Raw genomic sequence first — 133,132 nt, 5'->3', positions numbered from 1 at the left:
CCTCATGTGGTGAGAGTATGCAGCCAGGAATTGATACCACTAACTGGCCCTCACGCTCACCTGACCTGTCGTCTCATTAGGAGCATGCCCAGACAGACCGGTACAGCGTCCGCATTACTGCAGACTCTCACTGTCTCATTCACATGACTGGGGAGAGATCTGGGAGTTTTTTCCAGCATAAAATTATGTTGCAAAAAAAATGTTTTTTAATTTTGATTGTATCCAATTTTATATTATAAAACATGCTTTGTGATTTTTGTTCTTGAAAAGCACTCTATAAATAAGCTTCACTTGCTTACTCATCAAAAACCACAAAATGTACACCTGATAAAAGTAATAGCAACCCAACAATTTTGCTGAGTAGTTAAAATGTAGATCAAAAACTGCAGTTTTGGCTTCTAGAAGATGGCAGAAGATGGCACGTTTGAATAAAGTTGCAAACTACTGTAGAACTGGCAGTTGTGCAGTCACTGCAACAATATCTATTCATACATTAAAAATCAGATAAATACAAATTTAAAAAGCACAGGTTACTGTTATTCATATCAGAAATCATTTTATTAACAACAACAGATTATTTACTGACTGACACCATCTCTTCTGATGCATTTGACCAAATAAATGTGAATCCAAATGCTTCATTTGTAATCTTTTGCTCTACACTATGACTGATGTAAATTCATTGTCACATTCACATTACTAATAAATGAAAGGTTAATATTGTTTTTGTTATCATCACTGTAAAATAACTTAGGATGTTTTAATCTAGTATGTTACACATCTCTTTTTGTAGTCATGTTTCAGCCAAATAAGAGAGAAATTTCACCACTGTTTCAGTTTACAGTAACCATTAGTTAAGCCTTATTTTCCTCACTTATTATGTTTGTGTGTGATTTCTGATAATTACGCTGTGATTTATGGGATTTTGGGGATGTAGTAAAGCGTTAGTATTTTTGTTTACACAAAATAAACAATTTTCTGAATGAAGAATTCCAACCTAACAATTGTAGGTGGAAAACCAGTTAAACTCCTAATGAAATAACAATTTGTCAGTTAAAGCGTTGTGTCCTGAATGGAGAAAGAAATCTGTGTGACCTGTTTATGCCCACTAGATGTCTCTGCCACTCTGTATTCATTCCAAACATGCATTTTATCCACACTCAGTGATCAATAAATGAAAGTATATGACATTTAACGTTGAGCTCTTAAATTCACATATTATAAGCGTTTCACACATGATATGCAAAACTGCAACAAATCTATTGTGTCTACAACTCCAGGAGCATATCAGAATAAAGTAGAAACAAGCAGTGTGTGAACCTTAATCTCATCTTGTTAGTCATCTTGCTAATTAACAAATCTTTCTGTGGAAGATCCAAAAAGTGAGTCTCTAGCACCAAGTGAGCACCAAGAAAACCCATATAATATCTATGCTTAAAATTAAACTGTGTGTAACATGACTTCACCCATACTGGTTAAACCTGCCTATCTTTTCCAGTGTTCGTGGTTCAGTTGGAGAGCTGTTTAAAATAGCCAGGTGCTTCAAGAGAAAGGAAGATTTAAGAGTGTTCAAGAGCTTTTCAGTTGCACTCGTGGAGGGACTGAATGTGATGCTCAGTTGGCTTCGTCAATTTAACTGGCTAAGGCAAACATTTTTGTGCACAAATCTGTCCATCTACCTGTATTTTCTGTGCAACTGAATAAATGTTTAGTTTTATGTATTCGGCACAGTCAGAGCTAAAAGCTGCATTTGATTCCAAGACAACTGCTTTGAGAGAGATGCTTTGGCAGAAATGGGGAAAAAAAAAAAAAAAGCTCTGTTTCATCTCTATCCCCTGCCACTCCAGCTCTTTCTTCAGTAAAAATTTGATCTAATTTTCTTTCCCGTCCTTGGGTATTTCCCCACAGAAATGAAGGGATAGTGATTGCTGGGTAAGATTGGAGTGGATCTAATCTTCCACTGCTCTCAGTCATACTCCATTTCACTGCACATCTAATTTGTCACACTGCTGATGAATATGCCACAAGTTTCATGGGAAAGAGAAGAACATAATGAATATAAAACACACTGGGAGAGAGTGGAGAAGTAATTGCCGTACCGCACAAACCACAGTGCATTGTTCATTTGTCCCATCAAATTGCTGACACTTTGCATGCACTATGGATACATTGCTTTGCTCCCTCAGAATTCAATCAAAAGGTTAAAACAATGACAAACAATGATGGGTCTGTTGCATGCCTGCAGCCTGGTATCAGAAGCTCTGTGGTCTTTTGTGCCTTCAGGGTCATTCTGCCCATGCAGCACTGCAGGGAATGCATACATTCATTCCTTATATTTATGTGATACTGTGATATTTGCAGTAAAATACTTTACAGACGTGCATGTAAAGCAGAAAGGATATTGCAGTGTAGCACAGCTTCATAACTGCTTTTAAAAGGGAGCTACATTGAATTAAAATAAACACAAGCAGATGGTATGAATTGCATCTGCATAATGATATTCTAATTTCGTCATTATTCATTATTATTCTGCTTGTGATTGTCAGTATGGTGATACACTCGGCAGCAGTCCAAGCAACAGGCAACAAAGTGAATAGGCAGGGTCAAAAATCTGTTCAAATGTTTCCTGGCAACAAGCTGTTTCTGCGTGTTGAAAGCAGTAATTCCATCCAAATTGCCTTTAAAAGTTGCCCACTATATAACTGCAGCTGTGTAGCTGAGCAGACAGACTCTATGAGACACAGACCATATGGAAAAATTCATTAATGTTGTGTTCCTGTCCATCATGCTTGCTTTAGAGCCACTGATTGAGTTGAGATTGAATGTCTCTTTAAAGCAGATAATAGAATCTGTGTGCAGAGCTGCTGCATCACCTATCCATGAGACTGGAAAGCGGTTGATGAGAAAGCCCTTCAGGACTCTTCTCTAAATAGGCATGAAATTATATCTCCCTCTGACTGAGATTAGCGTCCATGGAGCCTCTTACGTTCTGCCCCCTCTTTTCCTCAGGCTCTTAAACCAAACAGTCACTTTGCAGTTTCAGCTCGTTTGTGCTGAAGTCTAAGAAAGTTCATTTGCATCAGGAGGTGCTTGCTCCGTCCTTCAGCTTCCTTCACGGGTCCTGCAGGATTTGTCACACATACTGAGGGTGTTTGGTAAAGCAATTACTTTGCAAGTCAGCTGGATTTTCTTGTGATCCTTTTATGGTTATGCACAGGCAAAGTTAGATCATAGATTTGAATGTGATCCCACTCAAAAGTAATATCACAGGCTTGCCCAGTGGTACATATGAAATTCTGATATCATCAAATGGGAAATAATACCACATTAAGACCAAAAAAAAAAACTCACTTTATTTCATATCCTCTGACAATTTATGATATGATCACCCCCCCTGTGTTCCCGGAAGGCACTCCAGGTGAATTTGTTGCAATTTCTATTTAAAAGAACATATTTAATAGTGTAACCTTTATAGATGAAGCCTGACTAGGCAGTGGCAGAAAGCCATATTAGATTACCACTTCCACCTTTAAGACAAATGTAACATGAACACAAAAGCAAAGCCGGTGAGCCAGACAAGCAGCCTGAGTTCATCTTTTCACTCACTTATCTGACAATGCACCTTTCTCAATGGAGCCTTTTTTTGTGTGTGGTCATAATCAATATTTTTATGTAAAAATGTCCTAATGATTGTGTGTAATTGCGTGTAAAAGAGGTGGTTTGTAGCGATACTTCCACAGATAATTACCCAGACCGTGCACATCTGCCCAGCTGTACAAAGCTATAACCAAGTTCAAGCCTGGCAATTTACCGTAAGTTTGAGAAAGACTCCTGCACAAGAGCAAACAGAAAACATTTTGCATCTAGCTTGTGAACATAGTGGAGCAGCAAAAGTGCTACCGTTGGGCACGACAAAGAACAGACCTAAAAGGAAAAGGTATGGACTTGCATACTTCAAGTAGTCACAAATAAGGTTCCTCATAATCAGCGGTATGTGTAAGCAACCATTTGCTCCAATTGCTGTCATTCCTGCTGGCACACTGCTCACCTATAATCTATCCTGACTGTCACTGGCTGCCACTGCTGCAGTTCATTTTGCAGTTCACTCATCCACTTGTATGGTAGGCTCCATAATCTAACACAATCCTTCAAGGCCCCTTATTTTTTTTTAAATTGATGTAAAGGTCAGAGTCTATACACATCAATGCTTTCTATGCATTACGAATACACTGATAATAATAATAATATGGTTAATGATCAGGGTTGTGATTGCACACTCTTAACTACATCATAGCATAGTTGGAGTGTGCAATAAACTTAATATTTTAAGTGTCTTTCCAGTGTGTGGTGTAATGGGTAACACTATTTGTGGTCTAGTAAAAGTGATGGTAATGAGAAGTATCAGCTAAAGTGTTGTAGAAAACACACAACAGCACATTGACACTTTGGATTGGATAATTGGAAGGTTGTGGTAGTTTGAAATCCTTTATAGTCTGAACATAAATGCATCTCAAAGCTTATGTAATGAGAAAATTCTTTCCTCACTTTCCATCCTTAAACTGCACATTTTGCAGTTTGCTAAATGTGCTAATTCTGCAAATTGGCATGTTATAAAAGATCCAAATGACTGAAAGAAGAGCAAAGCAACATATTTCATACCATATGCCAGATATGATAAATATTTTATTTCTGATCAGCAAAAGACAGACAACTGATGCATTTGTATCTTTCATGACTTTTCAGTACAGAGGAAAAACCCAAACATATACACAGTATGGGCATATATGTATATGGGTATATTTTAAAGTGCAAGTGATTCACAAGGGTCAATCATGCGTTACATAGCATCTGTATCAGGAACTTCAGTAATTTCCTAAATAACTTTTTGAATCTGATATTAAAATAACTGTCACTTATATATATGAATACAAAATAAACTTTACTAGTCACTGAAGCATTTCGATTTTGTTTAAGCACAACAACATTTATTTATGCATTTCAAGTCTTGAGAGGAAAGAGTACCATGAAGTGCCAGAAGTCAGGGAGATTTTTGTCTCTAGCATTGACAGAAACAGTTTCACAAAACTCACCATGGGTCAATTGAACAATACTCCAGTACCACCTTAAGTGCCCTATACCTGAATTAAATTCTAAAACAGAAAGAAATCAAAAGCCTTTCTTCACTTTTTTTTTTTTCTTTTATCCCCTAATCATCTTCATTGGTCATCTAACTTGGGCCTGTCCTTGTCGAACGAGACATTCAGTATACAGGTACATTCTCTAAAATTACCAATACATTTTACTTGGTGAGGAAACAGTCAATTTGCCCTTGCCAAATATATTTGACATGGAGAATGTTCATAGAAAATAAATATGAAGACATGGATAGACATTAATATGTTTAAATGCAAATGTGGACTGATGCTGAGCTCACTGTGTGGTGACGGATCAGAGCGGCCACAGTGGAGGGGCATCCAGACAGCATCGAACAGGCTAGTAACAGTTTAGCAGCAGCTGTTGGGTTTTGGATTTACCCATGGACAACAAAGATACAGACATATGTATCAATAGTACATGAAGAAGCCCTGACCCTTCAGGATGCAAAATATTCCCACTTAATCTCCATTCACTGCGTAAATAAAAATATGTCTCAGTTGCACATGTACTGAATGTTTCAATGCCCTTTATAGTGGTTAAGATGCAAAGTGCATATTTAACATAAAATATAAGCTAGGATATACTACAGTGTGACTATAGCTCTTAACTTCCTAAGTGATTCCTTCAGAACAGCTGTCCTTTTGCACCACACGACACAAAAGAAATGATTCACAGAACAAAGGGGATGCGAGTGTAAAAACACAGAAACATAAAGCGTTATAGAGGAGCATTGCCTTCACACTGTGAGAGCAGTATGAGAGCACACATGCTGCTGCTTTATTCACACAGCATCAGCTGGCACTGAATGAAATAAAAGGTCAATTTCTGTGTTGCTGTGAATCCTTTGTGTGTGATTATTGCATAGTTTGGAATTTTAACATAGCTATTAAATTGACACTGAAAAACAAAACATTTCTTTTTCTGGTCTGAGCTCCACTCGGTTCACTTAGTAATCCTGCGCAATGTATAAATCCACCTTTTTTCCCAAACAAGACTGGATCCAGCTCATTCTATAATGACAAAGTAAAATTTAAGGCAATTACTTCTCATGACTTGGGATTAAAACAATTTTAAGATGACCGAATTGCGACATTTAAGCTTAAAAATGGGAAATATCTGAATGAACTTGTGTAAAAGTGAACTGAACCCAGCCTTGCTTCAAAGTTAATCTCTGTATTGGTATTTCAGTGTGCACAAATATTTACTCATTTACTCAACATACTTTATACTCTAAACTTAGGTAAGCCATAGATTATCCTGTTGAAGTTCCACCATCTATCTGCCAGGTTCAGGTAAAAGCAAACACCAGCATAAAGACCCTTCTTAGTACTAATGCACAGATTTGGAATGATTGTCTTGGTGTGGGTTTGACAGAGAATTATTTAATGAATGCACGAATCTGCTGCTACAACCTAAAGCCTGAGTGTCCAAAGTAACCAAAATCATTACACTGTTTATATTTTTCCTTGCTACCCATCTATTGATCATCTCTAGCTAAATCCAAGGGCAGTCCAAGGAAAAAGTGCCTTGGTCAAAAGTTTCACTATGAGGGATGTGGCTCTGCATAAATCAAGGGTTATGTTTCTGATTATATGCCATATAATCTTTATATTTATACCCCATGTACTTTTTAAAAAAAAAATAAATAAATATTATTGAAATTGACTTCATTCCATGCAAAGAAAAGCACTGCAGACAAGTGCAGGACCATTAAGAAGCTTCCCTAACAGGGCCCCCCAGTGCTGGTGTTTGCTTTACCTGGTTTAGATTCAATAATGTGCACACCTCCCCAGCACTAAACGTGCGCATCTAGCAGCTGCACCGACAACCAGAAACTGTGTCAAAAAGCTAAGCTAAGCTAAGGTTTTGTTGTGGTCCCGTGTAACCTCCATAAAGTAGCCTGAATGACCAACCTTGTTCCCCTATGGCCAGCACAGAGTCATGACATGGGTCCCATTCAGTCACCAGAGTGTCAGCTCACATTTTTTTCTTTCTTACTTTTTTTTTTTTTTTTTTTTTTTTTGGCATAGAGCTCATGTTCAAATAGGAGCCATGACTGAACTGCTTTTTAAATCTGTAAATTAATTAAAACTACAATAATGCATTAAAAAAAATTAAATAATATAGTAGGAAAATAAATATCATTCCAACAAGGCTTTTTTTTTTTTTTAAATAGTCATTCTCCATCTTGACCTGGAAGTCAGTGTGCATGTCACATGATTCACCTCAGAGAATGATGCTCATTAGTCTGAGAAGACGGCTGCTCTCGGTCTCATTGGTGAACGTTGTCATCACCTACTGCACACGCACGACTGCTTCGCACTCAGTTTAGAACACGAACACAGATCTCACTAAGCATGGTCCCATACTATATACTATATACTATAGAGCTCAACAGTCTTATGCATTGCAAGTGTCTGGGTACAAGATATGCAAAAAGGACTTTTTTCTGATAGACTTGGCCATGACCTGAACAATCCTTACGTGCAGGATAATGATTTAAAACACATGACCATGGCTACATCTGCCATCAGAAAAAAAAAAAAATTATAAGTGCTATAGCTATACGCAATTTTGGTATTTCATGAATAGCATTCAGGGCAGTTTGAAGTTTTTTGGTCAGTTTAAGGTAACCTCTCAAAGGTTAGCATGAAACCTCTACAGACCTCACTCCGTATGAGCGCTCTCGTTTAGAGGGCTAGCTATGGCTGTCTCTGGTAACTTAGTATACAGTACATTTAAGTGTTATGATAGTGTCAAAAACAGTTATGAAACTCATTGCCACATCTCATGCTCACAATTTGACTGATCTCATTGCAGAAATATTAGATAAATCGACTACTAATTACCCATTCCTAAAAATAAACCAATAATAACCAAACTACTGATTTCCTATTCATGAACAAATATCAGGATTATGAAGTTGTGTTTTTGACTGGCTTGTGCTCTAGATTCATGAAACACTTTTTTCTCTTTTTTTTCTCTCCTTTTTTTTTCTTCTTTTTTTTTTGCTTGTCATCAAAAGACTTACGAATTAATCTCTGTTAAAGGACGACAAGAGGAGTGAACAGGACCACGTTGCACAAGTGCAACAGCCTCGTGTTCAACACTAATTCTGAGTGGGCACGTTTGAAAACAGTCTACGGAAGAAAGTGTAGGATATACAATATAACAACAATCAAACTGATATCAACTCTATGGGTGGTCCGGCATTCCCTAGAGGTGCAGATTTCTGTAACTTCCAGTCTAGCAGAGGAATAGATTTTCATCACCTCTAGGGAATAGAGGAGCTTTCATGGTGTTTTTGAGGAGTGAGTGGAAGTGGAAGTTAGGAGCTGTCACTGGCAGAGCGCTTTTTGCCAAAATGACTGGCAGAGTCTCTGTTTCGCAGATTAGGCTGGATCTTGTACACATGGGGACCCATGGACAAGCGCCAGCTCCCACGGCTCTCCGCTCCAGTTGGGATGGCAGCAGCTGCAGCCACAGCAGTGGATGGGCAGGGCTTGTTCTGCAGCAGCTGAATAAGCATGGTCATCTCTGGGCCGAGCCGCGACACCATGCTGGTCCTGACGCGATCCACCGTGTCCTCATCACAGTCCATCAGGCTCTGTAGCAGCTTACCATAAAACCTTGGACCACAAGGCATCACAGAATGATTTTTTTTTAGGAGCTTAAAAAGCAAAAAAGGACAAATTGTGCAGCATAGCAAGAAAGCATGCCACTGTAATCTGTAATGGTTCAAATTTAGCATTTCTATGCACGCATTCTAGATGGTCTGATGTCATCTTTATGGGAGTAACCATCCCAGCTCCAGTCACTGGCCTACTAAGCTTTGTGCTCCACCCTTCTATCCTTTTGTATCCACTCCCAAGCTGCAATTCTATATGTATTACACCAACAATAGAAATTAAAGCATCCAAAGCTGACATTCCTGTTTGATTTTCTTTTTGCTGTATGAAAGAATGCATGAAGCTGATGCTAATCAAAACATGCAAATCAGTGCAAGTGTAGTCACTGGTTATGCTGCATAAATCACAGCCAAAAACAAGCTGCACTCTCTTATTCACCTAAAATTAACAGATATGTTTTCCTCAACTTAGTTTTGAGATAACTTGTAAAGAATATACGGTAGAGGAAGATCTCACCTGTTGGGAAAGTGATTTGGCAGCTGTGCCACTTCACCAATAGCATCTGGATTTGATCGAGCAACCGTGCAGATATCCAGCTTGCTATAACACTCCTCCTGGACTTCAGATATCATTCTTTGAAAGGCGGAGCAGCGGCGGATGGTGGGGAATGCCTTCGAGGTGATGCCATTGGCAATGCACTTAAGGCTCTCCTTCACAAACGCTTTACCCTGTAAAAATAAAACAAACCAAAAAAAAACAGCAGTGCGTCACACACTCTTGTCCCAACAGTTACGCCCATGTAATCCTACACAGCTCACATGCATGTAGCAACAGAGAATTAAAGCATATACCTGAGTGTCAAATTTAGCAGCACTGTACAGGAAGGACTTGCAGATGTCATGCATGCCATCTGTGTCACAAGTTGAATTTTCCAGGCAGGCAAAGGCTCCACAGCCAACTTGGAGGGCACTGTTGAGACAGCGTGCCACATCTGCTGTGGGCACAGAGAATGAACCATCAGCAGGGGAGTCAACAGTGGGTTCACTGGGAAACATTGCACACTCACTAAGCTCATTACAGAGGGGTTGCCAGGGTTTCAGCTAAAAAAAAATGCAGCAAACAAAAGAGAATTTTCATACTTTGGTGCTTCACAAAAGACAGACAGACAGTCACTCAGAGCAAACAGTGACTTGACTGAAGATTGGACACCTTACAACTCAAAGAGTCTCAGACACTATTTGGCACCATTTCACTTTTCTCTTGGCAGGGCCTTATATTCCAGTGTTTGGTTCTTTTCAGCAGCACTTGGATGAACAGCGCCAGAAATACCAAAGAGTTTCCTGAAAATTGCTGGCATGCCTGTAGACACACATAAACATACACTTGCACCCCTTGAGCGTGTGCGCACGCATGCGTGCACACACACACACACACACACACACACACACACACACACACACACACACACACACACACACACACACACACACACTGTCACCAGTCTTTGTCTTCAATTATTTTAGACAAACTAATTGTCAAGTTGATTTTGATGAATTGATCCCATGTACATCTACATAATGAATTACACATTCAGAAAATGCTGCCACAGTCACTTCATGATTAACCCACTAGCAATTCCCATCTTTATGACAGACCTGTGACACAGTCATGCTGCAGCAGCATTCAGTCTTTCGAGCCATGTGCCAAAAAAAAAAAAAAAATGACGCTAGCCATAAAGGACACGCACAAAAGTCCCTACAGCTGACTTAAATTTTAACGCCAAGGCAGAGCTCTAAACCAATCTGTAAATCTGGGTTTTCAGGCTTTCCTTATTCTTGATATGAGAATCCACCGAGATGGCAAGCAGCCTGACTGAAGTCCTTTGTAATAACCATATAGATATGTCACAGAGGAGCCTAAAGCCTACTTGGCGGCCTTTGAATCTGGGGCCCCTGCGTTTGACCTGCACAGTCAGATTAAGTCTGCCTGTCATCAGGGACTAGAGATCGCTCTCAAAATACAGAGAGTGAGCTGCACATCTTATGATGATGAAGCAATTCCTGCAGAAGGGAATGAGCATCCCCGTTACCCACTGCCTTTGATCACTGAGCTGTACCTTTGTGATAAAAAGGAAAAGTCACCATTTGAATGAAGCCAAGCAGATTGATGCTTCACAGTGGTTATTAAAAAAGATCGTGATTTAGGCTTTCTTTGCCAACTAAAAAGGTTGCATTTATTCTATTCATCCCAAAGACACAACCCCAGTGACAAGCAGTTTTGCTTTGTCCGCTTCATGCAATGCTGCACAATGGTGTGATCTACTTCTTCTAACTTCAAGGCTCCAGAACGCTCCGCGCTATCCAGGAAACGATATGTTTGATGCACAGAAAGCTGCTTAATCCATTTCAGTGCTCAATAGTGGAACCTATGCAGCAGTCAAAGCCACGAGAAAGAGACTAACAGCATGACACAGCCTGTACTCTCAGGTGTCAGCACCAAGCTCCATGCTCATCTGTTGCCGGCAGGACACCGGCAAAAACCACAGCGTTAATCCCGCAGCCTCCTCCGTGAATCAACGCGCTCGTTAAGACACAAAAGGCTGCATAGGCCAAAACAATTATGAGAAAAAAAAATCTCAACATAGATTAAGCATTGTACAGTCGGTGTGTTAAAAAAAAAGAAAAGAAAAGAAAAAAAAAAGCACTACACTGAGATATGCAGATGGAAGCAGCGTGTTACTTACAAGGGCTATTGGCAGAAAAGCGTGCTCTCCTGGGCGAATAGGACTCGTTTTGATCCACTTCATAGGCTGATGCATTCAGCACCATCAGGAGAAAAAGTCCGGTCCTCAAAGGCATCGTCCTCTCAACACAGATAAGACAACTAAACGCAAAGAAACGCCTCCTGCTTTGTGTGTAATTCATAAGAATAACGCTCCAAAAGCGTCTGCGCAAAAACAGAACAAATGTAGGCTAGTACAAGTAGGCTGTCAGCAATTTCTCTATACTGGACTCCTCACTATCCTTTTGACTTGCATGACAGATTGCACCGATGTCAAGTCTGCACGGGTTTATATGGGGGCGCTGAATATTACGAGCTCCACGGTTGGACCAATCAGATCGTATTCACACAGATCTTGGTTTTAGTCTTTCCGCTATTAATTGACAAAACGACTTAACAGTGGCCAGCACTGTGCATCATACAGCTCCATGTCCAGCTTGTGGGAATTATTTTGAGTACTGTAAGTCTTTTTTAATGTTGATCCAATAATAATCCATTTTTAGGCTAATTAAGCCAACACATTGCATGCTACAAGCTATATATCAGTGGCTTTTACTTTTCCCGTCACCTTTTCCATCAGTCTTCAGCTTCAGCTGCAGCTCAGATCATTACTGAATCTCTACGATCCGCAAATAGTTCCTAATTGCAGATCGGTCATGTCTTGCATATGTGGAATACACTGAATTACATTTTTTTTTCTTTGCCTGATTTGTCTGATTGTAAAATGAGGCTTTCATAAAAGTAAGGGACTGTTTGCTTCTTTCTTGTAATTTTCCAAACGCTATTTAATGGAAAACGGAGACAAATGGTTATATTTAAAAAAAAAAAAAAAAAAAAAGTGCATTTGGCATCCAGGTCAGCTTTAACATGCGGACAGAAATCTTTACTTAGTATCACAACTTGGATGGACAAATTTGTTGTGGAAGCACATAATGCCATATTGTATGTGTTTCACTTGGAATTTCACTACCTCAAATCCTGCGTCACACATTCATAACTTATTAATGAATACCTTTATTAGTCCTGCAATGGGGAAATTACAGTTATTTATTTATTACAGTTCACTGGTCAATTATTTTACCTGTCCAGTGAAATTTCACACAAAAAGTCTGAAAGTAGAAGACTAGATTGTATCTCACATAATCACATGACTAACAGACACATTTTCATCAATATGGGTACAAACAATTGATTCTAATCACAGGGCTGAGGTGGGGGGGACCCTGGTCCCTAAACATGCTGAGCTGTTATTGAGCAGGAAACTGAACCACACATTGCTCCTGTTGGCTGAACAATGCCTTGCGTGGTGACTCACTGCCACTGGCGAGTGTTTGTGAATGAATGGCTCAGAAACACAGTGTAAAACATTTTGTAGAGCCACCACACAACTGTCTGCATTTACCAAACTGGTACCGACAAACTTTTATTTTTTTTAAGCTCTGTTTCATACTTACTATCTGGTGCCTCGAACTACTGTAAATCTTCTTGGTGGTTCTTGTTATTACACTGAGCAGATGTCATTACATTTTATTACAATACCGGTTCTTTCAAATGCTTCAAATGCTCTTGCTCGTTTTAGCTACAAGGCACTCTGGGATGTTGGGGAGTGTGCTACATTACAAGAAAACACTAATACAGCTGGGGCATGTCTTGCTTGCCTTAAAAGGAAAACATGAGATTCAGCCCTCTTCTTCACCCCAAATTATATTTCTAAAGACCCCTAAGCTCAACAAATGCCAATTCTTTAACCGCTAATAGAAGTGTATTTAACTAGCCAGTTTTTTTAGTCAAATGTGTTGGGTACTTTACTGGATTTAAACAGCTTTGTCCAGATACCAGCCCAGCGCATTCAAATGACATGTCTTCTTTATCACTCTGATATTTTCCTGAGCTGTGCTTAATGATCGCACCATTGTTGCTTTAGCCTAGGGAATTAATTTAACAGTGTGATAAACTACCTGTAGTGTTGATGTGAAGTGTGGACGATTGGTCTTAGCTATTTTCCTCTTCCCAAAACTGCTAAATGTTTGGGCCTGCAGTGCACTTACTTGCAGTTGCACGTGCTGGCACACAGAGGATGATGTGTGGGACTCTAAGCTATCATTTATCATGGAAGCCTCACGCCTCTTCACCCACTGCAACGCTCAGCCAATTCAGGCAGAATCAGACACTAAGGAAGCTGAAATATCCTGATAATCAGAGTGTGGAACATTTGGACGTAGACTTACAGCAGAAACCCACTTCCCCTTCTCGCTCCTGTTTTTCTTCTCATCTGTCTTGTCACACGTGTAGTTTATTACTAGCTGACTCTGTGTGCCAAGTGCAAATGTTCACATTAGTGAAGGGATTTTAAATATTTTCCATGAAAATAACTTTTCAGAGAGCACAGCTCCCCTCGTCGAGCCTCTCTGCTGTATTCTGGTTATCTTTGGCAATCATTGTGCTATAACCCTAATTTTTCCCACAGTGCTGTCAGGAGACGGGCATGATGTAAAGCTGCTGGCACCTTATCTCTTGCTGGGGAATCCAAATATGGGCACATGCCGACTGCACCAATAGCCTTTGTAATGGAGAGATAATATGAACTTAGCAGTCTAATGAATGAGTCACTATAAATCATCTCTGAAGGGGCCTACAGTAAGCTACACGTTGAACATTTGATTTCTGCTGATACTGAGACCTAGAAGGTCTACCACTGACTTCATTTTATCACTTTGGGATTTCTCCTGTAGCAACTACTCTACACTATTAAGACTTTTTAAAATCTTCTTCAAAAAAGATTGAGCTTCATTTCCAGATTAAAATTTTAGTGTTTGAATTACATTTTTACTTTTACCTTTGCATTTACAGTAAAGTGACCTTTTCAAAGCGATGGCTGCCTCTTCTTGATACAAATTAGGGGTGGAAAACAGTATCGCAAAGTCCAGCTTGCATGCTTACTGATTTTTGTCAGCGCTCCTTGGAAAAAATATGTAACAAAGCAACAATGTGAACAATGTAAGATTTGAGTCAGATGTTGAACTGATATCCATGCTCTCTGAATTTGTTGCTGCTCTTGCATTTATTGTTTCCCTCTTCCCCCAGCCCCCCAACCCAAGCGGGTGGTGTATCTCAATTGAAACTGAAGACGTGAATTGAGAGTTTATTCATGAGTTTGGAAGTCTCGTCCTTATTAGCACATCACTGCACTCTCTTCCTTTTTGGAACATAGCCATGCCACAAACACATTTGAGAAGACCAATTCTGCGTCCTCTGGGGGAAAGGATAATGAATTCCTTTGTCAGGTAGAAGAAGGTGATTCACCTTGTTTTCAGAAATATAACAGGCAACATTGGCATGGCGCTGGAGACAGAGGGCAGAGTTCACTGAAAGGACAAATCTGTTACAGAGAATACACACGCAGTAAAAACAGCCTGCTGAAGCGTGAGAATTTTGCATTAATTTCCATTCACGTGGATGCGCTGATTCTCTGATTGGAGGTCACTTTGCATCTCAGTTGAATTTTGCCCGAAGCTTGCTGCTGTTTGCCTGATAAAAACTTCCTCTATAATTCTAACAGTGGTAATTGTGAGCAAGAGGTTTGAAACTGGTGGAATAAAAGGGAATTTGGTATTGCTAATGCCTGTACTTAAAGCCTTTGAACGAGTTTATGCAATTACTTTTAGAAAACCAAATGTAAGATGTAACCCAAAGGACACTGCTAGTCAACTTGTGTCCACAAGAGGGACTTTTGTCAGGTGTAACTGACTTACGTGAGCAGTAACTGTAGTGGAACATCTTTAAACTCCTGTATATTTACTTTTTGGTATATTGGAAGTATGAAGAGAAAATATGATTATCTTTCATCTTTGAGAAAAGTGGAAAGGAAACCCTGTTGCAAGTTACACACGCCAATCAACGGTGATATGTTTGCACTGACAGTTAGAAATGTGTATGTGTGTGTGTGTGTATATGTGTGTGTGTGTGTGAGTGTGTTGATGTGTGATGTTTTGCCAAGGGGGTAATGTGTTTTTCTCTCTAACAGCAGATGCTGGTGGTGTTCACATGAGAATAACACTTAATTTTTTGGTGAAATGAAAAATGTCGTATATCTCAAGAAACAATGTTAAAACACACACACACACGCGCACACACACTCTGTCTATCAATATAGGCTGACCACCTTTATGTTCCTAGGTGTGCACATGGATGCAGAACTCAAATGGAACATTAACACCTCGGCAGTGATGAAGAAAGCCCAGCAGCGTCTGCACTTCCTGAGGGTCCTCAGGAGGATCAACCTGAGGAGGGAGCTACTGACTGCGTTCTACTGCTGTTTCATTGAGAGCGTGCTGACTTACTCCATTTCCGTGTGGTTCGACAGCTGCACCATGGAGCACAAGAAGGGTTTACAGAGGGTAATTAACAACACCCTGAAAATCATCGGGCCACCCCTCTCCCCTCTTCCACAGCACCCGCTGTCTTAGGAGGGCACGCGGCATCCTGAGACAGTACACACCCTGGACACAGGGTGTTTGAACTGCTGCCTCCAGTTGGAGATTCGGGGCTCTGAGGGTGCAAACTAATAGACTATGGGGCAGTTTTGACAATAAGGCAATAGCCATAACCAATGCCAACATTGGGCTTTATCTGATCAGCTGATTTTTGAGTGATTTTATTTATTTATTTTTATTTTTATGAGCACATGCTTTCTGTTGCACAGATGTGGACAGCTCTGCAATTTTCCTGTGCTATCAAACATGTGTAGACAAGATTTATCTTATCTACATTATGATGCTTAGACGTTTTATTCATTATAGCTGTTGCCATAGATCAAACAATCCTGTCCAATGCTGTTAAAGCCACAGTTATAAACATGCATTGTTAGAGCAACATCTATTGAAGCAGCAGAAGTAGAGCAGCCAAACTGAGATTTGGTTTCTGTGGGTGCTGCAAACAGCTAAGCCCATTTACTATTGTGAGTAGCATTCACCACTCAGAAAGGCTGAAATTAGCACACACTGCTGTGTACAGAGCTTTCATTTTTGTTGTGGGCTTGTGGAATTTATAATTCTGATTTTGTAGAAACATCACCTGAATGGAAGGCATGATGTTTCTCCCCTTTTATCGAGAGTCTTAAATTCATTTCTTCATCTGCAGCATCTGAATGGATTTTGCCATTCCTCGGGCAGATGTATGCATGACTACGTAATGCAAAAGCTCAGAGGATCTGCGTTCCTGTATAATGCGTGTAGCATAGCGGGGCTGTGCATCTCGAGGCTGGAATGAAAACATGCTGCAGCTCTGGTGCATGAAGTGTCTCAACAACACCCCCCCCCCCCCCCCCCCCCGCCCTTTCCATCCCCCCAAAAAAGAGATTAAAAATGAATTTTTTTGTTTTCTTTTTAAACACTAGTGTAAGATTTAGTGACAGATGATTCCCCCAAGTCACAGCACAGGGAATAAGAGTCCCTTTGTAGAAGTGTAGAAACATAATGATCATTTGGTGTAAACCTTAAATATGATGTGTGTTTATGAAATGCAAACAACCAGGGTGGTATTCAAAAGCCTGGAAACCTACTGTTGCTATCAAATCCAGGTTCTGGAGGTTCACTGTATAAATGGACAACCTTGTAGTCAATTACATGAGCTACATACTTGTTCTGATCAGAGTGAAAGCACTGCATTCTTCTACTGATTGGTTTACCTTTTTATTGCTGCTTGCACTACTACTTAGATACAAGGATTCCTGTTCAATATTGCATTAAAAGAAAAACTCAATAGAAGAGATAAATATGTAACACCAGGAAATAATATACTGATTCTTATAATGCTCCTTAATTGAGTTAGAAAGATTTTTGCCCCATTTAATTTTCTTTACTAGAGCTCGATCGCAGCTTCAGAGTTTCCACTTCGTCATTATTAAGATGTGGAGTCATGCAGTCGCACTGAAGCATCTGTGCTGATGAAGTGTCCTTGAGCAATTTACTGAGAATCTTACCTCCTACTTCCACTGGTGCCAATGTGTAGCTGAACCACAGACATTACATCCCAAAATGAAGAACGCAAAAGGACATTGCTGTAAAGATTAGGACCACAAGACGATTTACAAGAAAAGAAAAAATGGATTTGATTTACGTGTGTCTGTTTCTCTTTCTGTTGAAAGAAGCTGAATTGGAAATATTTTAATGGGAAAGTGGTAGAAATAAGTTCTGTCTACTTACAGTATGTGAGTGATGCTTGTTGTTAAAAATACACTTGAGATGCATTGATTTATCAGACCCACACTTTTTCCCAAAGGCCAAAGCCACTCACAGAGCTCTGTACAAATTTGTACAATATCATTCCCTGAGATTCAGCTCTCCCTTTGCTTTTTCTGCTTGAAGCACCTGCTGTCTGCCAGAGTTCCTTTTTTGTTTTGGTTTTTTTGTAGGTAATATCCTCTGGTGCACAGGTGTGTTTGCTGCAGCAGAGGCGCTGATTTCAGTGCAGCAAACAAATCATTTACTTTGGGTTTATCAATTTTACATCTGCTATAAATGAAGATTAATGACACTTTTATATCTAAGGGGAGGATCTGGAAGGGAACTGGAAAGGAGACGTGACCTCTAAAATGTGCGCTTTGAGAAAGCAGTGAAATATGAAGAGCACATTGTGAGACTCGCATCATTTTCAGTGATGTTTTATTTGTGTCAGACCTTTACATTCCAGTGTCATTCCTCCTTAGTCGAACATCTAACAATTTCAGTAAGTCCGAGGTCTTAATGCCATGACTGTTTGATTAATTTTTATGCTCAGTAATGTTTATGAAGTAATTTAAAGTTTAATTCTTTTTTTTCTGTTCAAAATGATCCTTTTGTGGACATCAGATAATTGCTGAAATTACTTTTTACATTCCACTGCCCATGCGTGCATTTGCGCATTAACACTTCAAAGACGTGCACACTCCACTCACACAGACAGTTTAACCAAAAACCAGGGTACCTGTGCCATAAAAGGAGCCTGTCTATATGCAGCATGCAGTGGTTCTCTTCACCCAGCCATCTGGTTTCAGTTCAGACCCATCTGGATCTGACTCCAGCCCAGGCATCTCAGGAATACATTTTGGAGGGGTGCCCACATCCGTTCACACAGACAAGTGTTTTCACTTACTCAATTTTAAATGTCTCCAAAACCCAAGTGATTGAGCTCTTTTTTAAGGCAGCGGTGAGGCAAACACTGCTTTAAAATTCTGCTTCAAAGGGAGATGGGTAAACAGTACATAGCGCGTTGACTGAGTTATACCTTGGTGACTGGAAGGAGCATGTGACTGCTCAGCTCTGTGAGCACAATTACAGCACAGAGACTGCAGGACTGCAACACCACAAACTTTCCCAGAGTCTACACGAAGAAACCAAAGATCCACAAATTGATGTGAAGCATATAAAGCTAAACTGACTAAAACTGACATGATGATTACACCAGCTCGCTCACCAAAGGGAACGAGTTATGTGTAGTTGGGGATTGTATGATGAAAAGCAGAAGACAGTTTGGGTTTATAGCAGTATATCAAATTTATACTGGCCGTAGGATTTGATGCATTTCTGGTGGAGCAACATCAGCTATCAATTTCACATTTATTATTGGTTTGAATTTATTATCATTGGTCATCCCAATATGCTGCATCAATGCCAGTCAGAAACTGGATAAACAAAGCTTTTGCACCTCTTGAACTTTCAAGTGTTTTGCACAGTTTTTCTGGAGTCAGTCTATTTTCTGATTTTGCCTTTTGTGTGAAGAAGTAGTGTATGTGTGTTTGTATAGGTGCGCATGTGCATGGACGTTAATAAAATCCTCGTACATAAGTCCATGACCATGAATTGTGTTGGATGGAATGATACTTGTACTCAAATCTATTCTAAATGGTTACCAGCATTTTCATAAAGACTTCTATTTCTGAACTAATAGAGACCTTGTCAGGAAGCCCAGGGGCACATACTCACGCATCCATTCATAGGGCTTTGTAATAAGGTCTTTAGAGTAGAATTTATACAATGTGCAATCAGTAGTAGTTAATTCCAAGGAAAAACCACAATAGCTGATTTTATTTTGATTGAGTTGCACCTTGGTAGCTCTCAGTTCACTTCAGTGCTTATAAGCATTAATGTACTTGTCAGTGTTGCAGTTCTTTGTAGAAATTATGGTAAAAATGGGGAGGGGGGGGTCACAAATGTTGCAATGGACAATATTCATGACTTTCATTTGAAGCAAAGCATTTAATTGTAACTGATAAGAGACCAGGACTGTGGGTGGGGGGTGGAGGTCTTCATCAAAGGAAAGCGGCAGAAAATTGCTTGCACTTTTCAGTCCGGATGACACCAAATTAAAAAACTGGGCCCTGCGGGTTTGATTTACTGAACAGGCGGTTTTGCTTCCCATGAAAGTATTGGTGGTTCTCATTTCTTTAGACATTTGGAAACAATGAAGACTGAGCATTAGGTAAAAAAAAAAAAAAAAATTCTAAGTGTCACAGAGATCACAGATCTCTGAAGAAGTTCTGTGCCCATGTGATACTGGTGAGTCAAAAAAAATATATTTATGACCTCAGTAGACAATTTTCTAGATTGTTTACAACTTCAGTCACTAGTTTCAACTATTATTTAAAATGCCGATTTCAAAAAAGTTGGAACGCTGTGAATGATGTAAATAAAAATAGAATTCAATGATCTGCAAATCTCAAAAACCCGTATTTTATTTATAATAGAACACAGTAAACGTATCAAATCTTTGAAGCGAGAAAAATTTTCCATTTTAAGAAAAATATTATATTATCATTTTGAATTTGGTGACACAAATACATCTTGAAAAATCTGGGACAGAGCCATATTCACCACTGTGTAGCATCCCAACGATAGTCACAAACATCTGGGATCTGAGGAGAGCAGCTGCTGGACCTTTGGGAGAGGAATGTTGTCCCATTCATGTCTGATAGAGGATTCTAGCTGCTCAACAGACCTAGGTCTGCTTTGCAGGCAGGTCAGTTCAGCACCCCAACTCTTCTACTATGAAGCCATGCTGTTGTAATAGATGCAGAATGCAGGTTAGCATTGTCTTCCTGAAATATGCAAGGCCTTCCCTGAAAAAGACATCATCTGAACGGGAGCATATGTTGGTCTTTCGGCACTGATGGTGCCTTTCCAGATAAGTTCCCAGTTCCATAGGCAGTAATGCGCCCCATATCATCAGAGGTGCAGGCTTTTGAACTGAGCACTGATAACAAGGCAACTGGTAACCTCTCTCCTCTTTAGTCTAAAGCACACGGCATCCATGTTTTCCAAAAAGAACTTCTTTCTTTTGATTCATCTGACCACAGAACAGTTTTCCACTTTCCCTCAGTACATTTAATTGAGCTTTGGCCCAGAGAAGATGCTGGTATTTATGGATCATAGTCACATATGCCTTCTTCTTTGCATGATAGTGCTTTAACCTGCGTTTGTGGCTGGCACAGTGAACTGTGTTCACAGACAGTGATTTCTGGAAGTGTTCCTGAGCCCATGCAGTCATTTCCATGACAGAATCATATCTGTTTTTAATGTAGTGTTGCCTGAGGGCCCGAAGATGACGGGCATCCAGTATTGATTATTGTCCTTGTCCCTTGTGCACCGAGATTTCTCCAGATTCTTTGAATCTTTTGATGATATTATGCACTGTAGCTGATGAGATATTCAAAGTTCTTGCAATTTTACATTAAGGTTCAATATTCTGAAACTGTCCCACAATTTGTAGACAGTTTTCTGCAGAGGGGTGAACATTTATCCAGCTACACTTCTGAGAAACAATGTCTCTAAGATGCTCTTTTTTTTTTTATAGCCAATTATGTTACTAACCTGTTGTCAATTAACCTGTAAAATATTACTGGTTGTCTCAGTGGGTGAGCAGGTGACCATTTATGCCGTATGTCTGCGGTGCAGGTGGCCCGGGTTTGCGTCTGACCTGTGATCGTTTACTGAGCGTCTTCCCCATTCTCTAGCTCCCCAATTTCCCATCTCTCTTGACTGTACACTACCTAATAAAGGCACAAAAACATATATATTAATCCAGCTTTTCTTTTTTATCCTTCCTTTTCCAGCCTTTTTTTCCTCCATCCCAACTTATTTGAGATGTGTTGCTGCCAGCAAATTAAAAATGAGTTCATATGTTTTATGAAATAATAAAACATCTCAGTTTAAACATCTGATATGCTTTCTTTATTCTGTTGTGAAAAAAATACATGTTTATGAGATTTGCAAATGCTTGCATTCTGTTTTTAATTTACTTTTTACACAGGGATTGTGGTTGTAATAGCATGGTGTTTATTTTGTAAATTATATTCTCATTCTGAATGAAAGAAGAAGATAGAGCAGGCTATGAGTGAATTTATTAAAAATTTCTTTTACGATATATGTTTGTGTGTGTTGCTATTAATTGCTAATATGTTGTGTTTCAATTAAAAAAATAGAAGAAGTGTTGCCCTGCTGTGGCATGTGTTTTGTTCTGTAATGGAAAAATATTTTTGTCTTCATATATATATATACCAGATTTACGGCCGCTTTGCGCACCCTGCGGTTAAATGGATATCATTAAGAACCAATACTTTAGCGAAAAATCGTCAGTGAAAGTCACATAAATTCTTTACAGAGCTCTTGTTGCTCTAATGTTTCTGTGAGCCTTTCTGGAAAAGTAAAGTCTCAAAGTAAATAAAGCCTTAAAAATCCACACAAACACCAACAACCCATAATTCTTGCCATTACACTAATTCCCGTGTTGTTAAATGTGTTTTACAGACAGCTTTTTTTTCTAATGACAGAACTAAAAAAGGGCTTGAAATGTAGAGGATCGTTGTGCTTTTAATTTATGATGCTGGGGTATTTCTCAATGGTCTTGCGGTATTCATTACATCTATGCATAATCCCTAATCAGGGTTATGTACATAGCACTCCACCAAGAGCTCTTCAAAACTGCTTAGAGAATGTTGACTTTGTAATTGAGTTTGAGAAAAACTTATGATGGGTCATAAGCCAGATGCCAGAATGTTTATGGCGTTGTTGCTTTGTGGGCAGCAGTGTACACAACCTCTGTCTCTTGATGCAGCAGAATTTTCCATGCCATGCGCATCTTTATGGTCAAAAGCATCTTGAGTAATTTCAAGTAATAAAACTGGTGTTTGCACTGATATGCATATTGGGCATAAATCAGTCTGTCAGATGCTGCTAAAGAAAACACAAGTGAATACTACATTAGTGTTCAGATGAGGGTTGCTGAATGGTTTGTTGAGTATTGAAATGATCATACGGTGTTAAAAGTCACCAGGTTTCATCTACAATTCAGACAGGCTGTCCACATCCCAGTCAGGGCTGCTCTCTCTGCAGAGTTATGAAGACACAAACAATTCACACCATGGAAAACTGAAGCTTTTCAGGATATTCCTGGTTGCCTAGCACCTTCCAGCTTAATTTGTCACCTGTGTGTCTCTCTGTGTGTGAAGCCCTTTATTTCAATAATAATATATACTGGAGAGCCATTCTCAGTTCCAGTCCACACAGCACGGCATCTTTTATGTGGTGAATCAGAAGTGTGGAGGTTGGAGCGCAACTTAAATTTTTCCTAATTTGTTTTAGGTTTTCTTTCATGTTCTTCTCCACCCGTAAGTCTTCTTAACCGCTTATCCAAGCATGGTTGTGGTGGGGCTGGAGCATATTCCAGCCGACACTGAACAACCTGGACAGGTTGCCAGTCCATCACCTTCTGAAAACAGAGACTGTACAGCCATTTAAGCTGAGGCCAGTGTAGACTCAACAATGAACAATAACTCACATAACTCTGGATTGTAGTCAGTAACCAGAGAACGTGGAGAAAAACTATGCAGGCACAGGGAGAGCATACAAGCTCCACAATAAAGGGCTCTGCTTGAGGAGCAGAACAGGAACCTTCCTACTTTGAGGGGTCAGCACTAACCACTGCACCACCATGCCACCTCTAAAAAATTCTCCATTTCAGTGCAAAACATTTTGTAAAGCAATATACTTACTGTGACCACTGCCCTCTCTCACAGTGAATAAATAAACATACACAATAACTACATGGTAGTTGTCTTGCACTCAGTAATGAGGCAAGACAAAATAGAGGTTAACTTTATGCAACTGGAGTTGCACTGTTAAATTATTTGAATACAAAATAACATACAGCCTGTTGTCTTGATTTCTATGATGACGATTTTGTTATATTAGACTGCAATAAGTGAGAGAGGCTGTGGTGATCAATATGCAAAGAATAACAGAACCAGTACGTGCTCACAAATCCTGCAAGGCACAAGATAGCTGGACACACAGCTCAAGAAGCACATATCTCTAAATCTTTCACCCACTGCAGCTGACTTTGCAGCCACCTCTGCATACAGTTGCTTGTCTTTAACTTTTGCTTCCATCAACTGTTTTTCATCATTTTCTCCATATATCTCTGGTGCATGAGTTGATGTGTGGGTTTCACTTTCCCAATGCTCAATTAAGACTGGTTACATAACTTACTTTGGACTATGCAAAGTGCCTCTGAGAAGAGAATTTAATAGCAACAATGCTGGTAATTACAAAAGAACAATTGTTCCCTCATTGCCAACATAAGCCACTTTTCTACACTGCCCTGGTGATGTAGATCTGTGCGGCACAGTCTTTATCTACCTTTGCAACTGGATCCTTAGAAAAAGTGCTCTGCATCCTTACTGAAACACAGCTTCAATGTCCTCCAGAGCCTCAGCAGCTTGGCCAATTGCTGTGAGTGAACGCAGATGGGAGAGATGCCCAGCAGTGGAAAACAGGGAATAAACTAGTTTAATGAAAGCATCATGGCACAGTGAAAAGCCAGTCTAAGCCATCAGTGAGAAAGCCCTGGGGGTAGGAAGATGGGCTGGTATGCGTGCTGGGGGCTGGAAGCTTGCCTAGATCCAGGAGCTCTGCTGGCCTTCTGCGGGCTCACAGCAGTCCACTCCCTCACCACACGGGCCCTCCTGGGATCAGCCAGAAAGCTGATTTACCATGTTGCTGGTTAGGCCTTGGTACTAAGTACCAGATCAGACAAATTAGATGCTTAGTTGAAAATGGCAGTGGCCCAAGCTTCTTTTGTCGCATGCTAACTGCAGCACCAAGGTTAGTGACTATTTTATAAGCAAAAATTAGAGTTAAAGTTTAAAAGTTAAAGTTAGAGTTAAAGTTCTCCAACTGCTTGATGTGTAAATAGATATCTCTGAACTAAGTTCATTGTATGGCTGTATTGTTTATAAAAAATTTTTCAGTTCAGTTCAGATTTATTTCAATAGTGCCAATTCATAGCTCTAGTCGCCTCAAGGTGCTTTATACTGTAAGGCAAAGACTCTTTGCTCTCAGTGGCAAATGAATAAATAAATGATCACCCTGCAGGACTCACAGGCAATGCTGTGGTGCTAGATGCCAACGGACATCCTGAGAGCTTCTATGTCCATGCCAAAATGGTTCAGAGCTCTTTTGGCAGCACGAAGGAGGATCCTACACAACAATTAATTATTGTACAATAATACAAATAGAAAAACACAAAATACAAAATCAGTGAGGATGTACACAACAGCGTGGGACTTTACAGTTTGCACAAATGTGCAGGACATACTAAAACACCATCCAAGTAATCCACTGCTTTCTCCACAGTTAACTCTTCAGTATTTTATAAGAGTTATGTAATTTTAATTCACAGTCCTAGATAAAGATGCTATTCATCTACCAGCTAATAGCTTTAATTTATATGCTATAAGGTTTATTATTGTTATTATTATTATTCCTTTCTCATTGCCTTTCTTTTCTGCAACTGTGAAGCCATTTTTCTTTCTCTGCACTGTGAGAGCAACCTTCACGATGGAGTTATCTTCACCAAGGCTCTGCTGCACAATGCCACCTATTCACTGCTTGCTGCTGCTGTCTCACTTTGACAGATGTCAAAGCACAAGACTCTGTGGCGAAACTTAATTTTAAACTGGGGTGCTTAGACACCGCTGACAGCACTTATGAAATTGTGTTGCAAGTATTTTTATTATGTCAAAGTCTTCTTGTGCACTATTTAAATATGTGTTTAGCATCACGCATTTTCTGCAGCGGCAGAACGTAAGTAAATGTCATGGAGATGGGCAGATTCTTTTTCAGTGAAAAGCCAACAAAACATCTGCTCTTTGTTGGTTTAATGGAAAGAATGCATCCACGTTTACAGTAAAACAGGTCATGATGAGTGACTGTTAAGCCAGTCCAATAATGTACAGGCTGAATCCCTGCAAAAGGCCAGCTATGTGTCTGCCACGTGTCCTATCTAACTGTTCTTTAGAGCCAGACAGTACTGTTTCTATATAAGCTAAGTCAGCTTAAAGCCTAATAGTTGATGTATTTGACTAGTATGGGGAGTTTTCTCCTTCAGTCTATTCAGTGCAAACTCTACTGTCAGAAAGGCCATTCACAGCTTCCAAATATATCCTCCTGCATTGCTGTGCAACAGACTAAGATGGGGAAATTGCCATTCATTTTCCACTGATCCATCAAGAACCGAATCAAATTGGGAGTGCTGGGGAAGTGCAAACAAGGCAAGGCTGGGTCACAGCCTCTCCCCTTTGTCTCTGTTTGCAGAAGGATGAATATTAACACAGAAATAGGAGCTAAAGCAGATGAATTAAAAGGTGACACAAAGAGAAAGGAAGACATGCCAAGTTATTTTTTTCCTATCACTCATTTCTAACAAAACAATTACACTTTAAAAAAAATTAACAACCGTTAAGCCCTGCTATATTTTCCAGGGTGACAAAATAAAGTATCATCCCAAAAGTCATTATCGCTTTCAGCAAGTGCTGCTCAAAGGGAATTGTTGGACATCTTCCAATAATACTGCAAGGTTTTTACCTCACAGTGGAAAAGGTCCTGAGATGACTTCTGCTGTGAAGTGGTCCTATATAAAAAAAATTGAACATGGGAGCACATATTACTGCTGCATTTGGTTTCAGTTTAGAGTTGGCCCTATAAGCTATTTTTAATTTTTTAAAGTTTTTTGCCTCTTTTACCAGAACAAGCTGCGCACACTGAGATACTTTTTTTTGTTTTTTGTTTTTTTAAAGCTGATGTAGCAAGTAATATTAGAAATATTTGTCCACTGAAATACTCAGCAGACACAGATGAACATCATTTTTTAAAGCTCTGTCTCGTTAATCACTGACCTCTGTGGAAAAATATCTGTCTCTAAGTGTTCCACTATGTTCATCTGCTAGCTGCTAGCTGCAGTTGTTGGCTGCAAAACAAAACAATGGTCTGAAAGATACTAAAACAATAAAAAGGGGACTACAGAGCTGGATGGTTTATTTATGGGTCATTGCAAGTGACACTTTTCACAGCATAGCAGTGACTTACTACAGAGACTAGAAAGTCAGGCCATATACAACAAATTAATACTCTGCTCTTGTGAGTAAAATCTCCCTGGGTCATCTGCAACTTGTACAAAACAACGCTGCGAAGCTCTTGACCGGATCATCCAAGTGCTGCCCCATTTCACCTCTTTTGATCTCACTTAACTGGCTTCCCATCAAATTCAGAATTCAATTTAAAATGGAATGGCAAATCACCTACCTGCATCAGTGAACCATTGCAGCCATACGTCACCAGCAGGACTTCTTATCAGGGCTGGTTATCCATCCCCAAATCCATATTTGAAAACTAAAGGAGGCAAAGTCTTTGCAGACTTTGCAACTCTCTGCCCACCAAACTATGATCCGTGAGCTCAGTGACTTATCGAGTTTTTGTTGCAGCATGTCCAGTGGATGTGCTTGATCAGTGACTTAAAACCTTAGGCTCGGTGTCTTTTGGCACATATCCCCCCCCCCCCCCCCCCCCCCCCCCCCCCCCCCCCCCCCCCCCCCCCCCCATCTCCCAGTCTTTTCATTAAAACCTGTTTTGGAAAGTCTGAGGCCAGGTTTACTCTGAGGTGTCCACAATCATTAGATGAAGAAGGAAGGGGGCAAAAAAAGTCTTGCTGAAGGTATTTTCTTGCGTGGCTGGTGTAGATGTGTGAGTCAAAGGGAAAGTAAATGAGTGCTGCTTTATGACTTCTTTTCTGCAGCACTTTGGTCCCGTGGGTTTATATAACTTTGCAGTATGAACCACATCGAACACTCACAGTGAGTGGGACGAATAACGAAAACAAGAGGGATCCTTGCAACCTTTCATGTGAGCGTTCTTGGCAAATCTCTGTTCACTTCCATGAGACATTTTAGATTTCAGCTGCCCAGTTGGAGAGCTCATTAAAGGGCTGCAGCTATGGTGTATTAATTGGCACGGACATTATCACAGATTTGGTAGGGTTATGTGTTACTGAGCTAGTAATAACTAAGTATCTCCTTTCTTGGCTTCTACATAAGTGTCCAGAAAAGGGTTTGATGAAACAGTTTCATCTACCAAATTTGACCCAGCTCTCAGTGCATTCTGAACTACTGACTAATTATTAGGATTCAGCAGACCCCACCACTAATAAAGTCTATGATGTACTCTTTGGTATTTCTTAGTGCATGTGTTTGCATTCTTGCCCAAGATGACAAATGAACCAATCTCGCTTGCATGAACAGCAGAACTGAAGAATGACTATGTGCACAGTGGGGAATGTGTAAACCACAGCATCTGCAAATGTCCTCAATGGACCCCACTGAGGTCCTTTGGGTCCCTGAAGTTTTAAGATGTAATAGTTTACATGCACAGCTGCCAGTACAGCGGAACATCACTCATAGTTACATTTGATTTGAAGCAAGTGGATTTTCTTCACATTATTTATGTATGGCTGTGCTGGGCTGAAAGGTTTGGTTTTTCATAGTATAATGATAATAATTTCCAACATTTTCCCACATTTTTCACAAACCACAAGACTTTAACCCTGTTTTCCTGCAGTATCTCAAGGAGAAACGACCAGAAATACATGTAAAGCGTTTAAAGATGCTCAATATGCTGCAAAAATAGAAATGATGTATCCACCCATTGGTTTGTGCACATGTTAAGGTTTAGCATTTTGGCCTTTTTTGGTTTTTGACAGCTAAATTTATTTAGAACATTTAAAGCAACAAAACCCCACCAAAAACAAGAAAAAACATGATACCCAATATATTAACTGATTATATATAAACAATTCAAATTTTCTGTTTGCAAATTTTTTTGAAGTGAGGGGTGGCTCTGACTGGCAAACCAAGGAAGGTAGCCACACCCTGAAGACTTAATCAACTGTTTTATTCTCAGGGGACCTTAATTTACCAAAATAACATCATGCATATCAAATCAGCCTTGAAACTATAAATCTATTTAGAAACCATGCACTAAGGCAACAAATAAAGTGAGTCATAGTCAATTTTTTACAAGCTGACTTCTTCCTGAAACCCGATGAGATGCCCCATCCTGGCCATGAACGCATTTCAAGCTACTTGAACACATGAGGCACTAAATTCTGCAGACGGTATCTTATGAGAAGATTCAACCGTTTGTATTTGGTGATTTTCTTTTCCATCTACAGTATAGCATTTGAGAAATGCAATTATTTTGTTTGAATTTAAAAGACGAGCAGAAGGTTATATTTCCTATTTTCTCTTAAACTTCTCACACACACACACACACACACACACTGACCTGGAGGACGCATGCTAATTCTAAAGGCGCCTTAACTGAAAACGACACAGCAGGTTTATGTGGAAAAGGCGAGGCGTGCACCTAGTAACACATTTAACAGCACTGATGGTGACTATGTTGGGGGCAAATATTTTCCATTAAGAAATTCATGAGCTTGTAAACAGCTCAGGTCCTGGGAAGGATAGTTACATCTGTGATGATAACCAGCCTGTTTGCAGAAATAGCAGTCGTTTTGTTTTCAGGAACACGCCCTTTGTTTTTCTACATGGGAAGAACTCTGCAGCAAGCCCGGGGCTAATCCTGAAACGTTTATCTGCTCAAACTATTTGCGCATTTGTAATTTACTTTTTTTTTTTTTTTTTTAAATCATTACTATGTCAGAAGTTAAGTGTTCAGCGCTGCCTTTCTTTCGGTGCCTGGCAACCTTAGGCTGCATGCAAGCACGCAGGTGCACGCAGAGCGGTGTGCTGGTGAAGATGAGTCAGTACAAAGTCACTTAGCAGCTTTATAGAGGATGTTTGTAAACTTTAAAGGGCCACCTGCGAGCAGTCATAAAGCAGCCATTGTGCCAACCGTGTGTGAGCTGAGTAACATCGTTTTGCTCTGCTCTGCTCACGTTTCTCATGTTTCCAGTCTTAGGATTGAGCTCTTTAAGGTGACTGTGCTCACTGTGACTGATGCTAACGTCACAGCAAAGTATAATGGTTGCACGCAAAAGAAGCAAAGAGACTAATTTCCAAAGTCTGTCAACATAGAATGGTACTTTATTAAAAAGCCTAGACATGTCTTACCATTCTCTTAATGCTGGGCCTCTAGAATATTGCTCTATAAAAACACAAGGCCTTACTCTGGATCCCAAACACGTCTGCAATACAGAGCAATCGCTTGTTCTGGTGAATTCATTTTTTTAATGCTATATTTTATTTATTTATTCTACCTTTAATTATGTGCAAAAGTCTGGTATTCATTTGTGTTTCTCTGTTCGTGTGTGCTGCCAGAGTTTTCTAAATTAACCTTACTGGAAAATAATGACTATTCAGTTAAATATGAAGCCTGCTGTTGCTCACTTTAGTGCATCTCGTATACTTTATTTTTGTTCTGGGTAATGTCAGGCTTTTATGATTGATAGTAAAGACTATTGCAAAAAAAAAAAAAAAAATGCAGCAGCATTAGGAGGAGCAATGGCAGCGCATTTGGGAAAATTAAAAAAAGGTGGCAGCAACACAGTCTTTCTCATGTCAATAACATGACAAAGTATCACATTGTTATATTTGAGAGCACTACTGATAAATGTGCGCAAATACCAAGAAGCTGTGAATAACTGCCCTCTGAGCACTCACAATCATTAACACCAATTATGTGGATCTGGAACGGGAAGTCCGGCAGCTTCCTGTTCACTTGACTTCATTTCCTTCTGTTGCTGTTACTGTATTGTTTATCCTGTGTTTCTTCCTCTACGCATTCTTTTCACACGTAGATTCATACAAGCGCCTGAGATGCATTGCCAGGATTGAGACTATCCATCACGAATACTTCAAACGACTTGCCCTTCAGTTCACGCTAAATCGCCATTCTCTTTCACACTTAAGTTGGTTCCCATGTGTTTGGGGAGCAGTTCAATCCTCACTTCCTCATACTGGGACCCATCATCGTCACAGAGACTGTCTTTCCAGTCTTCACAGAATATGCAGCTGCTTTTTTTTTTTTTTGTGCTCCACTTGCTGGAAAGTCTATCTTTGTGCAGACAATATTAGCTACATCTCCTGTTTACTCAGTGCTGAAAACTGAACCATTGTATGAGGAGCAGCCAGGGTCCCTGGTGGCTCAGAGCTACAGCTATTGACAATGCAAAGGGCATAGGACTCCTTCAAAGATGAGGAGTGACACTGTCCTACATACATAGTAAGCAGATGGCTATAAAGAATTAGAGGAAACAGAATGGTGGTTTCTGGCACGGCTTCACCTGCTTCCAAGGTGCGTGAAGAAGAAGCTCCAGCAACACTTGTGGTATGAAGAAGAACTTTATTACTTCACCAATCTTAGTGCCTGCAGAACTCATGCCACCTAGGTTTTGAAGTTTTAAAAAGACTAAAGCATGACAGTGGGTCTTGAATAAAAAACATCTGCACTGCATAAAGTTTTAAGTAAAGCCAGTCATCAAAATGCTGCTGATTTGGTTTAGTCACTGATAAGGAACTTGTGTACTTTATTGCAAAATGTCACCCGCTATAATGAGATCCATCCATCCATTTTTTTTCTCCAATGTATCCAATTCGGGGGTGATGATGGGGCTGGAGCCCGTCCCAGCTCAGGGTACACCTTGGACAGGCTGCCAGTCTGTCGCAAGGGTAATACAGAGAAACAGACAACTATTCACGTTAAAACCTGTGGCCAAATGACCAAAAAAAATTACACAACTCCACACAGAAAGGCCCCAGCTGGACAGTGGATTCAAACCCAGTGCTAGCCACCGTACCTCTCTAAGTCTACCCGTGGGTAGGTGACACCTTCAAATTAAATACTGAAATTAAAAAAAATATATATGCCACATTTCTTTCCAAAACTGGGTTTAAATTCATAATACAGTCCAAACTTTTATTTTTTCATTGTGATTAAATCATCTACCCATCCCCCCCAAGGGTCTGCACAAGAAATGCTGCAACTTTGACTATGAAAGACTATGGAAGAGGGTAGAACTAAACTATATGCATTGTGATCATACATGTTTCCACACTTACATGTTCATGCCATCTCTGTGGAGCTGTTACATTAATCACTCGCAAATATTGGCACCTGAGATGGATAAAATGTGGGAGTGATAAGTGTACGCTTTGAGCTGATCTCATCTCGGACTATACCGCTTCCAAGAAAATCTGAATGAGTTATTTGTGAAGTGGGAAAAAAAAAAAAAAAAATCCTTCCCTGTTTCTGCTTTGTGACTCAACATGAGTAAGGTGGAAATGTTACAAGGCAACAGGGAGCGGTGCTTTCCTTTGGGTTATGAGTGCAAAAGTTTGATGTGTGTTTTTTGTTGAGTCACAGATCCTTTTCCAACCCAAACAGGACTGTGGCTGCGTTACAACTTAAAACTTGCTGTACAAATGAGATTTAAAGCCTCGCTCCAGCCCAGGTCACATGTCTGTATCACTTCAGTGTTTAAAAAGAACTCTGAAACAAGGCTTCCCATTTAAATAATTAAGATTCAACACCGATCTGAAATTAACTGGATACTGTTCCTGTACCACCTTCAGCGCAAGCAACATCCTCAAGAACATCCTTTGTGATAGCTGAGGAACTGACTGCTTTCCTCGGCCTCATATCAAACACAGTCAGGGAGATATTTTTAGACCATCCTGTATGAATTAGGCTGTGTTCAGGGTTCTCTCTGTGGGGCAGTTCAGATCTACCTGACTCTAGGGTTGCTATTAGCCCTTCTAATAAAGGCCAGATTGTGGGAAAACTGGTAGTTAATGTGACCCGGCTGTGGCTTGCTGACAGACATTCCCACCAGTGGTGTAGGACAGAGCCTGCTTCATTTTCCTATCCACAGGAAAAATGTTATCAGCTCCCTCAGTGCTGAAGACCATTTATTTGCATTATTTTCCCTTGAGAGATTTAATAGCCCTCTATCTAACTCTTGACATCAGCTGTGAGAGTCAATGAGTCAATATGAGTCCATTCACTGCTTCAGTGGCAGGATGGCAAGAGCAAACTCAACTTTTCAGACGTGGATACAAAAACCCAGTCATATGCCTAGACACATCTGAAAGTGACTGTGACAAATGAGAAAGGTGTTTTATCAAGCAGATTATCTCCAAGGTCTCCGAGGTAGAGACATGTGCGCACTCCTGCAGTTTTTCAAGCATCAATTTATTTTTCAGTTTAATCTTTAAAAATGAACTGACTGCATGAGGACAGAGTACAGTTACATGAAAAGGTAACAAACTTGAAGAACTTTATCACCACCACACACTCACTCGGCTTTACATGTTGGCACTCGTTTGAGTTGTATATACCTGAACTGGCTCCTTGGGGTCTGGGTTTTATCTCACACATCTATTATCTGATGTTCTCATAATTCACATTAGGTAGGAAAATAGTAATGTTGGAAATAATCCACAGAGAAGAAAGGAAGGGATATCCACTCTTCAGTTCTCGGTGGGCTCGTTGGATTGCTTTTCTAACACCGCTAAATACAAACTGTGAAACACATTTTGCTGCACCTGATCCTTGATGTTAACAAAGAAAAGCAATATTGGAAAAGAAATGTTTGCTGTCATTTGCATATTGACAATGAGTAAACAAAGCACTACAGTGGGGAAAATAATTATTTGATCCCCTGCTGAATTTGCAAGTTTGGTCACTTACAAAGAAATGAACAGTCTCTCGTGTTTGTGGTAGTTTCATTTTAATAGAGAGAGACAATATCAACCAAAAATACAGAAAAAAACACATTTCATAAACGTTCTAAATTAATTTTCATGTCATTGAGTGAAATAAGTATTTGAGTCCAGCCTACAATCCAGCCTGAATTCTGGCTCCCACAGATGAGCTATGTGCCCATGTGGCACATAGATAACAATCAATCAATCAATCAATCAATCAATGTACAAAGCAATCTGTCCCCAGAATTTTTTTCTCCCCTCCACCACCATGGGCAAGATCAAAGTGCAGTCAAAGGATGTCAGGGACAAGATCATTGACCTGCACAAGGCTGGAATGAGCTACAAGACCTTCAGCATGAAGCTCTATGAAAAGGTGATAACTGTTGGTGCGATTATTAAGAAATGGAAGAAGATCTTTAAGATCTTTAAGATCTTGCCTCATGAAGTGAGGATGATCATGAGAAAGGTGGTGGATCAGCCCACAACTACACAGGAGGAGTTGTTAATGATCTGACGGCAGCTGGAACCACGGTCACCAAGAACACTGTAGCGGATTGAAATCTTGCAGCAGCCACAAGGTTCCCCTGCTCAAGAAGGCACATGTACAGGCCTGTCTTATGTTTGCCAGTGAACATCTAAATGATTTAGAGAAGGCCTGAGAGAAAGTGCTGTGGTCAGATGAAACTAAAATCAAGCTCTTTGGCATCAACTCGACCCACTGTGGAAACATTATGCTTTGGGGCTGTTTTTCTGATAAGGGTACAGGATGAGTTCACCACACTGAGGGGGGTCAGTGGTCATGGCCACATATCATAAAATCTTAGACAAGAATCTCAGAAGAGGACTTGCTGGTACGTTTTGGATCACTGTCTCGCTCCATAAACCAAGTGTGCTTGAACTTTAGGGCATGAACTGATGACCAGACACTCACAGTTTCATCATTCCACCCTAACCTTCCAAAAAGTTCCGTTTTTGTCCCATTAATCCACAGAATATTTTCCCCAAACTTTTGGAAATCTTCAAGACGGTTTTTTGCAAATGTGTGTTTTGTGTTCTTTTTGGGTAGTAGTGGTTTTCTCCTTGGAGTTCTCCCATGGATGTCATTATTGCCCAGTCTCTTTTTTATTATGAAATCATGAACACTGGCCTTAATCGAGGCAAGTGAGGCCTGCAGTTCTTTAGGTATTGTTCTGGGTTCGTATGTGACCTCCTGGATGAGTTGTTGATGCACTCTTGGAGTAATTTTGGTTGGCTGGCCACTCCTGTGAAGGTTCACCACTGTTACATGGCTCTCACTGTGATTCACTGGAATCCCAAAGCTTTTGGAATGACGTTGTAACCCTTTCCAGATTGATAGGTGCCATTGACTTTGTTTCTTTTCTTAATGAATGAAATCATTTCAAAATTGCACTAGCTCTCAACACTATCAAGCCTGTCTGAATTGACATGAAGAGAATACATTGAAGAAAAATTAATTTGAGTTTTTCTTTGTGAAACGCTAATAGATTAAAAAGTATTCAGGACAATTTTGAAACTATATAGTATGGTAACTTATCAAACTACTGAATGCCAGACAAATTATCTGCCTTGTGAATCGTGGACAGTAGACTTTTTCAAACCAGACATTGTATAAAAATAGTGGACATAGTCACCTTGACATTGCCCATCAGCTTGTGAATTCTCATTTTGGAGACTCAAGCATTTTGGCCAGTGCAGTGTTGGATTTTGAAGCGAGCAGATGGAAACCCATCCATCCATTCGCACCTATGGCCGATTTAGAATCACCAGTTAATATAATGGGCATGTCTTTGGACTGCAGGAGGAAACCGAAGGCACAGAAAGAACATGCAAACTCCACACAGAAAGGCCCCAGCCAGCAGGTGGCTGCAAAGCCAGGACCTCCTTGAGGCAACAATGCTAACCATTGCACCACCATGCTGCGATTTGATAGTAACCAGGAACACTAAATGCTCATTTGGTAGCACCACTCCTTAAACCAAAGCCTAGTTTATCATCTGTTTTATTCTAAATGGGCAGTTCTGGGTTCATTAAGAAGGGAAACTAGAGACTGAGACAATAAGCCCATTTCAGCTGTTTACTGAGATCATAAATAAAGTTAGTAGTATGCTCATTTCTTCATAGATTTCTATACAATCTGACTTCTTTTTGCAACCCAAGGAGCTGCCTCCTGCTGCCCATTAGACAGGTCTAAGGCTCTACCTGGAGCATCTTTTACATACTGCTTTATATATATGTGATTCAAACTGACTGATATTATTCTCCAGATAAACACATCTTGCTCTGAGGGTTTTCATTTTAAAGAAAACTCAAATAAATGTCATAATAACTAAAGAAAGACATTTTCTTATGAGCTGAAGCCAGTAAAAAAAAAAAACAAAAAACTGTTTCCAACCAGTTTTTTTTTTTCGGCTTTTGCACTTTTATACTGCCCCACACTCTCCATCACACATGCAGATCCTTTCCACCTAAATCATACTACAAAACCTCTAATTGGCATCCAGCTTTGTACCCTTAAACTTCAGACACAACAGGAGCATAGTGGAACATGCATGTCTACACGGTACTCTGTTAATGAAACAAGCCTGCCTGCATTTACTTCAAACTGGTGCATGATAATTTCTTCTGGGTCTGCTCGGTGCCAGGCCAGCAGGTGAGGACTACATAACCAGAGCATGCCGCCTAATTATCCTACATTTTTGTGAAGATAATTTGGCTCAGTTCTCACAAATCCTCACACACACACACACACACACACACACACACACACGCACACAAGAAAAGCTATATTTTTCAGACATTTATCTATTTATTGCCAAAGTCTAGATTTTGTGTGCTTTCTGAAACGCACTTTAAAAGGAGCTGATGAGTTTGAGGTCAAACTGTGGCTCGTGCTTTTAAGTTGAGTAAACAAAATGATATGTTTTACTGATGAATTTTGTTCATCACATTGTAGGAAAAACTGTGTCATCAGCTGATAGTACCAATAAGCAATTCACCAGTAGAAGATGCAGAATGTACTGAACTAAGAGGAAGACAATAAGTCACTCAACCTCATAAAAGTCATTCGATGCGCTGCAACAGTGCCAATGCTCTTTAGCGGAGATGAGGCAAAAGCATTCTTCACAGCAGGACGAAGTGCTGAAGGATAATCAGCTCACTAAAAGTGCATCTGTTTTTCACACTGTTGTGCTGTATATTGGGACAACCGGGGATTCAATGTTCTGGTCTTTTTTATATTTCAATCCTCATGACATGATGAACTTTTTGTAAGTGATGAGTTTGTTCTTTTAAAACAATTGAACCGATTCAAGGGAAACGCTGTTCTAGGCTGAAACGTGAACGCAGCTGTTTTCATGTTGCCGGACATCTGTGCCCATTGTGAAAATGTCATTTCACTATAAGCTTTAATTGTGACTGTTATGTGCCCTGTTACTGATTCCCTGTCAGAACCATAATTTTGCACACTTTAAGTATTTCTCAGAAGTCAGAGTGCACTACGGTGTTACTGCAGCGTGTTCAGGGTAATTACATTTTATAGACCTCTCTTGCTCAGAGACTGGTGTTGAAAAGTGAAGTTTCGGCCCCTGCCGCTGAGGATTTGCTTCCTGTGTGTATGTGCATGTGTTTGCAGATGACGTTTTGCCAAAAAACACTCTTCTGTTTCATGTCTATCGGTGCTTGCATGACTGATTGCAACACTGCGAAAAATGTCAAGCATGGTAATTTGACTACTAATTTTTATGATCAAACATGCTTAAAGTTATTGAATTAGCTTTGGCCAGACACACTGTCTTGACACAGGAGAGAATCACATGTGCTGGGTTATTCTTGGATAGGTGTTTCATTTAGTGAGGAGGATAAACTATCAGTACTCGTTGATGCACACAAGTGTGGAAAGACTGAAAATGGTGGAAAGAATGAAACTTTTGCACTCAAATCTCGCAAGAATCAACAAGAATACATTTTATTCTTTCAAGAAATGCAGGTCCTGTATTTGAATCCACCATCTGGCCGGAGCCTTTCTGTGTGGAGTTTGCATATTCTCTCGGTGTCTGCGTGGGTTTTCTCCAGGTACTGCGGCTAGTCCCCACAGTCCAAAGACATGCAGTTTGTGGGGTTAGGTTAATTGTTGATTTTAAATTGCCCGTAGGTGTGAATATGAGTGTGAGTTGTTGTCTGTCTCTCTGTTCAGGGTGTACCCCACCTGGGATAGGCCCCATCGATAAGCAGACGCAAATTTTTTGTAACATTTTCTTTGAGAAACTGAATTTGAAACGGTTGGATTTCTTTATTTGCTGTACCAGATATCATTAAAAGGCTTGTGGTTAATACAACTACCTGAGCACAAAGTCCCTCTGAGAATGTTTAAAACATGCTCAGTTTGCTTACCTATTGCGTATTTGTACTCCACATAAATAATGATACCACACACAAGGTTCCAAGGGCTGCAGCAGTAGCAGCGGTTTCCAGATTTTTTTTTTTTTTTTTTTGCTATGAAAAATATTTTAGTTCTCAAAAACGAATTTTATCCATAAAAATAGTGAACAACATTAGAAAGTAACAAATGGGTTTGGTAAAATTACATGGCAAAACTGCAGTGTCCTAAATCTCAATTTGATTGTTTTTGGCTAAAGTGAAGTTTGGCAGAACAAGTTGTAATAGTTAGCTTTATGAGTTTTCAGGACACAGTACCATGGTAAGAAAGACCTGCAAAATGTGTGCGAAGCAAGAAATGGAAAGGATAAAAGGTCAAAATGTGCCAGTGTATGAACACTGGTTTAAAAGGTTTTCCCTAAAATAGCCAAAATTGAGAACATCGCAGGATCACACCACCTGTTATCAGACCAAAGTCATTTTTGAGCTCACTGTGATGTCAGTTACAAACACCTGCAAGGTTTCGTGACTGCATTTGAAACAATTGTAAAGCTATTATGGAAGGACAACCCGACATAAAGACAGATAAACATATAACACCTGCTTTACCTGCTGCCTTGGGGGTAGGAGTAGCTAGCAATAGTTCCAAGACTGTGTGTGTTGTTGATGATACACCAACAAATGCACAAATACACACACACACACACACATACACACACCAACACAGACACGCTCAGATAGACTCACAAGGCAAAAACAATATAAACCACGCTGTTGCGGTTGGTAATTACACTATATCTGTGCAAACAATGATGATATCAGGTGTTAGTTTCCACTGTGATATAATATCCACTAAATATAGATACATACTGTGGGCATGTTTGCTGACGCCAGTTTCATTCAATAGAGCCACTGAATGTTTTAGGCTTGAATGACCTTCAACAGTAAAGTGTTGCAAACCTTTTCTGAAGCATGAATGAAAGAAACAAAAGCGGTTATGATGTAAGCAACACTCATTAAAACAACATTTTTTTTTTTACTTCGAAACCAGTTTGTAAAAACAGGGACACCTCTAATTTTGCAGCAACCAGCTTTAAAATTGACCAAAAAAAAATACAAAATTCAATTCATATATTCTGACAGCTTGTCAGACCACTACAGTCTTCTGAAGCCTGTAAAGTGATCATGCTTCAAAGTCAGAAAATGGTTTATTTTAATCATAAAATCCAGGCCCGGATCTAGAATTTCTTGGATTCTCGTGTAGTCTGCGTGTTTAATCAGTGAAAATAGGTGAAAAGAGGTGTCATCTTGCCAAATAAGTAAATAAGTTTGTGCTGCTTATTGGAGACAGTAGTGTTTGGTAGCAGAAGGTTTCTGTAATATTTGTAGTTTGGCTGTAGAAAGAGTTCTTGGCATGCCAAAGTCAGTGTGGAGCACAAAAGAGGGGTTGCATCTGCTGAACTGCAAACGATCAAATAAAGTCTGATGACATTTTGCTTTAAAAAAAAAAAAAAAAAAAAAAAAAAACTGCATTAAAAAAAAATCAGCTCAAATCTTGCCCAGGATATCTGCTGCCTTCGTGTGCATGCTGGAACAGTTCTGCATTTTATGTCAATGTTCTCCCGAAGCCTGGGAGTTGCAACTGACCATTCTTCCCACCTGCCTCCACCTCGTCCCCTGATTGTCGCTGCCCACCCTCTCCCCGCCATGTATGCAAGCAAGGCCAGTTCTCATTTGGGAGGAAGTGGAACGTTTTTAACTAGGAACTTTGGAATTAGTCAACCACTGCAGGATTTTCATTCCACTTCTGAGCAGCTGCTTACCAAAGAAAGTCCCATTTCTTTCTTGCGTAAGTAAGCCAGCACCAGTGTGGATTAATGAGCTTTAGCCCATGCAGAAAATGCAAACTAGAACATCCTGCCATTCAGTCAGGATGTTCATGACTGAATGGCGGGAGGGTTTGGGAAGAAAGACTTTCTTCTCCTGCTGCCCAAACATTTTTGTGGTGAATTATAGTATTTATCTTTTCACTGCTTGGAAGCTTTTACTAAGCAGTGAAATCTGATCTTCCACTGTTAGCCTATTTTTGTCTTTATAGCCACGTTACTGATTTGGTTTGTCACTCAACCTGTTGCAAAGCTCCAGTCGATGTTGGTGTTAAATATGGAGATGTGACCATCCTAGTGCAGGTATTATCTTCAGTTCCTGAGGTAACTGGTATTATCTACGAACACCTACTCCGTAATTTACCCTTCAGCCAATTCATGGCCCCTTATCGTGCAGTGTGTGTCTTTTATCACGAAATACATTAGTGTGTGACAGGGAGAGATGGACATTTCTTTTCCATGCAGGAGATCCCCAGGAAACTTCCTGTATTTTCGTAACCCGGATGAGAAACTGTTGATAAACTGAATGTGTGGGCGCCAGCGGGGAAGGTGACATTAGCGACAACTCAGAGGACGAGGAAGTCAATCAGCAGAGCGAGAGAGAGGGGACAATAGCGTGGCATGAGAGGAAAGCCAAGCAGGAGTAAAAACACACACACACGGTATTTCTGTCAGCAGGTCATGATGGAGTGCGGGACTGCACAAGCATGCATGTGTCCTCACTCAGGGATGGCATATGTCTGCTCATTTAAGTGTATTTGCATGTGTGCGTGCGCTCACGTGTAGGAGTATGTGTGTGGGATCAAACGGTTGTCTTATTCGCACCTGGTAGGGCTGTGCAGCAGTGACTCAGCAGCGAAGAGTGGTTGAGCTGTGCTCCCTGTCACACAGCTCAAAGTTGTGTTAACCTTTGAGACAAAAGGCTATGACGCGTGTGGGCTTCTGCTAATCCGGTGAGGAAAACCATCTGAATGTCATGTGTTCTTCCAGCAGCCATCAAAATCAGATTTAATATGTGTGGTTTAGGTCTCTCAGGAAACCGTTCAGCAAGTCTAATCAAATTGTAGGGGAAACTTTGGTCACTGAGAGTCATTCTGTGCTGACTTGCTCTAAGAAAACTCAAGTTAAAATTGTTGGCATTTTAACTGCCAACTTTCACATAGAGTAGTTTAATTGGGTGGTGTAATTATTCATCCATAACAATGGATGAATCATTACATCTATTATTATGGATGAGGGGGAGGGTTGCTGGAGTGGGGCACACCCCGGGCAGGTCAATGAAAATTATTCACTGCTGAATATAATGCTAAAAAAAAAAAAAAAAAACCTCAAAATAAACTAATCACATTCATCTGTAACTATCCTGATTTCAACTTCTCTTTAATGTTTTTGTTCATCATTTTCCTAAAGTCACAAAACCCCCGGTTATCATAAAAATATTCAGCAGCCCTGAATTCAATGTTCAGCCACTACAAAGCAAAAATGAATGAATGAATGGCTCACTGGGGTTCCTGTTGTCATTGAACTTTTATTTTATTTTACTGACCTTGTCAGAGCATATTTCACTGAAATTTATTTTGTTGTTGTTGTTGCATTGGTGCATTTATTTAAAGGAAGCCATCTTTCCCACAAACATGGGGGAAACGGGGACAGGTCAGTAAGCTAGCTATGCTGAAGGTCATTACAGTGGGGGTGTGTTGTAGGTCAGTATTTAAACCGTGCAAGCTTTCAGCACACAAAAACAAGATGGATTACCATGAAATTTTCTTTTGACATTCATGATCCCTTGACAAACTATTCACATGTCTTTCCTAATCCTTTGAATTTACCTCTAGCTCCAGCAGATGTCAAGAGAAACCGCATTTGTGGATTCTCTTGGCATCTGTTGGGACTTGGCTCAAACATTAACTCAGATGTTTGCTTAAAATTTAGGTTCATCCATTGCTTTGGTTTGCGACACATTTTTTTTTTAACTTTTCGAAATAACATCATTCTCATCTGCTTCAGCTGTACTTTGTGTTTAAATATACTGAGCAAATATTAGCATACTAACACGCTAGACTAAAACTGATACGGTTAGCATGACACGTGCAATATATCAGCGCTCTCGCTGTAAGCATGTAAGCCAGGTGATTTAGGACTAAATTAAAAGCACCGCTGCACTGTGACCTATGAGACTGCTTAAAGTTACATTTGTGCCCAGGTTAAACTCCCCAACTCCCCCGCAGGTTGAGATGGAGTGCAAAGGTGAGACAATCCTCCTTCCCATAAAATGCTGCATGAAGGAGTATCTGCATCACAGGTGGTGAAATTTCACAGGTTTTCCAGTGGAAGAGTTAAGGTTGCAATGTGATGAGTGCTTTCCTTTTAAGTCAGTGATGTCATCTGGATTGGATCATCAGCTTGGGCAACAACTGTAATTCTACACCTGAAAAGCAGCCTTTCACACGACAGCTTCTTTTTTTTTTTAATCTTTTTTCATGTGGGCATGCTGTTCTAGTCTAGGCCATGGGGAGGAAGAGATAAAGTTGTTGTTCAGTGACAACATCAAAGGCCTTTAACCTGCTCTTACAGACCGCACAAGTGGTTTGAAAAATTATGTGTGAGACACAGTAGGTGAAACATGAGTCTGATGTTTTATTTAACTATGACTAGTAATCAGAAAAGTGCGCTGGAAACCCACAACAGAGCGACTGTCAGCTACTTTTGCTTTAAGAAAACTTTCCCAGGTGTTATAGGAAAGATGATTCACCAGTCCCTGTGTGACCAAAGGATTCAGAGACCTGTTAGGACCACAATAGTTGAAGAACCCCGTACCCCTGGGGTAAACTGCTATATCATTTTTCATGTTTACTCAGACCACCCAAATGGTATCCTACTAGAGGAGGAATTAGGGTGCCGATTTCCACCATCAAACTAAAAGTGTTGTATATGTGTATTTTTAGAAAGAGGACAGAGGTAAGTAAAAGGTACATTTCAAAACTTTGTATTAGAATTTTGGGCATTGTGGTGATGAAAGCCTCTTGTTAGGGTACTTGTTAGGCCATTGTTGGATTAACCTCCTTGGAGGCTCAGGGACAAAGAGTTGTTGTTGGGCCCCTGTTGACCTCCACTGTACACTGTGACAAACTGCTTCAAAGCTGCACCACACAAGAAGCGATTTGCAGCAAAGTTGCAACCAGAGGTCAATGAAATTCGGTGACTTCAAGCAACTATGAGTGAACAAAAAAAATGCTGGCAAACAATTGAGGGCACAGGAGACCTCTGATTAACATAGAGTATGATCTGGTAGTGAAGACATTACAGGGTTACACAGAGACATTACTTGCCACCAGGCAAGGCAGGCAACTGCTTGGGGCCCCCCTAGGGTTGACAAAATTTAAACTACAGCAGTGACAGTGTGCAAAGTTTGCAATGATGCAATGACAGTATCAAAGATCTGGCCTTCCTAAAAAGGCCCCCACCTGACTGCACTCACTCCCATTACAAGTGGTGTGCATGATTCTGTTTACGCAAATCTAATGAAACCAACAAAAACCACTCAATGAAAATGAGGTGGTATTATCTTTCTGGGAGTGAAGAAGTTACAAGAGGGAAGTGAAAAGGAAGACAGCGGTGAGTGGATAATGGTGCTAGGCTATCCTAAACTGTGGGAGAGACGCACTTTTGTTTACTTTGACATGTGAAACCAATGTCATCTTTGAACAAGCGGTGAATGATTTTATAATGTAGCCTTTTTTATTAGGGAGGGGGAGTAAAGTGCAGTGATGTTTTCATTAATGTTTACAGTACATTTTGTGATACTTTAATGTGCACTGTGTAATACTAACAGTAACTTGCTGGAAACCCTGCTGCCAGTATTCTGCTGTTAAGGTCTGTGTTTACAGCCCTCAGCACCCATTTTCTATACAACTTGTATGAAGCTGATTGTTCACACCACTCAGAGTTCTTTATGCAATACTGGCCGCAGTGCACAGCGCTTGTGACTCTAACTTCTTGTTTCTGACCAATCAGAGTCAAGATGGGGCGGCCTTTAGGATGTCTACACCGTCAACAATGGTGGAGGAGAAAACTTTAAAGAAGACAGTTTCTGTAACCTAGCAACAATACGCATTTGAGAGAGGTGCTCAAAGCCTTGTGTGATTCCAGCACAAAAAAAAAGACTACATGTGGATGAAAGAAACCCTCTACAAGCAGGTCTTGCAATATGGCAGCCGTCTTGTATAGGTGATCTGTGTTTCTAACACTTTTTGAGACAAGATTTTGTAATGCACACTATTGTAATTTTCCTAATTCACCTAAAGATTTACAGTAACATAGCCTGTCCTCTGTTAGTCCATGAAATGAAAAGCAAATATTAGATTTTATCATCAGACTTTATCTCAGTCCATCTGAATGCAAATGAACCAGAAAACAGTAAAAATGGTCTCATATTGTGTGACTATAAACTGTTGGATGTCCATGTGACATTACCCTTTCCCAGCATGTCCTATGTTAAAATGATAAAAAATAAAGAAATAAAGAAATAACTAAAGAATTAAAGAAAAAGTAATAAAAATTGAAGCATCTTTTCCTGAGAAGACTCGACCTGTTCTTATTATGGATGAAACTTCTAAGACATTATTCAGTAACCTTTCTAAGCAGTTTACAAAAAACAAAGATAAGCACTTTTTTTCACTTTTTTTCAAAAGCACAAGTGTGTTGCTATTTAGACGTGCAAATTGCTTACAAATTTTCAGTTACTCTAACTGTGCAGACCAAGATGATATGCAGTTAACCTAGCACTAGGGGTCCCTGAGGGTCTGGGGCTCCCTTTGTCCAGTTCATAATGCAGCTTTGAATAGAGTTCACATTTAGGGTGTTTCCCATCAGTAAATGATGAAGATGTCTCTGAACTCTGGGTGTGTGTAAATAGATGTTTGACAAAGATAATGAAGTCAAGATGAGTGGAAAGTGAAACATGACACCCAGTCACCTACTGTGCTGTATGTGCAGCCCATAATTCCCGGCTACACCCGCCATGTGCACGCCAAAGACAATCGGTTCCTCCCTGCTGCCACTGAGGCTGCTCCTTCACAGGGTGAGAAAAGGTTCTGGCTTTGCTTGGCTTGAGGTAAGCAGCAGCATCATAAATTCAGTTTTGAAATAACAGAATCCAGGATATCCTGTGGTTAACCACCGAGGCACAGATATCCGACTCTCTAACCAAAAGGACAACCCTTGTCTGTTATCCTGTCAGATAGCTGGAATATGGATGTCTTAGGAGATTTCATGAAAACAGAGATGGTCCAGATGCGCTCTGCAGTGAAGAAAATCACGTATTTAACAACTGCAACTAAACTTTCGCAGCTGACGGGAACATTTGAGGCAAAATATTACGCCTTTTTTTTTTTTTTTAATTTGTAATATACGTCACAACCTTGCTAGGACAGTACAAATGGTTCGTGAAACAGGTGTGTGCATGCACATGTGTCATATCCTACACTCAAATCAGCTCTGTGATTCAAGGTGAAACATCAGCGGCCACGTAGGCCCAGCCCCGACCACACAATGAAGACATCCTTAGAGATGGTCTGTGTTTACTGCAGGGTTGTCAGGGAGTCCTCCAACTACATGGCAATAAGGAAAGAGATTATTTACTTTGGCTGGACAACGAAAGCTCTAATCAGATCCCCATGATGTGAATACAGTTTGGCCTATCGCCACCCATTTCCAGTTTCTGTTCACCTTTCACCTCATCACCTCTGTCATCTTAGAGAAACATTTTTACCGTTACTCAGTTTAAGGAGTGCAAAGAAAACACAACTGGCATCCAGCTTGATTTGTAGTTTGTAGGTATTTTCTGGGAATTTTTCAGAGTAAACGTAAAATTTCTGTCTCCATATACACACTAACAAATATCTCTCTTGCGAAAAAAAACTTTCACAGGCCACATGTGTAATTTTTATTTTTTTTTTTTTATCTCCGTTTGCCTCTTCTATTGTCATTCTCGCTCACCAGCATGTGAAAAGAGTTCAAGATAAAGTAGGTCACTCAGGTTGGGGGAAACTGTCATGTCTAATTGCCACATCGTCTCTCTTATCTGATCTGGCGAGGCTGTTATTGTAATGAAATACCAGTGGAGATGAGCCAGGAAAGGAGAAGATTACATAGCATGAGCCATTCATGGCACAATCCATCCCTTCATTGACCTGGGTTTTCCACACAGTGGGTCCAGGAAGTATGGTAGGGCATGTGAGGGCTGGATGTGGGCTGGAGGAGGAAGGCAGGAGAGCTGAGGTAACTACTCTGATAAGTTGATGCATCTCTGCACTGCATTGTGCTCAGACATGACAATCCCATTGTGAATCAGTTCTGCAGAGTTAAGACACAACAAAGGATGATTATTTTCTGATATGGAAAGGTCAGGTTGCACCCTCTTGGTACTTTAGTGTGTGGAGTGTGAATTTTAATACATCATCATATAACTGTGATTAATGAATAGTGCACTATCCTTATGGGGTCACTTTTGCTTATCAAGGCCAAAGCAGGAGCTTGCTTCTCTGATCTACTTCCCACTCTTACAGCTTGTAGAAAACTATTTTATCACAATGCTGCCCTTTAGTGCCCTACCATGGTTTCACTAGGTATTACAATTCCTTCATTTTACAGCCAGAAAGTCAGTTATTTTAACATCTATGTCTGTAATCATGGCGGATGATATAAGATGATCTTCAAACTGCAGAAAGCAAGAAGTCTTTGTGATTTGAAAAATATACTTGATTTCGGTTTCACAGTCAATTTTTCCAAAATTACTGGTAAGTTAGTACTGAATTTCAGCTGTTTAATGTCCAAATGTCCCCCAAATAACTGGAACTGGTGCTTTTTTTCCCCATTCCAGTTCAGATCAAAGAAGGAATTAGTGGTTGAGTGTAATGAAAAGAAACAGTAAAACTGGGTTAAAAAAAAAATTATGGTTTGGATCAATTGATGGGTGTCACTTATGTGTGTTTTGGTTTCTCTACAGACACACCAAAGCTACATGTAAGACAAGCAACAGAGGCCCCTCACTTTCATTCTGCCAAAAGCCATCCTTTTAATGACAGATCAAATAGTGCAGCGAGTCATGAGAGTTGATTTTCTGGGTGTTTTATGTGATTTGCTTGACTCTCTGTTCCTCAGTGATGACAGTTCACATCAACTGTGATGTTTTACTTCTTTGCTCGCCTCAGGCAGCAATGTATCTTTTGTTTGGTCCCTCACAGTTTTTAGGAAGGACATGATACCAGAGCCTCCGGTGCCCCTCTCCTCAAGCGCTGTGGGAGCTCTGCTGATTATCTCCCCGTCTGAGTCGTGGTTTTGTTCACGCAGTTGTCGAGCACGGGCAGCAGGTACTGTGATGAAGCGGCTGACAACATTAATGTGGTAGCTGCGCAAAGCCAGCAGCTTTGTAACACAGAGATCAAAGGCCTTGTTGAGGTCCTTGCAATCCTGCTTCTGGACAAAATTCCTTAAGGATGGTTGCAAAGAGATGTCCTGGATCAGTTTCTTGTGAAGAGGTGGCATGTAGTCTCTCATGCGGATTAGAAAGGAAGCTGAAATAAAAAACAAAAACAAAAAAAACGCAGTGTCACCACAATGAGTTCTTCATGTTCTTCTGTGGCACAGTTGGAATAATTTTAGCGACAATTTATCACCCATCTTACCACTTTTTGGTTCATGTTTAACTCCCAGAAGCTCATCAAAGCAGTGCAGCAAACTGCTTTGTGCAGCACTCCCTCCTGAATATTCCATCGGCTCTGTCTGGACCCCTTCATAAATCAGCCCTTTTGGCATACAAGGGTTGTCTTTCCACCTATGTATGATTATATAACATGGACATGCATATACAGCTCAAGAACATGTTTCATTTTGCAACCATATGATTCAAGTGAAAACAAAAGTAGATTTCTGTACCCAGACAGGTAGATCCTCATAATGCCATAGAAAACTGAAGGGTCCACGTACACTTAAGAGGGGGGAAAGTGCTTGTTAATGGGATTACTTTTACAATAATGATTAAAAAAAAAAAAGAAAAGAATGAAATCATTTGCAAATCATTTAAACATTTGTAGGGCCTGAGCACAAAATGTGCAAAGGCCCTATTGTAATTGCTCCGTTTATCATTCCTTTTTTTCCCCCTTATCCAGTTCAGGTCATGGGAGGGGGCTGGACAGTGGGAGAGAGGTGGAGTAGACTTTGGACAGGTCCAACACCAAGAGACAGATGATTATTCTTTTTTTTTTTTTTTTTTTTTTTTTTTTTAATTAAAAAAAAAAAAAGACAGATGATTATTCACAGATTTTAGATTTTAGAATCACCAATTCATATAATGTGCACGCCTTTGAATTGTGGGAGGAAGCCGGAGTACCCTGAGAGGTCACACCCAGGCACAGGCAGCCCATACAAACCCCAGAAAGGACCCAGCTGGCCCGAACTTAGACCCTTCTTGCTGTGAGGTGATCGTGCTCACCACTGTACCGCCATGCAAACTATATTTAATTGGAAAGTGTACAATGTAAAATTCAACATATGAAATGTTGAAACTGAGAAACCTTAATGTATTTTTTTTTTCTGTTTTAAATAAATATTTTGGATTTTATACCAGCGGCATTTTCAAAAACACTAGAACAAGGGAAACAAAACTTCTAACTGGGATCACTGGCAGCAGGTACTTGACATGACTGGGTTTGAAAGAGCATTTCAGATTGAAAGGGAATTTAAGAAGTAAAGACTGGGAGGGGCTCACCGCTGAAAGACAGCATGGGTATATTTTTCAGTCATTTACAAATAATGAATAACTCAATGTAAAATTCAGAAGAGATAACCTGTGGTAATCATTAAGATGTTCAGAGAAATCTCTGTATGCAGAGGGACAAATAAACATTGAACAGATGTGATCTTTGCACCCCCAGGTGGCACTGCATTACAAAACATGCAAAATTATTTCATGGAAATTGTTGCAAGGCGGTAGAAACACTTCTACGATTGGCCTCCAGCTTACACAGTGGTAATGCAACATAGATGCAAACCTGTCCCAACTCTTTCTGAAATATGTCGCTGGCATCATAACTTCAAAATGAGCTTATATTTGAAATAAAAACAAATAAGGTGATTTCAATTATTTGCAAATTAGTTCATTTATTTGTTCATCCCATTTTGCACACTGTGCAAACAATTTTGGAAACAAGGCTGTGATATATTTAGGTTTTATGTCTGAGTCAGTACCTTGCATTAATCTGAGTGCATCGGTCATGTCCTCAATAGACTTGCTGATGATCTCCAGGCCTCTGGCCACAGCCTCAGTGTCACTGCACCTCACACCATTGATCACCGTGGGAATACTCTGCAAAAGCAATGGCTCTGTCTGAAATTTCCTTGCTTTAAGGATGACCTTATAGTCATCAGTCAACAACTCAAATAAAATGAATCATCGGTGTGTATTTCACAAAGTGCACATTTTACAAAGTTTTAGATTTTTAATGCATCTTCACCCTCACTGCAGGAACTCCTGCCAGCTCAACCAGCAGAGTGACCAAGAAGAAACCTCGGACACTTTCTCCACCTGGGAGTCTGACCAGCAACTCCAAGTTCCTGTGTGGCAAATGTACGCCATTAAACTTTGTACATGTTACAGTATATAATAGTACATATTATACTGTGTAGAGAAACAGAATTTTGAAAACTATACTCACTGCATGTTGAAAGGCCTGGCACAGGAGGTATACAGATGGACATGAAAAACAGAACAGCTTTATACGCATGTGTTGGATGTAATCAAACTGCTTGCAGGAGATTAGTGGCCTTACCCATCAGGATCTTTCTTCTTCCAGTTAGCCAATACTGCATCTGCATGTGTGATAATTGGGGGAAGCCCTAAGCGCTGTGACACTTCCCAGTATGGAACAGCCAGGTTTTGCGGTAATATCTTAGGCGAATATTAAGGGGGAAAAAAATCAGCCATAAAAATCAAATCTTGTAAGGTAACTGGTAGCGGTCAGAAAAGAGGAGGAAAGTGTCAAAATGACAAAACTTAGAGACATAGTTACCTCAGCTGCATTTTTCTCTCCCTCTTGCCAGATGTAGCCCATAGTCATCATGCTGAGGGCCAGGTGGGCCAGCCGTAACTCTCTGTGTTTCTGCAGGAACGTGCTGCTCAGCAGTGGCATCTGGTCAGAAATAACTATTCTGAACAATGGTTCTACAGTCACAGTGAACAGTGCTTGTCTTTATCATTACCTTGTTAACATGGGAGCGCAACTCATGGGAGTGCACAAGCTCTGGGACTCTCAGGGCAATATCCATCCATGGCTTGTAGTAAGGTGGAAGCTCTTCCTTTAAATGTGCATCATAAGAAGATGCTAATGTTACTGTTGATGTTGTTCACTCTCATTTTACACAACTGGTGTTGAACGCAGAAAAATCCAAGTTCATGTTGTTCTCAAATGGCAAAGAAACGAAACTTCCTAAAATCAAAACTGCTCAAGGGGCTGAAATTAAAATGGTCGCAGTTTAAAAGTATTTGGTATCATTATAGGTCATAAGTTGTGTTTGTATTTGTGTAGTTGTCAGTTGTATTAATTTGTTACTTGATATATTTGTTGTCATTTCTGCTGCTCTCCTGGCCAGGTCTCTCTTGAAAAAGAGATGTTTTTAATCTCAATGACACAAAGTCATGAAAAAGTTAAACACATTTTAGTTTTGTGCTTTATGTTAATATACCACATGCAAAATGGCCTCTCAGTTGGTCTTAGTCAATATTAACTGCTAACAACTTGTGTTTCTGCTCTTATAAGAATCGTTGTGATTGGGATATGCTCATTAAAGGTTTGGATTTGACTGCCTGTGAAGTTAGATATACTGTAAATTTGAAACAAGCACACACACACACACACACACACACACACACACACACACACACACACACACACACACACACACACACACACACACACACACACACACAGGACTTCAGAAGAGTTTTCCAACATACCAAAGGTTCTGGAAGAATGAAGCCATGTTCCTCTGAGACATGGTAGGACTCCAGAGAGAAAAGAGATTTGGAGTCTGTTTCAGCAGAAGCCATGGAGAAAAGAAGACTAGCACCAAAGACAGCAACGATCCTCTGACCAGCTGAATGATCCGGGAGACCCCAGCCTGACTGGACGAGCACAAAGGTATTGCTTACACGACCTTTATACCTGACTTCTGCTGTTGCACAATTCCAAATGCAGAAAATCAATATTTCACTTTTTTAAATCATTCTGTATAACATAAATAAATTCAGTTGCTCTGTAACCATCCAAGGTAAAAACAAAGGCTTGACCACATGCTTATTGTTAAATATTAGTTATTCTTGCATTTTAAATGAACTGTAGTTGATGAGTTGCTCTGCCTGTTGTTAAGAAACCACACTGTTGTTTTCCCACAGTTTCAGGTTATCAGGTACGTAGCAGATAACAAATAAGGAATACATATACTGATTTTTACCAAAGCAGAATTATTTGTGTTTATCAGCCTTTTGGTTTACAGTAGAAAAAGACAGCCTAGTTCAAAGAACAGCAGATTTGTGATAAACATTAAATAAATAAGTTAATAATGTGTGCGTATTACCCGGTTCAATTGTTGATTCATATTTTGAAGAAAATACCTTTTTTATCTTTTGAGTAATTGACTGACAACTATTTTATACTGTATTGCTTTTTATTTAATTTGTGTTTTCATATAAACAAATCTGGCATGTGTTTTATTTTGAAGGGACTTTCTCCTTTCTCTACTCTCTATATAAAAGAAGATTAAGTCAAATTTAGACTGTCAGCCTCACCTGCTGGAGCAGACTGAACACTGCAATTTCATTAAAACAGACTGTTTTATTCGTCTAAACAAAGTAACTGAACCACTGGAGTAATTTTCAGTACTCCAGAACACCACCAAACGTGCATTTCACTGTGTGAATTGTACAGAACTGGACATGAATCTGTTGAGGAAGTTTCTTTGTTTGAATAAGCACAACGGGCATTTCTTTCTGAGCGACTGCACTTCAGCTTTGGTATTATAAAATTTGAAAGGGTGTAAAGGTCAACTGTAATTTGATCCTCTTGGTCCTGGAACAAGGTTAACAAACACTAGACTGCATTGTTGCGTTCTGTAACACAGAAGACAGAATAACTCTCGACACTGTGGTCTGCTGTGACTTTCCTAAACCGCTTCATCTGACGCTGAAGACAATGCCAGGGCATCGAGCTGGAGTTCAAACAAATGCTATTTTACTGACAGTGCAAACACTCTTTTAGTAGGCCTTCAACTTTCTCGGCACCATGGCTCTCAGTACCTGTGAATGGTAAGTTGTTTTTCTTCTTAAATCACTGAACAGTTCACTAAACTGTTAAATAATAACTAAACGTGCTGCTAGTGGGAGCCATTCTTGCATTTGGTTTTTACAGCTAAATGTAAGAAATAAGCAGCTGACATTTAAGGAAACCACTGTGAGTGTATATACAATATACTGCCAAAAGTATTCACTCATCTGCCTTCACACGGATATGAACTTGAGTGACATCTCTTCTTAATCCATAGGGTTTAATATAATGTTGGACCACCTTTTGCAGCTTTAACAGCTTCAACTCTTCTGGGAAGGCTTTCCACAAGGTTTGGGAGTGTGTTTATGGAAATTTTTTTACCATTCTTCCAGAAGTGCATTTGTGAGGTCAGACACTGATGTTGGCTGAGAAGGCCTCTGCACAGTCTCTGCTCTAATTCATCCCAAAGGTGTTCTATCAGGTTGAGGTCAGGACTCTCTGCAGGCCAGTTAAGTTCTTCCACATCAACCTCACTTATCCATGTCTTTATGGTCCTTGCTTTGTGCACTGGTGTGCAGTCATGTTGGAACAGGAAGGGGACATCCCCAAACTGTTCCCACAAAGTTGGGAGCATGAAATTGTCCAAAATGTCTCTGGGACTAAGGGCCTGAGCCCAACTCCTGAAAAACAACCCCACACCATAATCCCCCCTCCACCAAACTTTACATATGGCCCAATACAGTCAGACAAGTACCGTTCTCCTGGCAACTGCCAAACTCAGACTCATCCATCGGATTGCCAGATGGAAAAGTGTGATTCATCACTCCAGAGAACACGTCTCCACTGCTTTAGTGTCCACCACTGCATCCGATGCTTTGCATTGCACATGGTGATGTAAGGCTTGGTTGCAGCTGCTCGGCCATGGAAACCCATTCAATGAAACTCTCTGCTCACTGTTCTTGAGCTAATCTGAAGGCCACATGAAGTTTGGAGTGATTGACTCAGCAGAAAGCTGGGATCTATAATTTACGTGGCCTACCACTTCATGGCTGTTATTCCCAGTCACTTCAACTTTGTTATAATAACAGCTGACTGTGGAATATTTAGTAACGAGGAAACTTCGTGACTGGACTTGTTGCAGAGGTGGCATCCTATCACGGTACCACGCTGGAAATCATCGAGCTCCTGAGAGTGACCCATTCTTTCACAAATGCAGTCTTTGTGGCAGCATGAGGAGCAGGAAGGGGGGGGGGGGGGGGGGGCAGAATAAGATACACACAAGGATGATAATGTGGTGATTGAGTATTTGAAAGCTTTACAGTTACAGAAAGAAAATTGACATTACCCTGGGAATATCTGTGTACATTGAGTTGAGTTTGTGTACATTGAGTTATTAATTATTCATCAGTGACTGAAAAATATACCCATGCTGTCTTTCAGTGGTGAGCCCCTCCCATTCTTTACATCTTAAATTCCCTTCCAATCTGAAATGCTCTTTCAAACCCAGTCATGTCATGTACCTGCAGCCAGTGATCCCAGTTAGAAGTTTTGCTTCCCTTGTTCTAGTGTTTTTGAAAATGCTGCTGGCATAAAATCCAAAATATCTATTTAAAACATTGTACACTTTCCAGTTAAATATGGTTTGCATGGCGGTACATGGTGGTGTGTGTGTGTGTGTGTGTGTGTGTGTGTGTGTGTGTGTGTGTGTGTGTGTGTGTGTGTGTGTGTGTGTGTGTGTGTGTGTGTGTGAAAAAAACAAACACAAAAATGATTAAAAACATTAAAAACCATCAAATACACCCCTTCTGTTTTTAACCTGCAGAAACACACTGGCGCTCTGCAGCTATAAAAATGGCCTCCTTCCAGCAGTGTAATAAAAATGAATCAAAACTATTTTAAATCAAATCACTCGAACAGCAAAATATACAGAACCAAAAATAACTAAATCTTCAGTTTAGAGCAGATAAACCATCTATTAAAGTGTGAAGGGGTTACCCACAGGCCACACTACAGTGATTGTCTGACAGAAAAGTGATTTCCGAATGTTTCTATGTGCTTTTTTGTGTAATGTTTATAGACCAACAAGTCATTTACAACAGTTTAAAAGCAGTTGTTTTCTGGCAAATACCAGAAATCACTATTTGTCAGAACAGCTGATGGAAACAAAATGCTGGGACTTTTTTTTCCCCTCCTGGGTCCTCAATCTTTGTTGTGGTCATTTTTTTTTCCAGTTGCAAAAATATTTGTCCCTCTACATTCCGATAATTTCAGCAAGCTCTCTCCAGAAATTTGCAAATCCTTATATTGATACTATGATTATTATTCCTTATACTGAGGTGATGATTGTTATCCTCTCACTGATAAATACAAAATCTGCCTGGAAAAGTAGTCGCAATGCAAAGGGAGGAACAGGTCAGTCACAATCCTTGTGGCCTGACCCTACAGGGGTGCACGTGTAGGGTTTCCGGTTACATACATAGGACCGACGCATAAGTCTAATCCAGGCCTAAAAGGGCAGACTGTAACACTAGTGCCCAGCTAGTTATGGAAATGGGCACCTTTGCTGTCTTCCGCCGTGACCTAGAAAGTTACCACGAAAATAAAAAACAAAAATAAGAACAGATAAAGACAACAAACAAACAAACAAACACAGGCAAGGAAACGAAAAAGGGGACAAAGCAGCAGCACTTCTGCAACGTAGCCCAATATAAGTGGCAATGCGGTTAGGCTTCGCCGCCCACCCAGGTCCAAACTTCCGATCAGCGACGTTGCCTGATTTTAGGAAGGAGTGGCCAGGAGAGCAGACCTTTGGGAAAGAACCCACGGGCAATTGACAGGTACGGAAGTCAGGTGAGCAGAAACCCGGATGCTTACAGCAATAGATGCTCAAGTTGCAGCTGCTATTTATACTGTAGCCGCATGCAATTAGCCACTAAACAAACAATTTACAATGCAATACTGAATAAGATACTCATTCTGCTACATTTATACATGCAAAAGCTATTCACCAGTTTTTTTTTTTTCGCTTTTTGAGCCTCACCTGACCCAGCTGAAAGAGGACACACCCCTTCTTACAACACTATCATTATCGCGTAAGTGAGGTGATCATTCATGCTGAAGTCTGCTGCGCACTTCTGTGCTACTTAGTGTCTCGTTATGAACGGGCTGCGTAATGTGTTTAATCATAACAGAGCCCAAAAACACTTTAAAGTGTAAGCTCTTTTAAGGGAGCTGAAAACGTGCTCTCCGCTCCTGCTGGACAGCTGCACTGCTTAGGAGCTGTGGAATGAGATTTGTGCGACTTTAAAGTGGATCAGTGTTTTGTAATGAATGGGCTGTTTTTTTTTCGTCTGTGCGCCAGCCTATTATTAGCTACGGAGGCCTTACAGTAAGTGGAGGTGGCTCTGTGACGGTCAGGGCTGCAGCTCTGCAACGCACCGTTAGACTTCACATCGGCGTCCGCCTTTCTAGCAATGCAATCGGGGTGGTCGCACTGATCCAGAGAACCTTTTCTGAAACATCTGCGGTCGGCCGGCTATTTTTGAGCCTCGTTCACCTTCCCTTGAAGATGAAGTTAAATACGAGCTGCCGTCAGGTGCAACCCGCATCCGATGGAGCCCTGCTTTTTATCTCGTTCATCGAGCAACCCTATGCAGCACTTCCTTATGTTGCGGTAAGCATGAATGACAACGTTTATTACCACAGAATCAAAGTGGTTTTAATTCATTTTTGAACTGGTTTTGCGATGGACACTGAGCCGGATAAACAGGCTCAAGAGTCAGTGACGGGGCGTTACATAACATGTAATGCAGCAGAGCCTCATGACTAGTGTCTCGGGGGTGGAGGAAGGCACTGTTCGGTCCTTCTGGTAGGGTATGCACAATTATATCATCCTTGTTATGGCAGATAACTGAGGCTACTTAAAAACTATGTTTTCAAGATGATAGACGCAAGTGTGTGTTATATAGAATATGTGACAACATTAAAAAAAAAAAGATTAATTAATTCGGGATTTGCGCATTGTAGTCAGTAACAGGAAAGGGCATTTGAATGAGCAATTGTAGGGGCGGGGTATCTATAGTATCAGACAGGCCCAGCCTAAGGTCAGACTCCGAGTTGTTTTGAAAGGTGAGAGAAGCCTATAGAGATGCAGATTATGCAGTCAATGAAAAGCTGTTTCATTGTTTATGAATGGCTACAAAGTGACCATGCGGTAAAGAAATCATAGTAACCCATGATAATAATATTTAGAGCGCTGTATACATCAAAGTAAGCAAATGGTGCTGCAAGAGATAGGGTTTGGATAGAAAGTCTTTGAGCAAAAGTCATGCTTTAGAAAGGGAGCCGTTTTTTTTTTTTTTTTTTTCTTGACAGTGGCCACTGGGGTTCCAGGTAAGGGTAGATGGCTTCATTCATAAGAAGGCAGCACTATCCAAGAATATAAATATGAATGGATGCTATATTCCCAGTGTATTAACGCTTTCAAGGGGGATGCTCAAATGGAGGTTTGTTGTTTAATCATGCAAGCTCTGGATACATATATTAAACATGATGTAAGTTCAAAATCAGGTTACAACACTATACAACATTTTGTTGTTTTATGTGGTGGTATCTCTATACACCAAATCAAAAAAAAAATAAATAAATAAATAGCATAATTCACAGAAGATTGTCTGATATAGGGTGTAACACACTGACACCAACCACAGTTCCCTTGGAAACCAGAGCAGCGACCTAAATCATTAGCAACCATTTTCAAGAGACAGAAATAGTCTATTTACCTATTCCAACTATTTCATTTAAGGTGCATGTGTGCAGATGCATGAGGGCTGTGACGACTGATGCTATAAGCTTTGAGATGTAAGGTCGGGGTACTATGTTTGAAATGGAAAAAAGAAAGGTTATTTCAGATTTGCAGGCGGTCGGAGGAGTTGCAGGGATATGTGGTGTATGTAGCACTGCAATCCTCTTTATTAGTCTATAATAGGGATGCGCCGATCCGATATTCAGTATCGGTATCGGTCCGATACTGGCCTAAATTACTAGATCGGATATCGGAAAGAAATTAAAAAAATGTAATCCGATACATTAAATAACGTTTCGCTCACATTAGCTGCATGACAGGGCGCAGTCGTCCTCTTCTTCGTGTGGGTTTGCGGTTGACCAAACCAGCTTAGAGCTGCATTACCGCCACCTGCTGGAATGGAGTGGGGGATCAGGAGTTAGAAAACAACCCCCTCAGATCCTCCGTCGCTGCGACGGATTCCCTTTGACACTGAGCGATCATCGCTGACATGTTTTTCCGCCTCCACCGCTCTCTGCCTTGTTTGTGTGAGAATCAGCTGTAATTTTTTTTCTACTTCAGCTCCCGGATATACTACTAGCGAGCGCAGCTATTAGCACTGGTGACCGTCCGGTACCGGAAGGACCCCTTCCCCGTCAAAATATTTTTGATACTTTAATCCCTGATTTGTTACTAAATATAGACCTGCAGTAGAAACGTATTTAGGAGAATGCTTGTAAATATAAAGTATTACAAGATTGCGCTCACGAAGCCCCTAGTTTTTCACGTGAACACTGATGACGCAACAGCAGCAGTCAGCTGATTTACGTGCAGTCTGTCTGCACAAGCGGAAAGAGGTGGAGCCGGCGCGCTCAGATGGAGCAGAAAGAAATGTTTTTCTAGTGTCCAAAAGAAGCCTTTTCGTCCCTGTAACCTCCATTAAACCTTTACTGGGAAACAGCTGGAGATCCTTCATCAACCACCTGATCAGTAAGTGAAGAAAAGAGAACTTTGTAGCTGCTCCATCCACCCTGTTTGTTTCACACAGGGAAAAACTGCAGTACGGAAGTTAAAATATGCAGATGAACTGTTAATATGAAAAAAAGTATTTCTTATCCAGTTACTTGGGTAATCAATAAAATTGAATACACATTTGCTAAAATAATCGATAGTTGCAGCCCTAATGAAATTTGCAACATGCCATAAGCATCAACTTCTCACAGAAGCAACAGGATTCAGGTGATAGTTATTGTTGTAAGTAAAGTTTATTTATATAGCGTTTTTCACAGACAGAAAAGCGCTGTACAATAATTAAAACACAATATAACCCCCCCACCCCCAGAAAACACTATGTTAAAAACATAACATTACCATATTAATAGAAAAAGAATAAAAAATAAAGTCAGAAACCAGAAAGCCTGGTTAAACAGAAAAGTTTTCAACTATTTTTTAAATGACGCCACAGAGTCAGCTAAATGGAGCTGGAGTGGTAAACAGTTCCAGAGCTTTGGTGCCACTGCCTAAAAAGCTCCGTCCGCCCTGGTCATTAGTCTTGTATGTGGGACAACTAAAAGACTTTGATTTTGTTGTGTGAGAGACTGTTGACCTCTTTTTTTTAATGTTTTTAAATGCCTGGATCAATTTTAAATATCGGATTTATATCGGTATCGGCCGATATCCAAATGTAAAATATCGGTATCGGACATAAAAAAAGTGGTATCCTGCCATCCCTAGTCTATAACATAGGAGCAGATGTATTTAAGTCAAGGTTGAATAAAATCAGCTTATTATTTTGAAGCACTGGTTTGCTGCAAGGACCGTTTTAAAGCTTTGTTTTTGTTTGCTTGGTGTGTTTCTATATCAGGAATAAGAAGAAGGAACAAGGAAGTCACGAGGCTATCCCCTGATAGCTCTGCAGGCAGAATTAGCAGTGCAGATGAAGCCTTGTTGGTTTCTGTTCATGTAGCGTTCGTAGCAGGATAGTATATAGCTGAAAGTACTAATACAGGGCTTTCTGCATACCTTTACATTCTGACAGGCCCCAGCTGACGGATTCTGATATGGACTATGAGAGACCAAACGTTGAAACTATCAAGTGTGTGGTGGTAGGAGACAATGCAGTTGGGAAGACCCGCCTCATCTGTGCCCGGGCTTGCAATGCCACCCTGACTCAGTACCAGTTGCTTGCTACACATGTGCCCACAGTCTGGGCAATTGACCAATATAGAGTATGCCAAGAGGTGAGTATGAAAGCTCAAATTGATTTTTTCTTAAAATGTGAAAACATTTCTTTATTTGTACTTTTAGCATTGTTGCTATTGAGGTCATTTACAGAAGCTGGTGGTTGTACACACACAAATGTTTTGTTTCCTATCAGGTTTTAGAGCGTTCAAGAGATGTTGTGGATGATGTCAGCGTGTCCCTTAGGCTTTGGGATACTTTTGGAGACCATCATAAGGACCGACGTTTTGCATATGGCAGGTAGGAAACTGTAAAATTTAGTGCTTGTCTACCAGCAGTTGCTTTTATCTGAAATGAACAAATTTGCCCTCTGGCTTCCTTTCAGGTCTGATGTTGTGGTATTGTGCTTCTCGATCGCCAATCCCAACTCTTTGTACCATGTGAAGACTATGTGGTACCCTGAGATCAAACACTTCTGCCCCCGGGCTCCTGTCATCTTGGTAGGATGTCAGCTGGACCTGCGCTATGCTGACCTGGAGGCTGTGAACAGGGCACGGAGGCCTTTAGCTAGGTAATCAGTTTTGTATTTATCTCTCTGTTTGCAAGAACTTTAAAGTTTTATGTCTGAAAGCTAAAGGTCATATTGTTTTAGAACCTGATTTGATTTACTTTTACCATTGATATGTTTCCTCATTTTTCAGACCAATTAAATCCAGTGAGATTCTTCCTCCAGAAAGAGGCCGGGAGGTGGCCAAAGAGCTGGGAGTGCCATATTATGAGACCAGTGTTGTCGCTCAGTTTGGAGTCAAGGACGTATTTGACAATGCTATCCGAGCTGCGCTCATTTCGCGTCGCCACCTGCAGTTTTGGAAATCTCATCTCAGAAATGTCCAGCGGCCTCTCCTTCAGGCACCCTTCTTGCCACCAAAACCTCCCCCACCTATAATCACTGTGCCTCCTCCCCCTACCACCACAGAGGAGCATCCAGCCGGTCTTCTCGAAGACCCACACTGTGCTGATGTCATCCTGGTCCTGCAGGAGCGACAGAAAATCTTTGCACACAAGATATACCTGGCGACATCCTCTTCAAAGTTCTATGACCTCTTTATTATGGACATGCAAAATGAGGAGACTGAAAAGCCCCCTCGTGGTCCAATCTCTGGGCGAGAGCTGCTGATGCGTGCTGCTAGCTTTGATGTTTGCGAGAGCAGCGATGATGGAGACAGGGCCAATCTAAGGGCCTGCACTAGTGACGGGACCTTGAAAGACTCTGAGGGCAGCCGGCGGGGCAGACTACTCTCCACATGGAGCCGAGCCTTTGTCAGCATCCAGGAAGAGCTCGTGGATGACCCTGTAACATATAGCCCCAGGCCCATGACTGTAGTCCACATGGACCAGTCCATGCAGCTCGGTCCTTTTCGAGCAGTACTTCGCTACTTGTACACTGGCCAGCTAGACGAGAATGAAAAAGAGCTAATGCACATTGCACACATTGCTGAGCTGCTGGAGGTGTTTGACCTGCGGATGATGGTGGCAAACATACTCAATAATGAAGCCTTCATGAACCAAGAAATCACCAAAGCCTTCCATGTACGGCGAACAAACAGAGTCAAAGAGTGCTTGGCCAAAGGCACTTTTTCAGGTGAGGGCAAATCATGTGTGTTTGTTCATGTGTCCTGCTTGAGGTAGAGTGGATGCAGGTGTAAGTAAGCTTTGACTAAATGTCACTACTGTATTGCAGATGTAATATTCAAGCTAGATGATGGGACGATCATGGCCCACAAGCCTTTACTCATCTCTAGCTGTGACTGGATGGCAGCTATGTTTGGCGGGCCTTTTGTGGAGAGCTGCACCAAAGAGGTAAGTAGAGGACAGGCTAAAATTAGCCCCCTATAAAACACGCATTCTGCATAGTTCAGCATTTATAGATACACACTTATTATTACAAGTTGAATCATTAGAGCATTTAATTAGTTTATAATTGCACAAAGCACACTAGTGTAGCAAATCTCAAATACATGAAGTTACCCATGTAGGGCACCAATGGACTATGTCCTGTGTGTAAAAAGTACAGTATAATTAGAGGATTGCAAATCTGCTGTAATACAATTACCCTGGCTTTGTAATCCAAACATACTGTAGATCTCTGAGCCCTGCTAATTGTGCCTGTTTGTACTGCGAGTGTAAAAACACTACAGATTAATAATGCCTCTAATAGAAGAAAAACCTTTTAGATAGTTTGGAATTGAAATAGTGTCTTTTCAAATGATCCATTACCATGTCATATAGCTCTGCAAAGCTATTTTTAAAAACTTGTGATGTCTCTCTTTTTGTTTTGTTTTTTGCTGCACAAAATGTTAATATAAGGTCTTGTTTATTTTAATCAGCTCATGTAAAAACTTATTAGCTTGCTGCATGCAAGCTGAAGCCTTCAGCCCCTAAAATCGTGATATATTTTGCATGTTTTCTATTTCTAAGGTCCTCTTTCCCAACACAACTCGCAGCTGTATGAGGGCCGTGCTAGAATATCTGTACACGGGGCGCTTTTGTTCTCGGCCGGACCTGGATGCAATGGAGCTCATTGTTCTTGCCAATCGACTTTGCCTCCCCCACCTGGTTGCACTTACAGGTATTACATTTGGTATCATTATCCTGTAAAGTACAGGATTGTATGACATGCAGCCACCGTGCGCAGCCACTGCCTACAGCGAGCAGCTTTTATGTTTCTTGCAGAACTCTACACAGTAACAGTGCTCACGGAGGCAGCGATGATGGGGGCTGACATTGATGGAGATGTGCTGGTGTACTTGGATATGGCCCAGGTAGTGTGACCTGCCAATCATTTCAAATGGGGATTGCACTTAAAGCACTTATATAATGCTAAAAAAAAAGATTTTTTTTTTTTTTTTTTATTAGTGAGGGCATTTCTAATGGGGGACTTCTCTTGAGGCTGAAATAATTATTGCACCCAGTAGATGGGGCAAAAGAAACAATAAATTAGACTGCCCTTACATATCTGACACCATAAAAGGCAGAGGATTTTTGGTACAGTGGGCAATTGAGAGATAAGAATCATGCTCAGCACTGTAGATCACCCAGTTTTCAGATATGCTTATTTTCCATTCAGCTCCAACTTTTCATTTTACCTGGCATGTTCATGTTGCTGCTTTTTATATGCAAAACAAAATGCACAGACTGAGGATATGAATTTGTGTGTTGACAGTTCCATGGTGCCCAGCAGCTAACTGGTTGGTGTCTTCACCACATCTGTACCAACTACAACAGCATCTGCCGCAAGTTCCCCCGAGATATGAAGGCCAAATCTGCAGGTAGCAAACCTTTGAACAACCTTCAGTGCTCTCACGAGTAGTGAACACCACTGTGGCACAGACGGGTGCTAAAAAGGTTTTCTTGAAAATGTTTATTCTGATTTAGAGAACCAAGAGTACTTTGAGAAACATCGCTGGCCACCAGTGTGGTACCTGAAAGAAGACGACCACTACCAAAGAGCACGCAAGGAGCGTGACAAGGAAGACTACCTGTACCAGAGGCGGCAATGTAAACGCAAGTGGCTCTTCTGGAACCTCCCTTCCTCTCCTAACTCGAACTCTCCATCTTCTGGCTCATCTGCTGTCATCTGATCGAGTGGTAAGGACAGGTCCGCTCTGCAATGCGTCAGTGGGGGGGACGCAAGCTGAAAAAGATACAGTTGAAAATAAGCACTGCTGGCTAGATATGCCCCAATTATTCAGGCACACAGTTACTCCTACTGTTTGCTTACCTCTGTAGTCAAACAACACTCCAGGTTTGCAAGCTCGGCTCAGTCTGGCGGTCAAAGTTATGACTTTTGTTTCTTAGATTTTTAGCTTGTTATACATGAGACTCAAATCTCAGTGATATGAACCTTACTGACAAATGGCACAGTATAACTGGCGCAAATATCAGCTCATATGGATTGTTGTGTGTTCCATCACCTGAGTTTTAAGTGTTTAAAAAAAAATAGGACTCTGCTGGCACAGAACTTTTCACCCGTGATCACAGTTGTCATCAGTTGACTTGAACTGATAACCAAGTGCTGCTTATCAGCTGCAACAACCAGCAATTCAACACAGAACTTAATTCTCAGAGATTTAACACTTTGCCCTTAAGTGTTTTTACAATCTACCAAACTATGTGTACAGTATGAGCTCATCAGCAGGATGTAACAATAGCATGATGGCCTGCCTGGAAACAGTTACTGCAGTCGTTCATTCCAATCATGCCTGTTACGATCATGTATGCATAAATGATAAAATACTGGTAACTTCTGCTCATGTATATTTTTGTACAGTCATTCTGTTTTTGAATGTTTGTGTACCGCTTGCATAGCTGAAAGCGACGCAAGTCTGGACACGATCAACTTGCGATTTGTGGCCTCTTGTCTCAAAAGGGCTGTCATTTACATGAATCGATTCAGTGTCCTGCGACACAAGAGATCCCAACTCAAAGAAAGAATCTGTCTTTTCTGTAAAATGCCAGCAAACACAAACCAGATCACCAATATTTACGACATGTTGCTTGATGAGGATTTTTAGCACATTTCCTGAATCAGTCCTACACTGAATAGTTCCGTCATCTTCCCAGAAAGTAACACATCTGAATCAATGGCAGCATTTCTAGAGCTGAAGAGACCACATGGACATCACCATCCCTCTGTGACAGTTATGTGCATCTTTCTCTGGTGGTGATTTGGCCTTTAGAGATTTATCTTAATCGATTAGAGGTTGCAGCTGGATATTTGAGACTTGCACATACAGGAGGCCTCCTCATCAGCCGTGTGTGAAGTCATCCATACTCTTCTTGGTTTTGTTTCTTTTTTTTTTTTTGAAAAAAGGAACTGGGGAGACTACATGGCTAAGATGTTCAAAATGTTTCCAAAACAGTTGCAAAGAGGTTTCAATCAAATCATTTTTCTTGATTTGCTTTTGCACGCCTCACAGTATATGTTCAAAACTGTCATCTACTGTTGAACTTGATTGTCGGAGGGGCTGCAGCATTTGGATTAGCAGTCACAGTGCTCAGTGAAGATGGGTACTATTGTAAATTGTATAAATTATCACTATAATGTGCTGTTACCTAATATTGTGCACTGCAGGCAGTGAGCAGAATCATACAGTATTACTGAGTAATACATACACTGAATACAGACTAGACTTCTCTGACTTGCATTTAGTTACTGTGCAGCTAAAAACAGTTGTTTAATACTCATTGTGCTTACCTCCATTATATATCTTAGTATACATACAATTTACAGGCAGTTCAAGTATACAGTTTACTACTAGTAAAATAGGATTACAGTGCATAGTAAAGTAGACATGTTGCATTATAAAGATCTATAGTCATAAAACATGCTAATGCTATAAAAAAAAATCTATTCCAGTTGCAGCATTTGCTTTTAAAGCTTGCTTTAATCCATTATGATGATTCTTTTCAACAGCATTTTCAAATAGACTTAATTAGAGCACAGCAAAGAGTTTAAAATGATTAAGTGGTATGAATCAGTTCAGTGACAAAAGCTAAATTCATTGCTTGTATTAATTCCTGGAACAATAACTACACTGCATGAACACCGCCCGCCAAAATAGATGACGTTCATTTGCAGTCATTTAAAATGTAAGATATATTAGTGGTGGTTCTGGTGTTCTGTTGCTAAGCAAAATTAGGAAGTTTCATTTTGCGGTATTTTAATCAGCAGCATAAATGATCAGACAGGCGAAGACACCAGTTTTATCCTCATTATGAATGTTTTAAAGTACTCGACTATTTGAGCAATAGATACTGTGTAGTTCACACAAAGTATAGTTTCGTGTATTTTAGCAGCAGGGGTGTCTATATTGCTATAGCTTGCCTTGATAGTACGACTGATAAGGTTCATAAACATGATTTCCATTCCTCGGTGCATTGCATTTCTCAGCAAATCTGCTGTTTTGCATCAAGAACACCTCATGCCTTAATGTACAGTGTACTGTAGTGTGTGCTGTTGAATGTCAAGTTGTGTTACAGTGGTCACTAGTTTGTTTGCTATATCTTAAGCTACCATGGTGCTCTCTAGGCTGTGTTTGTATCTGTAAATGTACATAATCCATCATTTGGATGTAAAGCCGTCAGTTGGTGTGTGATTCAAGGAGTCCAGTGAATGTGCGTTAGTTTGAACACTGCTGAAGGATTAGGACTTTTTTTTTTTAAGCTGAAAGACAAGACTAATTAAATACTCTGACCATTAAGGCCACATTAGACTAATGACAAACCATCAAATTTGTGACATTAATCATGAAATGAATGCAGGGATTTCAATTTTTTTTTTAAAGTTTCTTTATGTGCTCCAATGAGCTCCAATTTCTGAGACTGAATAATGACAAAATGCAAAGACAGTGTGGACACTGGAAGCTAGACGGTAACTCAAAATGTAAATATATATATTTGATGACTTCTGCAAGTCGATCTCGGCATAGCAATTGATACAAGCTATTGCATAGGTTAACGTACATACTGTTTTGTACTATGCATACTGAAATGTCTGACTTTGAAACTACGAACTTGCACTGCTTTGTAGCACCGGGCTCTATTCAAATTGCATTAAGGGGTATTGCAACATCATTACATAAGTAGACAACATCAGGTTAAAAAAGGAAAAAAAAAAAAATAAATAAAAATTAGTTATTACTGGGCACCTTTTCCATTTGTTTGGGTGCTAATATCACAGCTGCAGAGAAGCACAAACCAAAGGGAGCTTTAGCAGCACCAGGAATATATATTATATGCTGCACAATCACTACTGCATAGTTTAAGAGGCCTTGATCAGAAATGGTTGAAAATTAAATGGGAAAAAAAAAGAGAAAAGAAAAAAACTTGAATGTTTTCTCAGTGTTCAAAGCCTGGATGACACTTTGTTTAGTCACCAGGTTTGTTGTTGTTGTTTGTTTTCCCTTTTTGTTCTCAAGAGCTGTTTTTATTGTTTGGGAGCTGTAATTATGAAATTCTGTAGCATGTGTTCTTGCAAATGTGTAAATAATGTTTACTAAATAAACAAAGAGCAACATGTGGAGTCGGGTGTGGTGCAGTCTTTGCTCATGTTATATGAAACTTGCAGCCTCATCACACGTCAGGAGGATCGTGGTCTGCGCAGCGGCAGCAGAAAAAGAAGGAACCTGCAGCTAAACAAACACTAGCCGACAACTTCTGAGTGATGGTAATGTTTATGAAAAATGTATGCAGTTATCCTTAATGCCAGCTTAGACAACTGCTGCCTGTATGTAGTTTTATTTCAGGTCAGCTGTCGGCTTGCGTGGACGCTTCGCCGCCTAATGATACACCGCATAAATATAAACGAGCTAAAATAAGTAAAGGCTAAACTTGCTAATGTCAGTAACACATCAAAGTGGCATTTTCTTCGCGACTCGAGTGGGAGTCGCTTTTAATACAGCCTTGAGTTTAACAGTAGAAAATAGGATATAACCGAAAGTAATGCCATGAAACGGAGATGGGAGCCATTAAAAGTTAAATATAGCATCCAACGCATTAGCAGTTTCTGCAGTCGGTTCAAGGAGACACGTGACATAAATAAAAAAAATTGTGATTGGATAGTGACGTTGCCTGCAGCCATAGGAATCAGTTAAACCACTGATTTTAAGCAAACTATCGTTTTACTCGTGTGCAGTGAAGTGCTGCTGATGTGTCATCTAGTCCAACAGGTGTGGGTGGGGACAGATTAAGCTCTGATTGGCCCAGACTGCACAACAGGTGACCGTCAATGAAATGTAAACAAACCTGAACACGCTCGAAGGACCGGGGAGGGTGTGGTCACGTCTATAGAAAATATTGAGTGACTTTTTTAAACACCTGCTCATTTAAGCAAGAGAAGGACAAACGTGAAAAAAATGTCCTGGCTGATGAAATGTTCAGGATTTAAGTGCTTTTGTGCGTCTTTAATTAAGGTACAGCTACCTTAGGTTTGTTCTGCTCTTCTGTAGCAGCGCTTCTTTGATAAATAAACAAAACAAATAGACACACTTCTGCTCTTCTACGTCTGCCAGTATACACAGTCCTCATTTAACCTGGACTGCCACTCTGTAACTGAATGTTTCTGAGGGCCTAACAGTACAGTTCAAAATCAGAATAATTTCCTGGATGATAGCAGTTGTTAAAAATAATGGTTGTCACCTGGCATCATGTTATTCTGCAGGGCATACTGGCTCCTTTTTTGGGACTCTTCCTTTTGGGGCTGTTCCACGTGGAAGCAAAACAAGACACCTTGAGTTCTCAGGATGCGTCTTTCTGTCAGTAAGTAGCTGTAGTCCTCTGAGAGCAGTGATCATAGTGTGTTTGCAATGATATAGTTGTGGTCAGAAGTTTAGAAACACTCATCATGGGCATGAATGTCATGGGAATTTGGGGCTTTTAATAAATTCTTTGAACTGTTCTTTTTCCAGAGTGGAGTGATTGTACTCATACATCTTTTTTTTTTTTAACCTTGTTTTGTCTGGCAGGTTTTGCTATCAGAATCATGATCTGAATGCACTGTTGTGCCAAACATATTTGCTTTTTCAAGATGAGCTCTATAGATTCTCTATAGACTCATTTTTGATTTTATTTATTCATTTGTGTTATTTTACACATAAGTGTATATGTATTGTGGCAATGCCAGAGCTGACAGGCAGGGAAAAAAGCAAGAAGAAAGAAAACAGAGAAAGGGGGAGGAAAATGGGAAGAACAGAGCACAAGTAGAAAACACGATGGTTCACCAACTGCTGCACCTGTCAAAAAGAAAAAAATACACCTAAAAATACACATAGGTGTGTTGAGTTGCGTGAGTGAGTAAGAGAATGTGAATGTCTATGTCTCTGTTATGAAATGTACTTAAAAATGAGGGCAGAAAGCCATGACAGCGCCCCCCAGAGGCAGATAGGGAAAGACCCAGGAGACCCAGGTTAGCTGCGCCAAATCACAACCCCCAAGGGAGCGGGCCAACAACCACGCCAGAACACCCTGCCGTGCCCCAGAACCCTGAAGTGCCCACACCCCGGGAGAGGCAGCAACGACCAGAAGAGAGCAGTTCTGCCAAGGCACAACAAGCCCCAGACCCAGGTCCAGCCATACACACACACACACAAACATACACACACATACACGCAAGCATCCACCCACAGACAGAGACAGGTATAAAGGCACAAAGACACACACTCATCAGCCCACCCACTGAAGCGGAGCCGAACCCAACACCGACCCAAGGATGTCGAACCACCATCCGACTCGCATCCTGGGCAAGGTGTAGGAAATAGGAGTGTAGGAAGACCTGCCTACAGCATTCTATCAACAGTATGTTTTAACTTGAATAAGCCAAGGCCCTATTAACTTCTCATTAGTGATCATGGTTGATACATCTGGTAGTTTTTCTTTGCCAGCATAAAAAGGATTTGTTTGACAGCACTCATTGGATTGACCCAAACTCAGAACAATGGGAAAGTCCAAGGATCTCAATGAAGATCTAAGAAGAATTGTAGATTTACACAAGTTGGGATGATCTCTTGGAGCCATTTCCAAACAACTGCAGATTCCAAGAACATCAATTCAAACTATTGTACATAAGTGTACATTATTTGATGTGTGACCACTTTGCCAAGGTCTGGAAGAGGACCCAAACTGTCACTTTCATGTTAGAGGAAATTGGTTAGGAACAACCCAGGAACCACCAAGGCCTGCCATGAACTGAAAACTGCTGGAACACCAGCATCACTGTCCACAGTGAAGCAAGTTTTATACCACCATGGATTGAGAGGCTGCCAACTGAGAATTAAGCCCCTGCTCCAAAACAGACACCTTCAAGCTGAAATTTACAGCAGCCCACATGGACGAGCCAAATGTCTTCTGGAGATAAGATTGACCTGTTTGGCCACAATGACAAGTAAAGGTGAGGCTTTCAAACCTAAGAACACTGAACCAACTGTCAAGCATGGTGGTGGTAGCATCATGCTCTGGGGCTGTTTTGCTCCCAGTGGTACTGGTACTTTGCACAAGGTAGAGGGAATAATGAAGAAGGAGGAATCCTCCATATTCTTCAGCTTCACCTCAAATCAACAGCTAGACAGTTGAAACCTGGACACAACTGGGTGACAATGATCCCAAACGCATCAAAACTGGTTTTGGAATGGATAAAGCAGGCTAACGTTAAGCTTCTGGAATGGCCTTCCCAAAACCCTGACCTCAACCCTATTGAAAATTTGTGGACTACACTTAAAAGACAATCAATTTAAATTAACTCTGGCAATTCTACCAAGACGAGTGCTCAAATATCCAGCCAGAATGATGCCAGAAGCTTGTTGTACCAAAAGCCTCTGGTCAGTGTGCTTCCTTCAGGACATTTAACCAAATATTAGTGGGGGTGTCTGGATATGTTTGAGCCTGTATGTGTACATTTGACCTTGCGTTTATATCCAAATCCAAAATAAATTCAAACTTGTGCACCCAATTCTTGTTTTTTTTAAAGTCATTAAAATGTATGCTGTACAATTATTCCACCCTGGAAAAAGAACAGTTCAAAGAAACAAAGGCCCAAATCATTGGTATACAACATAATACAAAACTGTATAGACTCTGTTTCATTTTTTAGTATCTCTCTTCACTAAAGGGGTGAACTAGAAGTGATCTATCCCAAGCTGGACATTTACAAATGCCTCCTAATCCCAAAGGAGCTCAGGGAGAAAATCAGCAGAGTTTGGAAAGCCCCACAGGTTTACTTCTCTTCTCCACAGGAGGTAAGTGGTGCTTGTGTGTATGTGGCATTTATGGCATGTCAGAGCAATGAAGTATTCTCTGTAATCCTGTATTTATGTGAGCAGAGATTAATAATTCATGTTAATAAACAGAAGTACATTTATTATTCTGCAGAGAAAAAAGGTCTGGATTATTGAGATATTTATAGTTTTGGGGAAAAGTTGAACATTATAGTGCGTCCCTGTGTAGAGAGTGTTAACTGGCAAATATGCACATGCTTATTTTTAACACTAGGGGGAACTAATGGATTAAAGAAGGCTGCACTTGTGCTTAAGTTGAAAAGATCTGGGTTTACAATAAGAAACATAATGTTAATAACAACTTGCTAATTTATAAGGTAAAATCAGGGTTTTTTGTTTGTTTGTTTGTTTTTTATAGATGTCAGAACACTTTAACTTTTGAGCATCTATGTCCTGTTCTGCTATCGGCCACAACTATACTCATTGTTTCATTGCAGTAACCTCTGTCACCAGAGGGGGGTGCAATTACCCCATACTTGGAACTCCCTCAAGGAACAATTGTGTTAAACAAAGGTTATGTTTATGCATTTATAGTTTGTATCATCAGATTGTAAAGTTGATAATACTGCTTGGTGTCCTCATTTCTGTGTTTTTTACTGACTAACTGTAAAAAAAATAAATAAGCAACAAACAAAAAATCACCACCCTCAGTTAGGTGTTAGTGGCAGTTAGTAAAATGAGCTGCAACAGACAGCAAACAAAGATGTGCGTGCTTTAGAAAATCTCATTAATAAATCTCTGACATGATATCCTTTAAGGGTTTATAAAGTTGAAAGATTAAAACAATTTGAACTCAAGTTTAAAATATACTAGTCAGTCAATAAAACTGAGCAGGATCCAGCTTAAATCAGAAGTATTTAATTGAAGCCACATCTTCAAAATTCTTGTTAGTCATAAGATTTTAGGTCATGTTGGTATAGAAAATATGAAAAAGTTTCAGTAATTCACAGATGAAACAGAGGAAATTTATTACTTGTAAGAAGTAGATGACATTAACAGTACCTTATTTTATACTTCATAGGCAGAAAATAGAAGCAACCGTGGAAAATGAGGTGATAGTATATGTAGCTGGGCATGTTGTATTTTTCTCTCCATATGTTTACAGAGATTCATTCATTCAGAGGATCTGTATAGTTAAAATTCTTTATTCTTTATGATGACTTATCAGTGGATAATTTTCTGTGTAGTTTTAACATTGAGCAGCAGATTGAAAGAGATATGCAACCCATTCCACACAAACCCTGTTGAAAATCCTACATCTGTAAATTGAAAACTTAAATTGAAAGCCACCTCTATTTAGAAGCTAGTTTATGAATTCCAGAGCTAAGCATTCTGGCTTGAACATGATCTATTGCCCTTCTCTTGCCCAAACTCCATTTGATCTATGGTCGTATTATCTGTAATACTGTCTTACATGATTCTCTTTTATTGCTAGAATCAGTGTTAGACAGCAAAACAGATTACATGTTAGATTAAATCAATACAAACTTTACTTGCTCGACTTTGAAATTCTCAATTCTCCATTTCTCCTGACACTTATGTAAACACACACTATTGAAGGCTGAGATTGGTGCCCGTGATTCTGTGGTTGGTCTGCTGGTCCACCACGCTTTCTGTCACCGTGCCATGCTGCCAGCGCTGCTGCTATTCTCTGCCACACAGCCCTTGTACCCAGTAGCAGGAATAAAGAATAGTGGCCGCTGAAATCCACCCACTGTAACACCCACTTCATTACTGGGACGGGATGCATGCGTGCTGAGTAATTGTAATAGAACACAATGGGCAATAGTCCCATAAACTTCAATCTAAATACGTGCTCATGACCAAAAACAAAAGCAAAAGATCATAAAAACTGCGGCTTTCTGTGCCCAAACTTCAGCGCTGCTGTTCACTACTTGAACTCATGTGTTATGAAAACCTGGCATGTGTGCTAATGGAGCGTTTTTAGAAATCTTGCTTACACTCTGCATCTTCAGAAGCATCTACCGGTTCATGTGAGTGGGATACCTATTGGTAACTATAAAACTATAAAAAAAAAGGCTGGATCACACTTAGACTCTTGAGTAAAGGTAACATGTTAATCGGTATAGGATAAATGGAGACACGGTTAGAAACCAGTTCAATAAGATGGGAGTACAGATTGCTCATGACCCCATTTTTGACTTGAACTTGGTTTCATAAGTATTTTAACCTCTGAACTTGTTGAAGAAGGTCTAAAGTACTTCACCATCATTGCATTCCCTGAAACACCATTTGTAATATACAAAATACACAGTGCAGTTACTTTATCATTGGGGTCTGTGAGGACTCATTACTTTAGTTACCACAGTCCCAAACCCCTTGGTGTTTGTGGTCAAAGGCAACATGACTGGCTGAAGACACACTTCATAACCTAGTCCAGTTCTCAAATTTAGCACATATTGCATATGCATAATGATATCAATATTGTTATTATAACTCAGAGAGATATTAAGGAAGTTTTTTCACCCTTGAAAGCTGCCTGTATAAAGCACATTTAAAGATGTAATTGGAACCAATTTCTTCTAGTATCAAGATAAATGTGATACGTTAGAATCTGTGAATTACCGTAGGTCATACATCAGAGGCCTGTGAGTCACCTCAGTAATGACTGGTGTATGCGCTGCATAAAACATTTTAAAGTAACGCTGTGCTGCTTATACTAAATGCCTTTTATGCATGGATGTATATGTAGTTTACCCATAGGTTATTATAAATGATTGAGTTTGGTTTAAACATTAAATTTATGCTTTAAAAAGTTTCCCAAAGTTTCCAAAATTTCAAAAGAATTCGACTCGTCCTGTTTCAGATCTAAACTCCTGGTGTTTCAGTCAACATTAATATCTGCTGCAAATGCCAAAATGCTTTTAGGAAATTTTTGATTTGCAGAAAGGAATATTGAGTTCATCATGTAGACAAATGCTCTTTGGAGAACCAGCAAACTTGCCCGAGGATAGAAAACCTTTGAAATAAAGCTGTGCTTACAGGAAAGAGTAAAACAAGAGTGAAAATGAAAGTGTTTATTATATGAAAAGGATTTGGAACTGTGTGTATTTTTGCTCTGTGGCAGGTCACCCAGGCGTGCATCTGGCACAACCAAAGAGCCTTTAAGTGAATCCAGTCCTCTTAAACTATTGTATTATTTGTAAAACCCAGATTGCTTTCTTTTGTTTGTTTGATTTTAATTTGGAAAGGACCGTTTCTATTTTTTTCAATCTTAATACACAGCATCTTCAGTTTTTTGTTTGCATACCTTCATATGCATGTACAGAAAGAAGCAGGTAAGAATAGCCTTTCCCATAGGTCTTAATTCAGCCCTCGGATAAACTTGTGGTCTTCTGTCTTTACTTGCAGTGGTAAATACATCCTCCCCAGTTACAAGTATTATACCTTTACACGTGCACATGTCTGTATTCATCTGCATGCAACCTATATGACTGTCATGCTTTAATCTGTCTTTAATTTTCTTGCTTAACTTTCTTTCTCATCTTACACTATAAATTATTAATGTAACGAACTAATGTAAGATCTAAAGGCACCTGTTTCTGCTCTTCCCTTCAAGAATAAGAAGGCAGTCATGTAACGTCTGCTCGCACGAGGGTGGCAAAGTTTGATTTTTTTTTTTTTTAATTTGTCATCTCTTTTTTTAAATGAACTAATGAATTAATTTATTTTAGAGGTTCTTTTGTGCGTCCGTAAGCCTCGTTATGCTTGATTTCTTCAGCCTAGATGACTGACGTTAATGTGTGCTACATTTTATTTAAAGGATTTTTTTGTTTGTTTTTTATTCTTTATTTTGATGGTCATCTTTCATTGATGTAGTTTGTGTCAACAACACAGGCCACAGCACTACTGTCTTTACCACAGATACTCCAAAATTGGAGACGGTTTTGGAGTTGTTTTTTTTTTTTTTTTAGTAAGGACCATAGCCACAGGGCACATTCTTAGACATGGGGGATTTCAAAGCCTTGTTTTTGGGTAGACACTTCTTGCATCTGGTGGATGGAATGAGGGTTTAAACCATTACTGCGATTAGAGCTGCCTCACTATGATCTCTTGAGCTTGCTTACTGCTGCTAATAGCTGTTTCCTCTCTATTTCCCTCTATCTTTTTTCTTTTTCGCTTTCTCTCTTTCCGTGAATGATTTTTATGCTTTGCTAAAACATGTGGGGGCGTTGAGAGAGGATTTAAATGCAACGATCCCCCTCCTCTTTTTTTGGTGAATCTCAGTGTTCTTTTCTGCAAGCCTCTGATGACGACAGGGCAGCTTTAAGCCTGGCAGTGCCCACGGCAGGCTGCCGTCTCAGCGCTGCCCACTCTCCTCTGTGTTGGCATGCCGGAGAAAGCGAGGGTGGGGTTCCTCTCTAACAGACCCTGTCATTCCTAGGAAAGCCTACATGTCCACCCATGCAGGATTCCTGATAGGGCTTCATGTTGGGGATGTGATAGCGGCGAGATAAGGGTTTTATTTTCAGTAGGTGATGGTCCTCGTTCAGCAAAGAATCAAACATGTATGTTTAGGTAAGCCGGCAAGACACTTCTTGCACCTTATATATGAAGTTGAGGGTCAATGAGTGAAATGTGCACCAGCTAGTTGTGTATTCAGTGTCATCAGGTGGGTGTTTTTCTCTCTGCTGGATTAAATCAGCCTGTTTGGCTGGGATTCAGGGAGTTTATTTCCTTAACTAATGTTCCCCTTTGTCATTATAACACTCCGTTAAGCTGACCCGTATCCTGCTCCATTCAGACATTGCCCATTACTGCACAACATGTATGATTCACGCAGGCTTCTGAAGAGGGAAGAATTACAACCTTGTGCTACCAGGAGTGCTGGATTGATGATGCATATTTATTGCAATGAAGAGAGGCAATAAACCTCCACCAGTTTCTTGCACAGAATAATTTGTAGACCGCTGCAGGTGAAGACAGAGGTACTTATACAGGGTGTTGCAAGGTTTAAGGTTCGCCCTCATTTGGCAGGTTTATTTGAAATTATACGTATGCATATAATGGAGACTGTACCTGACACATGTTTGTCTCATTAGCTGTATTTTTTCCATGTCTATCACCTTTTCCTGTGTTGTTTTTTTTTTCCTTTTCATGCCTTCACTGTAATGATAGTATATTCTATTTTTTAAACTACCCTTTGTACCCTGTTGTTGCAATAGCATGGTATTCCTTCACCTTACGTTTGCTCTAAGAGCGTAGGCAGCGGTACTTCTATATAGTGGCTGAGAGTAAAATATGATTTCAATTACCATGAAAATGTATTGTGTTATCAATGGGAGGATAAGAACAGATTAAAGAAGCTCTGGTATGCTCTTACCAGTGACAATGGTCAGGCTTCTAAGCAGGCAGCTATATTTGAGAAAAGGATTCACGGTTTGACCAAAGCCTTAAAAGAGATGCTTTAAAATGTAAAGCCAGCTCAACAGACCCTGAGACATTTAAGATGAACTTTTGTTTAATATTGATTGGAAATTATTTTGAAAAGGTCAGCATTTTATGCAGCAGACTAACCACACAGTAAAAAAAAAAAAAGAAAAGAAGTCTGCCATTTTTGAAAACGTAACAGTTGAAGACAGTAGGAGACAGTTGTGAAATTCATTAATTAGATTCAAACTTGCTTCAGCGCAAAGGTAATAGCGACGACTTAGTGAAGCAGCAGGTCTTTAATAAAAATACCACCTGAACCCGTGCTGCCTCATTATTATTCAATATTCACACAGAAACTCACTCTCGTCAGTTCATATACATTGACTGCAAGATCTGTTCAGAGATTCATAATCTGCATGGGAAGTGCGTCTGCTGTGGATACTTAGACAAACATACAAGATTAAATTTCTATTTATATGAGCCACAGAAACCTAACATTTGCCAGAGAATCACTGTAAGATCTGCAGACGACTCGGTCGTGCTTTGACACAGTGAGAAACTTGCACATTTGCCTAATGTGTTCTGTCCAGCAGAAGGAAAAAAAAGAGCAGAGGTAGAATAAATTATAAACTTTGCTTTAGGATTCTTAGTTGTAGAATAATGCATCTTAAATATAATAAGGGTGAATAGAGACTGTGTATGTAACTTTCCAGACAGAATTACTGAGGTGCTTATGTGTGAAACTGAGGTTTATTTTTATTTATTTATTTTTTCCTTTGACAGCCTCTTTTGTTTTCGAACTAAGTAATCAAAAAGTTATATGTGATCAAGTGAAGTTTACTTAAGACCCAGATGCTTGGCTTAGTGGCTTTTTGCCCAAAATGTTTTGTGCTTCTCATTTGTGGTCCGGCACAGGGTTTAGTTACAGTTGTGTCCCAATCCTCTGATTCACCTTCTTTAAGAACAGCTTCAGGGCTGCTCATAATGCTTAACTCTCCATAATGCCATCCCCTTCATCTCCCCAGTGGTCTTATTGTCTTAACTCGGGATGGGGAGACAGAGTGTAAGAAAAAAAAAAAAACAGGTTAATACATGTTTGGCACAGGCAAAGTATCTTTTCAAAGACAGACTCTGTTTAAGTTTTTTTGAGAATGTTCTTCCAGTGTTTGCCGATTCTTCCAACTTGTTTAGTTACACTTTCGGTCCCTTTTCTCTGCTTTTAAGGTAAGTTAGATGAGACTTTGCTGTTGGCACTAAAGGGCTGCTCGTTGTCGTTGCAGTCAGGTCCACTGGTGTGTTGATTGATCTGAGGGAATGATAAAACTGCCTTCCTTGTCAATTTCCTTATCCTGTAGTTTGGAAGCAGAGAAAATGGTATGCAAATGATTTGTTAATCCCTTTACATTATTTGTTCCATTTCTCCCTTTCATTTTCACACTCGGTTTCTAACACAGCGAGCTGACAGGCGGACACCCTCAGACTGCTAATTCTTAAGATAGCAAAGAAAGTCAGTCATCCATCCCACATTTAGAATACACTCGCTTCAATTAATTAATTTGACTTTAATGATTTACCTGAAAACTCATCCTGAAAAGGCCTTCAGCGATTTTCATTTTAAACAACTTGAACTTTAACCTTTTGTTGTTGCCATTTTTTTTTTTCATTGCGCACTTTCCTGCATTCTTTCAGCAGATTAACATTCTCAAGAAAAACATTGACCTGCGCAATTAAAGCTATAAAATCAGCATAAGCACGATAAGATGACAGAGTCTAAGCCGAGAGAGCACATGAAACTGTGACCAGTGTTTTTTTTTTTCTTTTCCTTTCCCCCCCTAGTTTTGTTGTCCCAAAGGTTGGTGTTAAAAATAATAAGAAAGAGGTGGGATGGTCTTAGATTCAAGAAGCTTAAAATGCAAAATCTCAAATAAGCCCAATTTTTTCCAGCCAATGGCGTTGCGTTTTGGTGGGTTTGTGTTGATCGTCTCAACTGACTCACATACCGCCCCTCCCCAAATAAAAACACTAGAGATTTATGTGGCTTTTCAAAAAATGTATCTAGACATTTATCCAGCTTAATCTTCTTAACATATTAAAGTGATTTGCTTTACCCTGAAGTGGCTGAAGCTGCAAGCTCACCGCCCCTCATGGCACTAAGACCTCAGAGGCATTGTGGACACCTTCCGCTCCTGAATAAGAGGGAGGTGGGCAGAAGTCGACCCGCTTCTCATCTGTGGAGCTGTGGCTGTCCCCGCTGTGCGTCCATTTTACTTTCTCTTTTTTTCTTTTTTGTTCTGTTATTAGTCCAACTGTTGCACTCAGTCAGTGTTCTTAGGCACATGGCTCTGCCAGCACTGCCCACACTGTGGTGTGGAGGTTTGGAGCTCTCAGCTTTTGAGCTGAACTGAAAGAGCTCTCTCACAGAGTAGGTGTTGGCAGGATGCTTTGTTTCTTTCTGTGAATGTCATAAGAGGTATGGATAATGAGAAAACTGAAGCGCAGTGATGGCATGATATATCTGGGTGCCAAGTTTATGCCTGACTGCAGATTTGGGCATTTTCAGATAGATGATGTGCTTAACCTTTTCTTCAGACGCGACACAAATCTGAGAATCAGTTGTGACAGTTAAAATGTGTTTTTTTCCTTAAAACACCACTTTACAAGCCGGGCAGCTAAAAGGTCCTGGTCAAACTCGAGTATTGCTAATGTCTTTACTTGGCATAATGCTCTATGGATGTGCTTCAGGGCATTGGTCTTGCCATATCTCATCAGGAGAGCTGTAGGTTTAGATTTGGAGAGATTCATTGTAGCTGAAGTGTTTGACCATTCATTGTCATCATGGTATTTGGCTTAATGTCTGTCAAAGTTAAGTGTGACATGCTGGTCAATGTTTTTTTTTTTTTTTTTCGTAGACATGCTTAGACATTTGCCTCTTAAGAAATTGTTTAATTCATGGATAAATGTGTATGTATTATTTTTTTAAATAGAGAGAGGTTTTTGTAACCAGCTGCTATTTTTGCTACCTAGTGAAGGCAACAATCATTCTGTCTGGCGGTAAACAGGCTTGGGTGTAGCTTGTGAAATTGAACTCAGCTTTCCAAAAAATGTGGTTAATCACGGTTAATTCATGATTTAACAAAGCAGGGGACTACTTTTTCACGTAGGGCCAGGTAGGCTTGGAAAGCTTTTGTCCCTCAGTAAATGAAATCATAATTCAAAAACTGCATTTTTTTTTAATTCACTCTGGTTATCTTTGACCAATATTAAAATTTGTTTGATGATCTGAAGCATGTAAGTGTTGCCAGAAACTAAGGAACATGCAAGGGTGCAAAGGAGCTTTTTCACAACACTTTACTACTTTTGAAACGAGGCGTTAGGAATGCTAAACTTTGACCACAAAACCTTTTAAGTGTCTTCTCTGTTCACCTTTTATTGTGCCTGATACCATAGGGTTGCATATAAAAGGCTGGTCACTCATAGTGTATGTGTTTTCACCTTTTTGTGTGTCATTTTACAGTGTTACATGGCACATGAAATGGTCAGTGGTGTCATTTGTCACAAATACATGGCATGTAATGACACAAGCAAGTCAATAACATATTGTAATAACACGCCAGGACATCAGGACATTGAGTGTGTTAATTGAACTCTACTTCACGGTAAGGCTGATCTGGCTTTGGTTTGCTTTTTTGTAATGTTCCATATAATGTATACTCAGTAGGTTACTCACCGCCTCGCTTTATATCACCGATCATTCACTAACTTTGGTTTGATTGCTGCAGAAATATTTTATTTACACTATAAATACAAAAAAAAAAATTGTTAAAGGTGTAGTAATACACCCGTAATAACACAACTAAGCATCGGCTAGATGAGTGCAACAAATCCTCTCGACTAAAAACAGAGTCTTGAGTAGTGTGGGTTGAAAAATAACTTAAAGTACTAATTTGTGAAACTAGTGGCTGATTCAGTTTGAGACAATAATGATGCACCAATTAATCATTCGACTAATCATTCAATCTGATTTCTTAAACTGACTGCATTTATGTAGAGATTTGATTTATCTACCAAGTTCAAGCCCAGATTATATAATACATGCATGGAAACAGTGTAATGCTGTTGTCACCTGGATAAATAGCCAATAATTTGCAATGAAACTAATGATCTAGATTAGACCATTGACTTTTCTTTTTCCTTTTTGAATATTATTTTTCAAACAAAGAACTGTATTTTTAATTTAACATGTAAAATATAGTTTTCAGGAAATGCATTTGCTGCTTACTAAACAGAATCATTTTAACGTAGTTTACTGACAGATATTACTGGACAGGAAAGGGGCAACTCTTACAGAGAACAGGCTGTATACTGCTGCCCTAATGACTTAACTATGCTGTGTTCCTGTAAATGTGTGCACTTATTAGGATTGTGGCCTGTGGAAATGAAATGTATTGTTTGCTTTATCTCTTCTCTTATTAACACTGGCGGGTACTTGACCTCTTGTGCTTGGACTAAATGTCTGACAGGTGTTAAAATCATGCACTGAGGGTGTCCATACAAACGCTGTTGAACGTAGCAAAGCTCCACTTCAAACAAACTATGAGTGGTAGCTTCTTTTCACAGCACACAGAATAGAAGAAATTGATTGGAACTGGGAGGCTTAGGACTGGATTTTCCTCAACCATAATATTTTTTCTTTAACAACTGCAGCTTAAATTTAGATTTTTTTTTTCTGGCTTTGTTTTTTATTTCTTTGTCCAAATCCTATCGAGTGGTGCTTCAGGTTTTTCCTTGAGTAAAAAGTTGATATTGTTGTGGGGAGGGAGAAAGGACTTTTTTCATGTGTGCAGGAATGTAGATTTCTTCCCCCCGTGAAATCCTAATTGTGCCTTGGAGGGCTGGTAGGGTATCTCTGCTCAGCTCAGCTCAACAGGATTTGTGTCTGTGTATGTTAGAGTATGTCTCTTAGCTTGAATACGGATATAACCCTTTCATTGCACAAGCTGCTGATTTTTCATATTTGCCGATAGGCTGATCCTGTGTATCCGTAGCTTTTCGTGGAAGACATTGAAAGTTTTTGTTTGGGAAGCTTCCATATTTAATTTTTTTTTTTTCACTTTAAATATTTGGAATTTGTTAAGCATTAATGCAGATAGCATGTGGACTTCTTTTTGTAGCTCAGCCATTTTTGAAAACTCCTGAGAGCAGGTTTTGTCAGTAGTGCATGGTCAGATGGATAACATATCACAGGTCAAAACCATATCTGTCCCCCCATGAGTTATTGCTGTGCATTTATCTATGCAAATCCAGGATAAGATCCTATCTGCCTGCAGCGACATATCCCCCTGGATTTTGTCTATGTGAGCTAGGCAGGTTATGGTTGACAGTTAAAAAGGAATTGCAGGAACATATATGCGGAGATTATTGCTGTAGTCATTAATTGTTGCTTGAAAGGGGATTAGGATTACCAGTCCTATAGAACATTAACACCTGTCCTTGCTCACATCTAACAATGTTACTTCAGTTTTCCTTATTTCACTATCAGTTCAAGTTGGCAAAATAAAAAAGGCTGATTTATTCAAATGAATCATCAACGCTGGAAATGATTCAATATGTGCCACATTCAGATGGGTGATATATTATTCCCTTGGGGAGAGGCAAAGATGGAGCTGTGGAGCTGTTTTATTTGTGCTGTCTTTATCAGTGTGTCAGGCAGAGAGGCTGAGCTTGTTCTCTATGAATGGACGAGCCCTTGAACCATAAACCTGTACCTCCTCTGATAACAGTTTTTGCATTGTGATGTAAGTGCCATTCTCTGTGATGTCCTCTCTGACAGCACTAAATATATCAACATGCACAAAATGATCTGTCAGACGAATTATTTTATTTCAACCAGTTCTCCAAAACTAAGGATTTTCTGTGCTGGGTGCACAGTGTGTGTGTGTGTGCGTGTGCGTGTGTGTGTGTTTGAAGACTATATTGTGCATTTTCTTAAGGATTCAAAGCAAAGCGCAGCATTGTGGACGCATTTCACCAAGCTTTGCTGTTCATGTTTTTAATGCTTTGCCTGTAGGTGAACATTTTTACTGTACTTTGTGGCTTCCATACGTTGTGCTATATATCATTTCATGCCATTTCTGCCTCTGAGTGCGCTGACGTCTGAAATCGCTGTATCTTCTAAGGTGATATGAACACTCCCTGAGTTACTCACAGCCCATGATGACATGGACCTGATTGTCAGACGGGTGGGCTGGTGACACTGGAACACAGACGGTGCTTGTCTGTTTGAAATATTCAGTTTCAAGCTTCCAAGCCCTGGGCAGTCCTGTCTCCCAGTCTCCCAACACCCAGCTTCGCCCACTGAAACAAGACTCTTCCATACTGGAAAATCCGGCCTTGTCAACTGGCAGTCTGGACCAGGTTCAGCCCACACGCCAAGTACCCCCACCACCACCACCACCACCACTTCCACCCCTTAATAGGCACAAGAGTTTGCCACCCCATGTAGATGCCTTTTGGTCGCCATCCATGAATGGCGTCAATAGCATCTTCCTACACAACAGTGACTGAACGGAGGGCACAAGGAAATGTGGGAATAATTTACACTTTCTCACTGTACTACCATCAGAAACCATAATTAATCATGATAGAAAAAATGTGGAAGCCATCTTGGCTGGTGAAACATGCAGTGCCTGTGAACAGCCCTGACACCTTTAACAGCTCCGATGGCCAAATAGGAATGGGTGTCAGAGTGCTTACAACTAGTCTCCCTTCATGGCAGCATGTTTCCCAACATCTTCAGACTCTTATCTGCTGCATGATGGTTCATCATGAAGTGTAACTGTTGTAACCCTTACATTTATTTTAGCACCATGAAGTGCGATTATAATCCCTCTTAAGAATTTAAATGTGTGGCATTAGAAGAAGGCAGACAAAAACAATAATATTAATGGATGTTTTTACTAAGGCCCCACCACCACCACCAAAAAATAAATAAATAAACCAAAACATAAAAATGGAAGAATTGGTGTCATTCAGATGAATAAAATGATGACCTGGATTATGTTGTTTGAATAAAGATTATGAATTTTGAATTGTTTATAGAATTGAAATCTCACATCACGTGTGTAAACTTGCTGTTGCATTTTCACTATAAGCTAATCCAAAATAGTTTGTCATTGTTTTTCATTTCGTCCTCCAATTACCTTTAAGTACTTGATTTAGATTTCCAAATCCAGGAGAAATAATTACAGCGTGCTCACCTTTAACTTTCTCAGGGTGCACTTGCTGGTAAAATAGATCTGACTCTCAGTGTGCGACATGCTTGACAGATTAATTATGGATATGAGTCCAGTGAGGTAATTTGCCCCGTCTGACTGCGCTGTGTTCTTGGCAGCCAAACTACATGACAGAAATATTTCCCTCTTGCCTCATTTAGCACTAGTTGGATCTCATGCTCATATCCAAGCACCTGGCCCCATGTTTCTTCAGAATACCTGTTAGTGTTTGTCACTGTGTCTGAGCATGTGCATTTGCAGAAATGCTTTCATGACACTGAGTAGGTGTATGTGTGTAAAACCACCAGTAGAAAGTGTTGAAAGCCTCAGCTAGCAAGATCGCATCCAGGGTGACTAATAAGCTTAACATGAGCACGGCTGTGTTCGCAAGCATGGTGCGGTGAAAGAAGTCTTCAGTGTTGAGAGAAATGCAGAAATGGTTCCCTAGGCTGCTACTAATTCCTTCACCCCCTCAAGCTTCAATCAGACTGTGAACCATCTTACTGTTAGCTATGGCTTCATAGTAGTTACAAAGTTCACACCAGAAGTACAAGGCTTTATAAACAAAGTTCAGGACAGGCTGAATTTAAATATTTTCAGAGTTTATGGAAGAGCTGCTTGTTTGTGGTTTGGGGGGCTAAAATAATGCGTATTGTTCAGGACTTTTTAAGTGAAAAAGACACAAAATAGTAACATTTATTATGTGGACTATAAGCTATAGTACGAATAATATTGCATTGTCTCATCATGCCTTCTGTCATGTGTCAATTTGATTCAAATATACCACATTTGCATATTTGTATGTTCAAACAGAAAAGATGATTATGCAATTATGTAAACTTGTGTTTCGTATGCACTCTGATTCCCCTTGAACTGCAACCTCCTCATAGCTCGCTCACTCATCTGTTCAGCTACCTAGTGGGGATCTAGTAGCTGTGTTGTCTTTAGGCCTCGAATTTGCGTTTGTAACCACATGTGACTTTCCTTTGACCATGTGGCTCCTCGAAGTGTGGATTTATAAGCCACTTCACACTCCATTCCTGTGTGGGAGGAGGCTGAGTTAAAAATAGGAAGGTTTGGAGGTAGTGAGCAGCCCGCACTGTGTGAGGCATTTAAGAACACACTGAGAACTATTGGTATTCTCTTTGCATTCTTTATTTGTGCCAATAAACAATGTGGAATCTAAAATAATAACCAATATCAGAGTTTATAATAGTGTCAGCACTCAATAGTGGCAAAGCGCTGAGTTTATGTATTGTTGACTTTCTCTTTCTAAGATATTTGTTAGTTTAAGTTACAAAAGACTAATTTAAGCTCATGGACCCCCGTGTGCATGTGCGGGTCCGTAATATCTGCATTTACAGTGTGCTTTTCGTACATTTGGGGACATATAGAGAGACACATCCAAAAAAGAAGCATTAAATCAAAGCACAGGAAGCTGAAACAAAATTTTAGCCCTTGTTGTCAGTTCTGTATCCGAGAAATTCAATTCATACTCCTGTAAAGTATTTAGCCGTGACCTTAAAATTTTCCTAAACTGAACCAAGACCTTTGTGTGTTTAGACACACAAAGGTCTTGGGTTTTTTAAGGTTATGTTTAGACATAACCTGAAAAGAACCGTGTGGGTTTTATGACCTCGTGCAGTGGTATAGAGCAGTATTTTTAAAAGTGGTTTTCTCTTTTTGTTTTGCGTCGTGCTCTGAATTCTCCAATCAAAAAACAAGTGAGGAGTCATGGATATAAACGGAGCGTGAATTTAAATATTTTAAATATCTTCAACAGTTGTGCAGATGTTTTCTAAAAATAGAAATCAAAAAAAGTTTGTTGAGCTACTAAATGTCAACATATATTGTTTGTTCAGTGGAAACTCCGCAGTCCACCTTTTAAAAAATATTAATGATGCTTTAGTGGGTGCAAATCATGTCAAGTCAAAATTACCAAACAATTTTTAAATAGAAGCGAAAGTTTGCATTTAAAGGTCAATTTCAACTGTGAGTCATAGAATTCATATTTATTGTTTTGTTATAGCCAAGTAGAATATTCAAAGCACATGAGTAGCAATTCAAAAACATAAGTGATAAACTTCTAGGATAGTTTATCTATTTGTTTATTTTAAAAACACCACTGCTTCTCGTTTAATGCCAGCACATGTGAGGGGGGTCACCTTAAAACCAGACACAGTGCTGTGACATTTCACCACAAGCTTTAGTAAGGCAGAAAAGGAGGTCAGGAGTTGATTTGACACACTGATTCTAGTTAGGGCTGGATCAGGTGTCCCTGAAACTTCCCTTAGTTATGCTTAGTTACGCTGCAATAGGCCTAGGCTGCTGGGGGCTTCCCATGATGCAATGAGCATTTCTTCTTCACTCACCTCTTTTCACTCTGCATTTTATCACTAGTTATTATTAAACTCTGCCTCTTGTCAACAGTGTTTCTTCTGCCCTGTCTCCCACCCCTCACTCCCAACCAGACAGATGACTTTCACCTCCCTGAGTCTGGTTCTGCCAGAGGTTTCTCCCTGTTAAAAGGGGGTTTTTCCTCCCCGCTGTCGCTGAGGGATGGGGGTGGGGGGTAGTCCGATTGTTGTGGTTTTCTCTGTATTATTGTAGGGTCTTTACCTTATAATTTAAAGTGCCTTGAGGTGCTATATAAATAAAATGGAACTGAACGGATTAATTAACAGTGTTTTGCACGTTCTTCAGTTAGCCTTAAGGAAGTGGCCACTCACTGTTTTATGAAGAACCCTATGTTTTTAACAGATGATGGCCCCATGGCCACATCATGATGTCATGTCAGTAATGACGGTGATGCTGAATGTGCTTGTCTTATGGTACTGCAGTTGTGTCCGTTTGCGTTGGTATTTGCCTACAGGGAGCCTATGGAGTGGGGGTTTCAAACTATGCATGTGTTCTTGTGCAGTCCAACAGCATGTAGTTTTAATTTGTATAGGCCGAATTCTGACTGGTAGACAAACTGGACTGGAGCAGGGAAGGGACTGACATCAGAGTTCACCAGGAATGGGATAAGCATGAAAAAAAACATCAAAGATCAAACAATATAGATTGAAAAGCACAAACAGTGGCTGCAGTGGACACTGACCATAGTTTTTAACTCTCTGTTTCACATCATGTTAGATCTTTCTTCACTGGCTGATGTACCAGCAGCAGCACTAGCAAGAGTACCCCTCAGACTGGTTGGACTACATACTTTGGACACTGCCTTCATCTGGAAACAGATGCTCTCTGCAGGTAGACGGGCAGTCTGTAGCTCCCTACGGGCTGCTAACCCACTGCCAGCAGAGAACCATGTTCAGCCCATAATCCACTGTAGAAAGGAATAGGAAGTAACATAAAAGTAGACTCTGAATTTGGTAATTTGTTATTAATAATTAAAAGATGAGATTTACAAAGTAGCACATAGGCTTGTGTAATGATGGACACAAAACTTTAACTTTTTTCTTTCAGTTGTTACTATTAAACAGTAAATTTACATTTAAGCTTAAACTGCTTAAGTCTCAAGTACTAAATTGTGCAAAAATTGAGCCCAACACAAGTCTCCAGACTAACTGTCATGCTGGCAGGCGCTGTGTTTCAAGAGCAGATATTTTGGGGCACATAAAGAACATATACTATTTGTATATTTAAAATAAAAAAAAAAAAGGGCCGGATACTACATTTCCCATAATACAGCTCAATAACCTCATTCCCTTAAGTGAACTGTAAAAGTGGTCCTGCAGTCTTTGTAGACATGACAAGACCGTTTAATCACTACAAAAAAAAATATACCGTTTGATGTTCTTTGTCTCTCGCCCAATTCCTGTGGTGCAGATTACCAGCGTGCTCTCTATGGCTGACTATGAAGAAGGTTTTAAAATGCTGCTGGCGGTGAGGAAAATGAGGTTCCCAAGCTTCTGCCGATGAGCGGTGGGGGATGGGCTGCTATTAATGATAATGAGGGCCTCCTTACCTGTAAGGTCTGTGACCTCTAGGTGAGGGGCCACAGCATCCCTTTTCCATCTAATCTTTGGGTGTATGTCCCCCTTCTTTCTGGTAAGGATCCAATTACTGCTGCCTGGCTGACCTCTGACCTTTTCGTCACCAGTATGAACCTCATCTTCCGACTCCAACACTCTTACCACTGTTAACCTTCCCCATCATTCACTCATCTGCCCCTCCCCCTGCTATCATGATTCTAAAAGGAGACATTGTCTCTCGGTTCCTAATGTAAAAGTCCACTCAACTTTTATCTGTGATTTCTTTGATATCATTTTCTATACTTTTGTTTATGTGTAAAATTCTTTTAACGATGTTTGGTTACAAAAACAACAAAACTGCTGATGTAGTCGAGACTCATTTTCTCTATCGTCTGATGAATTTCCTTCCACAGTCGTGTTCTATAGTTCCTATTTTTTCTGTATTTACAGATTGATCTTTGCACCCTGCTCTAAGCTGCAGTCGATGCTTGTTAAGCCATCACCGTCTCTTAATCACAACACAGATACCTGTTAATTACCAAATGAGTTCAAGTGTTTTTGCTACTTAAACAAGGATTTGGGATCGATGCATTGCTTTGCTCTGGGTCGAGCAGTGAGCACAGTTGACCATTTAATGAAACATTGTAGGTTCTGGGCGCAGAGGCTGAAGGAAATGAAGAGCTGGGAGGATAAAGTGAAGGATGTATTAATAGGCAGCTGCATGGATGACACGGTTTGGTATTGGGTCAGGGATAAAGCATGAACTTGTAAACTCACAGAGGGGCCTCTCCTTCCTCCCTCCTTCCCTCTCGCTAACTGACTCTCGCCCTATGTGATGTCATCAGTTAGCAGAATTGGGCTCGATAGCCCAGGCAGGCTCTACGAGAGCAGCGATTACCCATCCTTCTGATTATCATCCCCAGCAGAGTTCACTCAAAGGTAATACGGTAGTTTACATCCTCAGAGACACTGGTTCTCCTCGCCTTTGTTCTTTACTGTCTTTTTTTGCAAATGCTGTATTCATTTGACACTATTGGCATAAATGTAATTAGGAAAAATTTCACCTGCACTTCTGTTACATATAATCACGATGAGGTGTAGAATTCGTATATGAAGAGCACCTCCCCTTTCCTTTCTACCACTGACCAGTAGTTATTAAAGAAATGTCCAGTACACTTCAGGGTCTGTTGCGTCCGCCTGGCATCCAAGGTGTGGTCTCAGTGGGCCATTTTGCTGTGATCACAGCAGGCAGTGGGAGGTTAATCCCAAGAGAATGCAAGCTCAATCTTTTCCCGCCTCCAGCTTGCACCCAGGGCCTTCGCATCTCCTCCTGTATAATGGTCTGATGGGGCTCTGTGGTCTGTGGCCAACACCTCTTCAGATTTCACTTCTCCTTTCTTAAGCTCTGAGAATATTGTGACATTTTTAAAGTCCTGCAGCCATTGCAAAGAAAAACCGAGTGGGTTGCTGATCTCTCACCTTTTTAAAAAGGTGAGAATCTCTATTAAGTATATGAAAGAGGCTGAAAGTCTAATATTAAGACTATTTAAAGTCTTTGCAGATGTGTGCGTTCTCCAAAATATAGACAATGAATGAACATTGTAAAAGAGAATTTAAATTTATCACCTCGGCTCAGATATTATTAGTGATTAATACTAATAAGGAACTCCAACACATTTTTGAAAATGCCTGCTTTCCAGTGTACAGCTATGAGAATTAGCCCTGTTAAAACATGTTTTGATATACATTTAGTTTGTTCGAGCACTGATAAATGATTTCAGATGGCAGAATATGCATCTGTTTTTCCCTGGAGTCTTTCGCACATATCTGTGCGTAATTAATGTGGATTTTGACAGATGGAGAAAAAAAAAAATGTCCTCGTAAGAGAGAAGGGTACATGCCACAATGTGTGAAGTGCAAGCATGGAGGGAGCTTCTTGTATTATTTACTGCCCATGCCAGCTGGACTCGACAGATTCTTACAGGTAGAAATTCAAGTAATAAATATGTGCTGAAATCATTGAAATTCAGTGCCCACCATAAATAGGCAATGTTTTTGTTGTTACGGTTGGAAATTAATGTGAAATGTTCTCAGTGTTCTAAATTTGGCATTCTGTAGACTAAACCTGTCCCATACGGTGTATTTCCATCCATGGTAACCTTCGTGAAATATCCAATGAAGTGCAATTTCTTTCAATGGTAATTGTGACTGGAGGTCATTTTTTAATTTAAATGCGTAAATTCCCTTTTAGTCATTGTGTTCATGTGTGTGTTTGTGTGCATGTGTGTGTCTGTTGTTTGAAGCCATGTTATTTCTGAATGCATCAGGGTCTGACTAGTGTAACTACATTATCACAGTTTCTTTGCCTGGTAGCAAATATGTACAAATGAGGATTACAACTCTTGAGAAGGCAACAGGTCATGGTTGGTAAGCTGCCCGGGGGGGTCACTGATATAGAGTCACTTTTGACAGGCTGTGGAGGAGGCTCTATTGTTGCTGGTGTGTCTGGATGTTACCTGCAGGCACTATCACTGAGACTACAGTATTATCCTATTATTAGGCTTAGTTGTTTACGCTTATTACTGCTTGTCAGGTAGGCAGAGAATCCTTCTGAAAATGAGCATCTGCAGAAAAATACATGACTACTTCTTTATCTCATTCAAGTACATCGGCTTAGGATAATTTTCACAGGCCTGCACGAATGTATTGATAGGACACAACAAACAGAAATGTAAGATTTATGTTTACATGGAAAATGTTTTCCTGCAGTGACTTTTCCAACAGCGTTGTTTGGCAGCCGGCGTGAGAATGTAAGAAACGATGCATCTGTTCTCTATGTATTAAAGCTGATACCATTATGGTATTGCCTGTGTAGGAAGCACGATATACAGTAAGAGGACAGTGAGGATTGAAACAGCCTCGATTAATGTCTCTGTTTGTAGAGGAAGTGAACAAAATAAAAAAAGCCCATCATATGGTCTGGCAGATTTTGGGCACTGGACCAGGGATGACAAATGTGCTCTCGCAATAATTCAATCTGCTCTCATAATTCTCTAACTTTTAGGGACAGACAGAATGAAGATTTTCCGGCAATTAAGCCGCCAAGTCAACGTCCAATAACTGTGATCAAGTGTTAGTTAAGATGCTTTTTCTCTCACTTTATCCATTGACAGATTGAGGGGTATAAAGATACTTGGTAAGTGGCAGAAAGTTACTGTGAATATGTTAACGAGAGGATTTGGTATCGGATCCAAAATGTTGTCATTTTGTTGATGTCACAGTAATGATTTGAAGTTTTAAGAATAACTGTGAAGGAGCAGAGCTTACTTGCTGGAAGAATAAGTTTGTGATTAGCACAGCTACTGTATTCCAATGTGTATTATTGCCTTTTTAGGACAGTTTTCTTCATACGTTGAGCATTTTAACCTTGGCAGCTAAAGTAAGACTGTTAATACGGAGGAAAACCCAGCCTTCTGGCTTTGTGCGCTTCATGAAATCACCAATTTTATGAATAGAATAAAAAAAATTCACACAGCATTAAATAGAATAATGTAAAGCTTGGAAAGTAAAGTGTGTGTTTTTGAGTATTTAAACGAACTTTTGTTGTCAAGCCTTGGGCAACGTAATGTGCAAACGGCACATGGCTGTTTATAAAGCAGAAGGGATCAGGTACTGCTGCTGCTGCTGAAACTGCCTCTGGCCCGATCGCACTGTGTGTGGCACTGTGGTAAACACTTTGTCTGCGTTAAATAAAATAATATATGAATCCCCTTCTGTTTGCAGAAAAAGACGTACGTGCTGGTGATGGTTGATCCTGACGCTCCAAGCCGCAGCAAGCAAACATCTGCTTACTGGAGGCACTGGTTGGTCGTGGACATACAGGTACACTAAGACTCCAGTAAACTGTGCTTTAAGGGGAAAAAAAACTTGTGTTTTGGTGATGGTGACATAGGCCGTGTTTGTTATTGGATTAGAAACTCATGGGGTACAAATTTATGAAGTAGTGTGTGGCTGCTTTTTTTTTTTTTTTCTTGAAAATTGTGCATTTTCATAATCTCAAGGTCTCACTTGGCATGTCTAGTGTTTACATCTGCACTGGGGCCGATCGTAAGGCTGAAAAATTATGAATGGTTTTTAAGCCTAACTTGGTTCAAAAAAAGGATGCCAAGTTTGAAAAATGTTAATTTTTCATATCATGTATCTTGTGCAATAAATGCCTGTGACAAAAGTGTGGGAGTAAGTCTTTCTAAATGGCTGTGAAAGTTTGCAAGGCCCTGTCAGCAGCAATTTCCCTCTGCTGCAGAGAGCCTGGGACGTGTCAATGCAGGCGTGTGAGACCGAGATTGAGGAGAGCAGCATGCGAGGCACACACTCTTTCTCCCATAGAGCTCCAGTCCCTCAGCTCCCCCTTCAGTGGAGAGATCTTGGCAGAGTGTCCTCCCTTCATCTGTTCCCCCAGGCAGAGCAGCTCCCCCAATGATCCACACTTCTCCATATTTTACACCCCCAAAATGGGCACAGCTCCGATCCCCTTATTTCTCTTCATATTTCACTCCTTTTTATCCGTTCGTTTGTGTGTTTTCACATTCTTGCATTCTAACGCCAAATGCATGTTGAGTTGTTGATTGCCTCAAATATTTAGAGGTTTGCCGACATTTTATAATCCCCCGGGAACCGGAAGATCAACTCGGTAGATTAAGACTAGTGGTCTAAAAAAACAAGCACACAAAGACGCTTCAGCGATGTATCGCTGCTCCCATTTTGTTTTATAAGGCGTGGTTGTACACTGAGTAAACGCCACATTGATTTAAAGATCCAAATGTGTTGTATTTGGGATATATACTTTGGGAAATCTGCAATAGATATACAGTCTGCGTTCTGTGATTCAGCTCATTGGTGAGAGTCAATTTATTCAACCACACTCCAGCTTACTGTTAAGAATCTATGAATATTTACCTCATATTTCTCACATACATCAGTGATATACAAAAAGGGAGTGATTTGCACTTTGTAAAATTGTATTAGGCATCACCTTTGCTTCTTATTTTTAAGCCAATAAAGTCTGCCTGGCTGCGCGACCAGCTGTGAATAAACAAATGTCTTTCAAGTGCTCAGACAGAGCACATTTTCTCTAGCAATTCAATTTCCTGTCACTTGTGTGGGTGTTGACCTGCGTTGCCCATGTAGGGATTGGCCAATGTGACGGGATGTTTTTCTGATTGTGACTGGTGGTTGGTCAGAAGGGTTAATGAGCCTTTTGAGTGATGCCAACTGTAGTGGGAGGTGTTTAATTGACCAGGGTGCCTAGGTGACATCATAAAATCTCAGTTTTGTTTGAAGTGCTGATGTGAATGTATTGGATTTTGGTTTGGTGCAGTGGTTTTGACAGCAGGGTCGGTCAATTTTTGAATGAATGCATAGATTTATGTAATTCAGAAAAAAAGCGGCTAAATTAATGAGTAAATGTGATTGAGGATTTTTTAAATTTATTCTCTGTAATATTGTCCCATCTGTATGTAAAATAGAGAGTTCTGTATGCTAATATTTTGTATCCAGTAGCTATTTTTGACACTGTATTTGGTGGTAGAGTGCTCTGAAAGGAAAGTTTTGTTAGCTGGAGTCAGGGGTCATGCTTTGAAATGTCAAAGGGATCAGTGTTTTGATCCTCACTCATCAGATGGTGTGAGCTGCAGCAGCCATACTCTTTTCATATATATTCATTAGTACAAGGTCATGCAGTCTTGCCCTAGATGAGGATGTTTCCATAATTAGTGTGTTTTCTTTATCCATATCCACAGTTATGAAGAAAAAGATTTCCTTAATTCAACTGAGAATGAAGTGAGGTCAGGCTGGACTGACCAGCAAGGCACTGCAGATTTACACCGATATCTCCACCAAAGTCTCATTAGAGAAGCAATGATAGGAAAGCAAGGGCACGCTGGAGTACCCCACGTATAAATGTGTTGATCACCTTGCTTTGTTCTGCTTTTCACCTATTAAAACACATGCTGAGGATCTTTTTATTATATGACTGCTGTGTAATATTTGTAAACCAGAGTTTGAACATTATCAGGCTGACAGCACCAGCCAAGTGGCAAATGTAATGTCTTTTGGACTGATTATCAGTACAAATCTTAAGACAGCGGTTCAATGGTATAGCGATTAACACATTTGCCTTACACATGAAAGATCTCTGGTTTGAGACAGGAAGGAGATGCAACCCCAGCCTCAAGGGTCACAAGCTAGTGTCAGTCCCAAGCCCTGGCATAAAATCTATGCCACATCCTAAATGTGGCTCCATCCACTGTGGCAACCACTTGGGTAATAATCATTACAAATTTTAAGATCGTGGATGACAACTAAAAAAACTGTGTAAGAAAAAATTGTTGTTTTATACACAACCCAGAAAATACAACTTAGTCCTGATGTCACTAAAGGAAATGTGGCCAACCTGGGTAAAGTTAAAGAATAGGAGGACAAAAATACGGATCCTGACAGCAGTTTTGATACATTGATGAATTAGAGACCACATCCTTATAATTATGAGCCTGCCTACTACCAAAGAACCAAGTGTGGGATAATAAACCAAATCACCAAAGTGTGGGTTTAGCTAAACTGATATTTAGGAAACAACTTGCTTCAACGATCTGGGTTGGATTGTAGCTGTTCTTTAAAATTTATGCTAAACAAACAGCATTAAGTCAGATTCTGATCTTAACTGCACTTTAAGTAGTCCCTCCATTTTGGCTCCTTTGTCATTTTTTTTTTTTAAATAAATCCATCTGGATTGGGCCCTTGTTTGTACCTGACAGTGAAAAACATAACTAACTATATCCAGCAGCATCAGCAAGCATTTATAAACATGCACAACAACTGTACAAATACAATTTGAAGACAATCATATTTTAATGTTTGTCAGGTGTTAAATCTTTTATTTAACTGTGTATCACATATCACATCTTTACTTTTGGCTGCCAAGAACAATTCACTCCAGCAATTAAGTGTAAACTGTGTGGCTGGGTGTCTTGTCTTCTCTCACCAGCTGTCCACTTTTCTTTGAGAACTCAGATTATTAGATGCTCTATATGCATTTTTATTGCGACTGCCCATTTTCACTGACCGCCCGAGCAACAGAAACTATCATTTAGAATCTTCTGCAACGCACGCTGTGTTTTTACATCAATTGTGGACAATTACCAAAATAACCATCAACAGATTGTTGCCTCGCTCTCGAAGTCGAATTCCAGATTGTGAGCCTCTCCCTCCCTCTCTTTGCTCTCCCAGAGACTAAATCAATACAGATGTTCTGGTATGGTCTTGCAGCAATAATTACTATAACAAGCAAATCATTAGTATCTGAATAGAGTTAGCTTATATAAATACTGCACTGGGTGTTACTTTTACTTGCTAATACTCTCATTATAGTTTTGGTCCTTGTTGAGTTAACATGATGCAATATGAACTTGCAAAGCAGTGCAACAGTTAATGCATTTTTGCACTCTCTGTTTAAAAAGAGATACAAAGCCTTCGGTTTTTATAGATGTAATTATAACCAGACCGATATTATCAGCTGATATTGGCCTCTTGCAAATATGGAGGCAGCAGATTGCCTGATATGGAACGATATCAGTGCAAAAAAGATAATTTAGAAATATTCTCATCTAGTACGCTGTGCAGCAGAATGGCTCCAACTTTATTATTTACAGTACTCACACATGTGACTTATAGACTGGCAGCCTGTCCAGGATGTCCCCCTGCCCCTTGCCGTGTGATCTGGGATACATTCTGTATATGTCAGTGACTTTGCAGTTACATTAGCATGCAAAATTAATATAAATATGATTATTGGATTTTCAGAGCTCTAACTTTTTATGCAATTATTCCCAGAAAAATGCTGTGCAGTTATACAGAAGCAAAAGCATTAAGGTTACCGCTGAGCAGCTGTCATCCAAGCTGAGATACATTTCTTTAAACAAGACATGAGATTTATGACCCCTCATAGCCTGTTTGGACTCTGATCTCTCTATTTTGCACATTGGAAGCCATCACATGTTTGTCAGCTTCCTCTTCGTGACTAATCAAAGGCCAGTTGCATGCATCCCTCATGCATTAATGATTATGGTGCATGAGGGACATGCATGTTTTAACATCCATCTCTGTTGTAGCAGCTCCCAAAGTGGGACATTGCCTGCATTCTGCTGCTGCTCAGGCAAATACAAACAGTGAAGTATTGTGACTGTATCAGACCAGCTGGCTTTGTGTTTGTGAGTTCTGAGGCCTGCAGAGATCATCTGCTCCACACCTCAAGATGTCCTTTATCTGCAAACTATTAGACACATAATGCTTTGCAGCATTTCATTCACCATTTAGCTCTTGAAAGGATGATATTTTTATTATTTTTATTTTTGTATTCTAAACCACTCATCTTAAAGGACCACAAAAACATACACAAAAAAAAGGACAAGAGATATATGTTGGAAGAGACTGTTTCCAAGACTGTTGGAACAACAACAACAGGTTGTGGCAGCACAGACAGTACCTATTTACCATTATTGTAAATGAGTTTAGTGTGGATCTTTTTCAGGAGATTTTGTCATAATGGCACTACCAAAAAGAAAACAGTAACACCCAGCTATCCTTGAAAAGAACAGTGAGGTGTACATGCACTGAAACATTTCTTCCTAGCCACTTAGTGATGAGTCTTTATCTTAAGTTATAGTTGATGTGAAGTTTTGCAAAAACTCTCAGTTGCAGATCATTACTCTCTAAGTAGCACTAAATGATAGCATTGCAATTTTAACCTCTGCAATAGCCTTAGAATTTGTTTTAGCAAAATACCTGTCCAATATTGCAAATAAACATACATAATTGCATTGTTTTTTATCCTGTAATTATCCCTACTGTGGCATGTTATGATTTAAGCGTTTATTTTTGACAGACAGCTGCCCCCATATGGAAGCCAAAAGCAGTTTCCCAAAGGCCAGGCAAACCATAGCTAGCTTCATTGTGAGAACAAAGAACCATTGGTATTATTCATAATTAAACTCTTATTGTGTACTCTGCTGAATATTTCCATTCTTCTGCCTCTCTCCTGCTCACTCTCATTTCCCCTCTCGATACTTTGCACCTCGTGCTGGGAACATCTGTCTGGCGTCAGAGCAGAGCCTGGCTGTGCAGATTGGAGCAGGTAGAGGAGCACATTGTAGCCCAGCTAATGATGAGAGTGTCTGCCCTCTCTCTTGGAGGAGACGCAAGCTGCTGCTTCACGCTCGCTCACTCCACTCATACGCCCAGGGAAACAGATTTCCAAACATATGCAGTATGTTTTTAATCCAGTTGAGCACTTCATTTCCCAGCAAACACAAATAACCTTACGGGACATCCATATCTTATGACAAGGGGGTGGGCGCAAAGGAAGTGAACAATATTCCTTTTTAATGTGATTTTTTTTTTTTCCTCCCTCCAAAGTTGCTAAGCATGCTCATAACCCAGGTTAACAGTTTGCTTGTTTATGGTTTCATAAAGTTTTACACAGAAGTGCCTACTGGCTCCAAGTCCTATGAAGTAACTTTATCCAGTATAAACTCCACTCGGTGCACCTGTTGTCATCCTTTGTTTAAACCTAAACTGACAGGATAAACACATGTTCTTTGTGGTAAGTATCTTAAAGAATATGAACAGATTGTTGTCAGTAATATAAATATGTGAGCACCTGTTTAAGTGATTGATGACAAGAGTTATGCCAGAATTTAAAGAAAATTTTCAAAAGTTTTAAGATATTGACATAAAATATTGTATTAGATATAGCATTTTGCATTTTAGCTTGACTTAGTATAACCCTGATAAAGTTTACATGCAGATCATTCATCTTTTTTCATAACAATCCAAAGCCTCCCGTGGTACAAGTCAACAATAGTCCTTAACAGTGAAGCGCAGCTGGAGGTGCTTAACGTTTAGAGCATGTGCTCATCCTGTCAACTACAGCCAGGCAAATGTCAAAGGTGGTATTACATTCGAGTTCATCTTTTGGAAGTCATTCCCTCTCTAAACCTCAGCAGCCTCTCCTCATAGTCTCTCAGCCATTTTAGGATACTAGTGTGTTTTAGCACTTGCATTATTTGTCTTGCATGGCCTTTTTCTTTGGCTCATGCATCATATATGTGTCTGCTGTGTGCGTCTACTTTTGTGTGTGTGCTTGTGTTTGAAAGAAGTTTGAGGAATGCACTCAGGACAAAAGTCAGTGCTTTGTGGAGCGACATGCTGACTTGCCTAGTGCGTTTTTGCATCTCGGCAGCCCGTGTCTTAAGTATAAACACCATGAAATAATACATCAATTTTATCTTACTTGCAGTTTATTAACAAACAGGTTCTTCTTCAGTGTGGGCTGCTGCTCTCACTGTTCTCCGCCACCTAAAGGGAGAATTACATAAGAATCCTCCGCTCAGTTGTCAGCTCCATCCCCCGTCCACATACAGCAAACACACACTCAAGTGCACACACGCTTGTACACACACAATACTGTAGCTGATAACGGACCAAGCCTCTTGCCATCTCTATAACAACTGACCTCCCTGCTGTGGTTGCTGTGGTGAGATGATTGAGGAGGTTTCACTGCATGAAGAACGTGAGCTGTGATGGTTTCCTATGAGCAATTGCGAAGGTTGTTTGAGCACCAAGGGAATAATCAGTGTTTACGCGTGCCCTAATAAGAACCCAAATTCCTGTTTGTATTGTCATGTGAATTAAGTCTCTTTCTTGGGGAGAAAGCATCCAAATCTCATCTCTTGCACGTTTATTTCATTTAAGCACATACGTCTACTGTGTCAGTGTGCTGGATTAATTTCCAGCCTGAGCACTGTCCTGGATATATCACGATTGCTCTCCAAGAAAACAAGGACAACCTGGAAAGCCCTCTTTGATCCATCCTGTCACACTATAGCCTTGAAAGGAGAAAAAAAAGAAAAAGAGCAGATTGGACCTTATCCATGAGAATGCAGTTTAAAAACCAGTAGCTCTGCACACATTAAGGCACTTCTTTTAATATGTGCCCCCTTTCTTCACACCCACGACCATTGTGTATAAAATCCTGTTTTTCCTGAAAAGATTTCTCGTCGCAGCCGCAGACAATGTTCCCCCACACAAGCTGTCGTCTTTGTCATACCCCCCCACCCCCCACCCTCCACTTCAGTCAGTAAAGCAGGATCTTTGGCAGTCGGCCCCGTGTGCGAATTTGTGCGTTTCAGGGTACAGGTGGGGGGGGGGGGTTGACGGAGTCTGCCTACCTGTTCCCCCTGTAAAGTGGTCAATTTTGACAGACGTGGAGAGGGGAGGAAAAGCGGGCACAGAAACCACGAAGAGAGGGGCGGGTAAATGAACAAATGTCAGGGTTAGCGGGGGGTTGCTCGGGCTGCAGCCGTGGAAAATGCTTCCTCTTAGGGGTGTCTCCTGGAGAAGGGGAGTGAGGCATGCTGATAAAAACAACTCACTAACAATTATACTCACCTAAAATAGCCCTTACTTAAGTATATAGCATGCTTGCCAGTTAATTGTACACAAAAACAAAGACTTCACAAAAGACCTCCTGCAGCCAATGTATTTTCTTGTATTTTGGCATGATAATTAAGTGTGACAGCTATGAATGCAAAGTTGGCAGATATTATAGTGGCCTGTCTAAGTCGACATACTGATTATTTGGATTCCAAAAGTTATCCTAACTTTAAAAGTAGAAAAATGGGGTGTAGTGCAAAGATCTACGGTATATTGTATAATAGATAAATAATTAAAACTGGTGCGAAAGCTCAGCGCTCATGTCCTGAAAGCGGTGCGCGTAGTATGTAAGGGTTACCAAGGCTTAGTGATGGAATTTTGACAATTATCTGAAGAGGCAGATAGAAAAATAGAACAGAGTTTGGCTCAGTTTTACTGATATTAAATAAATATTGTGCCCGTTTCTGTGAATATAACAATACTTGACAATTACTAACATTGTATAATAAAGGAGCCCTTTCTCTGCAGATTACAGCCCATATCTGGCCTCAACCAAGCAGCTGACTGCAAGGGATTTTAATGACAGTGTTCCTAATATTCTCAGGCGATAATGCTTTTTGTAATGGCAACCGAAAATCTGCCATCCATAGAATGCATTTACTAGAATCCAATATTTTATTCTTGTTACATGAATAATTTCAGTATAAATGCTGCATTTCTTCTGAGTTGCTCTCTGAATTTGTTCAACTTGTTCTTATTGATATGCTGTAGGACTAACAAACATAAAATCTACCAAGACCTCTGATTTGTACCATTGACCACTATCATAGCCAAGAGGTTTGTTGCAATGTGGTATTTTTATGCTACACTTGGTGAGAAACCTGTTTACATTCCAGGGCGCTGTATAGTTCACTTCTCTCTGCAGCTCAGTCGGATTCCAAAGCACTGTATAGATTTCTTTCAGCTGATGAAATTAAAAAGACAGCAGTGTGTGTGTGGTGTGCCTTCCAGCAACGCGATTTGCCTGCGAGTTCACGATACGGGTTGAGAGGGGAGTTCCTTTGGGGGGGATTAAATAGCTCCCTCTCTTCCTTCCCTCCTCCCCTGCCCTCCATACTTGCAGAACACAAACAGCTTGCAGGGCTGTACAGTACTTGTACAACATGTTTGCCACAGTGCTGCTCACAGGTAACAATAAGCCAAGGTCAGAGGTTAAGAGGGATTGTGGAGCTCGGATTCTTGTGTGTTCCTCTGGCAAACATTGTGCACGCACAGGCACATGAAACAGTGCCCATAGTATAGCTGGGAGAAAGTGAGAGTGAGAGACAGAGAGGATGAGCTGGCTCAGTAGAGAAGGGGGGTATCAAGAAGACCAACACCAGGGCTAGCTTCATGAAGATATGTTAGGCAGGTCTATAAGGTTAGGAAAGTCATAGTTTGTAGTCTTTTAGGCTGCTCTGATGCCAGTTAGGCAGCTGCAAGAAAATAAAACTGATATTAAAAGAAAGCTTAAAAAGAGCTGTGCTGATGGTAGCAATTGCACCTGCTCAGAATGGGCAATGTCCGCTCCAAAAAAATGACAGCACTAGATGTTTGTTCAATCCGCTTAAACAGACCCATGTTTGTGTAATCTTCTTATATGATGAACAAAAGGGAAGTGTTCAAAAATGCTTGAATTTGTCTGCTCTTAATGTCCTCCTACAAACAGTCAACGTAGATTTCTTTCAACCTTAAAAACACTCTTTCCCTCCACCTGAATAGATATGATGGGTTTTTTAATCAGTGGTGCAGAAAGTATTCAAATGTTTTACTTGAGTAAAAGTAGCAATACCACAGTACAAAAATACTCCATTAGTAGTATTATAGTTGTGCATGTAAACTGAAATAAAGTGATTACATATAGCAACATGTAAGAAAGAAAATAAATCTTTTATTGTTGTCATAAATACTTGCATTATTATACTAAAGAGATCACCTGAAAATAGCATATATATTCACATAAGAGAAACTGTAATGTAGATTGCTGGACAAGTTATTTTAACATTACTTGACACGTGTTTTTAAGCTGATCAAACACCTTATTTAACAATCAGAAGGATAATTGTGATAGAATACAAAGTGTACTATCTACTCCTGAAATGTAGTGGGTTACAGTAGCATAAAAATATGAGTTTGGTTTAAAAATGTGCAGACATCAGACTAATTTTTACCACAGTACTTGATCTCTTGATGTCTTAACCAAAGGGGTAGCAGATCAGGCAACATTTACTGACACATTTTGATATGAGGATTTCATGGTAACAATGTCACATGCTTGGGGGGAAAAAAAAACCGAGTTGCTGTAGCTTCTCGGAATGAAATTGTTCCAGAAGGATTTCTGTCATTTTCTGTTGAATTAAGCTCACCCATTTACTGTAAGTTTGTTTCATGTAAGATCATAGAGGTGAGCAGCTGATGAACATGGATTTTGAATCTCTTGGGTTAGCTTTAAACCAGAATGAAAGACTTTGAAACCAGATCTCTGCCTCCATCAATGTCTTTGAATGGAAAGGAGATTATCCATTTAATCTCTTAATCGTGCACACTGTATACATAACTGGTCCTGTGCCTAAAACTTCATCCTGATCAGATCACAGCCACCTTTTTGCAGTGATTCCATCTACCCCACAGACTATTTCAGGTGAATGCTGACTCTGTTACACATGTTCCTCTCCCACTGTCAGCATATTACACCCTTGGTGCCCTGTTAAAATGAAACCCAGACCAATGGTGCATAAAATGGAATGTGGAAATATGTAGATTTTAAAGTACAGCTTTTTAAAAATCCCTCATTCCCACAAATGTATTCAGAATAAAGGCAGCTGTTTCATAACACGAATTAGGTTACTGTACATTTTGCACAGTATATTTTCCCCAAAAGTAGGAATTAATAATGAAGATGCTTTTTGGCCTGAAATTGCTATTCAAACAATTATGTACTTAGTTTCTTCCAACAAATGCATTCCACATTATTGTTTTGCCTCATAGCAAAGCACCTAAAAGACTAAAACCTTTCATTCCAGCAAAGGCCGCTATTGGTCACCGTCAATAAAAGCATAAAAGCATTTATTTCCCACGTTTGTCAAATTAACAGCATACTCCATCTCCCATAGGACTTGTAAGGTTCATTAACCTTTCTGTGAAGTGGGACAGGTTTCCAGCAGTTACCATAACCTCTGTCTCGCTCCTGCCTCAATTATAATAGAAGAATTAAACATCCAGCGATTCAAAACAGTAATGCTGCCTCTTAAATCCCTTTGTACCAGCTCTCAGTTGTTAATGACTAAAGACACAGAATGAACTGTGGCGTTATCAACAGATGTAACTGTGGACAGAAGCAAATCAAATGGCTACTCTGAACAGCGAGATTACTGACTCTACATGTACAGTTTTTGTTTCATGGCCAGAATTTACTCTTTCTAAAATATTTGGGTTTTTTTTTTAATGGTATGTTGACTTTATTTTGTGTGAATATCATAAATTTGGCTTAATGGTACATAAATTGAATCGGAATACTTTGTTACCACTGTGTGGAAATACTGGTGGTGATTCATTAGTTTATTAATTATTGTAAATTGTAGGCTCCTTCCCCAAAGTTTCCCCGTGGCGCTACACCTTGGCCCACCACCCCTCCAAAGTCAAAAGAACAACCTGACCTTGAACTAATTAAGCGGTCAATTACACGCCTGTTGAGCTCTTTTAATTTCTTAATAATTACATTAACTGTGTGGGAAAAGAGTTCGTTTTCTTGTCCACCTACTCCTCCTTCATCCTCCTCTCCCTCTGACTCCCTTCCTCCTACTTCATGCGCAAGCCCACGAGGTTTTTGATACTCATTTATTTTGTGTCATTGTTCACACCTCAAAAACTGTTCTAATTCGATGCCACTGATTGTTCAATAAGCTTAAACCTCCTCCTCTGCCCCCTTACATCTCCCCCGTGCCTTTATGTATTAATCAAATGCACCATGTGCCTCGATGTATTTGTAGGCATACAGCTCTATTATAATCTCTCCATCTACCATCTCTACGGATTTCCAGTCTTACCGGCAGAAACCAGTGTAGCCATGAAGCACGGAGGCCTCGTGCTTGTGCGTGCATGTCTTCGGATGCTTCTTGTAGGCAAGCTCAAGCTGGGATTTTCCAGTGCCACCCCCGTCAGTGGGAAGCCCTATATGGGGACATGTCAGCGCCTTGTTTGCTTGTTGTGCTGATGAAGCTGGGGGTGGGGCGAGTGGGCAGCCTTGTTCTGGTTCCAGGATTCCCTTCAAATGAGTCAGCCAGCCCCCACTCAAACCGACTGTTACCTTGGGAACTCAAGCTTGGGCTTCCCTCAACAGTACTAAAGTACAGAGTAATCAGCACCCATACTTGCTAACACACACGCAGTAGGTGTAAGGGAAGCAGGTTGGATAAAATTAGCTTATTAAAGCTCTCTTTGGCCTGTACTTTGCCCTGTTGGGCCCAATCTGCTCTTTGAGTTTGAGCCCAGTGCGGCCACTTTGTAATGTATGCAGATTAGACTGAATAGATGAGCGTGATAATGAGTTTGGGTGGCCAGTGTCTTAAGTCAGTGATTTGAGTAATAGCATCTCACTCTACTAATGAGCATTACCAAAAGAGTGTAGGTTTAGCATGTCACAGTGTGTCAGGTGATGTCAGTGGTGGCTGGAGTTCACTTAATAACTGGACTGTTTATGTTTCCATCTTAGGTTCATTACCAAAGCCCAATGAGTTTCTTTACTGAAGCTATTAGTCCAGCAAGCTATTGTTAAGTGGGTTAATTTGTGGATGCACTGAAGCAGATCAAGGGTGACTCCCCCACTCACCCTTTCCTGTAAGAGGCCAATCCAACGTCCTCAACTAATCACCATTAGATTTTTCTACCAACCATCCACCCCAGAATCCACCCTGTTAGGCTCAAAACACACAGGCCCAAATACCATTTAAAAAGGCTTTTATTCAATTTTTTTTAAGGGAAATATAGCTGTTTATGATTACTGACATTATGTTAAGTGGCTTATTATTTTATAAGGTACAATTTACCACTCATGCATTTTCTGTATTTTGAAGGTGCACTGAACTGCTTCCCTAACTGTGCAAAGATGGCCAGTGATGGTGAACTAGTACCAGTTCAGCCAATAAGTAAAGGTTGCTCACCATAAAATCGAAGTTGATAGCAGCTCTCAGGTCATGCAACATTGTGCTTTGCCAAAACCTGTTTGTGGGCCATCTTGAGTATATATTTTATATCTTATATTGAACACGCTCTTTGCACACGTGGGTTGTGGGAAATGTAATTTCAGTTCTCTGCCTGTCTTGAACATTCTGCAGCAATTAACAATAAAAGTTGAGTTGAGTTGATCTTAAGCAATATGAAAGTATCTAGTCCTAGTGAATAGTGATGTACACTTGGTTTGCCGTGTAGTTGAAAGGATGAAGCCATCTGTTAGCTATGAACTATTCTTCAGCATCAGTTACTTCATTTTGTATTGTAATAGAAATCATGAAGCCAAAGGTAACTCTATGATGTCTGTTATCTTGCAGCTAGCTCCGCAGATACACAGTCAGGGCTCTAGCAAGCTAAAAAAAAATACAGCAACCAGTAAAAAAAAAAAAGTGTTTTTCCACTTTCCACCAGCAAGTTAAAGTTGTTTACCTGAGTTGCTAATGAATTGCTGCTGTCCATGTGACAAACACAATCCACTCGCTAGGGCTTATTAAAGTAACAGTACCCTGCTGGTTTTCCAGTGGAAAACTATGAAAAGTTCACTCTGCATTATTAGTAAGATAATACAACCCCAGTACAGCTGAAAACAAGTAAAAATAAGACAGTATAGTTGGTATGTGTTGTCCAGGTTCTGGTTGGTAGAAAGGCAGTCCCTCATGATGGCCGCAGGGTCCTTATCTTCTCATCAGAGGCATTGGTGCTAGCTCATAATGTCTAGTTGACTTGTGTTAAACCCAACAGAAGGTTACTAACACTTCTGAGCTCTTTGAGGTCTACCTGGCAAAACAAGGCTGAAGTTGGGAGTCTTAGGAGACCCGCCACCCAACCCTGAATAATCTTTAAGGTGCCCTTGAATTGAGGGATCCTTAAAGAGCAGTAATGAAATCTTAAGCCATCATCTGAAGTTGCATCCACTCTACTGGAAATACTCTGTGTAGTTTAGGCAAAGGAGCTACCTGGATAGAGCGTACAGGCAACAGAAAACATGATGCCCACTCACTACTGGTGAGTGCACTAGACTGCTAGCTGCTGTCAGGTAAGATCAGGAAAATTTCAGGGATGCAGTGCATGTGTGATAACAGCTTAGTCATCTGTGTCTCAGGTGGGCTAAATAGTAGCGGATGAATCGGTCGTGTATCAGGTAACCAGTTTTACAGCAGTATGTGAACTTTTGCCTCCGACTTCTTCAGGAGCTCAGCAGTCACTCTGTCATAGTGATTAGGAAGAATGGCACAGTCACAACACATGGGTGAGATGACAAATCCATTACAAGTCAGTCTTGAGGATAGACTGACAGTTGAATCCTGAGTGGTACCCCAGACTAATGCATAGTGGCCTTTAATTGTCTAAAGTTAATGAGACCCGATCAGCCATAATCCAGAACGTGTTGTTGTAGGGTATTTTGTTGGTACCATAGTCCTGAAACTGAAGTAAAGATGAGGTAAAGCAGTAGTGTACTGCAAGTGCTCCTTATTCCAGTTTAAAGTTTGGCGTGGGGCCTGGACAGGTTTGGCAGAGATAGTGCAACCCATCTGAGATTAAGTAACAACCTTTAGAAAACTGGCAACTTTTTCCACAGCGCTGACAAACTGTTGGCTGGCTGTCAGTTTTTGCCAAGCTTTGGTGCCCAGTATTGATCACATCTGAGCTTTTATGCAGGAGCGTGACACTAGATGGTGTCACAATTGGTGGCCAGAGTTAGTGGCTGAAAGAATGAGGTCCTCAAAAGCTATCATGAATGCAGCTGTTTATGTGTCGTAATCATCCAGTATCACTGCTCAAGGCGAAAGTTAAAAGGGCATTTCAAGGGAAACAGATCGTCATGAGTAAAGATTTCAGAGATACCGGAGAAACCCTGTGGTGTTAAGCAAGAGGCACACCACAAGTTTGAACTTGCACATATAGGCGGCATTTACACTGACTGATGTGAATGTTGCTGATAAAGACAACAACGTGCACAGGAGGTCCTGCCTCTGACTGCGTCACTGCTTGAATTGTGCCTGTGTATTTTGGGACATAATAGAAAAGGTTAAAAAAAAAATGAATCCAGAGTCACTAAGTATTCTCATTTACTGTATAATTTTCTTAATATTTTGGCTGTAAAAATGTTGCCTACTTTGCTGCTAAACTCAGAATCATTTTGAACATAAATTTTATGCGTTCTCCCTGTGTCTGGATTACATGTTCCGTAGTTGAGCAGTGATGCGATTTTCTGTATTTAACCTGTAAACCGAAAGGTTCCATGTGAGGCACAGACTTTTAATTCACAATAACCCTGCAAATGAATGGGCTGATTACTGAGGCGAAGATGAGGAGGTAGTCATAAGCACTTGGCTTGAGTGGAATCGGCAAGGGGGGAGGAGGGGAGGGGTGGCTGTGGCAGTACAAGTCCAGCCTCAGAAATAGAGCTGTGAACACCATCTGTCATGCTCTCTCTCCCCGTCTGTTAGCCTGACTGCAAGTAAAAGGGAGAATGATGCTCTCAGAACTGCATTAGAAGGACGTGGGTGCTGATTGTCGTAGGTGTGGGTTTACAGGGTGTGCAAGGGAGGGGGAAGTGGTGGATCTACAAGGAGGTGCATGAGTAACTCTTGCTGACAAAGGGAAGCACTCACCCACATAGAGAAGGAGAAGGGTTGTTGGGCAAGTGGGTATTCCTGCTGAAACCGCACCCCTACACCCACCTACCACCTTTTTGTGGACTCCTACCTATTGGCTCGTGTCAGAGGATTCCTAGCGGAAGTTATGTAGAGGCATTATACAAACACACAGCCCGTCTTCTGCCCTAAGATCAAGAGACGTTAGAAATTCATATATACCATTAAGCTTACTTTCATAAAGTGAGAAATTTCACCTTGATGACACCTGCAGTTGTTTATAGCCGTTTTTAGACAAACAGGAGATGCTCAGGGGTCCCATCTACTATTGTTTTTAAGAATTTGATGGTGGTAATGATACTGTATCAACTCTGAACTAATTCTGATTCATTTTATGGATTGTGATAAATAAGCTGGTTGGTGGTTAGAGTGTCAGGCTATTACGTGACCCACAGAAAAAGCTCTGCTGCAGAGCTTTTTCTAGATTATCAGAATTATTCATTGCTCATATTGTGTAGGTTGTTTGGGATCCTTTCTGCCTTTTGTTTGAGTCAGAGTGTGAAATAGTCAGTAAAACATGAAGGCAAGCCATGCCACGATGAATGTAACACCACAGCTGGGCGCACATAAGTTAGACGTGGTGTCTTAAGACATGACTGGCTCCTACGTTTAACAAGCAGAGATGAGCGAGAAGAAAATCTTAAGTGAATGTTGTCTTTTTAAGATCTGGAAGCTAACTCTGGTTTATACTTACTGATACTGAACTTAATGATTTTTAGCTTGGCTGTTTCGTAGAAAAAGTCCAAGTATTGTCAAAGCCTGTAACGGCACTTTGACCCCCCCACCCCCACCCATGCCCCTTCCCCCGTGTTACGAATCCAAAACAGCCGAGCATTGGCACCCGCTCAGCGGTGCTCTTGTTCATATTTGGTAAACTATATGATGAATCTAAATTTTCATATTTGTATGTATAGTGCTGTTTGCTGTGATGGGCCCTCACAGGCGGCTCAGAGGTCAGGGTCAGCCTTCCAACAGCTTGTAGGGACTGTCTTTTTTTAAGGTTTCGTGTTTCCTTCTCTGGTGTCTTGATCTCAGGTCTTCCATTTCAGAGGGGTTTCCCGCTATTCACTACGTAGCCTCGCTGTCACAATCATATCAGTAACCAAAAATATTTAGCTTAAATTAAAATTATCCTTTTCACAGTTCCAACAAGTTGTACATCTGTTTGTCTCTGTTACTCTAAACAAAAGTCAACCACCAATGCATGTGGCACTAGCAAAATATAGTTGTTGATGACTTTTGGAATTACGTGTATATGATAAGACTGAAAAAAAGAGATCCACCTCAAACAATACAAAGACCAAATCTGCCCCATTTAGGTTTTATATCTTCAATCCCACTGCTGTTCTTTGTTTACTGTTTTTAGTGTATACCAGGAGTAATGCCCCAGTTAGTTCTAATGTCTCCACTTGATAGATTGAAACACCCTCTTGCTTCAGCATAAATCATATTGACACTTTCAGTTTTTATCTCTGTCAGTTGCTGGTGTTCCCACATTGCTCAGTGTGTGATTCACTATCACAGTTAGAATGGGTATTCCCGTCATATGAGGATTCAAGACATAAGCATTTCTTAAAATGTCTCTGAAATAACTCGAATCTTCGTGTAGAGTGAATTAACTCCACTTTGTTTATTTTGTTATATTTTATAAAAAGAAGCACTTAATTTGTTCTTCAGTGAAATTGTTATTCTGCTCAGTTACTACTTGCTAAAGTAACATTATTTTTATTTGCCTTTACAGTGATTTACAGTATTCAGATTAATACTTTTCATATAACTGCTTTTAATTATTGAATTCTTCTGTGTCTTTTTAATTGGAGAATTGTAGATGATCCTATTAGCATTTTCTTCAAAATATACTCACAGTACACTTCATTAGGTACACCTTGCTAGTTCCAGGTTTGACCCCTTTTGCCTTCAGAACTGCCTTAATTTTTTGTGGCATAGATTCAACAAGGTGCTGGAAACAATCCTCACAAATATTTGGTCTATACTGACATGATAGCATCATCCTTTGTGAAATGGTGTACTACCCTGCTGGAAGTAGCTATCAGAAGGACACTGTGGTCATAAAGAGATGGACATGGTGAGCAACAGTACCCAGCATTTAAATTATGCTCAGCTGGTATCAAGGGGCTCAAATTGTCCCAAGAAAATATCCCCCACACATCACACCACCAGCCTGAACCATTGATAAAAGGCAGGATGGATCCATGTGATCATGTTTATGCCAAATTGTGACCCTACCATCCGAATGTCGCAGCAGAAATTGAGACTTAGACCAGACAGTGTTTTTCCAGTGTTCTGTTTTCCAATTTTGGACAGCAGAAGATTTAGGCAGTGCGAACTGTAGCTTCAATTTCCTATTCTGGCAGAAGCTGACAAGAGTAGCAGCCGTTGTTGTCTTCTGCTGCTGTAGCCCATCTGCTTCAAGGTTTGACGTGAGATGGTCTTCTGCATATTTTGGTTGTAACTACTGGTTATTTGAGTTACTGTTGCCTTCCTATCAGCTCGAAGCAGTCTGCCCATTCTCCTCTGACCTCTGGAATCAACGAGACATTTTTACCCAGAGACCTGCTGCTCACTGGATATTTTCTCTCGTTCAGACCGTTCTCTGTAAACCCTAGAGATGGTTGTGTGGGAAAATCCCAGTAGATCAGCAGTTTCTGAAAAACTCAGATCAGCCCGTCTGGCACCAACAACCATCCCATGTTCAAAAATTCTGATGCTCAGTTTAAACTTCAGCAAGGCATCTTGACTGTGTGATTGGCTGATCAGGTATTTGCTTTAATGAGCAGTTGAATGGGGCCTTGCCACCTAACAAAGTGGCAAGGGTGATTGTATAATATACAATACTATAGATATATTGGTATGAAACTTTAATACCTGTCAAATAAGTAGTGGTACAAATATTTTATAAAATTGCATGCAAAACAATCCATATTGCATATTGGCCAGAAAGTTGGGTGGTATTTGTGTTTATAGAAGAATAGAAGAATCTCATGAACATAGACTTTTAAAAATGCAAATGAGAAATCACTTACCGAGAAACAGTGATAGTGTTAGTCTTGCATAGAAAATGAAGCCATTTCTAGTTTCTTTCAACTTTCAGCTGCTGAAATAGCTCAACAGTTAAAACACTGACATATTAGCTGTGAGCACTCCATTAGGCTTTTTTGTAAAGATACTCATTTTAATGCTATGCTGGTTTTCAACACAGTGCTTCAACCTGAACTAATTTCTTATGTAAACAGCAAATAATAGAGGATATATGCATGTTTGTTTTTAATGAATAAGCTGCGTTGTTCACATTTACTTTATGGTCGAGCATATAGGAAACAGCTGAAAACAACCGTTTTCTCTGACATCTGCATTATGCAATGTGTCTTTTATCTTCAGCTTGAGGTCAAAAAACAATCCAAAAATACAACTGCTGGTGTACATAGATTTTGTACAGCAAACGCATTGCACTGTTTATTCCCTGGGTATGTGTTTGAGGAAACAGAAAGAAGAGAAAGAAAGAGGTATATAATGTTAATACACAATTTATGTATATATATTACAGTGGAAAATTAAGTAAAGGACATATCAAAACACTTTATTACACAGTCATTAACCCCCCCCCCCCTTTTTTAAAAAATATCTTTACTTATAGATCTGTTGTACTTCCATCATTATATCCATCAAGTCACTTTATTTTATATTTATTGTCAGTATTAGCATAGCTATTCTTCAGCTTTTTCTGCAGCCTAAAACTTTTTTAGACATTATCTGGTGCAAATATTCAACACAGTTGGAAGGGACAATAAACGTTCTTTAACCTGCTAAATCCCAGTAGTACAAAGTCTGTGTGGTGCCTGTGCGATAACAGTGCAGGTAACAGCCTGTGAGTTCACAGTTAGTGAGTAGATGTATGTCCTGGCAGGCCCCCTCTTCTAAATGAACCGGAGCTTTTCAAGCAGTAAGACCACAGCTGAGACAGACTATCTCCTGCTGCGTGCTACTGTTAGAAAGGGCAACTTCAAACGACCCAACTCTCTTCAGAGTTCAGGTGTGAAAAAAGCTTCAGTGTATAAAGTCTTGGATATCCTGCCTCAGTGTATCATCCTATCTTAGGGTATCTTGGTCAGTAAAGTAATGTTATGCTTGTTTTGGGTTTTTTTTTTTCTATATCTGTTACAGCTTTATAAGGAGCATTCAAAGCCACTTAGCACACCACTGAATCTCAGTCTTGGATTGTTTCTCCATCAGCTCATCAAGAAAATCCTTTTACATTGAAAGTTATTAATGAGGTTAAACAGTTCCAAAGTCCGCCCTGATAAGTAATGCTGGTCTCATTTGAATTATCATTTTAAATTTTCAGGATTTTTGTCCACACCTTAAAAAGAAAAGGATTTGAATGTTGTTGCTGTTGTTATTGTTGTTTGTTTGCTTTTAATTATATGAAGTACTGCAAGAATGAAATGCTACTCATACTAGAACCCATACCTTAAAATGGGGGTTTCTTAATAAACATTATTAACACAGCACACAGCTGTCAATCATTCAGCGATGATAACTTTTAATGATCATTGTGTCACACCCTACAACAAAGTCCCTGAGGGACGCCGCCCACCATGTGAGAATGTCCCATAGGTTACTGTGAGTAAGTCCGTCACTCCCCAGTGAACGTGAGGATCAGCGACCCCCAACGCTGCCCTGCCCTGTCACAGCTACTGTGTTAGCAGCTCTGCTGTGCACAGATAAATCATTCTAACCCGTAAACTACCTTTGTGATTTTTGATTTCTTGTGAATAATAATATATGTGATTGTGTGGTACATCTGCATGTTATTGACTTATCTTTCATTATTTGGTTAAATTTCAATATTTTATTCATTTGCTGTTGTTTATACTCTATGTATTATAATGAAATTAAAAGGGCACAGGGTGCCTGGGAGGATGAGTGAGAACTGAGCATTAAGATGTGGGAAAATGTTGCACGTTCAAGTGTTGACTACCTGTTGCTATGGCAATGGGTTTGGATCCTGCAGGCTGCAGGACGCTTGCTATTTCTAAATAAAGCTTTTTTTTTTCTCACTGATCGGATGAAGATACTCACAGTTGAAACTAATCTTCTGAATTTGATCGTCTGTGTAAACACTCCTATGCTTGTTGTTATTCCTAAACAGAAGTTACAGGATTATAGATAAGAACATATGCACAATACAGGATGCATGCTTCAAAACTGCTAAAATCCTTCCTGAAAAGAGTAAAATGCTATTTGAAACTGATAGTAATATGCTAAAGTTGTTAGTGTACCTCAGTCATTCTGACATAGACCTACACACTCTGTGCTAATAACTGTACTTTTAGGATTTTAATTGGCATTAAGAACCATTATCATCATCCTCAAAGGACATTTCATCTACTGCCAAGTGACAGCTGCAGTATTTAAGAAAAAAAGAAAGAAGTCAAACTCTGGTTGGGCCACTTTAATAGACCCCTGTCCCACGTATGACTAAAGAGCAAAACAAAACTGTTCATTTCCTTGTCAAGAAACCTGAATAGGCATTCAAAGTGTTTATTAGGGTACTGAAAAAGATGTATTCCCTTCAAAAATATATATATCATAATCTGGATGTACCATTCCCAAGATGGAAATTAAACTTTCTGTTTTTGTTTTTGTTCTTCTGTTTTATGTTCTTGTGCTGTGAGCTGATTTAATCATTTGCCTTGCTGACCTACTACAGTCTTTATTCTGTTTGGTTATGTCTTATTGTTAAATTGAAAATTAAATTTCAAATGTGAGATTGGAAAAAGAAGCTTTGTCCTGCGTGTCTTTTGTCCTTGCTTGCTGCTTCTTAACACAGTACCCCTGTCAGCCTGTAGGGGGAGCCTGTGTGTGGCGAAAAAAAGAGGACAGAAATACAGTAGGTGCTGAGACCACATACTCCATGTCTGTGATGGGGACTTCCACGCTTACCTCAAGTGGGTTTTGGGCCATTTCACAGACAGCATATTTAGTCCCTTTCCACCCACTCAAGGATGCAGCCGTCTTGCAGTAAATAGCCAAGTATATTAAACAAACGTGCCTGTGTGCAATTTGCAGTGAGAAGTGACTGACTGTGAGCTTCCTGGGGCTGAGGGAGTTTAACCTGACAAATATACAGTAGAAAATGCTTATGAAAATATCTGCACTTCACATTGGGTTACATGATATCCGTTTCTAGGCAACAAGAAGTTAATATACAATTAATAATATGGGAAATTAGAAATCTTCTCAGTGGTTTAATTTGCTTGGGAACTGTCTTTTGTCTGAAAATTGTCTCTTGTCTTATGATGTTAATACAGCTGGTCTTTTTATATATTTAATTTTGACATATTTTAATCTGCAATGTGGATGCAAGCCCCTAGTAGAGCTTCCAGAGAGGTTATTATTTTTTTTTAATTACCATTATCTTTCCAATAATCATCAAAATGTCAGTGTTGGATCTATACTTGCTTTCACCTCTTGTTTTTTTTTTATTATATATGTTTAATTTTGTTGCGTTTCACCAGGGTGCATTATAATGACATTGGCTTGAAATAAATTAAATGGCCAGCCTTTCTGGTTATAAAGACTGGGCTAACTGAATGTAGAACATTTGCCTGTGGGAACACAAAACTAAAGGAAGAGTGGCCCATGCTTATTGTCTGTTTTGTCTTTGTTATCAAATCTAGGTTTGTCACAAAACAAACAGGCTATGCTTCATAATTTGCCGGACTAACTTAGTGTTTTAAATTCCAGGGCAGTGCACTCAAGAAAGGACAAATAGAAGGAACAAGCCTCACTGGTAAGTAAGGTCTTCTATTGACTATTCATTGTGTAACCTAAGTTCCTGGTGTCATTACTCCCAGGTTTAATTTGATTCCAAAAAGTTGATCTCACTCATTGATTGTGTGTAGGCTGCGCTTTTTGCTCTGGTAAATATTATATATAATTAGTTGGAATAATTCCATATTATTATTTGGACTTCTAGAATCAAGTTTTACTATAATTTATGCAAAAGTATTTCATTATCACTTAGAGGATTTTTTTTTTTTCCCAACCTTTAAGTTGCCCTTTCATGACCCCTCTCCTCAGAGTAAATTTAATTCCTGCCCACTATTGCGAGTTTAAAGGGCTTAAAAAGTGCAACAGTGTTTCCACACACACACACACACACACACACATAAACATGCCGCCATCATCCTCCCCCGTTGAGCTGGTTATGTTTACTGTCTTGCAGTGTTGGTGATGATTAAAGAGGATTTATCCAAAGAAAATTTGTAGCCAGTTTATTACCCACAACCCAGACTGACTAAAGAATGCTTAGAATTCAGAGTTACAATTTTATGGCTGTACAGCTCCCTTTGGTTTAAATAATCCACGTGGATTTTGTGTGCAGCGAAAAGAATTGGGATGTCAAAGATTTAGCCCACACTTAGAGTAAATTGCTATAAAACGTCATTCCCCACTCTCAGCCCTCCTGATTCTGATTCTGATTCTTTCCATACAGATTATAATCCGCCGACCCCGCCACAGAAGTCTGGGTTTCACCGCTACCAGTTTATGTTGTTTGAGCAGCCTCCAGGCACACCAGTGTCACTCACCAACGAGGAGAAGGCATCCCGTGGTAATAACTCCACTCACCAGCTTCTTCAGTGTGCTACATTGTTTTCCACTGCAGTATCATCTATCATATACCAACGGTGGCCAGTTGCCAGCAGCTATCTGTTGAATCAGCAATGAAAGTTTACAGCAAGGAATTGAAACCCAACAGTTGATCTCACATTATAGGTTTTTGTGGGTTTAGGGAAGTATTTTTGTAAGGCGCAGTAAGAAGCTGTGTCATTTTACAATATTAAATTGATTTTGGTATTGCCTGATTTGCTTTAGTGGGAGTAATCTTTAATTTAGGGTACAATATTTCCACATTAGGCTGTGCAACTACTGAAATTTCTGTTTTTGTTTTTTTTTTTATTATAAACACCATCTTTGAGTCTTTGTTTCACTTGCTGGCTTTGTTTTGTCAGGACACGTCATTCTGCATAATTCACAATTAGGAGGTTTTAATCAAAGCGTTCGGAGTTGCTTTAGGAAGATAATTTTCTCCAGTGTTTGAACTTAACAAGGGAAATGTTAATGAGGTTAGCGAGTAAGTCTGCTGCAGCGTTAATGCCTGCGGGGTCAAGACGAGTATTATTGGCTCCCACGCACACCTGCACGAGTCTGCCTGACCATGTCTTGTTAACCTCCGCCAAACCTAAAATCCCTCTCAACTACGTCACATACTCTCACATGATTTTAGTTTTACCCTTGATTATCGGTGATATTATTTCCATACTTTTTTTTTTGTGCACGTGTCGCTCAAAGTCAACCTTGTTTGTCTTGCAGAGTTATTGTTTACACTTTGGATTTTCATACTTTTCCATCCCCCTGAAGTCTGTGTGGGAAGGTGGGCTGCAGCACTTGGATGCACACTACAGCACCTCACAGGAGGCGTGTCTCTCTGTCTATTCGAGTCAGGTCACAGCCAGTGATTTGAGGGGAGATCGGGGCGGTTTGAGACTTCAAGCACTGCGGCCGTGAATAAGTGGAGCTGCCAGTCTCTGCTGTTTGAAGTTTTGACAGCTTTGTCAGCAAACAATTCAGGCACATTAGGCTGAAGTCTGTTTGATGTTGAAACCTTTGGAAAAAGAAATGTCAAAAGAGACGTACTTTGTAGTATTTTACTTATTCAACTCACTTAGGGGAGGTTGAGATGAACTCTTATCACATTGTCGGGGCATTCGCTGTGTCACAGCTGGTTAAGTTGAAGAAATAATAGCATGAATAACAGTTTACTATTTAGAATATTTTAATGTGTTTTTGTGCAAAATAAACTGCTCCGATACAGAAGTTGCCCCAACATTATGAAGCATTTGAATTGAGTGGATCCACCCATCCTTAATCGACTGGATGAGTTTAACTCCCGCTGTAAGACTTCCTCTCTCCTGCAAGCGGCTCTCTCGATACAAGGGAAATGAAATTAAGAAATTCTCGCTTGGATAATCACATGCTTCATTTGATGGGTCAGTTCTGGAGAAAATAATATGTCAAGAGACTAGATAATTGACAATAGTGTTTTACATATTAAGAATAAAAGTTTAGTCATGGTGTATGAGTAGAAAAACTATTTGATACAAGTGGTATATCTTGGGCTGTCTTCTCTGGTTTACCTGTTTCATTATTGTCGGCCAATAGTCCTTGAGCTCGTTATTCCTGTACAGACAAGACGAACGGAGGGAATCCCATATCTCCCCACCTCCTCCTTTAAGTATGTTCACTTATTAGCGTCTGTCCTCCCTCCATGTGGTATGACACAGAGAGAATTTTTCAAAGCCCATGACATTAATTGATGTGATTTGCGAAGGGAGAGCATTTAGTCGTGGGTGGAAGACTCCTAATGATCGTTTTCCACTTCCAGTGGTGCAGTCATTGACTCAATTTTGTCTCAAATTTGTTGTCTTTTTTCTTTTCATCTCTGGCCATCACTTTAGTAATAAAGGGGGTGAACAATTAGAGGTGGAGCAGGGCTGTTGGGAGGAGTCGTGGGAGTCTGCAGTCCCTCCTGTGTTAAGGTTATGAATGTGGGTCATTGAACTGATGGAGACAGCTGGTTTGTTACACAAGAAACTACAGGGGGGCTGCGCTCTTGGCACAGGGCACAGGGGCATCATCATAGGGAATCCCCATTGCTCTGTCTGTCCCTGACTGCCCCTGTGCCAGGGTTGTGAGGGAGGGCGGCAGGCGTGGGCACTCAGACCCTTGTGATACTTGTCAGCCACTTGGCAAGCCCTTAATATGTCCTGCTACTGTTTGGTGCCGACGAGTCAGTTTGTCAAGGGAAACAGTGTTACAATGCCGGGAGGGAAACCCCAAGGCCTCGAGAGAAACCATCTAGTGATGTTCCAGCCTACATGTTAGTTTGCACATACGCCGTTCACACGTCGAGCACTCCATGTCCTGACTTGAACCTCAGCAGCTGCTCTAGACCGATCAGAAGCAAAAACTGTGATGAGCAAAAGAAGAAGATAAGAATTAAAACATTCTTGTCCATTGTTTTCTATATTTTTTTCCTGAAAAATTGTTAGGAAGGTGACGATCATGTTGTGTGAATGAATGGATCACAGTGGCATTAGCTCTTGGTTTGTACACATTGCCTATCTTGCCTCCTAGAGACCCTACTGCCAGCTCAGCACACTCCACAGTAATTGAAGCCATTTGCAATGTTGCAGTGTGGTAATGGGCAGATCCATGTCTACCACCCACCCACAGCCTCTACCATTAATCAGAGCTGCGTGGAGTCAAGAGAGCCAGGATTTGGTTGCTACAGCAGGCCTGAGTTTCAGCCAGGAGTCGGCTGCCTTAAAGGAACACTTTAACGTGTTGAATTTTGGCTGGTTGTGTTTTTTGTTTTTTGTTTTTTTCACAGAGTCTTGACAGGCTTGGAGTAAAAGTTAAAGTGTGTTGACTTTTCCTCAACTTCCCTCATCCACGAATACCTTTGTAGTATTTTTAAAATGGGTTACATCCAGCTAACACAATAATTTGTTAATTAATCAGTTAGTTAATCATTTTAAAAAATCATTTAAAAAAATGCTAGTTCCAATTTCCTTTGGGATTAGTCAAGAAAATAATCGCATAATAACTAATGATGAAAATCAAGCAGCACACTTTAAAATTAGGATTTTTGAGGAATTTAATCAAATTTAATAAAAGACAATGAAGCTGTGTTGTAGCCATGACTTCATATTGTGGATGTTACCTCAAAGAAGCTGCAGACTTTTAAAGCTTGGATCCTTAATGCACATCTTAAAGTCAGCAGCACAGTAGATCTATTCAGTCACCACAGTTTGAAGGTGGGCAGCAAAAATTAGTGTCACCAATGCAGCACCTGAACAAATGTGAAATATGGTAACAATCTCTGCTTCAGACATTTATATGGGAGTTTTTCCATAATTTTCATAAAATGTTCTGCAAGGTCAGAGAGACCAAATTCTAAGGCAACAACTTTGAAGAAATGCTTTCAAGGTGTTCCAGAGATATTCCATTCACAAGAATAGTTGACTATTCTGATAAATCATTCTTTGAGTCATTTGTTAAGCAAATGCTCGTCATTATCTGGTCCTGCCTCTCCAGTGTAATGAGTTGTCGCTTTTCTGTTTTATATAATTGGAAACTCAATATTTCCAGCATAGATAGAAACAGAGTAGCCAAATATAATTCAATAATTCCCCTTAAGATCGAACAGCTTTTGCTGTGGCTGTGTTCACGGTAAGCTCTGACACACATTGACCCTGGTTAAGTGTGCCTGAGTGAGACACATCTTTGCTCCTGAAGGACTGTTCTGTGGCTGACCTCCGACCTCTGACAGACACATGAAATTATGGTCGCATTTTGCTTTAATATAGCTATGAATCCTATGTGAAGAGCTCTTAGCCTGATACGGTTCCTCTGACACTACTGCAAAGCAGCATCACTTGGTTTTTAGTATTTCTGAGACAGTGTAAGAGGTTTAACAGGGACACCGCCCACACCACTAAATGTAGCAGTTCTGTGTCACCTCACAGCAGTCCTGATCTTTCTGCCATACCCAGACGTGGAAGCAAGGTGGAAACAAAAGGAGAGGCAGGAAGACTTTAACATCGCCCTCAGGTCCCACACTATCTGTCCTTTCCATGAACACGCAGATGGGAGAGGCGGAAACATGTCTCGGCACTACAAACAGACACCAGCCTATTTTAAGGTCACTCGCAAGTCTAGGCGTTCGCGGGGTACCAGCCAGTGTGATAGCACTAGATATTCTGAATTTGCCTCGTTTTGGATTTTGCCCAATGATTGCACAGCTTTAGATGGGATTATGTGGGTAAAGCCTTACAAGCAGCGTCTGGTTTTGACACTCTATTTGATCATCATAACGCTACAATAAAACAATCATCAGTATGACATTCTGCATTAGAGGAAACGTTGCCTACTATGACCAGACAGCAGGTTTTCTCTATGAATAAGGGAAGGTGAAAGTTTGAATATTAAAGCGTGTCTGTCCTTAGAGTCATCTCTGCCACATGACTCATCAACTATATCCCTGTATTTTTTAAAGTGGTGCCTCTATGGGTGTGAGGAATTTTGTTGTGGAGGGGATCTGCAGAGGCGGTGCATTATCTGTGACTGAAGCACAGGCCAGAGGGGGCACTGGGGCATGCCCTATCATACAGCTGGGTCACTTAACTCCATTGCCCTCACTTGATTATTGGAGACCTTGTTCAGGCAACTCTCATTCATGGAGACGACCTGGCAAGATTCAGGTACTCATCTGCTCATCTCCCAGTTTTTATTCATCATCTTTCCCCAGCTGAGCTCAGAACTTGACCTCAAGTTGCAGACACTTTGAGGTGTCAATCTTATAAGCTAAACCAAATCAGCAAGAATCAGGAAAAACAGTTGTGTAATAATTTGGCACTGGCACCATTATATCTTTAAAACCTTATATTTGAATCTGGTTCAAATATATATATATATATATATATATATATATATATATATATATATATATATATATATATATATATATATATATATATATATATATATATATATATATATACACTCAACTTTAAGATTTGATAGGAGCTAGATGCAATAATGTCTACTGGACAGAAGCATGAAAATTATAACCTTTAACAAGACATTTTGCGTTACATGTAAATGAACCTTTTTGATTTGTTTCTGTATTGATGGGGGGGTACACTTGATGTCTGTGGCACTGGCAAAGCGTATTTTTTTCTCCCATATCTCCTTCAAAATGCCGGAGGATACGAAATGTGGCTCTCTGATGGTAAAAACAGCTAGAGTGAGGGCCTGTGAAGCAGCTGCAGCGAGAGGTCAAAAGCAGTAATTTTTTCTATCCAGGCATAGTCAGATTTGACCCCCAAACTGCGAGGCCCTTCTCTCTACAGATTTGGACTATTTGAATAGTTGGCTTTCTATTCAAAAGATGACTTTCCGATGCTATTCTTGAGCAGCTGTTAATGTAATTACTCCACATACGGAAATACCAGGATGTCAGTGATTCCCTGGATTACAGAGCAAAGCAGTGAAGCATTGTCTTACGCACACCCAAACATATGAAGACACAGACAGACAGACACTCGTTCTTCTGTTGAAGTTTGCAAGTTGAAAGCATGCAGGGTTTTCTTTCCCTGGAATGATAATTGTGATTTTGTCTTTTTTTTTTTTTGGTCTTCTTTTTTTGTGTGTGTTAAGGGAGAGGAAGCTGCAGGGAATCAGCGGTTGTCAAAATCTAAGAAGTGATATTGTCATACCAGCCGGATGGCCGTCTGGTGTTTGTTTAAAAGGGGAGGGAAGAAAAAAAACAGTCCAGGCGATTGAATCATATCTTCTTGCCAATACGTCCTTGCGTTCCCACCTCCATCATTACAGCAACATGTTTTATTTTCAGCAGTGCTGTTCTCAGTGACTCACATCCCAGAGCCATGTGCTGCTCAGTTAGGCCTCAGATGCCCTAAACACAGACCAAGTGATCATAAGAAATGCTCTTGTAATCCACCAGAGACTCTGCTTAGAATGTACTTTACTTATATACAGTATTGCTGTAGTACAAATAATGTAATAAATAAGAACAATTCATTGTAATCAGTCTGAGAAGTCTTGTAACAGAGTGAAAAATGAGTATATTTCCACTGTAAATACTTAAAAATATCTTTGTGTTTGTCTCCCTGCTCCCACAGGTAAATGGGATTTTCAGGCCTTCATCACAAGGTTTGATCTGGGAGAGCCTGTGGCTACTCTTCAGTTTCTCACCCAGAACTACAAAGACTAAAGGATGCTCAGATGCCTAAAATGGAAGAAGAAGAAGAATCTGTCAGCTGAAAAATATGAAAGCTTTCTCCTCCCTTTTACTGTTTCAAAAGTCACTAAAAAGCATAAATTCTTCAAGCTTGCACACGTGTGCCCTCTTTGCCATTATCTTATCATTAAGTTAGAGAGAGATTTCCTCTTTGCGTTACACCAGCTGCTAGGTTTTGATCTTGCCCCGTTATCTTTGTCACGTGGTGCGGAGCAAAGGATTTGGGAGGCAGAATTTAATTTTACCGGGGGGTTTCTTATTAGTTTCCGAACACTGTCGACTAGAGGAGGAAGACTGCCTGATATCACAACTCAGTGTGGAAAGAGTTGATTCTAATTCAGGGGCGGAAACACGTCAGGGCCAAAAAAAGGAAGTGGGAGGTGAAACCAAGACCGCAACAGAGCGGATGCCGCAGTGGAACTTGAACTAAAATACTCTACAGAGTGACAGGGCAGGGGAGGGGCCGCAGAGCTTGTCATGCTCTGAGTGAAAGGAACTTACTGTTTGTGTAATTGTTTATCATATTTCCATTGACCACTGGAAACAATGAGCTACTTTCTTGCCCTTGATTGATTTTTCTGAAGTAAAATCTGCTGTGATCTAAATGTGTCCTTGAGTGTAACTTTGGGACAGCAAACCTATTTTGAACTTTGCACAGTTCTATAAGAGACTCACCTGGCAAGTCTGTAGAGGATGGTGTGGGTAAACTTTTCAACCCTTTCACGAGGAGATACTTTTCAGACCTCGCACGTCTCCACAGAAGGTGGGTCAGAGGAATATTGGTTTCTAACCAGCAACTCTCCTTTGGGAGAGGTTTGTATCAATACCCCGGATGTCTGGAAAAGGCTGGATTTACATCAGTGACTTTGATGTCCTCATGATCAATCTTTAGTTGGTGGTTTCATTGACCTTAATTTGGTGTCTCATCAGTGGGCAAGGCAGGAGTAGGTAATGGAGGTTTTTGTTCCTTTGGTGGTTAAGCCAGCCTTGGTAAACCCCTGTGTGCCCCCTCCATGAACTCTGGGAGATCATTGATCAACTTGTCCTGCATTTGCTTTGTTTGCTTCCCCGACTTAGCAGTCAAAGCAGCCGGGTACACAAACAAAAACAACCAAAACAGTGCGCATAAGCACACAGTTTGTCAGAGAATCCATTGCCTTTGAATAAATGTTAAGTATCCGTCAGTTGGAAAATTACTCTTGACCTTGATTTACCATCTTATTTGACTTATGAAATCACATTTTTAACAATTGGCAAGTGGAGTATAATTCCACACTCATTGTGAAGCATGCCAAGTGGGAGAGCATTCTTCCAAAAACCACCTACTTGAATCCATCAGTACACCATTGAAATGCCAAGATTTGTACTTCCAAATACACTGTGCATTTTTTTTCCCTTCTTTATATATCGGAGATATCCTGCCAAAACAGCTGGGTTTTGCCACTCAGCTTCCTTGAATGTGTTTATTTTTACTCCGAATGTCAGGGGAGTTGAAATATTATGATTAAGAAAAACTGACAGCTGTAGTTCATCGCTGCACAGTATATTGCCTTCTCTGAAAAGAAAAAAAAATAGCTTCTCACATCCCCTGATGATATGGGGAAGGCATTTAATATTTTCTTAATTTATTCAAACTTACATTAATTAAAAGGAATTTGTATAATCAATTCAATTGCCTAACCGCCACTGAGTGATCTATTATGCATGTTTACTCGAGTCTCCATTCTTCTTTTCTCTTTGCTGCAGAAGAAGTGCAGGAGATTTATTTCACTGGAGATTTTCTGAAGTTCATCACTTGTTGTGAGCAGTGGTAAAATGAACTCGGCTTTGACATCTGTTCAATTCATGAAACAGTGTGGTCTGCTGACCATTTTGCACATGTACTTACTGTACTTTTAACCTTAACAGACTGGCATTGTCTTTCCATGAAATTTAGTGTGCTTTAGTGCACCTGGAGAGTTGAGGCCTGATTCTAAACAAAGGTTCACATAAATATCCAGGTTTTTAGGCACTATTGAACACTTGTTTATATTCACCAACAAGGAATCCAGAATTTTAAAATACACCTCTTGACCTCCTAAAGATTTTTTTTTTGCCAAGGTATCTGTGCTGGCCTTTCTTTTTAAATGTGCATTTGTATCCCTGCTATTAAGTTTGAAGACAAAGCTCTACTACAGATGGCAAACTTAAATGGAGGCTGACTTAAATGCCTTTATGGATGATGTGTTAAAAATGAAGCTAAAAGCTTGCATATTATATTTTACAGTCTTCTCCCCTGAAACTGTGCAATGTCTAACCATTAGACCATTAACCTTAGTGGTTTTACAGAGCACTTTACAGTGTGTTTTCCATTCACCCATTCACACACCAGTGCCGAGTTACCATGCAAGGCACCGGCATGCCACGCGAAACAGCCTGGGGGTTCAGTCGCACAAGTACACTGGTTTGTGGATCGTGCCAGCAACACTGTAGTTAATAGAAAATCTTCTCAAATACTGGAACTACAGCTGGTCATGAGGTTAATAGCAGGTGATTCCATAAGTTTGAGTCTGTCCTTACTGGCCCATCCTTATCTGATAAGAATATATATTAAGGGGCCAAGCATTAAATTTGCATAGGAAAAACTTTACTTACACTTTTTTCCTTTATTATTTGTAAATAAATAAATAAAATTTGGCACACATATAGGGGATGTTAAACATCTGACACTTTGTGTGCTCTGTTGTCCCCAACAGTTTGAAGTTGGAAGGGCATTTAAACTATAGACTTTCTCTGAAATATAGATGTAGCTTCCTTCTCGGAAAACTGGAGTCATTGCAGAAATGGCTTAACCCGGATTTCTGAATAATAGCCAGCAGAGGCGACTCTCCGGTTGCTAGAAGAAGCCCAGTTGTAAAGATGTCTTGGGTAAAACAATTCTCTGGCTTGTTTGTGACCTTAGTAAACAATGTTCTGATGAGTTTATGGACTCAAGCACTAGTTCCACATATTACTGAGTATAACATGTTTATTTTGTACTGCAACATCACCAGCAGATTCAAAAAGGAGGATAAAAGAGGTGAGGTGGCCAGCAGCCAGCCTGTGATCGTGCAGTGTCCCTCAGTTTCTCAGTCAGATCCATGCATTACTTGTTGCAACTGCTTTCAAAAAAACAAAGATGGCAACAATGAACATCCTTAGCTTAGCTTGAGGCATCACAATTGGACTAACTCAAGGATGATTTAACCGTGTGACTGTGATTTAAGCATGTAAGATAATGAACCATATGCCCAATTTTTAAAAGTTAGGTATCCTTTAATTCCACTGTTAACACAGTGTTGCGCATCATCATGGAAAACTGTCACTCTACTGGGAAACCCTAGTGAAATGCTGTGCACGCCTTTCAGGTTTCGGCATCTGTCACCTATGTTATCATGTTTTGTTGACAGTAGCACAGGTTACACAGTAACAGTAGAAAAAAATAATAAAGGATGTAAAGTTACTGTTAGTGTAACTTTCCAACTCCTTTAATAATAAGGTAAAACCACTTTATCCATCCCCATGAAGCCTGGAAAAACAAAACTTATTTGACTATACATCCACGGTGACTAGGAAGTTTCCCACTTTAAAATAAGCCTGTGCTTCCATGGAATCCCTGTATGCAAAAGAGCCAGGACACTGCAGTCAAAGAGATCTAGACACTGACAAACAATGCAGGCCTGCCCCAGGTGACCCGGCTCACAGTCGAGGAAATAAGCCAGCGACAGGTAGGTGTTCCAGCTCAACTGTCCAATTTTCCAACCACAGAGCCACACCGACACCTCCCCTCAGTGAGAGACAGAGTACAGAAAGTCCTCAGTCACGCCTGATGGGATTCTGATTGATTTGCATCCATAAACATGACAGTTGAGGAAACTTTTCTCCATGGATCACTGCATTAATCAACCCATGCATCTTCGTAGTATAAAGTAATATAAAGCAGTAACTCTGTAACAAATACTCATTTTAGAAACATTATTATGAATAATCTTATCCTATTGGGTTTTCCTGTTAATAAAATACAAAAATAAACATAAAACCGCTAATAGTGTTTCAATGGCAAGTTGATATTCTGCAGCTTTTACCTTCACCCCTGGCAAACAGATGACAAATTTAACTTAATGCCCTTTGACTTGGACTAGTGTACAAATCTTGTTACAATGAGCAAACTGAGGGAATGAGTCAGTATGACGTGATGAAGCCAAAACAGAAAATCTATATTCCGCCTGTTATAAGAATGTTGCAATTTGAATCAAGTTTACTGGGACCACTGCTGTCTGTTTTACCGATCGAAGGTATCCTACAAGAGCAGAATGAAGACACCCTGAGGGGACAGCCCACTGGTATGACAGACACTCGTAAAACACAGACACGAGCACATGGAGGACTTGGTAATGAGACATACGAGATCACTGGCTGATCTGTTTGTATAAGCCCCCTAAACACTGAGCATGATTCAGACTAATTCTCCCACACTGTTTACACTTCTGGTTCATTGAGGTACTATTAATTTCTCAGGTCTGAATATTCAAGCGCTGACATTTCATTCAGTATTTTCTGAGAATTTTGCACAGGCCTGTGTGCTTTATGTGGATACTGCAGCAATGGAAAAAAAATGGATATTCAATCAAATTGAAATAAACCCTTATTATATCATTAATTAGGAGTGTGAACTTTGAAAGCTGTAAGGTAATGGTGTTTTTTTTGTTTGTTTGTTTTTTAAGTTTTTTAATGGAGTAATCTAAATTACATAGGGGAATTTTTAAAATATAAAACAACCCGTGCGTGTGTCTTTTTTTTTTTCTTTCTTTTCTTTTTCACAAGTTGGCAAGTTGGTAAAAAGCGAACCATGACGCTTTGTCCACTGTCATCTCTTTAAACGTCTGTGGCTTCCGATCACTTTTCCACTACTACTTCACCCGGAATGTCCAAATACAGACATTTAGGGGCGGGGCCGGACACTGCCTTATTTGGAGTTTCCACTTAAGCGGTCATTGGGGCTCCAAGTCGAAGCAAGCCTGTGGATTTGCAGAGCCCTTTGCAATATTTACAAATGATTACCTTCGCCAATTACTGCATTTGTGTGACAATGATCCTGCGTGAAAAGGAGCCAGTGTTCTGCAACAAGCATGCAGGATGGTACAAAGTGTGCACGTTCACCACGAGGAAAATGAGGGCACTTACACTACTCCATAGCCAGGTTTCTGTCTTGAGTTTTTAAGAGGAAAAAAACCCCAAAACCCAGGCCTGGAAGTAAAGGCAACAACAATACTTTTCCACTATTTGGTTAGTTTGAGTAGAATGTTAGCAAACAACTTGTGATAATAAGTAGTGTATTGTCTCAGCAACAAGCCTCTAAAGCCACAACACACTTTTACTCACACACACACACACACATGCATAACTAGCTCGCTGTGTGCCTGATAAATGCACGAGGACTGACAATAAAGATAACATGCTGCTGAATCATTACAATGTTTCCACAAGGACGGCAACACAGGAGAGCCGCGGGTCTTCCTGAAGAAGGACGCAGCTGGATGTGACATGTAGGTTTTAGTAAACTTTGTAGCTATCTGTCTGTCGGAGCCTTTTGCCTCCACTGTAGTTTCCACCGACTGACGCGCGGAGAGCCTGGCGCTAGGCGCCCATGTCCATATATGGTCATCTACGTCACACAAATGTTCCATCCCCCTATTTAATACAGGCAGACTGGAGTCCCCTATCCAGCTCCAATAGAGCAAGTAGAGCTGCTCTTGTGCAACCAACACCACCACCTCCTCCATTGATTCACAGACTTCAAATTCCCCCACAAGCAGCCCATCAGCTTCCACAGTGATCAGATTAATAACAACAATAGCCTGTGATCACACAGGGGGAGATAACCGGCGCTGCTCATCCTCCGCGGGATACTTGGATAGCTACAGCAACAGGATCCATTCCTGCTCCTCTCTCCTTTTTTTTTTTTTTTTTTTTTTTTCACGCCCGATCCACACCTGTGTTTTCCACTTTGAGAACACCCGGTGTTTTTGTGTAACTGTCTGGGATACCTGCGCGTTGCCCTTTATAAATGTCGGACTGAATATAACTGCTATGACAGGGAAACTAGCGGACAAGATCCCTCTTACCATGAGCAGTTTAATAAACACGATCCCTGACAGTCTCTACCCAGAAGAGGACATCCCGACGTCTATGAATATTTTCACCAGTACGGAATCCATTAATCACTATTCGCAGATGAACACAGGTAAGATTTTGATCTACTTTTAAGAGAGAGAGAGTGCGTGTGTGTGTGTTTTAATAAAAGTGGTTCAAACTGCGATGCGCGCGGACGGCAACAGTTGTCTCGGGGCTTGGGAGCACCTGTTTGCGCTTGGGCTGTTGCGCACAAAGGCACAATCCCGTAACCTACACTTTTTTGGGGAGGGGGTGGGGGTCAGGTGAACATTGCTCTCTTAACATTAGATAGACTACGCAATAAAATGACATCCAGCTGATCGTGTGTTTTTTAATACTGTCGTTATTATAATTCCATTGTCCGTACAGTCTAGATGCCAGAATTTGAGACACAACCTGAAAACGCCAACTGCTGCCTACTCACCCGTAGGAAAAAAAACTTTTTAAAACATCGGCTGATATATTACATACGTAGCTTAAAGTGCCTTTAATTCACTAAAGCTGAGGCGCGTTTGAGGAAAGGTTGTGAAAAAGGGCTAATTTGCGCAAAGTCCATTAAAAAACGCGCACGGCTCCTGACTGAATCTGAAATCTTTACACTGGGAAAATGGGTTTAATTAGGCCTATGTAGTCAAACTACACTGTCACCGATTTGTTCATCTAATATCCCGCAAAGACGGGTCAACTACTTTAGACAATGACTCCCATTCACAACTCTATTAACATGTCAGATTTTAGTAGGCGTGTGTGGCTGCTTTCCCCCACATGTGAAACACGTTTAGACGTCAGGCCCGTGAACCTGCTTATATTCACTAAATGTCGAGGCCGGATATATTAATTGATTTATGGCTTAGTCTAGATAAAGCTGATTTATTTATATTTAACTAGACGCCTACCTAAAGACGACTTGTTGTTCGGCTCAGTGTCGTGGATTGGCATTAAATCAATCACTCACTGTACAGCTTTAACCCTCTGAGATGATGGCTCTACAATCCACGAAAAATCAAAAACAATTAGTTTCACGTTTCCAGCTTTAATTTAGTGACTGTGATTCACCTGCTCCACGCAGAACCTCGTGCATGAATCTTTTATTTTTATTTTTTTAATCTTCAGGTGTTTCCTTCACAGGTTAAAGCAGTCCCTCAGTTTGATTTTAAACCGAAATATTTCCCCCTTAAGTTATCTCTGAGGTGTGCGTTTGAATTATCCAAGCGCCACGTTTTTACTCATAATATATCATTTTGTAATGTGGAATAAATATAAGCTCATGGCATGCATGTGTCATATTATTTTTTTCTGTTAACACGGCAGTGAAATCTATTTTATGTAACCTTAGTCGGGGGGTGTAAAAGAAAAAAAAATAGAATGAAACTTATAAGGTGAAAAAAAGATGTAACGGGTTACTGGAGTGTGTGTTGCTACTTTAAATGTCTCCTCTTGCTCAAATCCTCTCAGTAAACTGTTAACTGTATATTTATATTACATCCTTTGGTTTTTGTTTTTCTGTTTCTTTACTATTTGGGGCAACAACAACAACAACAAAAAAAAGAGTACGTTTTGAAAGTATCATGCTGTGATTTTACAGGTGAAGCAGGTGTGTGCTGTGTTCTTCAGATCTGACCTACAAGAAAAGAGCGATGGCTTTATTTAATGCCCCTCAATCTGTTTAAATATCATATTACCCAAAATATCTCCAAAAGACTAAAGATTTAGAGTAAAAATTAATTAACATCAACTGAGATTTGTTTTCTAAATGACACAGTAAAATATAACTTCTAACTCCAAGTCTCCATGTGTTAAATGGCATTGTGCAATGCACACAATTTTTCTTTTCAGCCATATTCCAGCAGGCTGTAATTACTGGGAGGGAATATATAAATGAAAAGAGACGTCTTTTTTAACTGCTGGTGAAGAGATAATTCCATTCAAAAAAAAAAGTCTCATATTTAATCAGAGTATTTGACCAGCACATATGTGTGTGTCCCATTAATCACATCTGCATTTGATGTTTTTTAAGGCATCTTTTGACAAAGTCAAATGTGTGTGAGAGGCTGTGTATTTGGCGTGAAGTGTGAGCGACAGAAAATATCAAGGAAATTTGTGAAACGGGATAAGAAACACGCACATTTCCTCCCAGATGTTCTCAGCTGCATATGTGTTTTGAATCCTTGAGCGTGATGGATGTGGCGTCTGCCTTATAATCCTCCCTGCTGTAAAGAAATCAAATCTTGCCATTCAGTTTGGCTGTCCTCCTGAGGGACACAATGACTGGATCAAAGGGGGTGTTTAGGTCTTGATTTATGAGAGCTTGTGGGATCTGAGAGAGAGAGAGAGCGAGAGAGAGACACCCTTCTCTCAGATGCAGCAGTCAGTCACTTAACTTACAGGTCTGACAGCGTTCACATTTCTTTATGAACTCTATGGGACTTCTTTCATTTTTCATCGTTTGTTGTCTATTACACAGGTATGCATAACATCTGAATTTCAGGCAAACCAAGGACTGCCACTTAAAGTTCATGTAGCCAAGTTTTTCACAACTTGTGCCATATTGTCACTTTCACAGTCTTTTTCTTCTCAAATGACTGCATTTCCTATTCACATAAGAGCCATCACATGGATGATTTATTCATGTTCTGTGTTTTTATTTGCTTTCATCTAGATAATATCATGGATCTGGGCATGGGAAGCGAGAAAGCAACCTCAGAGATTCAGTATGGATCAAGCTTCCAGTCCAACCGAAGCGGGCAGACTGTCACCTACTTGGGGAAGTTTGCCTTTGACACTCCTCCTTCTGGTGGCATTGGTGGTTCTGGCTGGTGCTCTGATAACAATATCATCAGTCTTGTCAGTGCAGGAATCCTCGGTGTTTCTCCATCACCCGGCACAGTAACAACGCAGACATCATCCTCCGCAGCAAGCATGGGCGGACAGACGTCAGACATGGAGCAGGTATATGGTCCACCACTGCCTGCCTATTCCACCTGTGGTGACCTGTACCAGGATCAGGTCTCCTTTCATCACAGCCCTGCCACCAGCACACCTCTAGCCTACCCAGGCAATGACTATCACTCCACATCCAAAGCCTCCATGGATGGCAGTCTTTTCTCCATGATCCCTGACTACAACCTTTTCCACCATCAAGGGGAGGTCGGTGTGATGGAGCACAAGCCCTTTCAGACCATGGACCCCATCCGAGTCAACCCTCCACCTATCACACCCCTGGAGACCATCAGAGCATTCAAAGACAAGCAGCAAATTCACCCAGGTTTCATCGGCGGGCAGCAGCACCCACCTCAACACCACCCCCCACCACAGACTCTCACCCTAAAACCCATCCGACCACGGAAGTACCCCAACCGTCCCAGCAAAACCCCAGTCCACGAGCGGCCGCACGCCTGTCCGGCAGAGAATTGCGACAGACGCTTCTCGCGCTCAGATGAGCTCACACGTCACCTTCGCATCCACACGGGTCACAAACCCTTCCAGTGCCGAATATGCATGCGCTCCTTCAGCAGGAGTGACCACCTGACCACACACATTCGCACACACACAGGTGAGAAACCCTTCTCCTGTGAGTTCTGTGGACGCAAGTTTGCCAGAAGCGACGAGCGAAAGAGACATGCAAAGGTGCACCTGAAACAGAAGGACAAGAAGCCAGCTGACAAGAACAGTGGGGCAGCTGGGAGCCACAGCTCGCCACCCAGCTCCTGTGGGGGGCCAACTGTGGGAACATCATGACCATCACTACGTGCACTTGGACTGGACCCTCACCACACACAATAAAGAGACGTAGGAAGAAGGGATCACGTCCGCTATGAGATAAATAGGTGACTCTTTTCCTCTCTTTTTACACCCCTGCTCTTTTCAGTTCCTTCTATTTTGAGATGGATGCCTTTAGTTTAAGTAAGAGGGGAAAGGCTGCTACGCCCTTCTCTTTCAAGCAACTCAGAGCCTCAGCTACTGTAACACAGTGCCAACACAAAGAAGGGCACCTTGTCACATTCTGTGTATCTATAGGTTTTGGAGTGGATACACTTTTGTAAATTTGAATGAAATTTTTTAAATTGGAAGGAAGCCAGAATCCACAATAGCGGTCGAAAACAGACAGAATTCTAAGGGAGATAAGGAGCGAGTCGTCTGGGATGTATGCATTAATTTTATTAGGCTGTTTAAAAGTGCAATTGGTTACATTTGTGTACCGTCATGGAAACCTTATTAGTGGCACTTGACTGTCTTTTTTGTTGTTTTTGTTAAGGTGTAGTGTTTTTTTTTTTATATTATTATTTTTCTTTTACTCTTTGAATGTTGTTTTCTCAAAGGAATGTGCCAAATGTATTGTGGTGATGCAGCCAACCTTGTTCTTTTTATTGTGCCTGACATTTGCCAAACATAACAGTGGTATCAGCTTAGCACAAATGTTGAGTTAAAGGAAAGATCAGATTCATCAGCCACACACCAGATTCAGATTTACCTGCACAATGGAGTCAACTCTAGAGAATGATGTCTTGTCCTGTTACATGTGCACACACGCCTGCAGCAATCGATGCCTTTGCCAATACTTATTTATTTGTAGTCACTGTGAGACACTGTGTTTTTTTTTTTGTTTTTTTTTGCCTTTCTATATGGTAGCTTTATGTGGCGTTACCAGATATAATTTCTATTGCTTTTAATTTTTTTAAGCTCACCAATACTGTTCATTTCTCAGTTTTCTTGAGTTCTGCAATTATATGCAATATAGTCATGACAAATCCCACCAAACTAAAAATCAATTTAACCAAGAGCACAGTCAGACAATAAACATTGGGTTGCAAACCAGCAGTATATGAAAGCAAAGCTGATTAAGGATAATAATGATAGAGGCCACTTTTCTGTGATTCTTAGAGTAGAAACTAAACTAAACTGCTTGGTTTTAAGTCATCGAATGATGAGCAGTATCTGGTAAGAGAAAAAGAGAAATATCCAAATCCATGTTTACATCTTTTCTAATACAGAGAGACTGAGCTGTAAACTAACATGTTTTTGTTTTTTGTTTTGTTTTTGTACAGAATACAAATATGTATGCAGGTAGCTACAGTAGAAGTTTCACTTTTGTACTCAAATGTCAAATGCACCATAATTCAGTATTAAACCGTGCATAAAATTTATGTGCATGCCTTCATGCACACTATGTAAATACAAATGTCTGCATAAACAAGAATTTTCAATTGACTGAATGCTTGTGCAGAATGTGTCTTAAAGCTTTTAGTAATGTAGTTATAATACAGAATATTTTGTTGTCATAGGTGATTGCAAAAAAAAAAAAAAGATTTTTTTTTTTTTTTTTTGGAGCACTACAGTAGTGCCAAATATGGTGTGCTATCTCCCATTAAAAAAAAAAGAATAATAGCATCTGCACCATGTGTATGCTTTAAAGTGGAAACTGGTTTAAGGAAGCACTAATGTGTTCTCTGAATAAATGACAAGATTTTTTACATATTGTGTATCTCCATTATAGCAATATCGGTTATTTTAATTAGCACATCTTCCCCACTGTATAAAAAAAAAGTCACTGGTCGTTCTCGGATAGATTTTCTCCCAAATGATTGAATCATTTTTTTGGAAGTACATTACAGTGCAGTGCAAATCATTTTCACAAATGACTCTTTAGTTAAATTACTTAGATTTGTGCTTACAGAAGGAAACACCTTTTATGGTTCAAGGACATATTTTGTAATATTTTCTGTTATAATGATATTGACGAATATCATGACAATAACCACATTTGATAATAGTGTTTTTCTTTACTTATGGAAAACAGCAAAGGTTTTTTTTTTTTTTACCCTCCAAGGTTTTGTTATTATTATCTGGAGCAAATGCAAAACATCCTAACTGAGATACTAATATGACATTTTTATCCAGTACAATAAATGTATGATACTTTGGGGCAAAGCCAATGAAACATATAAAAAAATTAAGACTAAGGAATAAATAAATAGCTGTCAGGGCTAACAAAAAGCCCACATATCAAACATAACAGTAATGGATTCAGCAAACACAACAGGAGTTAAAGAAATATTTGTGGAGTAATAACCTTGTCCATGTGATAGCATAATTCAGATTTTATATTGTTTCTCAAACACCGGTTCTCCTTTTAAAAGAAACATGCTTCTTGCTACTCTGCTTGACAATATTTCTAATTATTAGCCGTGCACTCTGACTGATAATGAGTATGACTTATGTGAGGCAGAGAATTTATATGAACAACATTAGCAGCTGGAAAACAAAATGTCGAAGTCGTCAGCAGACACAGCAATCAGGCTTAAAGAGAATATGAACTGGCAAATGCAAAGAGCAACAGTAAGGTTCAGAAAAGCAGCGCCACAGAGAGCACAGTGCATACAGACATGAGCTTCCAAGTCCATACTTTCCCTTTCCTGTTACAGTTTTCACTGCAAAGCTTCCTGGCAAGTGTCCATTTTTTTCCAATTAATTTGGCCTCAGAGAGTCTTTTCTTAACTCATCTACGTGGTTACACGAACAGATCTCCTTGCACTTTTTGAGACAGTTTAAAGGTTCACACAGCCCTGTATCATCTATCTGTGATTTTGTATCATACAGATACATAATTCTATTGCACGAATGGACATTAGCTAACAATTTTTTTTTTTTTGTGATCTAACTAATGTCACAAACAAACTCCTAAACACATTTTACTTTTCCAGATTGACACGTTACATAAACCCACCTTATCTGTGTTCCCACATTATTGGCTTTAGATTAACAACAACTCATTTTCACACATTACATTGGATTTCTAGTGATGGTGTTTAATGTAGGTTGTCACATACATCCATATGGAGCCAGCACATAAGAATATATATATATATATATATATATATATATATATATATATATATATATATATATATATATATATATATATATATATATGAGGTGACACATGAGACACATGACACATGAGGTAATAAGAAGAACCAAAATATTTA

General features: G+C 40.1%; 5 protein-coding genes across 8 annotated transcripts; 3 read left to right on the top strand and 2 right to left on the bottom strand.

Annotated features, from left to right (window-relative positions):
- Positions 1-7,289: 7,289 nt before the first annotated feature.
- On the bottom strand, positions 7,290-11,816 carry stc1 (stanniocalcin 1). Of its 2 annotated transcripts, none has more exons than XM_030738023.1 (4): positions 11,530-11,816; positions 9,638-9,780; positions 9,303-9,514; positions 7,290-8,786 (listed from the first exon to the last, which is right to left on the bottom strand). In XM_030738023.1, the coding sequence occupies exons 1-4, from the start codon at positions 11,708-11,710 to the stop codon at positions 8,486-8,488; spliced, it is 837 nt and encodes a 278-aa protein (XP_030593883.1). In that variant the 5' UTR covers positions 11,711-11,816; the 3' UTR covers positions 7,290-8,485. The 2 variants fall into 2 exon arrangements, with proteins under 2 accessions (XP_030593883.1, XP_030593884.1); XM_030738024.1 differs by having other exon boundaries at positions 9,638-9,777.
- A 34,043-nt stretch (positions 11,817-45,859) lies between these two features.
- ido1 (indoleamine 2,3-dioxygenase 1) lies at positions 45,860-57,413 on the bottom strand. 2 transcript variants are annotated; one of them, XR_004020376.1, is made up of 12 exons: positions 57,307-57,413; positions 50,893-51,060; positions 50,139-50,234; positions 49,949-50,068; positions 49,709-49,827; positions 49,595-49,609; positions 49,394-49,493; positions 49,128-49,245; positions 47,817-47,868; positions 47,567-47,715; positions 46,932-47,455; positions 45,864-46,235 (listed from the first exon to the last, which is right to left on the bottom strand). XR_004020376.1 is itself a non-coding variant. In XM_030737413.1 (11 exons), exons 2-11 carry the CDS (start codon positions 50,983-50,985, stop codon positions 47,058-47,060), a joined length of 1,260 nt encoding a protein of 419 aa, XP_030593273.1. In that variant the 5' UTR covers positions 50,986-51,060; positions 57,307-57,413; the 3' UTR covers positions 45,860-47,057. The 2 variants fall into 2 exon arrangements, 1 of the variants encoding a protein (XP_030593273.1); XM_030737413.1 differs by having other exon boundaries at positions 45,860-47,455.
- Positions 52,047-66,178, top strand: rhobtb2a (Rho related BTB domain containing 2a). Of its 2 annotated transcripts, none has more exons than XM_030737412.1 (10): positions 52,047-52,239; positions 59,020-59,221; positions 59,359-59,462; positions 59,548-59,733; positions 59,864-60,804; positions 60,904-61,022; positions 61,641-61,791; positions 61,896-61,984; positions 62,386-62,491; positions 62,598-66,178. In XM_030737412.1, the coding sequence occupies exons 1-10, from the start codon at positions 52,217-52,219 to the stop codon at positions 62,801-62,803; spliced, it is 2,127 nt and encodes a 708-aa protein (XP_030593272.1). In that variant the 5' UTR covers positions 52,047-52,216; the 3' UTR covers positions 62,804-66,178. The 2 variants fall into 2 exon arrangements, with proteins under 2 accessions (XP_030593272.1, XP_030593270.1); XM_030737410.1 differs by lacking the exon at positions 52,047-52,239 and adding an exon at positions 55,605-55,871.
- Positions 66,179-66,297: 119 nt separating this feature from the next.
- Positions 66,298-119,953, top strand: pebp4 (phosphatidylethanolamine binding protein 4). The gene is made up of 7 exons (XM_030738249.1): positions 66,298-66,390; positions 67,384-67,481; positions 69,826-69,952; positions 90,414-90,512; positions 112,811-112,856; positions 113,562-113,678; positions 119,836-119,953. Exons 1-7 carry the CDS (start codon positions 66,388-66,390, stop codon positions 119,925-119,927), a joined length of 582 nt encoding a protein of 193 aa, XP_030594109.1. The 5' UTR covers positions 66,298-66,387; the 3' UTR covers positions 119,928-119,953.
- Positions 119,954-125,956: 6,003 nt separating this feature from the next.
- Positions 125,957-131,557, top strand: egr3 (early growth response 3). The gene is made up of 2 exons (XM_030737875.1): positions 125,957-126,216; positions 128,806-131,557. The coding sequence occupies exons 1-2, from the start codon at positions 126,063-126,065 to the stop codon at positions 129,882-129,884; spliced, it is 1,233 nt and encodes a 410-aa protein (XP_030593735.1). The 5' UTR covers positions 125,957-126,062; the 3' UTR covers positions 129,885-131,557.
- The last annotated feature ends 1,575 nt before the right edge of the window (positions 131,558-133,132 follow it).

Source organism: Archocentrus centrarchus, chromosome 9 (assembly GCF_007364275.1).
Source record: "Archocentrus centrarchus isolate MPI-CPG fArcCen1 chromosome 9, fArcCen1, whole genome shotgun sequence".
NCBI classification, from domain to species: Eukaryota; Metazoa; Chordata; class Actinopteri; order Cichliformes; family Cichlidae; genus Archocentrus; species Archocentrus centrarchus.
Note: the sequence above shows the minus strand (reverse complement) of the source record. Positions and strands in the feature narration are given on the sequence as shown.

Excerpts from the sequence above, each read along its gene's own strand:
- stc1 (XM_030738023.1), bottom strand. The coding sequence starts at position 11,710 with ATGAATTACACACAAAGCAGGAGGCGTTTCTTTGCGTTTAGTTGTCTT. Across the intron at positions 9,781-11,529 it reads CTTTTCTGCCAATAGCCCTT|CAGATGTGGCACGCTGTCTC; the intron begins GTAAGTAACACG and ends CTGTGCCCACAG. Across the intron at positions 9,515-9,637 it reads CTGCTAAATTTGACACTCAG|GGTAAAGCGTTTGTGAAGGA; the intron begins GTATATGCTTTA and ends TTATTTTTACAG.
- ido1 (XM_030737413.1), bottom strand. The coding sequence starts at position 50,985 with ATGGCTTCTGCTGAAACAGACTCCAAATCTCTTTTCTCTCTGGAGTCC. Across the intron at positions 50,235-50,892 it reads TCATTCTTCCAGAACCTTTG|GAAGAGCTTCCACCTTACTA; the intron begins GTATGTTGGAAA and ends GCACATTTAAAG. Across the intron at positions 47,869-49,127 it reads TGCACTCAGATTAATGCAAG|TGTACGTGGACCCTTCAGTT; the intron begins GTACTGACTCAG and ends CCCCCTCTTAAG.
- rhobtb2a (XM_030737410.1), top strand. The coding sequence starts at position 55,810 with ATGGAGCCCTGCTTTTTATCTCGTTCATCGAGCAACCCTATGCAGCAC. Across the intron at positions 61,985-62,385 it reads TGTACTTGGATATGGCCCAG|TTCCATGGTGCCCAGCAGCT; the intron begins GTAGTGTGACCT and ends GTGTGTTGACAG. Across the intron at positions 62,492-62,597 it reads TATGAAGGCCAAATCTGCAG|AGAACCAAGAGTACTTTGAG; the intron begins GTAGCAAACCTT and ends ATTCTGATTTAG.
- pebp4 (XM_030738249.1), top strand. Across the intron at positions 67,482-69,825 it reads CAGGATGCGTCTTTCTGTCA|GGGTGAACTAGAAGTGATCT; the intron begins GTAAGTAGCTGT and ends TCTTCACTAAAG. Across the intron at positions 69,953-90,413 it reads ACTTCTCTTCTCCACAGGAG|AAAAAGACGTACGTGCTGGT; the intron begins GTAAGTGGTGCT and ends TTCTGTTTGCAG.
- egr3 (XM_030737875.1), top strand. The coding sequence starts at position 126,063 with ATGACAGGGAAACTAGCGGACAAGATCCCTCTTACCATGAGCAGTTTA. Across the intron at positions 126,217-128,805 it reads CTATTCGCAGATGAACACAG|ATAATATCATGGATCTGGGC; the intron begins GTAAGATTTTGA and ends GCTTTCATCTAG.